The following is a 144,179-nucleotide window of genomic DNA, read 5'->3' as shown; positions in this document are numbered from 1 at the left end:
GGTTCCTTTTTTTTTCATTTCAGTTATATTTTTGAGTTCAATGGTGGTTTTGGAAAAAAGCGGTCAGTGTTGTGTGAAAACCTCTGGTCATTGACATCATCAGTAAAAAATCACATAATTATCTTGAGTGAACAAATTTTTACACACACATTTTTTAATTGTCCTAGGGTTCAAGTAAGTAAGCAGAAAGTATCCATTAATGTATAATTTAATTTAATTTAATAGATTTAAAATATAATGATATTGTAAATTAATTTTATGGAATTAAGATAATTTTTGTAGATCCCATGATAAACTATAAAGTGTTTAAGACTCCGCTGTGACTGTACAAGCGACTGCTGTCACACAAGTCAGCCCTTCTTGGAATGATATTGTGGGTTATCAGTTACTAAAGCTTGTGTCCCTTTACATGCCTCGTACAATATCCACGCGGGAGGATATGGTTTGGTTTTAGGGCGCGACCCCACGCCACAAATATCTACACCTAGAGCCTAATTCCATCTCGAAATTATATATTTAGATAAAATTTCTAAAGTATTCCAACAGCTCCGCCCTGACACTAGTATCGTATAAATTTTAATAATTTAAGGGGCCATAACCTCGAAGGTACTTTCTCGGGTCACCTTCGTCTATGTAATCAGAACTTTTCTCAAAAACTCACTCAAGATACGAATGTCCAACTTTCGCCATAACGAGTTTTGTTAAAAAGTCTTTTATTCTTGTTGCCTCCTTTCATTCGAACCCGATAATTTTATGTTTATATAATTAGTTTTATATATTTTTTATGCGATACATTAGACCTATTAGTTGTAATATAAATATAAGACCTAAATTAGCCAATTGACGTCTTTGTAGAAAAGGCTGCGGTGAAGTTTGCTGCGCCGCTTCTTCACCTGCGCTTTGGAAGTTACTTTTAAGTACATTTTCTACATCAATATATGATGTATATCATCCTAAGTTAAATAAATACATTTTATTTTGAGTACATACTACACCACGTGAAGTGATGATTATCGGAGATGTTTGGACACATAGTCTAAGTAAAGTTTGAGTGACAATCTTTGAATCTTTGATGGCGGCCTTTTTCCTTTTGCACTCCATTGTAATCTTAAAGTCTATGAGAAATATTGGTAATTGTATTGTAATTTGTAAAATTATTTATGAAATGTGACATAATCCTGTGCAAATATATATTTTTTTAATTTCCGTTAAAAATAAAATGAATTAATAAAATTGTGAGAATGTAAAACGGGAGGCCTTTGTCCAGCAGTGGGACACATCAACAGGCTAGCATTAAAAAATGTGAGGTGGCACTAGTATGCTAGGAGTAATCAGTTTTAAATAAACTAGTTGTTCGCCGCGAACTTAGATCTCGCGAACACAAGAAATGATGAGGTTTTACAAAATTGAAAATATTTCAAAAACGACTTTAAACGATCTTGATGCGACGCCACGGACTGAAAAATTCTATTGACAGTTACTATATACCTTTTAAATTATATCAAAATCAGACCAACGGTTCGAAAGTTATCGCGTTACAAACATACATACATGCAAAAAAAAATGTATTTTTGCCCCAAGTCGAATTGTAGACCTCACTCGGTTTGCACGCTCGATCAATAAATTTTAAAGACCACAAATATAGAAGCGTAAGGCCAAAAAGGAACGCTTACCATCATGAATGTGGTAAATGTGACCTAGGTCAAGCAGATAAAACAATATGAGTTTTATCTCAACTTTTTTCGCCGTGGGAATAAAGTTTGGGTTTAGTGGTATCAACAATATTACAAGAACAATATTATGTTAGCTTAAGTTCTCATAAAAATGTAGGAATATAAAAATATGTTGTTGCGTTTAACTTCTTGACAACTTTTTAAAGTTTTATCAGTATTGAAGTGAATTATAATGGATTTTTTATATTTAGCTACTATTGTTGCATGTAAGTTTACTTACTATAAGTGACCTCATTCTTGCCTCATGGGAGATTCTCATGTAATCCAAAGTGTCATCAAACTCCAAATTCGTTAACAACATTAAATAAAAAAGGTTCGTGCGAAGTCACGTTAATATGTGTGTGAAAAAACTACTGGAGCGATTTTGATGAAATTTGCCACAAATTCAAATTCAAATCATTTATTCAGAAATTAGACCTTCACAGGCACTTTTTCTCGTCAATATTTATAGTTATTTCTTACAAGCTACAAACTACTGGCATTTCGGAACGACCACTGCTGAGAAGAAATGCCGAAAGAAACTCATTTGAACAGTGTTGGTCCCTATCATGCCAGATCGGCTTACCATTATTGTTTCTTACAATGATTTTTTTTCTTTCTAATAATATATAAAAGTACATAATGTACATAGTCAAAAGGTATATCAAAACAGGTTATGATTGTGATCCGAGTGCTGATTATAATATATATATCGCACCTTTAGAATTACAGGGACCTAACTCAAAATTTTGGGCTTTCGACTTTTACTCATAGAATGACATAAAACAACCATGTCTATCGACCTATAATAAAACATAGGCTTATTTTTGCGTGCGAAGAGCTACGCATATATTTCGGTCTCTTTCACACCACCGTTTCGCCCAATGTTCGTTCGGTTTGAGAGTGACGTAAGCAGTGGTGCGCCGCGAGAGCTCCGAGCAGGTCGCTGCTAGTTTATTCCTGTAAAGACCTAATCTGGATTGCGTCGGCGCAGTGCTAAACATTAGGTAAGTTGGAAAAACTTTTTTTATTAAAATAACCTAGACCTATTGCTTGTTGAGTCTATTTTATAGCAAAAATTTTCATATTAACTTTGACGTATTTGTCTTTAAGTCACTCTAATACTGAACATATTATACAAAAAGAAGACCCAATAGCGATTTGGTCTGTATTGTGTTATAAAGAATTATTTATATTATAATGTATTTAGAGATACGTCTCTCTTGTAATAAATATATCGCAATTCCCGTGACTGTTTTAGCAATGGGTCTGTTATAACATAAATATGGTATGTTGTTTGGCGAATTCAAGTCGCCGGCTCGTATCATTGAACATGCAATATATTGATTGTTTTTTTATGATTTAGGTTTCAAAATACAAAATGAAGAAGAGGGCAGATTTAATATTAGAAAAAATTGGTGTACATCGGGTAAGATTAAATGAAATGACTTTTAATACATAACTATTACGTAAAGATAATAAGTAATTTTAGTTCAATATTATGTATTATTCGCTATGATAATATTTTGAGTGTAGGTATACCTTTTATATGAAAATATTGCGATGTTATTAAATTATATGTAAGCATTTTTATGAATCTTAAAATATTTTCAGGATAATGTCAATAAAGAAAATGTTGTACCATCTAATCGTTATGAAATGGCTGAGACGGATACTATAAACTTAATGGACCAAAATATTTCTGAGGTAAGTAGATCAGGTGAAGGTAACCAAAATATTCCTGAAGTAAGAAGATAAATAATAGTGATTAAGTAATCATCACTATTATTCATCTTCTTAGAATTGGTTACATCAGTCAACTTTGATGTTGTGTACCTTAAACCTGCACAGAAAAACACAAAGCCAACGACGGCAGTGCGCAGGTTAAGGTCATCGTCAAATTTGTCTGGTGCAACTCACCCTTAATTTAAGACGTATTTGTTATAACATTTAAAAGTCGTGAATGCCTGGACCAGTCGTGGATTTTGGTTTGTTTCCTTAGAATAGCATTTTGATTTAATTTTTGTGTTTCAGAGTACGCCTGAAAATGAAAAAATCATGTCATCTAGTCCTTCGGTAATAGAAAATTCTCCTGATAGATCTATTCTATATAATGATCCAAAGTCGTTCCTTCAGCATAGCGGAAAAAAAGTCCTGAATAAATGTGGAATAGAACTAGAGCCTGAACTAACTTCCAAGAAGATTATTACGACAGGTGAATTAGAAAAAGAACAATCCAAGAGAACACGCGTTTCATCGTCAAGCTCCAGTAGTTCATCTTGTTCGAGTACCTCATCATCAAGTTCTTCAGACAAAAGTAATAAGTCAAATCCCGTCATTAATGGACCTTCCACTTCGTCTGCCGGGAAAGTCACATGGAGAGCTAAAAAGAATTATCGTGTATCTCCTATAAACTCGAATGAAAGCGACGTGGATCTAAGTGACTCAGACCCAACATTTACTGTGCATAGATCTCGGTCATCAAGCACTAATTCTTCACCTTCATCCTTTGAAGAAAGTAATGATATTAATTGTGATCCAGAAACAAATAGAAAATCAAGAAAACGTCAGCGAAATCCATCAAAATGGAAGCAAAATGTAGCTAAAACATTGAGGAATTCTGGTAAAGCTTATGTTTCATGTACTACTAAAAAGGAAATACCTGCCCGATCTGTTAAAGGTCCTTGTAAATGTAGACTAAAGTGTCCTGAAAACATAAACGATACCGATAGGACTACATTGTTTCAATCATATTGGTCAATAGGAAACATTGAGCTTCAGAGATCCTATATAAGATCTTGTATGATGGAAATTAAACCTAGATACAAGTATACCAATGCAGATAAACCAAGATTGCCTAATAACGCATTCTATTTCACAGTAAATAATTTAAAGATTCGTGTCTGCAAAACGTTCTTTATAAATACATTAGATATTTGTGATCGTCAAATCAGAACTATAAAAAAGAAAACAGATCCACAAGGTTTCATTAGTAAAGACATTAGAGGAAAGCACGCGTCAAGAAAACCCACAGATCCTACACTCATCGAAAGCATAAGACAACATATTGATTCAATCCCAAGAATAGAATCGCATTATTTAAGAGCAAATACTAGCAGGGAGTACATCAGCGGTGATAAAACAATAATGGACATTTGGAGGGATTTTGATAATATGCGAAAAATTCAAGGAAAATCTTCTTGTGAGTATTGGCTATATTATGATATTTTTAACAAAGAATTTAATATTAGTTTCTTTCAACCAAAAAAAGACAGATGTGACTTGTGCTTAGATTTTGAACTGGCTACACCGAACCGTAATATAGAAATTAAAAAGAAATACGAAGATCACCTTGCAGAAAAGAACTTATGCCGACAAGAAAAACGTGTGGACCGTCAGAATATAAATGAGGTAAATATTTGCGCGGTGTACGATTTACAAGCAGTTATGCAGTGTCCTACTGGAGAAATTTCGTCCTTCTATTATAAATCCAAACTTAATTGTCTTAATTTCACCATTGTAGAACTGCTTAAAAAAACAGAGACAGTTAAAAAGCGAAACAAAAATGGAGAAGAAACAGACAATGAGATAGGGGCGTATGGAAATGTGTACAGTTATTTCTGGGATGAGGTTCAAGGAAAAAGAGGCGCTAATGAGATTGGGTCATGTGTTTTAGATTACCTACGAAGATTAAATGAGCAAAACCCATACAAAAAACTGAACATTACATTTTACTCGGACAATACCTATTCTCAAAATAAAAATAAGTATATCACAAGTTTATACTGTTACGCTGTAACTAATCTAGCTAGTATCCATACTATCACTCACAAATTTTTAATAAAAGGGCACACTCAAAATGAAGGAGATAACGTCCACAGCCTTATAGAAAAGGAAATAAAAAGAAATAAAAAATCTGGACCTATATACGCACCGTATCAATATGTTACGTTAATTAAAAATGCCCGTAAAAATGGTAAACCATTCACTGTAATTGAGCTGACACACGATTTTTTTTTCGACTTGAAAGCTTTACAAGAAAGTTGGGGATACAATTATAATGAAGATGAACATAAAAACAATGTTCCACTGAACGACGTGAAGGTTCTGAAATTTTGTGAGATGGAACCATTTGCATTCTATTATAAAACTTCATACAGTCAAAAGGAATTTACAATGGTCAATGTGAGAAATAAACGAAAAAAAATGCCAAACGCAGGAGAAATAACGCTTACCAAAGCATTCCCACAAAGACTACAGTTAGGTGAACATAAAAGAAAAGACTTACGCGATCTCATTAATAAAAATTTAATTCCTAGTTATTATGCAAATTTTTACAGTACTATTCTTTAAGTACAAAAGTTTCAGTTACTTATTAACCAAAGTTTAACATTGTTATTTCTTATATTATTACGTAATTTTTATATAGTTTTAAGTCATAATGTGATTTTATGAAGGTTCCTACAAACCAAAGGACTGAATAGAAGTAAACATACTTTTTTTAATACCTACTTTAAGTAAACACACTGTTTAGATTTTATGTTGTAGAAAGTTTTTTTCTAATAAATATTTATATTTCAAGATAGTTTCGAACATTATTTTATAGTAAATATAATTTCTTATTATTTAAATATGGTAGGGTATACAACCTATTACATAATAATACCATTTAAATAATGATAATCTCATAAATATACAGACTTAGTTATAAATAAAGCGAGGTTACGCTTTGATATTTAGAATAAGAAAGACCTAAACAAGAAAAGGTCTTTTAAAAAATATATGAATTTAATCAAACAAAGACCTAAATTGCTACCGTATTTTTAAAAAAAAAATATAAATTTAACAATAAATATTATTTATATATTTTACTAAAAAATATGTAGATAAATAAGCGTACTATGAAATCCAATCGTCAAAGAGCAATTATTTTAGGCCGTATCCAATTGTCATCAGTTTACTTAAAAATATTAGGACCTGTGAAATCTTTATTCGCTATTTTCCTAAAAGTTTTGTTTTTCCATTAGGTCTCTTTAATTCTAAATGTGCGATATATACATATATCGATGTGAAACACAATTAACTTACATGAAAATATATGAGAAACGAGATGACCAGTTCCCTCTGGCAGCACCCGTTCACGAGTTGACGCATGGGACAGCCATCGCGTAGCTCAACCATAATAGAGGGAACCTCACGACCCGGCCCACGAGGCCACCACCAGATTGACCATTTGAGTGAGCATGACACACTCGATTCCCATGACACAGATCACAGCTATAGATGAAACGTTTAGGAGTAACATAAGCTAAATTATCTGTATGGTCCTAGTCGAGCGAATCCGGGACGGGCCTCTAGTATAATATATGTATGATATACACAAATTTATCAAAGGATATACCTAAGCAAATTCACATTCGAAAAACCTTTTTCCATTGTGGTGTTCTCGTGAATACAGGAACTGTGTAAAACCTTTTAAAAAATAAGAAAATTGATGAAACGAGAGCAAATATGGCGCCTAGTTTCTTAGCCAATTTTTGTAAGTAACTACCACTACAATTAAAAAATTATATATAAATTAATATTTAAAAAATGGTAAGCCCTTCAGGTATAATAGGGACCAATACTGTTTGAATGAGTTTCTTTCGGCATTTCTTCTCAGCAGTGGTCGTTCCGAAATGCTATTAGTTTGTAGCTTTGGGTAAAACATCATTTAATTTAGAATATGACGTGAAAAAGTGCCTGTGAAGGCCTAATTTGTGAATAAATGATTTGATTTTGATTTATTAAGTGAAGTTTGTGTTGCGTAAATATTATGGCTTCTTAATTAATTAAATTAAAATGTAAATATCCTAAGAGTAGGTTGCACCAGTCAATTTTAACTGCACTGTTTAAAGTAGCAACACAAATACGCCATTTCGCCTGGCGCAGATTAAAGTCAACGTCAAACTTGTGTGGTGCACTTTTATAACTTGAATTGATATTACAATATTAAACTGAAATTAAAACACCCTTCCGCATACACTTAACAAAATCCTCCCGAGCTTATAACAAAAGTTTCTTCCACACGAGCTTTCGTTTTTAATCCACACTTAAAAACTCTGCAACTTCGCTTTGCATACAAGGTCCGTAAATTCTCATATACTGTTTGTATATCCGGCCCGCTCCGGCTTAATCTGGCAAAAACTGGTATTTACCGGACGCAGCCGGTTCTTTTTGCAAAATATCATGCTCGTGTTTTGTTATGCTAAAGTTAGTTGAATGCGGTTGCTTTGTTTATTGTGAGTTTACGTGACTTTTCCTGTCGGTTCCATGCTTTGTATTCATTAGTCCGCGCTCAATTAGGTTAGGTGGATTTTGAAAGAGCTATTTTGTTTTTAAGAGACAACACAAAAATGATGGTTCTAGCAGATTCCATTTAGTTTCTCTTTTTCTTTCCAATTCTTGATTTTTGATTTGAATGTGATCAGATATTATTATAATTAAAATAGTAATTCATTGGGAAATTGCAACCAATTCTAATATTTCCTTAAATATAGATCTAGGTGACCTGACCATGGGTTCGATACCCAGTGCTGGCAAAAAACTGTAGTTGTGATCACAGATATGTTGGTGGCTCTGGGTGTGTTGTAATGTGTTTGTGTCCTAATGTTCTTGTACTAAGCATGTATCGAACCCATATCTGCTTAGTGTGCGCTGTTGAGTTTTCTCCATTTAACAATCACGCTTCTTAGTTTCCATCGAGTTAGTTTTTTTAAAATAAATAATAAATAAAATAAAAATTATTTATTTTCAGACGTTTGTACAAATCAAATTATTATTTTACAAATAATTTGTAATCAATCAATCTATGGGCAAACGTCTGAAGATTTCTTCGACTAATTTAAATAAGGTCATTGATATTATTTTTACAGTTTATTATGTAACAATGTACAGTTATTCGTATAATATTATTATATTTGCTGCAATATCGGGCATTTCGGAAAGCTAAATAGATTATATCACGTGACTGGGTTTATCGATTCATAAGTCCAATCATTGCGATGCAAATCGAATCGTCGAAAATCGTAATCAAGTTTTGCCCACGTTCTATTTTAGCCAATATTAGCCTTTTTGATTTATCATTCTTTTTTTTTATTGTCGCAATCTTGTTAATACATTTCACACCTTACTGTCACATTAGTTAAAAAAAAGCCCTATTTCTTACTAAGAGCGGGTTGCACTAGTCAACTTCGACGTTAACTTTAACCTGCGCGCCGCCGTCGTTTGGATATCAGGTAATATTTATAACATTATTGTTTTAAAAATGGAACATCAAACAACTGGCCATTTGCATGTTGACATATACAGATATATTTTTTTAAGTCGTCGATCACCCAATACGCACATATTTGTTTTTCTCAATGCCGTTATATGATTCTCTATCAGTTTTCATACTAGTAACTTTCCATCATTACTTTTCGGCCAAGAATGCTACTTTATATTATATAATTTTCAGTATAGAGGCTGATATATCAGACTATCATTAGTGTTCAATAACAAACCATACCTACGCATGGTATACACGCTTGGACACATTTCCACGAATCCCAGATAGAACATGGTATCATTAAATTTGAATGTTCAAAATAAAAAGGAACAAATAAGGGTTATCGTAAAACAGGAGCGAGGCATGAATCGTGGAGACGCCGCTGAGCGCCGTTCGTTTGTTGAATGCGAATTAGAAACCGTTTGAATTTTAAAACACGCTTAAAGACGAGTTTACGCGGGTATAGTAGTATTTTATATTTTATTTCTTTTATACAATGATTGGGTTAGAATTTTGAAATTATTTTTGAACACAAAAAGTAACGGAAACCAGCAGGCCTACCATCAACTTTTACAGAACGATTCCAATGCAACTCAGTTCAATTTGGGAACCTAAAATGAATCGCACTCATACAAAAAATTAAGTCGATGGTACGAATTTGCGTTGCAGTTCAGTTTAGGTCGTAAAGTGGATCGCGTTAAGAGATGATGGTAAGCCCCCAGATCTATATCTGTAAAATATTTACATAGAATGTGCCAGTGTCTTTTCCTGCGCAGACTCACACCGCACCGCAAAAACTAGTAAGTTTGTATACCAACCTGACTCATGTATAGTTATATTTTCATTGAGTACTTGCCTTCCCGGTAAAGGAAAAATATATGTGTTATTGAGATTGAATAGTGTTAGGTCGTTGGTCTCCAGTTTATGGCCTTGATTGATTATCACAATCTGCGCGGATAAACGCACGTTCTATGTAAATACTTTACAGGGTCCGAGTTTCGTCACACGATAAGTTACTGATAGCTGCTGGCATCGTGTGAACTGAGCATAATGTCTGCGTTGTTTTCTTTGGAATGTAAATTTTGAATACAATTTTCCGATTTTACGGTACCGTATCTTAAGAAATTTCTTCTTCACGACGAAATCTTCAGTTCAATCCTCGTCAGAAACGGAAATAAATGAGTATAACCTTTAACATAGTACCTAGATGATAAATCAACAATTAGGTTTCCTCGCGATGTTTGCCTTCACAGGAATTAAGTGGTAGTAGATGGAAACTACTATAAATGAGTCAGATTGGTAAACAAACTCGCGTGGCACGAGTACTATTCGAACCTGGGTTGAACCTCTTGGTTCACGGGCGGTCTTAACCATTGGACTAATACACTTTAAATCTTTAAAATACCACATTCCTGAGCGACATAGCTTCTTTATATTAACGAAAATTAATTTTGAAATGATAGCCAATCATACGGAGGATAATTATTTTTCACCGTGATTCTCTCGTTAATTGTCGACGCCATTTTAATTGCAATATTATTCGAACGAATCCAATATGACAATAACGAGCGAAAAGTCAATTTATAATGGCATATTACCGACACGGGATTAACTAGAACCGTTCATTTTGATTTCTTTGTCGATTTTAAACTGGCTTTCACTCCGCCCGCCCGCTTTTTTTTTTCTAGGATGAAAGGTTCCTTATTACTTCCCCGTACTTCAAACTATATGTATGCAAAATTTCAAGAAGATTGGTTGAGTTTATAAAGCGTGAAGAGATAACAAACAAAATCGTTTTCGCATTTATAACATTAATTGGCATAACTATGATATTCTCTCTCAACATTGCGTAGTTGCATTCGGGGTTGTGATGCTGCGAAGTTCGAGGTCAGGGTAATAAATATATCTTAAAATTCTTCTGTGTATTGGATTATACTCGTAGATTCGTTTTGAATCTATTGTTGAATGAAATTATTATAATAATAAATAAATAAATATATTAGGACAAATCACACAGATTGAGCTAGCCCCAAAGTAAGTTCGAGACTTGTGTTATGGGATACTAAATCAACGATAGTATATTTCTATAACATATACATATATAGATAAACATCCAAGACCCGGGCCAATCAGAAAAAGATCATTTTCCATCATGACCCGACCGGGGATCGAACCCGGGACCTCTCGGTTCAGTGGCAAGAACTTTACCACTGCGCCACCGAGGTCGTCCATAAATATAATTATATATAATAAATATCATTAGGCATAAAAACAGATTACAGATAGTATAATTTCATTCAATTTGACCCATGAAAAAAAAAAAACCAACGGGCTGAGCTAAATAAAACCGTTTCATAAAACAATATTTTTTTTGTAGATTTGGCCACAGCCATCTGCTGACTTCATTCCATATCTCAGATTTTTGAAAAATATTTAAATTGATGATAATACTCAATATGTCTAGAGTTTTTACTAAATCTTATTCTATAATCTTAAATCTATTGAAATCTATTTCAAAAGCACCTCAAGTCTTTATTAACTGAGAAATGTTATTATACTATAAATCATTTCTTTAATGATAGACTCAGATAGAAATTAGAGGTAGTATAAATTATTGTTTTTCATTATTAGTAGTGGATAGCACGCTCCTATTTATTCATTTATAAATAGGAGCATACCTAAATGCGGTTAAACAATGAGGGTTAATTCATTTTAACACCAATTTGTATATTTATACTCATGTTTTTGGCAAATAAATTATTTCTTTCTTTCCACTCCAAAGGGCTCAAAAATGTGTTTACAATATTGTGTTTGTATAATTTCACCTTTAAACTATGCATTAGATTTAAAAAAATAAGTACCAGCTTACCTTTTCCCGCCTTTGTAGTCAGGCAGAAACCACAACCCGTACTGTAGTTTGCAGAGACATTCTATTAAAATATCAGAATATTTTTAGTTTATCGTTTTTTTATTATGTTGCCTTACTTCCTTACATATTATAATAAGTTACCTGTCACGGCTGTCTGTACGAGATTAATTCAAAAATTACCAGACAGGTTTTTGTACGATTTTCAATAGACGTAGTGTGATTTCTAAGGAAAGTTTAGGTGTATAATTTATAATGATTTTACTCGAGCGTGAAATCGGGAATGGACACTTGTAATATTAAAATGCTTTAGAATCACCATTTTTTTTGGCACTTTATGGCCGAAACTAAAAAAAAAAATTGCCTCTTTCTCTGATTAGTAAATGAAAGGAAGCCTATTATGAAAGTTTTGGAGTAAACTTGGATTAGATTTGTGATTTTCGCTTGTGATAAATTGGTGTCCCCGACCAACGACCAATGCGGCAAGGCAGCGTGATGCTTCAAAAGTAAAATGTAAGTGTGTCAAATAAGTATATCTTGAGCCCAACCTATATTATCGACGTACGTATGGAGTAGCATTGTTTCGTGTCGCATTCCGTTGTTTAGTTATGACGCTGGTTAAGTATTTCCAGAATATCTCAAAATATACATATATTGACGGCCAATAAAGTAAAAATAACGAAAAAATCTATGAAACTACTATTAATACATCAATCATTGTAACTTTAACTGGTTATTGCTGCTTATATCCGGTTGTATCTGGTGTGATTGACGAGGGAGCAGGTGTCCCGTGATGCGATGCAAAAAATAATGATTCGAATGATGGATCGGCCGCTGTGACAAATCGATTTGCCCAACTGTCCGGGAACGAATGATTAGGTTTTTGCACGGACAAATAAACATGTCACGTTTCACGGGTTCATATTTATAGGATACTTATACTTTTATAATTTGAATAGCAGATTATTCATATAAAAAAATGTTATCTTTACCGGTATAACATCATATAATATTATGTTAGGTACATCGGAATTTCGAAATTGTAAAAGCGGATCATACCAGATAAGTTTAACGTTGACATTAACCTGCGTATAAAATTGCAAAGTACGTAATTTGGTCTAAACGTCGTCGGCGGCGCACATTTTTTTTTGGTTTATTCCCTCGTTTTATTGAGGAGGCAAAGCGTACTAGCCCATACAGCCAAGTCTTTTGTATTGAATATTTATATATAAATAAGAGTGGCTAATATCCACTGAAGAAGAAGGCATAAGCCAAGTCTGTAGTGTACATCAAAAATTGAGGCCTAATAGGCCTAGTCTTTAGTAATAAATCCAAATAAAACATAAACAAAAATATAAATATTGACGTGACAACGTCTTAATTTAGGTTGCGGCTGGGAGTCACTTATGAAAAAGTGTAACGCCCGGTAACGTTACGATGAGTCACCGAGGGAGAGAGACGCAAGGCATTCGGCGGGCCTCTCTCTCGTTTCGTTTCGTTTAGTAAACAAAATATATTTCTATAGTTAAAATTTGTGCAATTCTTATTTTCATTCAATTCCTTGTTCCTATTGTGCAATTTAATTATATTCATATCAATAAATATTCTACCGAGAAAAAGACGTTGTCACGTAAAATCTTCGCCCGTAAAACCGACTTTACAGGCAACCATTTTTTTTTTTAAGTCCAATCAAATTTCCATAAAAGTATTTGTTACAAATTCATATAAAGGTTTAAAACATACAGGATTGGATAAGAGTTCCTGAAGCGAGCGCGGGATTGCTTCAGAAGAATTATAAATTTGTGTTAGGCGGTCGACTAACACAATTCTTTGCAAACAGAAATTGGAACATTCGTAAATCGGCGGCGCACAGGTTGACGTTGACTCTACGTCAAATTTGACAGGTGCAATTAACTCTAAGCGAGTAAGTACAGAAAAAATGTAAATATATAGAATAAAATATATGAAAAAATATATATGAATACGTATTAAAACTAAAAGATTTTTACATTTTAAACGTATTGAAATACTGATAGTCGGCCCAGTTTTCAAAATGTGATGGTGAAACTGTATACCAAGTGCAGTATTATACTTTAAAATTGATAGAGGTAATATTAAAGGAAAGCTCAACTTTGGAAAAGTTGGCCGTTGCTGGAAAACCAATAATACCTCTGTGACGTTTATGAGGTTAGGGACTGGCCAACCACGGTAACTCGAAAGTGATTCACCGTACATTTTTCTCACAAGGATTTTGTGTAAGAAGTCACATAATTATTATTAATGTATCACACATTTATAATAATTATGTGATATTAATTATATTTTGATATTATTTTTCTAATTTCAATTTTAATGTTAATGTTACTGTATTTTTATCAATCGAATAATATGTCATATATATATGGTTTTTAACTACCTAAAAACCATCTAAATATTTTTGAATAGGTATAATATTTTCTTTTGCTTTCATTTGAAAATTTGTGTAAACACACATTCAATTTAAAAACATGTTTTAGAACTCGTAAATCAAGCCAGCATTTAGTAAAAAAAAATTATAGTTTAAAAAGTTATGGTGTGATTCCATGATATCACTTTCAAAATTCTTTCTTGAAAATTAGTAAACAGTGAAAACTTTTTGTGGATTGGACGTTTTTTTAAGACGCTCTGAAGGCCTACCACGAAACATACAAACAATAAGCACGTACTAACGTGTACATATTGTCTCTTTTTCCAATATTGTCTCATAACTTTTATTGGAAATAAAAACAGGGGGCTACCATGAAACATAAAACACACGTGTACACGACGCATCGTTTAAAAATAGAGAACGATTGGACGCAATGACGTACTGTGTGTTTTATGTTTCATGGCAGCCTGGTATACCTGTGTTTTTATCTCCAATTAAACTTTGACTTACTGTAATTCTATATACTATATATAAAATAGATTCATTGATTTTCTAGGCATTTTTTTAATATAGTATAGTTGGCAAACAAGCATGCAGGTCGCCTGATGGTAAGCAAACACCGCAGCACATGCACACTGGCGGGACATTATGAAATGTGTCAAATTCCAAGCCATAATTAAAGAACGTAAGTTCGAAAAATTAATCGAACAAAAAATATATCCACTACTGTGTAAATAAAGTTTTTACCTACCACATTTCTATAAAGCATTGTGCATTTCTTTCTGCCAATTATATTATGATTGTAATATATAACTTAATAACAGCTGATGGGTTTTTGACGAGGGTATGGCATGGCTTTAATAGCGAAACTTGATACGTCCCCCGTTTTGGAAAATTGAGTTTGTTTTTAATAGGGCGAGTACGTCGGTAACCAAACCAAGCTGTTTTTTATTGATTTTTTGCGATGTTTTCAGTTTAGTAAGTTTTGTATGATTAATAGCTGTGAATTAAAACTGTGAGTTAAAACTTTGTTCAAAATAAAAATGATTGCACATAATAAAATAAAAAAAAGCCGACTGAAATTGAAGAGTGACATACTAAACTGTCCACCAGTGTGCAGGTTTCCTCACGACGTTTTCCTTCACCGAATACAAGTGGTGGTCTATGAAAACTACTAGGTATATATAAATCAGATTGCTATATAAACTCATATGGCACGAGTAGGATACGAACCTGGAATCTTTCGATCCACAGACGGGCGTCTTAACCATTACACCACCACCGCTTCCAAAAAGTGAAATAAATTGGGACTTCCCACTCGTCCCATAACGCTCATACGAGAGAGTTTTCTTACACTCTCCCTTAAGAACATTTTCCAGGTTGCCACCACAGCTGCATAGGAGTTTGCATATAGTAAGGTGCATTAGGTATAAAATGATAAAACAACTATTACAATATTATAATTACAATAACTAGATGAAATGCAAAAAAACCGAGATAAGTAATTATTTTAGTCAAATAACAAGTTACCTTCACACAAAAACGGGAATATCTTTTCATTTTCCCAACACTTTGTTCCCAAACCTGGGAATAACTTTCCGATTTAAGACAATCGTTTTAATCAAAGAAGAGATAATCTTACTCAATTTTCCGAGTCGCCGGCTCCGGCTAGAAAGGATTCTGACAATTAATTGCGTTACAAATATAAATTAATGAGTTAACACGCGAACCCCTTTCAGTACTTGGTGCAATTCAAATAAGTTTTTTTACAAAAATGTCATTTCTGCCACAAACTTTTAATGTCGTCAGAGAGATCTTTTGGAATTTAACGCGTGACAAAAACCCGTGTCCGTGCTGTAAACGGTTGAGGAGTTACCTCGTTTGGAGCCGTTCCGGGCTTCACCACCAGGTCATGCTTATCATAATAATGCATTATCATGGAAACTGAAGCGACGTGGGGAATTTCAACTCTGTAGGTTAAGGCTCTGGAAGCAGGAGAAATCTAACTTGCAAGATTGGATTACAGAAATGGGGACAAGTGAAACTAAATAAGCTTGTAAAAATATCTAAATTGAAGCGGACGTGGCCGTGCATTAGGACTTTTGCCTTTTATAATTGGGGGACAAGACTCAATCCACACTTACTACACTGAGCTTCTATCGAGGTTCCGATGGACACAAATACAGAAACGACAATTTGTAATAACAGGTAACACAAAAATTTACCCCCGCTGGGAATCGAAACCACCTCCAGGTATGGTCGGCCGTAGTGACCCTTGCGCCTCGGATGATCCTTTTATTTAATCTAAAGGTCGCCTCGTGAGTTTTCTTTGTGAGGAAATCTATCTGGCTCAATACTTGTTTTCATATACAGTTGCTAGAAGTTTCGAGCTTACGTTGACGGAAAACATAATGAGAAAACCTGAAGGCTTACCGTCGTCTCTTAACGCGATCAACTTTGCGACCTAAACTGATTTGCATCGCAAATTCGTATCATCAAGTTAATTTTTAGTATGAATGCGAGCAAATTGAACTGAGTTGCATTGGAATCGTTCTGTAAAAGTTGATGGTAGGTCATATTACTTGCCGGCAGAAACTGCTAAACGCTTCAGTCTATGATATGTTCCACATTCAGAACATTACAACGCGTGAGCTTGTTCTTAATAATCTTTCAAATTGCCGCGTTCGTACGTTTTGAGTGTCGTTTAATCTAAGCTCTTATATAAAACGTTCTAAGCACATAAAATTTGATTTGTACACCTATTTTAGAAGCAACAAGATATTATTTTGACTCAAAAATGTTCAAAAAAGTTCTTCTTGTTAAGTTTAAGATAAGCACTCGCACCTACAATGTTGGCAATAACTGAAAATCAGTGTTTCTGTACTAAGCTGCAGAAAGTTTCGCTGAGTTATTGCCTTTTTGCCTTGCACACCGAATTGTTTAATTTTATGTTTTTTTATTTTATTATAAGACTAGTCTGTTATTTCTTTGGCGTCTGTGGCAAATCAAATAAACAAATTATCTATTTATTTATCTATCAAAATAGCAGTGAGGTTTAATTAGTACCTCCTGCCCACTTCCCGTCTCCAGCTTCATTCTAATAGCCTTAATCTAATAGACTTAACTCTAGTTAAGTCTATTAAACTTTACAATAAACTCCCAAACACAATTTTTTTGTAAACACTATTTTATTTAAAACATTCCATATATAATAAAGACAATATGAACAGCATACTTGTACAATTATTTGCATACTGCTATAGTACCTATAGATCTGTGAACATACAGTCAACTGCAATGTTGTCGAATACATATTTCTATATCATATTTTGTTACTGACTGTACTGCAGTCGTAGATGCCAACATACAGAATGGATTTATTGCATAATATAGGTATTAATAATACTTTGAATGTTTTATATTTTAATTGGCAGTGTTATTACAGTTACCTACTTCGTACATAGATATCTTAGTGAGATTCTTTACAGTAGTGGTTTTTAGAATTAAATATACATTTCTTGGGAGTCGTATTTAAATTGTTTGTGCGCTGTATTAAGTTACTGAACGATCAAAAATATAGAAAATATTAGAACGTTCTTAAGTTACAGAACTATTGACTAAAAATATTAATACACAGCCAGTGAATATCTGGACGACAAAATTTATTACATTCTAAATATATTATTAAATTATTAAATGAATATACTTTAATTAGACATATATCGAAATTCATATTAATACAGAAAAATATGAACATGAATCACGTTACAATAAATATATATAATTATTTCATATAAGAAAATACGTAAATATACTAACATTTCAGCACCCGTAATTGTTTCTGTGTTTGTAAATTAAAACCAATTTGTACATTAAGGAAATAAATGCTTTGATTCAGTATCTCTCACATGGAGCTTGCAATATACCTATCTGCACACTCCAATTAGTAAAGCTTAGCGCTAATCCCACAGGAACATGGGAAGTAACAGGCTGTCGAGCAAATACTGCATAAGGATTACTTTTGAGCTTTTCTTTATTTAAAAAAAATAGTTGCCTGTAAAGTCGGTTTTACGGGCGAAGATTTTACGTGACAACGTCTTTTTACGCGCGCGGCAGACCGATCATAGTTGAGTGGGAGAGAGACGCAAGGCATTCGGCGGGCCTCTCTCTCGTTCGGTGACTCATCGTAACGTTACCGGGCGTTACACTTTTTCATAAGTGACTCCCAGCCGCAACCTAATTTAAGACGTTGTCACGTCAAAAAATGTTCCAAAGTGGACTCTGGTGTGTAAGTTGCCTGTGAAGCCAACCAGGAAGCTCAAATGAAAGAGATATTTTCGTTTTGAGCTGTGGTGAGCTGTTGTCTTGTTTTTTGTGTATCATTTATTTAAACAGAAAATGTTGGTATTTAGCCACTTTATTTGGCCGTAAGTTTTTGAGTATGTGTGTTTGTTACTCTTTCACGCAAAATCTACTAGACGGATTGTTATGAAATTTAGTGCACGGGTAGAATATAAGCTGGAATAACACATAGATTACTTTTTATCCCGAACTTCCTACGCAAGCGAAACCTTTGGGCACAGCTAATATATTCATGAAGCTTTAATTATTCACACAAAATTTCACCGCGTATTGATCACCTCGTAAATAACATTAAACGATATTAAACGCCGGTGGTTGTTAATTATGTCGGGAACCAGTAAAATCCAATATCTTTCGTAACGATACTGGAATTATATTGAAAATTGACGTGGGTCGGCCATAGAGATTACATATAATTGTATTAAAGAGCAAGTTTTCTTTTTGCGACCAGTTAGGCAAAGAATTTCTGTCTACAAATCTTTCGATCCAATGCGGCTTTTCGCTATTCTGTTAAGAAGCGCTGTTAAAAAAACTATCAGTGTAGCTGTAAAAGATTTTTGACTGACTGGCAACTTAATTTTTTTTCAATATTCTAATAAAGTATGAGCACCGAAATTATCTACATCATAGCGAAATTTTTATGCTACGTATTCTGTTTACCCGATTCGACTTATAATTTAAAAATAAAAAATAAGCTATCAGGAGGAGAAAACCTAAAACTACAGAAGTACATTTCAAAGTATTATTTTTATATCTGGGCCTAATACGAGTTTTTTTTTCACGATTCCATTGATTTGTTTTCAATAAGGTAATCTGTATAATGTTTACCTGTGGACTGGCGACCGAAGTGCGCAAGGTTGATTGATCTAAATAAAGCGCGCGTAATCGATTGACAATCTAACCAAGTTACCATAACATTTTTGTGATATTTCTTGTTTTTTTTTTTTCAGCTTTTTTTGGAAAAAATACATACTCATCTTCCAAGTTATTTTTCATGAAGTTATGTTTCATCTTTTGTATGTAACAAAACTTCATGATTTGCCGAATTTTGCCGAATTTTCGGCGCAAGTCTTCAGACCCTACGATTCAGGTTTAATATAATGCGCATGTATTGAAGTATTTTTCTCGTTAAATGGCTATAAATATTCAGTTTCAGTGAGTTAGGTTTCGTCCAACATTACTAAACACGTTTATTTGCACGTTTACGACCGAGGCTGATGTTCAAGCGTTTTTTACGAGCGAGCGGAATTACGATGTTGTATGGTACAAGTAGAAGAGGAATATAGAAAAAGCTAATTGATTAAAAAGATTTTGGTTTCACGGGAAGTTTCTTGGTTTTTCACTTTGTTCTATTCTAGTTTAAATTAAGTAGTTTTGTTTTGTTTACAATAATTAAACAAATAGGTATAGGCCTTTTTAATTATGACAAAGTAAAAAAAAAATGTTTCTTCGTTTTCATCAGTCTTCTATATTTCGTTCTTCCGACATATAGCTAGTTTTTTTTGGGTTTGCTTGGATTTGGTTGCCTTTTGCAGTCTTTTTCATCTATATCGACTATATATATATCTCCTAGCACTGGTGCAAAATTGTATTCAAATCGCTTAAAAGCATATGTGGCTGTGAAACTAGTGAACTAAATAATCAAATTATTGTGGCAGGTTTCCTTACGATGTTTTTCCTTCACTAGAAGCTAGTGGCATATGAAAACTACAATAAGTCATATATATATATATATGGATGGCGGGATGTCACATTTAACGTCCACCTCTCTTCATGGTGGCGCAGCAGCTAGTGCGGCTGAAGCAGGCAAAAGGCGAAAATATATGGGTCTGGTGGATAATTATTATTTTTTACCTTTTGCTGTTGAAACGATGGATCCTTGGGGTCCTGAAGCAAGGCTATTTTTAACAGACGTCACGACGCGCCTCGTGGAGGCAACAGGAGACTCGAGGGCTGGCAGCTTTTTTGCTCAGCGTGTAAGTCTCGCGATACAACGGGGCAACGCTGCCAGTATACTGGTCACGTTGCCTCCCTGTGGCGCGTTGGAAGATTATTTTTATTTATAAAACGGCATTTTTGTATTTGTGTTTTTTAAAGTTTGAATAAAATTATTGTCTTTAAGTTAAGGGAATAGTCTATAAACATGAATAAACTGTTCTAAAAAGAAAATGGCTATTCTCCATCCCGTCATATCAGATTCTTTTCACTAATGTCAAAAACAAAATTTTATATGGAGCTTGTATGACAGTGATGTATTGCGACGTCACCGGTTTTGGATTTTGGATATATATATATATATGTGGGAATAGTAATTTTGTAATTTTTGTAATTTTGGTAACACTAGCTGTTAGCAGTCCATCCTGTCAGTTGTCACTGTCAGTGCGTGTAAAAAAAGTTGGACGATGTAAGTTGTTTGTTTGGTCGATGGCTGAAATAAAAATAAAGTTTCGTGTAAAATAGATAGTGTTTGCATCAATTATACATCTACATCCCACACATATATATATATATTTCGACATCAAGCAGCCGCTTCAAGTCATCACAGCTACTGCCCTATGAATATTTTGCCGCCAAAGTCTTATGACTCAAACGCCACAAGGATACAGTGAGTCATTATAGCGACGGCGGGATGTTAATTTTGAACGACAATAAATTCTTGCTGATTATTTCTTATCACCTGAGCAGTTTGAGACAAATCAGCTATAAACTCCCTTGTTTTGGGGTAATGAGGCTTAAATTATGAGGAACAACTAAGTTGTTACGTGTACTCGTAAACCATAACGTTGAGAAAGTAAGAAGGCAAGAATATATTTAGCACCCAATAGAGCGTTGTACTTTTGCCATCGACACGCAAATATTAAAAAATAAATAAATATATTAGGACAAATCACACAGATTGAGCTAGGCCCAAAGTAAGTTTGAGACTTGTGTTATCGGATACTAACTCAACGGTACTATATTTTATAATAATACATATATAGATAAACATCCAAGACCCGAGCCAATCAGAAAAAGATCATTTTCCATCATGACCCGACCGGGAATCGAACCCGGGACCTCTCGGTTGTGTTGCCTCTGAAGCACTTTACCACTGCGCCATCGACGTCGTCAACATAGACAAAAGAAATATACATTTATCCTTATTAATTTTATAATCTACGTTACTTATTAATTTTATCTAACTTAAGTCTCGAACTTACTTTGGGGCTAGCTCAATCTGTGTGATTTTTTCGAATATATTTATTTATTTATTAAAATTTCCATTTGAATAGAACAATTTTCCGGTGTGAAAAGTCCCTGAAAGGACTACGTAAGTCCATCTTAAAGCCCATATTTTTATATGGTATCTTAGTGTAGGCTTTAGTGCTTTATAAACTCAAAAAATAGTTGCGCAAAAAATTAATTAACAAATAAACTCAACATTTATCCTGAAGTTATATAAAAATTCTCACCTCCCATTTTCTCAGAATTGTATTTCTTTTTTAGTGCTCATAATATTCTTTCCTTTTATTACCAGCCTGAAATACAGAGTAATCATTTCCATAGAGCACGCTTCGCATCGCAAATAATACAATTTGTTGCCGGAATATTGGGAATACCTGTGATTCTGATAATCAAAAGCATTTCATTTTGATTATACAATACGACACGAACAAAAAAAAATTCTGTTTAAATTGCTATTTTACTGTAAACTTTGGAAATATTCGAATTCGTTTTTATATATCTTTAGACAGGATTTTTAAATCCTTAATCGATAATACTGAGCAAAAATGCATAGAGCATGCTTTCCTTTAATATTTTATGGATAATAAAAAAAAACACATGTAGTTCTGGTATGGGAAGCTGTAAGGAGATTTTTCCGTCAAATTCGACAAGTTATTTTGTTAATCTGCTTTAGCGTTCCGACCCAGCATGGCTCGAGAAAAAACTATAATCTTTCTCAGGAATCTATTGGTGAAAACCGTACAAAATTCTGCCCGTAATTTTTTTTTGTTTATCGCGTTCATACATACAGATATACATATTCGACGACTTCTTATAATATGCAAGAATATATTATAATATAGATTTTGCTACGCGCACTCTATGAAGTAATAAAATGGTGTACTAACTCTAAAGCCTGCAACAATATTAAAGTTCGGTATGACCTGCGCCGCATTTGGTCCGTGAGGTATGCAACTACTTGGCGTAACACTTTCGTAGCATTATTGTAGCATGGCTACGGCGTAGCCATGCTACGAAAACTATACTCGTAATAATTTTGTTACATTTGGAAATGAAATGGGAAAATAATGTTTTTTTTGTAAGTTTGTTTGTGAGATTATAATTATAAATATTTACATTATCTATGTCAAATGTATGGATTCTAAATATGTAACTAAAGTGATTTTATTACATTTAATAAATGTGAAAAATATTAATTCGCCAGATAAAAACATGTTTTTAGTTTCTCATCTTACTATTTAAACAATGCAAGTAAAATGAAGAGAAAAAAAACTAATGTAGTAATATCCTTTGTCATAACAACCACATTTCCATAGATATGTATAGTAAATTTAATATTATTCATAACCAGCTCGAAATAAAATTTGTAACAAAGAGAATCAATTGTTACGAAAATAGGAAAATTAATTTTAGATTTAAATCTTAGCCAGTCAGTATTTCGACTGTTCGCATATCGCACGATACAAAGTTTATAAATTGTATCTAATGTGCTTTTATTGAAATATCCTATTTCAAATTATAAATATAGATTCAAAAATAGAAATTCGAACTGGCCATTTGTATAACAGTTGACTTGTATTAAAATTATTTTCAAGATTAATAGAGATTTAAAAATAGAATTTCGAACTGGCTATTCGCGTAACATAACAGCGGACTTGTATTGCAATATGTTTTTTAAATATTAATAGATATTTAAAAACAGAATTTCGAACTGGCCGCATTTCCATAACAGAACACAACGGTTTTGTATTCAAATAACGATGTTCGGATATCGTTAATTCTAAAATTGACAGGTTTGAATAACGATGTTTACACGTAAGGCTGTATATCGAGATCGGAGCTTGCAACAAATATTGTTACACCTGCAGCTTAATTTACGATGTTTTCTTTTCAATCGCGCTTCGAAATTCAAAATTTATGTTTAGAAATCTATTTGAATTGGTATTACATCTCCATATTGCATAGCGAATTTTATATTATATAGATAAAGAATTACGTCATATTCCCTTGCGGGGCAGACAGAGCCGAGTGTTGCTAAATCCGAAGGCTACGTTTTAGTAGTTTGGCGGGCATATTGATGTAAATAAGCTTATATGTACCTATCATAATGAGTAAGAATCTCAAGTTTATAGCTATATCTCTTGTTTTATAATATCAGCGTGTGGAGAAGCAACTAGCTCATTTTATGTTTTATGTTTTAGTAATTTTGAATATGGAATTTTAAATTGACGTCTTTGTGTTTTTGCAAATAAATTATTGTTTTCGTCTAAAACAAAGCCATATAGAAAATGTTCTTTCTTGATACCATAGAAATAAAGCAGTAAAAACAAATTAAAAATGGAATCCCTTCCCGATCCATAGAGTGCTGCTACCACGTGCTTCAACTCTCACGTTGTAAACACACGTGACATTTACAGGTGACCCAGCGCCATTAGTGGGCGATGTAATGCTGCACGACGCGGTGCGACGCTGTGCGTACATGAGTAATTACGGCGACAATACAAGTCATAAGTGAATACAACATACACATTTAGCATGATATGTTTCTTACTAAAAAAAAAAATTATATAATGTACAGTCGACCATAAGTCCAGTTACTTCGCATAGATCTTTATTCGCCTCGGTAAAAGGAGCGAGATAAAGTAAATTTGGATAGTTTGTTATACTGTTGACTGTACATAAGTTATTTACGAAAGTTCCGGTTCAACGCGCAGCGACACAATCGGCCGATAATTTTCTTACTAATGCCACAAATTATACAGGGTTACTGGTATCAAACGCAAAACCTCCTAAAGACTACTCGGGCACATGAAAATAAGCAAATATATAATAAAAGTATTACGACTTTCGTGATTTGTAGTTTTTTTGTTCATAGAAAAAAAAACCAATCTAATTTGCGATTCTACACATCTTAACTCTATGTAAATAGCCAAGGAAGACGAGGCAGGAACAGTAGCGTTATGTAGCGGAAACGAGCATAGAGTTAAAATTGAAAAAAGGAAAACGTAAGGTCGTAGAACAAAAGATGTTAGTCCCTATGTAACTTATGGGCCTTTGGAAGGTTATGCGTTAGACACCAGTAACCCTGTATAATGCGTCCATTTTCGACGACCTCCGTGGCTAATGGTCATCATGCCGGACTGCTACAGTGGAGGTCCCGGGTTCGAATCCCGGTCAGGTCAACATGAAAAATGATATTTTTCAGATTGACCTGGGTCTTGGATGTTTATCTATATATGTATATGTTATAGAATATAGTATCGTTGAGTTAGTATCCCATAACACAAGTTTCGAACTTACTTTGGGGCTAACTCAATCTGTGTCATTTGTCCCTATTTATTTATTATTATTACTTATGCCAACAAAATCGGATTTACGACTCAAACACCCATTCGCCGAAAAATAATTGATATCATCGCAAAATAGATTTTTACAGCTCTTATAGTAGATATAGAAGAATATTTTTCAAATTTCTTCTCATCATTTTTTATTCACATACACTGCCTTTGTTGTAAAACTTTTTATTACTAATACTCAACATTTCATCGTAAAATCCAGTTGAAAGCTCCTATATTTTACGATCTCCCCCTAATTGACTGAAGTTGGTGCGATCGATCGGACTGCAGCTGAAGCCAATTTGTTTAACTCCAAATCCTTTTATTTCAGCTTCTATTCTGATACGTGACCTGTGTGTGTATCCTTGTACCAACTTTTAGATAAAGCGAGCGAGAGCATTCATATTTTTGGTGTACAGAATCTTCAAAACAATCATCGTCACAATCATCATATCGAGTGTGTTATTGCTGACACTGGTGTCAGATTATAATCAATTAGCCTAAAGGCATCTGACATGACTTTTACGACTACCTACCGCCATCTAGTGGCAGGTAGTCGCATACACACTACTGAACTAAACTGCCAACCAGAGTGCAGGTTTCCTCACGATGTTTTCCTTCACCGGAAACAAGTGGTGGTCGATGAAAACTACTATACATGAGTCAGATTGGTATACAAACTCATGTGGCACGAGTCTGATACGAACCTTTCAATAGAGTTCGAACCTGGGACCTTTCGATCACAGGCTGACGGACAGGACCAGCTAACCACCACCGCTTCATTTGTATTGAAAAACATATTCATTTACAACCTCACAATATTATAAATAAAGGTTGTAAATGTAAATATGTTATGTTGTAAATAGTAATTTATTTAAAGCACTGTCATCAGCTGAGTGAAATTAATAAAAATTATGAAAAATAAATAAATAAAACAAGTTTGTATGTATTTTATGTAATAAACTATTTATGTAATGTATTGTAATTGCGTGAATCTGTTACTTCTTCTTATATATATATATATATACAACTAAATAGTACCTATGTTGTCAACACGTTATACTTATTATGTTTTTCTGTTAAATTTTCGCCATTGTTTTGTCTATATCTACATATTATTTTTATTGTAAAATGTTTCTTATAATGACTGTTTGTGCCAAAAAAAAAATTAAATTAAAAAAAAGGCCCCCTACAAACAAAATGACGCGACCATTTTATTTGTTTATATATTATTAGAAAGAAAAAAAAACATTGTAAGAAACAATAATGGTAAGCCGATCTGGCATGATAGGGACCAACACTGTTCAAATGAGTTTCTTTCGGCATTTCTTCTCAGCAGTGGTCGTTCCGAAATGCCAGTAGTTTGTAGCTTGTGAGAAATAACTATAAATATAAAGACTGACGAGAAAAAGTGCCTGTGAAGGTCTAATTTCTGAATAAATGATTTGAATTTGAATCTGTAACTCAAAAGCTACTGGACGGAATTTTGGACAGTTTTCACATATAGTTAGAGCGATTACTGAGGAAACTTTAGATGTATAATTTATTATGGTTTTATTCGAACAAAGCCAGGCGGGCTACTAGTAAGGCACATATTACGCCTTTTATTAAATGTCACTGACTAATAAATGAGTACAAATTATATTTGAACGAGTTTTTACAACAAAGTAGTTGTTTAATTACAATTTTAATTAAGCTGTTCATTTTAATAAAACCGAATTATTGTTTTCGTAACATGAAACAGTGTATATGACAGGAACTAACTTGTGTATTTCATTTTGAAAAAATAAATAAATATATTTCCATTCACTAGAAACCCATTAAAAGTACACAAGAGTTGTTTTAGAGTGAGTTGCACCAGTTACTTTGACGTTGACTTTAACCTGCGCGCCGCCAATGTTTAGACAAAATTGCGTAATTTGCGTTCGGCTGTGCAGGTTAAAGTTAACGTTAAAGTTTACAGGCCACCCAGTAAACTTCAATTAAAACTTTAACTTTAAACATTCTTAATCATCACCTCGATCAAGTACATCGATTAGGCGAATTATAAATATTGGTTACGTTCTCATAATTTTGTTTGTTCTCGGTTTTATTCGGAGCTGTGAACCCGGAATCGGTTGTCGATCAGTATCGTGAAGTATCGGGTGTGATTTTATGATTGGCCGTCTCCCCTCCTTGGAAATGCTATTGTTATCTAGCTCGTATGTCGCTTAGCTCCCTCTCTCTCATTTGAGCGTTTTCCCGGTTAGGTAGGCTAGTATTAATTGTGTTTGAGAAATAAAACTCATGTTTTGTACAAAATATATTATTATTTTTAACATTTCTGATGGTCAACTAAAGGGGCTAAAATAATTCACTAACAGAATTTTCGAATTCATACAATATCTTCAACAACTTCAATCATTTTTCCGCCGAAAAAAATGACTGCTCTAACAGTAGTTACTTATTCTAAAACTGCCAAATAATTGTTTACTATACAAAAAAAAAAACATTTTGTCTTTACAAATTGTAAATTAAAAAGTTAATATTTTAATATATTGCTAATAATACTGACAATTATAATACGTATGAGGTACGAATAGATCGTTTCAATAATAATAGAAAAATGTATATACATTAGTAACAATATATGTATGTATGTCGTTTCTGGACAGGCGGGGCGTCGAGCGGCGCGTTACGCAGTAAGTATTATTGTTTTTTCTTTTTTGTCGATCTACGTTTGTCTTACGCTCTACATGACGCACTGCGTGTCGATAAATGAGACCCATTGTAATGTATTCATCAAGCTACTGAACGTTTTAATAATTTGACTCTTATCTTCATGACACAAGCTTCATTATTGCGTGACTTGATAGACACTGTTATCGCTCTATGGCAGTTTTAATGGCAGTGTTGGGAACCTAATAGTGCAAATAACCATCAGATAAAAGAAATACGCTAAAACGCTGAGTGAATATAATAGAACCTCCACAGAATGTGCATCTCTAGTACTTTGTATCGATCGAGGCGCTGACGAATATGGACCTAACACTTCTTGATCTTCTTTACTTTCTTAGCTGCATTATAGTATCAAGATTTTAATGAATTTAGGGCACGGTTCCAATGGTATATGTTCGTCGTTGTGTTGACGTCTGTCGCCGGATCAACGCAGACCAACGCAAAAGTTGTATGCGGAGCGTAGACGCACGTTAAATTTTAACTTACGTAAAACTACTGAGAGGCAACGGTCTGTACTGACCCAACGTACGATGTTTTCCTTCACCGGAACCCAAGTTACGTGCAGTATTTTCAAATATTTCCGAAAAAAAAAAATATCCAAACTCCGAAAATTCTTCCATAATTAGTCTATTTTGCGCCGGTTTTTTTTTATAACAACTTAGGAAAATGCAGTTCAAAAATCCATTTGTGATTAGTTTACAAGAGGTGATATTCTAATTGAGCATATAGACAATTGAATTTTGTTTTCAGACTGTACTGATTTCAGTAGTTTTACACTAAAAGGAAATCACTATTTTATCCACATCAGCACAAATTATTGCATTTTACTAACACACTAAATGTCGTGCGAATATCACCTTAAATTACCGCCAAAAAGATTTCCCCATCAAACGCATTTAACGGATTTATTTTCGGGAAATCATTTCGGCCTTACGTTAATAACATTCTTAATATTAACAAGTATTTACAGCAAAGGGTAGTTTTGGTATGGCAAAGGTATGGCGTGAAATTTTACTTGTGAAAGTTGAATATTTAATAAATAGTTATAACTTATTATAAAAATTGAAATTTACTAGAAATTTTACTGCTAAAATTATCAAGTGAGCTAAACATTGCTAATTACACATATGAAATGAATAATATTTTCACATTTTGAACTCCTCATAATCTAACTTAAACAAAAATGCTACGTCATAATAATAGTGTACAGTCAACAGCACATCAACCTACCCAAATTCATATTTCAAACTTGTCGTTATTACCGCACCATAGAGTTTCATGCAGGGTAACTTGTTGTGCTGTTGATTGTATCATCGTATCGGACTTAAATAATATTTCAATATTTCAGTCAAAAGTTTTCAAAGATGATTTTGATAACTGGAAAAATAAATATATATATATATATATATATATCATTTTCCATCTTGACCCGACCCCGACCGGGGTCCTCTCGAACCCGGGACCTCTCGGTTCAGAGGCAAGCACTTTACCACTGCGCCACAGAGATCGTCTCAATGATTTACATGAGTTAAACCGGGCATCCGTATAAACAATAGGAATGGTCACCTCGCATCAGATCTTATATATTTGGTGCAAAGTATGGTCACAGCAATACAGCATATGTTACAATTTTTTATATGACTTTTTTAAGTCTAAAGGTAACCTTTGACTTTGTATATGTGTTTTGTATGCGTTTTGAAATGTGTGATCCTCATTATTATTCTTCCGTATTAAAAAACACATTCGCACAATCAAAACTAGTAAAGTTTATTATGGAATGTTAATACATTTATCTATATTTCATATTGGTAAAAAAAGATTGGAACGTTGAAGATGAACTATGCATAATTGAAACATATTTCATTAAAAACTGCATATAAGAAATAGCACACCTAATTAACTGCAATCTTTCATTTATTTCAATTAACGTGCACTTTTCAAGCGCCTGTTGCAGTTAACATAGCAATTTCTCGTGAATACAACACCAAAATGGCGAGAGTGCAGGATATAAAACTTAAATAAAAAAAAAAAACATTTTTTTTATCCACAGTTGAATATTTAGAAATGTTTTAAACAAGAATATTAGAAATTCCAGATTACAGTTAAAGCAGACCAAATCAGAATGAATGCTTTTGTTTAAAAATATCGATAAAACATCAGGTTTAGTAGATGGCAATCAATATATGTAATTATTACAAAGTATGAACTGAATTGTACAGCATAACAGCTTTAGCAGTAACCATTAAAATGTGTAACAGTTTCAATTCATGGATTGTTGTACGTCATAATTAAGTAAAATATATAAAATTATTTTAATCAATATTCAATTTTGAGAGTTTCCATTCTGCACTCTCAATATTTTGTAATACAACAATCAACAATGGTTTCTCCGTTTTCTTTTCCTCAATTACGTCCATTGAGAAAAGTATATTCATATAAAATTACGTTATAATTACCTAACTGATAAATTGCTTAATATTTGGCTACTATCACCTTGTCCTAACCCATATGATTCGTTTGAAGCATATAGTAATTAATGTTGCTCAGATACAGAGCAAGTTGTAATATATACAGTAATTACAATTATTCATTGAGCGCCAACATTACAATAATTGAACCCTCGTGAACGGCTTCAAGCTTGTGCATCAAGACAGTAACACTGAATGGGTGACGTAGTAACGTTTTCACTTCGATAAATGACAACAAAATGGTTCATTGAGCAAAAGTGGAGATCCACTTTTTAATAATCAACAAGTGAGGATTCTGGCGCTCGGTACAGCGGCTGTCAATGTAGACTCCAATCCAGGGGCAGGTCCCTGGACGTCGACCGCGAGTGGAGAGAGGGCGGTGCGTGGGCACCGCGGGCCGCATGTCAGTAATCCAAAGATTCTTCGTCTGGCGACCTTTTGCGGCAGCACAGACGCCAAGCAGCAGCCAAAGCGCAAATACCCAGAGCAACCGCTAATGCAGCTCCTAAAGCTGGCGCAGTCCAATCCCCCCCAACAACACTTCTCACTCCAGCACATAACTCTGGTGCCTCATCATGCAACTGCCCTAAAGGTATCCCATTTAGCACATCCAAATAACCAAGCCGCCTTAAGCTGTCCTCTGAATACGATTCTCTAGCTCGCTTTTCCTCTGCAGTCCAGAACTTCCTTTCCCCTGATGTGCGAGTAATATTTGGACAGTTCATAACCCCGTTGCAAATTAGCCTGGCTGGAATACAGAGCGCTTCTTCTCCAGGGCATATGAAATCACAGCCGTGACCGTCTGCTTTGACTTCACCATCAGTTAATCGAGAAGTCATCAGAGTTCCATCTGAGTTTTTAGGCAAATGGAATAATCCCGTCCAGGCAATTTTGAACGCAGCTCGTGCTGGTGACGCACTACCAATGAAAACAATACGGATAGATCGTGTCTTTTCCTTCTCCATTACTAATGGATCATCTAAAGATTCAAATCCGAGTTCACCAGCAGATAAGATGGGCAATTTATCAGTTTCAGATACATTACCACCACAAATAGATAAGTAAGGCTCAATTCTCCCAGGCAAAAATATCTGAATATTTCCATCCTCACAATGACGGGAAGCAAACTTGATGCTATCAAAATGCAGCCATATGTCTCTCTTTTCTTCAATTTCTAGATCCCATATACATTGAATTCGTTTAGGTGGCTCGGTGTAACCTAAAGCTTCTAGATGTGGATAAACTATTTCACCATCTGAAGCTGCTGCAAGAACGGCAGGCCCACACAGCGGGCCATGAACGAATTCATATCGAGCTTCAAAAAGTGGTGACGGATTTTTGAAATATGATGCTGCGGCATGAGCATTGTCTACAATTAATTGAAGATTTAGAGTTTCACCTGAGGAAACAACTCTATATGGTCTTGCTCGAGACACGGTGTTAGCATGTTTAGCACAAAGACATGAGCCAAGAGAACGTTGGACTGCTAAATGTAAGGGTAGAGGGGTTGTTGTAACTCCTATAGATGAGTTGACAGACTTTCTTCCTGGTATTGGTTCCCAAATTATCAACTTATCGGCACGGTCTTCGTAACAGTTTTGGCATGACACTGGTGTGTATGGATGTTCCTGAAAAAAAAAAAAGAGCATTAATTAAAAACATATAATTCATAAAATTATTCCTGTGGTAAGCATTACCATTACATAAAAACAATTGAAATAACAAATTCTTGTTTCAACAAATAACAAAAGTTCCAGGCCACACACTTACTTTAAAATTGACGCTGAGGATTGTCAGGATGACTCTGGCATAGATTCGTTTGTCAGTGACGAATCTGTACAAGCAATGGACATCCTCTCCCACAGGGGCTTGCTTATAGACCAAGGTATTAAGGGGAGACCTCAATCGACCAGCTCTCTGCTTCCAGGAGGCAATGACCTCGTCACAAGCGGTGTTGGGAACCGGTTCTCCGAATCGGGTATTGTTGAAAAAGTCATAGTGAGCCCAGTAGTAAAGAGATGATCTGGAAGAAAGGTTACGATTTCAAAGGTGATTATGGTAATATTTCTTCAGTGGATATGGTATTACATGTTTCATTCATAATTAACATGATTTCTTCGAAGTATTGAATATAAATGAAATCAAATATGTAGCACACAATAATCTTTCAGCCGATATCGAGACAAAAGCGTAAATAAATATGATGTTTTATACGACGAATATAACAATTAATCACTAAGTTGAAAAGTTCATAAGGAAAAAGAAAAAATGTGGAATTTGAACCTAGAGTCGTATCAATAAATATCAATGTATATGAAATTTATGAGAAATAAATTGGCACACCAACATAATTGGTTATCTACAGAAATGTGGAAATTAAGTATGCTTACCCACTATAACTGCCGGTTTTGCTCTCGAATCTGACGAACATAGCGTTTCCAGTAGACACAAAGTCGTGCTTCTCCATCGGTCTACTGAACGTGTCACAGAAGGTCTTAATGATCCTCGCATCATCAGGTCTTGGAGCGTCGTAAAGAGTCAAGGATTCCCCACAGTCCCCGGTCCACGGAACTATTGGAGATTCTATTCGGTTGATCCGGAAGCTGATAAAATTGAAAAGAGTAACTATTCACTATATTTAGAATGTTTAAATACTAGCTGAATTAGCAGACTGTTATTTAATAAAGATTGACACATTTTTGACACTAATAAATAACACTAAATGGAAATGCATCATATATCATCATATATCGTTGCTCAAAAATGGTCTCTATGTCAATGGTAATAGAATCTTACCTTGGAAAATACAGCCTCACAACTTGCCCAGGGAATCCTTGCATCAGATAGGTGCACGACGTATGGGGCGGGTACCAGTGTGCCACAGACAAGAATATTCCTTCTGTATCTCCTGACTTCTTTAATGACTCTGCTGTGAGTAGCCAATCGCATGTGCCTACTCTGGACCCCGGAGCTTCCACGTGACCAGGCCAGTTGCCCACGTTGAAATGGAAACCAGTGTTCAGCAGTGGGCCTGGTGGCAGAAATATTACGTCATAAGCATGTGAAGCGTGAAGTTGATAAAGTAAACTATGGAAACAACGAAACGAAGTACCTACTTTTTGAACTATGTTGCTAATGACAATATTGTAAAACAAAAAGAGATGATAATCATTCTGACGAGTGATTATCGGCCTCGATGTGAGTATAAGAGTACTGTCCCAAGGGGGGGATTTCAGTTCGAGACCAAAATATTTTCATCTCGTTAGGTAAAAAATAAAATCTAGTTATACCGTGCGCTGTATTGTGCAGACGAAAACCATTGAAAAAGCCCTCGGAAAACAAATCTACTTCTAAGTATTTGTACGGTTGGAAAAGAAATCCATGTTTTCTTTAGTATCTACTTTGTGTGCTTGTATATACTATTATATACATTACACAAATCACATGGTGGTTATTAGAGGTAATATTGATAACTATTTCAAATCTATATAGGCCCTTCAACAGTAAGGTATTTTACTAGGAATATCTAACCTGCAGGTGAGCTGACGAACTCCACGAAGAGATCCTGGGAAGTCCCTATGATGGAGTAGGGGAATTTGCCCATTCCACAGAAGGTGCCTATCACTGACGCCGACTCATCCTTCCCATCATATATCCTTATATAGTCGTATGGGCAGTTTTCAGAACCTGCGGGATAAATATTTTATTATTCTTCTATATATATATATATACGAATGTAGCAAACAGTCGCTTAAATTGGAATAAAATATAGCGCATTTAAAATACACACAGCGCTATCTAGTTTTTTTTTATTGCAAAGTTATAATACGTGTATTTGGCGCCACCTATATTAAACTACAAGTTTTTCGCAAATACCACGGGGACGACAGGTTTTTGCGGAATAAAGTGTACCCTATGTCTAGTAGGATTGTGATGTGCGTCACACACAATCAATTGTGCGTACGAGTACCATGTTGGACAAAAAGGTAAACGTGATACAAATTGCCAACAGATGTGTAGAGTAGAATGATGAGGAAGGAAGATGACGTAATCATAATGATTATTCGAAAATGTTTATGATACTTTAATATTTTAATAATAAAATTTACGGCAAACAGATGGTAGTTAATACATAAAACAACAATAATACTTATATTGCAGAGTTATATAACAAAACGGACATTGTACGCATCAGTTGCGGTATATTTTTTCAATAGTACAAGGGCTACGGAGGGTCTAACTGAGACAGTTGATTCGAATTTAATATCTCTCTCTTTCATCTGAGCGCTTTTTCCCGGTTCCTATCTGTCATTTAGCCTCGGAGCCCAGGGTTCGCTTTCCTACTTTTTCGTCTCCACTTCGCACGGTCATTGTCACGCATATCATCCTTGACGACATCAAGCCAGCATTTAATGTGTTATTTCTCTCTTTCATCATTGCATGTTTGTCGTTTTATGTCGGCTGTGACGCCCCAAAACCAATGGCACGCGTAAATAAATGATTAGAATTTGATATTATATAATATAGAATTATATATAAGATATTATATTATATATTACATAGAATATGATATTATATAGAATTTGATATATAATCTAAGCGCATTCACAAAATCTTCTTCAGCCTCTTCAGCCTTAAGGCGTTGGAGCCTGGGCTTCGACATTATTGTCATAAAGGCATGATTATGCATATACAAATATGTATTTGATGATAGAAACACGTATTAAATTACAAAATGGAAATCAGTGCTTTCATGAAGTGGAGCGAAATTGTTATTGCTTCTATCTTCGTGGAATTTAATTATATATTAGGTACTAAGGTTACTCAATCCCTCGCATTCTAGGAAAACTGTTATATGATAATTCATATTATAATTATACGGGGTACTGAATTAATGTTAAATATTATAAATTTTAATGCATTATATATTTATGGCACTTTCATTTCGAACAACCAATCACACCAATTCTTACTCATATAACGACTGTGATCAATAACATGAGTAATAAGCAAACACTTTAGTTTGTTCATTACTCATTCACGTCAAAACGAAATACAGAATTGATGTAATTTTTAGCTTGGAGATAGTTGAAATGGCTGAGGCTGCAGGCAAATTTTTTTGAGGTCTTTCTACTCAAGCGATTCTCAAAATTATTCTACAAGTAGAAAGCTGCATTATTCCTGAGTATGTACTTTTTACAAGTTACTATTTAACTTATAAAGTATGGAAGTATGTTCAACCGATTGCGCTGAAATTTTGTTTGTAGACAGGTTTTATTTGGATGTCGCTGCATTATTATGGTAAGCGTGATCTGATGGTGTACCTAGGAATGGCTTCCGACGAGGAAACTCCTCAACGGTTTATTCCATGGAAATAATTGTTTTGTCACGCATTTAATTCAATAATATCTCTCTGACAATAATAAAAACTTGTGTCAAAAATTACATTTTTGCAAAAATCTTACGAAGTGTACAGTACAGTACAGTATTGATATTATACTCGTAACATTTAGGTAAATTTTTACTATAGTGATAGCTATTCTCAACCTTGACGTTGGCAAAGTCATCGTTTGATAATCGATGGAACTATAACATAAGAAAATAATAATATGAAGAACACATAGTCATTAAAGGTAGAAATGTGTGTAAATAACATTACAATAAATATTCCTCATCATTAAGTATATTCAACCAAGGGCTACCCTAAATATTTTGTAAACACAAACACATAATTCACAATCATAAAACCAAAACATTACAGATGCTTCGTGAAGACATAAAAATTACGACGTCGCAGAAAAGCTGCATAATAAAATAAAATATATTTATATCACGTTTATTTTGAGGCCTGATACATGCCCAATTAAATTACTTTAGGCAAAAAATAGGCTTTTTGTTTTGGGTGAGTGAAATACGAGCTTAAAGTTCCCGGTGGTAAAGTGCCAAGTTTCTTCGGGCAAAAGTTTTCGCGTTCTGTAAATTTGTGTTGGACACAGAAATAAGAATAAAATATAAGTTAGAAATGGCGTGTGTTTTCCATCCTTGAATAGGACGTCTTCAAATACTCCCCTGGACATCTAACGAAGCGATTAAGGGGTCAGTGGGCGAAGTGCGGATTAGAATTTCACTTCTCACCATTGAATAGATTAGAAATAAAACAGCGCCATTGTGACGCGCCGACAACCACACTGCAATGTTATTGGTTCGCTACGTCTCACTTCGAATCTATTCGATGGTGTGAAGTGAAATGCTAACCCGCACTAACCCCTCAGAGGGCGAAGGGTTCGCGATTCACTTCTCACTTAATTAGATAATCGACTAAAGTCGATTAAATAAAATTAATTGGAAAGTAGTATTATAGTTTTCCATTACACAAGTATTTACAGTTGACTAAATCAAAAACGATGACCACCAAAATCAATTCAGTCGACTGTAAACATACTGTATTTTTTTAAATAATGCAAAACTATATTACTTTCTACTAATATTTTTTATGTACGTGTGACATAATCTGTAAATTTTCTTTTTCTTTTTCGGTAATAAATAAAATAAATTGTTATATATGTTTAATATGTATATGTTTAATATATATATAAGACCTGTACTTGTTAATTGACGTCTTTGGAGAAAAGGCTGCGGTGAAGTTTGTTGCACCGCTTCTTCTTCACTTGCGCTTTGGAAGCTGGCAGTAGACTTAGTTTAAGTAATTTTTTTGACGTCAATAAGTGATGTATATCAGCCTAAATTGAGTACAGAATTGTTGTATGAATTGAATGAATTGAATTTGAATATAATTGGGGCGGGTAAATAACGCCTTAAGACATCTGTTTTATTGATATATAACAGGCTATATATATATATATATATATATATATATTTATTGACATAAGTCAGGCTACAACCAAATTATGCCTCATCTATTAAATATTTAGATTTCTGTGGCGTTATGTGTACATGTCTGTTGTTGCTGTTGTTGCGTATAAACGCCTTATGCAATTTTCTTCTTGTACTTTTGAAAATAAACATTAATCTAATCTAACTTGGCAGACATAATTGAGTTGTTTGCTATGAATTTAGTTTTACTTTACAATCTATATCGTGTGACTTACAAATGTCCATACATAAATTAAAAACCGCAAAATATTCGCTTGCACACTTACACTCACACAAATGCGACGGTAAGTATGAACAGTCTGCCACAGTGAAATCTGACCCCCCCGCGACTTGAACACCATCTCTTAGGGGGTCAGATTTCTCTGTGGCAGACTATACCTATAAATTTACTTAGACAAACACATAATAAAAACGTGGAACATCTTTAGACTACATAGCAAACTATGAATATGAACTTAACACTACACTTCTTAGTTACACATTCACGCTTGACAATTAAAATGCGAACTATTTTATACATAGTTACTTCCTTATCTCATTATAAAGCGTATCTCTCTTTCAGGTCCTTGCGTGTTCTCCGTTACATTCGGAACTGTGACGCATAAAATAAATAGCCGTGAAATTTTGAAGATTTGGCTACGCTTTATAACCGGCTGATGTCGACTCTCTTTGGACAAATATTATATTATATATTAGGACAAATCACACAGATTGAGCTAGCCCCAAAGTAAGTTCGAGACTTGTGTTATGGGATACTAACTCAACGATACTATATTTTATAACAAATACATATATAGATAAACATCCAAGACCCGGGCCAATCAGAAAAAGATCATTTTCCATCATGACCCGACCGGGGATCGAACCCGGGACCTCTCGGTTCAGTGGCAAGAATCTTACCACTGCGCCACCGAGGTCGTCAAAACGGACGACCTACCTACCTTTGGGGACTCTATTACTGCCTATCAGCTGTTAAGGCATGCGTGTGAGGGCCTATTTTAGGGCGGGGCGACATTCCTTACCTGATGTGATAGGTCTCATAGGGCAAGTCATGATGTTCTCGCACCGTTGGCCGTCAATGTTAAATTCTTCATTTTCGATGTACAATTTGATGTAAGGGAGACGGGTGTTCAGATGGTATCTATGAACAAAGATGGTAAGTTAATCTGAATGGAGATATTGTTGCAGATATACCTATGTCATACACAGGGGCATACACATTACATTACATTGCTATATAGGCACCTTCGCTCGGTTTTTGCCATCAATATTTGTCAGACGTTGCTTGATCATATCATCAACATCATCATATCGAGTGTGTTATTGCTAACACTGATGTCAGATTTTATTCAAGTCGCCTAAAGACATTTGACGTGACTTTTACGACTACTTAAGGTCATTTATTGGCAGGTAGTCGCATGAACACTAGTGAACTAAACTGTCAGGTGCCAGTGTGCAGGTTTCCTCACGATGTTTTCCTTCACCGGAAGCAAGTGGTGGTCTATGAAAACTACTATGTGAGTCAGATTGGTATACAAACTTCTATGGCACGAGTAGGATACGAACCTAAGACCTTTAGATCCACAGGCAGTCTTAACCATTACACGACCACCGCTGTGAGGATAATGAAGCTGATGCTGGCGCATTGGAAGTGGCAAAGCCAGATATTTGTTCTCAATATAAATTGTTGGTCTATACAAAACGTGGCCGAACTAATAAAGACGACATTCTTGTAGTTTGTTTGTCTGTTTGTTTGACATGAAAACTGCCGCGAATGCGCGAGATGCTAAAGCGTTCGCACCATGTGTTTCTCAAGAGCGTTTCGACCACTGCAGCCGCGCTACCAAAACAATGTTTCAAATTTTAATAAAGATAAGAATAGTTTTACACTTATCTGACTTTAAAATAATTACGAGTAATCTGTAGGTACTGTGGTAATGTCAATTTTATAAATGATTAATTTTGGAAATGATTTCATCCTCAAGAAAATTGACGTATCGTAATGACAGCGCGGCCGCAGCGGTCGAAACAATCTAACCAACTCCGACTTGGAGTAAAGTACTTATTTGAGTAATTGAAGACATTCAAAAATCAAACCAAGCACGCGACTTTTATTTTATTCACCGAAGTTCAAAATACTTCTGTGAATAAAATAAAAGTCGCGTGTTTTTATTTTATTCAAATAATGTTTACAGTATCCGAAAATTCCCAAGTTTTAAACAACAAAAAAAAGATAAACAATACCAAACAGGGGTAAACCTTCAGGTAAACAAGCTAACATATTTATTACAGCTATTTTAACAAGTCGAGCAATAAACATTTTAATGATTGCCTTGGGCTGGCATCGTTCTTTTTGTAAGTAAACGAATATGTTTCAACTTTGTACACTGATCCTGTGCCCTTTGGCGGTATTTATTGGTTATTTTCGTTTCGAAGTTTTTACGACTGTCGCATTAATTACAATGAAAAGATACAACTTTATGCAATTGCGATTTAAATTATAAATATACATTTATTTCACAAGCATCGAATTAGTCTAAAAAGCCGACTCAATTTACAATTTTTTTACCTATGTAAAAAGAACTTTTACAGTTGACATTGGTGCTATTAATGCCCTGAATGAATCATAAAACAATAATGAATTCGGTTCCAAAATTATAAATTTATATATATATATTATAAAATTATATATATTTTCAGTTTGTTGTATGATCCTTAATAGTAGTCTTCTTGCATTTTTGGTCAAAAGTATGCAACCCGTGTGCAGTTAGCCCATGGGGGAACTTAAAGAGACAATTCCATTTGGCATATTGTTATGCTTTTAACCAGACAAATTTACAGAAAAACAAACAAATTTATTTCAATGAAACTACGTCTTGATCGAGTATGTATTAGATTCAATCAATCAATATACTTATTTGTATACAATGAGGCTACATAAGGTAATACATTTAAAAGCATAGATGTTAGATAAGAAGAGTAATGCTACCAGCTACAGTCGACCGTCAAGTTACACTAAAAGCTTCCCTAAGTGGCAGTGATAACGATGATTTTGTTATGAATTTGAGTAGCTCGATGAGTCAACCTAGCTATTAAAACTGTGATACTTGGCAAACTCATGTAGTTTTTAAGACAAGCATTACCTGCAATGTAAATTTCTCGGATAGACACCAGGGTACGCTGCGGACTGTACATAGCACGTTTGCAGTCTGCAGTCTCTGAACACTCGCTCGCAGTAGGATCTGCAACAACATTATCAGAAAAATTATTAATAGAAAAGACGAAAAAGAAATTTACATTAAACGAGAAATTAATTGAAGAAAACAGTGCTTGAAAGTTAACTGAAATAATATTATTGGATTTTGTTAGAGTCTAAGAACATTTAAGCAGTTAAGGCGATTCTAACGATATATTAAATATCCATTCAGCTCTTTGGACAATAATAGGTAATAAAAAATATTATTCCAGTTACGAACTGTCGCTGACCTCAGACAAACGCAAATGCGTGAACATTGCATAGTTAGCATGAGTGCTTTTATTTACCGCAATGAAAAACCAGCAATGTATATCGAGTCTGTCTAAGTTTGAGAAAATAATTGATGACAGTATGGAGCCAGCATTACATATATAGGCATATGCCCGAAACCCTTTCCTTGGATTAGGGTAATAAATAAATAAAAAAATATTTATTGACAGTTTCTTACAAACAAATAACAAAGAACAATTGGTTGGTCCATCTTCCAGCCATCTCGCCATCGAACTAGACGTGAGCTGTATCACGATTTTTAAAAAAAATTATTTATTTATCTCAAATAAAAAATCAAATCAAATAATTTATTCAGAAATTAGGCGTTCACAGACACTTTTTCACGTCATATTCTAAATTAGATGATATTTACCAAAGGTACAAACTACTAGCAAAAACAAACAACGGCAGTATAAATATGAATTTATAAAAGAAACTTGGAAATTAAGTCGTATAAAATTATGATACATAATCTCCCGGGCTAGAAAAATTATTTGCTTTGGGAAAATGATTATGAATCTGTTACCCTACTTCGGCAGGTGGTATGTATCCCATGGGTGTCGTACGAGGCGATTAAGCTACACATAACCTTGGCTGTTGATAGGCAACAATAGGACCTCAAAGAGGCTAGATATAAGGGGGGCCGGTTGCAAAATCACAAGCATATTTTTGAGTTAATTTTGTCAAATATTTCATGTGTAAACGTCTAATCAATGTATGGAAAATTTTGATGTTTCCATTACAATAATGAACTTTTACGAAATAACCACATAAACTATTTTCATTCTCTTACTGATTAGTCTTATCATCTGAGCGTTTTACGGTTACTTACCTGAGTAAGTAACCGAAAAACTCGGACTTCGCACACTGTTTCACAACAGTTGCAACAAAGTGCGAGTTTGCATATCACTTCTCTCCATCGAATCGATTCGAAGTGAGACGCAGCGAACCAATCATAATGCGGTGTGGTTGTCGTTGCGTCACAATGGCGCACTGTGATTGGTTAGCGGCGTTACACTGCGAGTCTACTTGATCGTGAGATGTAAATAGTAAAGTCGCGCTGCACACTCAGAATGAGCGTATTGTAGTCTAAGTTACACTTTTGTACCAATTTGCCTTTTCACCAAAGCATAAACACTATTTCACGGAAACAGACCTAACCCTGTTCTACGCAGGTTTTATTTAAAACAAAATGTCATAATTTATCGATAAACGTCATGAGACTCAAGGTGGCGCAGCCATCAACGCGAAAATGTTTTGTGTCCGTCATTCGGATCTTAATGACGTTGTCTGCTTTGTATTAGCATAATAAAAGATAAGATTAATGATACATCCAAATTGGAAGCAAAACAGACGATGATAGATGGTGCTTCGATGTTTTTGTATTTTATTAACGTATTCATGCATTCATTATTCGTCGTTATTACATATATTTTGATCTCCACTCTGTTTTCCTTGTGTGTTTCAAAATTAAAGAAAAATATGCGCGTTGATCATAATTTAACAAAAAAAGTCAGTAAACAGATAAAGTGAGCTGTTATTGGTTTCGCTATGATTCTATAAAGCAGTATGTCTATGAATATTCTTATATTTATGATATCCATACTAATATTCCATACTTTCCATAATAATAATATAAATGCAAAATTCTGTCTGTATGTCTGTATATCTGTCTGTCTGTTCCGATTTCACGGCTAAATCGCTGAACCGATTTGGATGAAATTTGCACCAATCAACTTTGACGTTGACTTTAACCTGCGCAGACAAACGCAAAATGTCAAAGATAATGTCGAAAATTCTTAATATATTCTATTAAAATATGCAGTTCATTCAAGAATATAAAGAATATAAACTGAAGCAAGAATTTACCTTAGAATCTTGATAACTACCAACACTGGAAACGAACCAAGTCTATAGAAAAACAACAAAAGTGAGCAAAGTGAGAAAAACAACTAGGTACATACATAAGTGATTATTAAAAAGGAAGAAATAACCATAGTGTAGAAACTTGCACTAAGTATACAGATTACCGACTATCTCACGAGTGAAAATAATCGCGATTCGACGCGCGATTGATCCGCCATTTTTATCACGTGATGCCCGAGCCCGGATTACTAGAAGACAGCGGCCATTTCTGAAGGAAAATGATTCGACGACAAACTCATGTTCAGAATTTACCCTGTGACCTTTTCATCATAGGAGGCGTCAGAGCAACTGGACAACCATAGCTTCAAACTCCATAAGAGTGAAAAGTGAAGCAAAACTAACTAACAGACAATTCACAATACAATATGCCAAAGACGTAGACGTATAGAAGTAGTACTTAATCATAAAGAAACGAATAGTATCACCAGTCGTCAGTCACTCACTTTAATTCGCAGTAGATTACCGGCTATAACTCAGGGTGGTAATAATGGCGGCCAGGCGGTCGTACGATTTATCCGCCATTTTGGTCACGTAGTGCCCGAGTGCCCGCCATTTGGGGCGCAAAATGATTCGGCGACATTCAAGGATAAGCCGCTAAGTAATTGGCGAGTTCCGACTGATTTATTTTGTGATCGGTTATGTCTTAGTGAGAGTGGATAGTTTGTTGATGTCTTGTTTACCTATGTTTCCTTTTACTGCCCACAGATGACGAATAGGAAAAATAAATGTAATTTTCATATAATAAATTATTATTCATTTGTGGTATCATATCTGAACAAGCGGACGAATTTGTAGAATAAGATGATTTTGTAATAAACATCAAACTCCCGAAGGGGGTGGATGGGGTGAAAAACTTTTATATGAAAGTTCTACACCGTTAAAGTTAATAACTTGAAAATTTGGATTCTAATGAATATTGAAATTGAAATTAATGAATATGTGTTTCAGATTTTTGTGAAAATTAACCCTCAACCCCTTCAAAAAGGGGGTGAGAGATTGTGTGGGACGCACGTAATAAACGCGGGTGAAGCCGTGGGCAAAAGCTAGTTTAATATAAATAACGATTCAAATGACAACAATACAATAATATATTATGTCCTATTTTTGCAAGTTTCCTTATGATGTCGATGACACATCCCTCTTTCAAGCAGCCTTTTCATATTTTTGTACACCTCTCGTGGGACCCAACCTGTCCCAGTTCTTTAAGCACAGCATGGATATTCTATGAAAAGTCGATGTTTGCGTGAAAATACAAAAGGTAAGTCATGCGTTTTTTTGCCTTGTAAAATGGAGAAATTTGACTATTTATATGGTGGTTTAAAATATGCTTTTTAAATTCTGTCAGTCTCGGCTTCGCTCTCGTAAAAAACATAATAAATTACACACCTAAACCTTCCTCAGGAATCACACTACCTATTGGTGAAAACCGCATGAAAATTGGCACAGTAGTTTTAGAGTTTATCGCGAACAGACAGACAGACAGACGCAGCAGCAGAGGACTTTGTTTTATAATATGTAAGGATTAACGGCTTAGCACGAATCCTTTTTTAATTAATAATGCTGACGTTTTAAAGACTTTACAGTAGTCGTGCTCGCAGCTCGCAGACATAGTGCTATATAATATATATGTTTTAATGATATTTAAGTAATAAATCTATTTTTCATCAAAATGGTTTTAACTTGTCGATTTTGGTTAGTATTTTAAAAAATGTGTCCACTTTATTGATATGATGGAAATCTAGGTCAATACTTTCAATATTGATTCAATAGCTTTTGATGTCAATAAAACTAGTTGGCAAAAACATCCTTGTATCAGTTACAATTTATAAAAAAAATAGAAACAATCGAAACGATCTGAAAAAAAAATAAAACCAATTGAACCAGCGTCTCTTATTTCACGTACTTTTCTTTTATTATATTTAAATTATTTGTTTCTGTCCAGTTCAAAGGGTAACATAATACTCGCTCCTCTCGTTTCAATAAACAAACTGAAAATGCCAACAGATTCCCCGTAAATTTTGTCTCAAATTATATTTCACTAGCTTCTGTCCACAATTTCGTATGTGACTAAAAATCCGTTTCCCGTGGGAATTACAGGAAACCCTTATGCAAGGCATTATGAATGTCAGAAATTCAAAGACCTTATGAAAAAAAATTTTAAGAATATTTTTATATACTACGATATAAAAATAATGGAAGAAATAAAAGATTGTGAGAATATTTGGATGAATTTCAGAAGGTTATGTAAAAATAAATAAAAATCAAAACCCCTTCTTAATGCTCCTCTACACTGTCCTAGGAAACTACACACCAAATTTCAGCTTTCTACGCCCAGTAGTTTCGGCTGTGCGTTGTCTGTCAGTCAGTCACCCAGTAACGCAAGAGTTGTATACGTATATATAGATTTATTGTTTTAAACAGGAAAATATCACTACTCACTTCGTTTATTCGAAATTATTCCACATTTTGTATCTCAGTAACAAAAAACGAAATTAACACAAGTGTTTCGAGCATGTCACCGGATTTTTAAATATACTCTATCTGCTCTCCGAGATTTCGCGCCGACAAACATTCGGATAAAACATACATGTTATTTTGAGTTGTTATTTCAAGTTTGTACTCAAGCAAAAGTTAAATATTTCCATAAGAGTTTATTTAAAATTTAATTAATAACTGACTGGCTACCCTAGCCAGAAGGAAAAAGGCGCAGAGGGAGACCGCGGAAGAAATGGCGGGATGATATTGATGGGTTCCTGAGGGGCAATTGCTGCCTACGACAGAGATTTGTGGAAGAAGTGAGAGGAGGCCTTTACCCAACATTGACAAGCTAAAAAAAAGAAAAAAAAAGATCACTTAATATTTTCACAAACTTGGCCATTACACTCAAATATTTAAAAATATAAAGCACAAAAATTCGAACTCGCGTAATTTGAAGATTATCATTTGACGTTAACCCGTATATCGTAAATTTTCTTTGAAGATGCGTGATTGAATCAAACTGTAAATTATATGATCATTCGGATATAATAAAATAAATATCAAAATTTGAATGAATAAATAAAATTAAAAAAAAGTTGTATTTCCAATAAAATTATTGAAAATTGTCACACACACACACAAAAAAAGCAAAATGTACAAAACGTACGTAAATATACATCAAGATACGTAATACTACATACATCAAGATAGTATGAATAATAAAGTAATTTAATGAAGCTGATTTCAAAATGTACCTATCTAGTTTTAAATTTATAATAGAAAGGGTGAAAAATCTGAACAATCAAGAGATCTAGCTATAAATTTATCGATTACACTTTCATATCACCGTTAAAGGCAAACATAAAAAAGAGACTAAAAATGTAATAACTGACAGATAGAAAATTATAAATGATAGAAATTTATGTAATTTTAAATCAGGTACATACCCTGCGACTACTTCTCCTCTCCTATTGGGATAGAGTTCAGGATGTTGCCCGTACCGGAGATACACCTCAAACTGCTGCTCAGCCCTTCAAAAAAAAAAAAAAACAATATGCCATAGTATTCTTATTATAGTTCATTCATTAATTATAGTTCTCTGTACCAAAACGATCAGGTTAGATTCTCGCTTGTTCTATTTTGGTTTGTTTCCCTAAACTGTTAATTTTTTCCCCGCTTTGGGAATCGAAACCAAGACCTCCAGATAGCGGACAGACGTGGCTATTACGCCACGGAGATCACTGCTTCATTAACTCATAATATTGAAAGAATCCTCACCTAGAATCAAAGCTGAAGTAGGTCTGATCAGTGAAGTTATCCGCGTGGAAGACGATCTTCACGAAGTTCGTCTCCGAAATGAAGGTCTGTGGTTGTTCTATTTCGCCGCAGAAGAGGCCCGGCTCTTTCCTGTTAGACACGTCCGTTTTTGCGTTCCCGTCGACTATCTGTAGAGAAAATTACTAATCAGTTTCTAATATTATTTTTTGGTAAACAATTCCTGGAAGAAATCCCTTTCTGGGACAAGTCCGCCTTTGTACGCTCTTTCTTAATTTTACTGGTTTCTCCGTATGTGTTTTCTTCATGCAATAATGAGTTTACAAACAAACAAACTTTATTATAATTGCCATTGAAACAGCAGATCCAGAAGTAAAAGGTTTTATTAGTGAGGTATTTTATGTGACACGATTTTTTGTCACACATTGAATGCAATAAGATCTCCCTGATAATAAAAGCTTGTGTCAAAAATTACATTTTTGTAAAAAAAAACTTATTTTAGGAATCGGTATGTTTATACATTTCGGCCACAATATATCAGAAACTTTAGTATAACACGATACTACGATAGATGATGAAAAAAAAAAACTTTATCGTTGTCACGAAATCTTCACACGCAACGTTGGCACGCAGTATTGTTTCGTATACAGCGCGAAAGCGGAAATTAAAAAAAAGAAAAACAATTTGCTAATAGTTGTGATATTTGATCTTGATCAAATGATTGATTCTTGATCAAAATTGCGTAGCGTGCTCATTGATTAAAATTAGTTCGTTCAATTCACACTCGTTTACAGATTTTTCTCATCTCAATATTATTTTCAAAATTTAAGGAATGAATTAGACTCCTGATGATATACTGCAAAATTGCAATTTGTCTCGTCGAGTTTTTAAAAAGAAAGATAGAAAGAAAGAAAAATTGTTAATTTGATATCACAAACTGAAATCTAAATTATTATACAGAAATTAACAACCTGAGCGTATTTATGTATACCAAAAAGGCCTCTCATCGTAATGTTGCGGTGAGAGCCACAGCACTGGTCTTCCGAGGACACCATTACATAATTAAAATTATACACCATTACATAAGAATAAAAGATAAGCCGACTGGGTGGCGCCACACTGTATCTATCTAACATATAAAAATTAAAATATAAACAATTAAACAAAGTATATAAATAAGTAATTTTTAATTGGTTCTTGAATCATTATCCCGAAAAAATAACCCAAACGTTCGCAAAGGATTACCTAATTTGCATTGGGATCGAATCAAAACTCTAATTTATCATCAAAGGCATCGAACCGTTTTAAAATCCACCTCTAAAGGCGTGGCTTTAGATGAATGATCCAGTAATTAGTTGTCAAAAGTGTGCTGCTGTAAAATCAAGCTCACAGTAGTCGAGTTCACTCTACTCGGGAGCGACTTTGTTTTACATTATGTAATCATAATAGAAGTGACGGGTTGTTGACGTTATTCGAGCCAACAAAACTCAACTGTTTTTTTTTTCAAATAGCAACTGGTTACTAAACCAGTTGGTGTTGCCAACTGGTTTAATATGGCTATGTTATTGTTTTTTGTGTTTGTCTTTGTTTTTCTTTGTTTTAACAACGTGGCTTTGTTTTTTCATTGGACTCGTACAGTTGAGAACAATAATCAGTAAAAAAAATTACAGTTTTTTTATTTCACACTACAGTTCGCTCGCGCCGCGCGCGGCTTCGTTGGAAGCAAACCAGTTGGGCATTCCAACTACTTTTGCAGTTATGACTAAACCAGTTGAATCGTTGAGCATAGAAAACAGTTGAATAAAACGGTTAGTTGAAATAACGCCCACGACTATGGAATTAGTAATATTAACTTAATCAGCGGCTGCGAATTTCCAATACAGATCATATCTTTGTTCTTGACGGGGTAAATGTACAACATATTTTTCCCCGTAGAAATAATATAGACGTTTATGAATTAGGAGTGTTTTGGGCTCAATAATAATTCTGTTTTTCAGACTCTAGCATAACCTAGGCAAGTTTGTATCATAATTTAATAATATATTTATTCGACAAAAAGTTTACAGAAGAGTATCCACAACATGCTTCGTCATAAAGATAAAAAAATATATATCCACAAGAAGCTTCCGAAAATCATATACACACTTACCTAAAAAAAAAAAAAAGGATTTTTATTATTCTAAAAGGCCACCCCAATTCGTATATACGATTAAGATTTTCGGAAGCTTCTTGTGGATATATTTTTTTGCTTTTTTTGGCTCATAGGTCCCCATGACACTGGCAGCATTGCCGCGCTATAATTATGTTTTGGCATACTCAAAATGTTTCCAACATTTAATATTCCAGTTTTGTAACCTAAATATCTCGCTCAATTTACACTAAGAAAGTGTTCGCCCGTCAGCGAAGTTCAAAAATTAATTATATCAATTGCTGAACCGAACAACTCAATTAGTCCGGGAGGCTAGTCGGGGAGCCGAGCGATTTCGACGCGGAAACTTTTTGTATTTGTTTCTTTAGATTAAAGCTGGTGTTAGCAACAACTTACAATTTCGGAAGTTGCCGCTTCGGCATTCTGTTGGAGTGTTCTATGTGGTGCTTGGTGATTGATCCCTAGTCAAGTTATAACTAGGCTCTAATTTACTGTGTTATTGCCATCTCGATTTCTAGAATTTTTCGAGAGTACATTCCAATAGATTTTTAAAATTCTGCTTTCATATATATATGAAAGCAGATCAATACCCTTGGAAAGCAAGAGTATACTGAATAGACCTGTCATATGTATCTGTGCTCTTCTTATTCGTGTTAACTTAACTAATTGAGATATCTATAATAATCCTGACCAATCAGCCAATGCGTTATATGGTCTCTGTATCAGGTCTGGTAGTGTCCTAAGCATGGCCTTTCCAGTGTTAAAAATCAATACGTATAAGTTTATTAGTATAAGTACAAACTTATACTAACTGCATGGCGGAACCACACGCCACATCATATGTCTTCTCGTAGTCAGATTATTATGCTATCTTTCGCTAAACTCTCTAACTAAATTCCCACCCTGGAACAGAAGATATACAGCCTTATTTTCTAGTAGGTACACTGACGGAGCGATGAAAACACGAGTGGTCGCAAAGAGAATAAACTTCTTTCATTTAATTATTGACTCGAAAGTAAATTATCTTGCAATGTTCTAGAACAATGTCTGTTTATTCAAATACGATTAGAACAATGTTATTTCAAATGGACATCGTTATAAAGGAACCAGAGGGCGAAAAGTGGGTTTGCATTTCACCTCTCACTATCGAATCGATTCGAATTGAGACGCAGCGAACCAATCACATTGCGGTACGGTTGTCGTTGCGTCAGAAAGGCGTGCTGTGATTGGATAGCTACGTCTCACTGCGAATTGATTCGATTGTGAGATGTAAATATCAAGCAAATACGCACACAATACTGTCACAGAAATTTACGCTATACGACTATAATCAAAAGTCATATGAAAATTAAAAAACAAAACAGAATAACATTTTAAATGACGTTCTTTTACTTTGAATTCCAGCCAGTATGATTTTAACAATTTTAAAAAACAAAGAAATGAAAAGATTTCGAATATGGAATTCAAAACTTCGATGCCAGTTAGCGAAACGTCTATATTAGAACGTTTGTTAGTCGGCAGCATTCCAGGAATCTGTTATTGAAATGTGCAGCAAGTACAGTTTCATTTTCAGCAACCACACAAATTCATTACATATGCGACGCTATTGCCATCGCGTAAAGACCAACGTTGGGTAACTTAACATGTGCTTGACTGTACGAATACCTCAGACATTCTGACACACACTAGTTTATTTTGAAACGATACTGAAGTATGAACTATAGGTACATAACAAAATAATTAGTGCAGTTCAGTTGAAGTTAAGACATACATACCTGCAAATAACCTTTATGACATGTGGTCCCGTTGATCAAAGTGCCGACTTTGAACTTTTTGAATCTGATTCTCAAAATCCAGTCCTTCGGGGATCCTCGGAATGCTCGAAATCTGAAAAAAATATTGTTCCATTAAATAAGACATTCTCAATATACATTTCCGAGTAGGTCTCAGATTGTCAGTTTTTATTCAAGGCATCTGACATGACTTTTAAGTATACCGCCATCTAGTGGCTAAAATGCTAAACGAATAGTATACCACAGCTAAAATAATAAACAGTCTTCAAGTACATAGGTTTCCTCACGATGTTTTCCTTCATCGTAAGCAAGTTGTGCAGTGCACGTATATGAAGCCAGATTAGTATATAAACTCATTAGACCAAGTAGGATTCGAACCTGGGGCGTGAAGATCCTCGATTTTAGCCATTACACTACACAAGCCCGCAAGAGCTAAAAATAAATTGATAATTTCTATATCTATTATTGTGAAAGTTTATATTATGTGAGCATTACTCAAAAACCACCAAACAGATTTCGATGAAATTTGGTACAAGGTTAGATTGTAACCTGGAAAATAGCGAAAGAAACTTTTGAACGAAATCTTCGATGAAATTTGGTACAAGGGTAGATTGTAACCTGGGAAATAGCGAAAGAAACTTTTGATCGCGAAATACCTAAACAAATTACCTGTAGGTGCAAGTGAGAGGTCTCCCAAAATTCTCAGGCGTGACAGGGGGCGAGGAGACGTCATCGTAAATGTCCACCGTCTTGTTGCATTGATCTCGTTTTGAATCTGTTGAGAAAAGAAAATATATTTATTTAATACTAGATTAGATGTTGCCCGGGGCTACGCTCCCGTGGGAATTTTGTGATAAAATATGAAATTTTTTCATCATTAGAAAGGCACATTTTCCGAAATTTCTATAGGCAATCTCGGACAATGTACCTTTCTAATGATGGAAAAAAATTTGAAATCGGTTTGGTAGTTTCGGAGATTACCCACCTCAAACATACAAACTCACAAACGCTTACCTCTTTATAATAACAGTAGATTTTCCGTAAATCCGCGTAATATTATCCGCGTAATAGAATTTCCGTATTTCCGCGTAAATTTTCCAGTCATTTTTCCTTATTGAAAAGTATTCCTATGTCCTTTTCCATAATATATAAACTACGTCTATGCAAAATTTCAAGAGAATTGGTTGAGTAGATAGAGCGTGAAGAGGCAACAAACTAAGTTTCGCATTAATATTATATACTTAGGGTTTATGTAATAAAAATAAAAGTATAATAGACGCCCTAAAAGACAAATAACCGGTCAAAAGCGAGTTGAACTCGCGTGAGGAGGGTTCCGTATACAATTTATTTTTGGCGCTGTGTAAATTGGGTCGCTGGTTGCTACTGAAGTTGTAAAACTACAAACCTCATTCGGTTACAGTCAAGGGTGATCCGTTTGCGTCGAATTTTCCACGAACGAACTATGTCATTGTCAAACTTTATCGTAGATGAGTAATATTTTTCCAAATTTACTTGTAAGGATTCTGTCGCGAAATAAAATAATGTTGTTTTATTGATTTAAAATTGAAAGCAGAAGGTGCTTGTGTGCGTCTTTTGTCGCTTAAGTATGGGATGCATGGCCAACTTTGATATTAACTTTAACGTGCGTCTTTTAGGAAAATAAAATAAATAATAGAAATGTTATTAAAATAAGTTTATTTGTTAGACAAATTAAAAAAAACCCGACTTTCAATATTAATTTCGCTACAACTTTTGAAAGGCTGAACAGATTTTCATGAAACATGGGTAAGAACACTCGGAAAAAAAGAAAATGATCTATGACACGAAAAAACGAAAATCGGTTCATCCGTTTGGGAGCTACGATGTCACAGACAGATACACAGATACACAGACAGACACGTTAAACTTATAACACCCCTCTTTTTGCTTTGGGGGTTAAAAAAGTAGGAGCTCAAAATAATTCTCTGTTGACTGGTAGATAATGCCTTAAAATAAATAAAAAGTTTGAATAAATAAATAGAAAAGTTTTATTTTTGAAAAAGCAACAAACTACTTGAATAAACTATATTTCGATACGACCGCAGTTGAGTGAAGTGTTTTTTATGTATGTGGAAGAAATTGCGTCGAATTTTAAATGAATTTGAGCATCCTGATGTGCTGTTGAGTGTACAGTCGAACACGCTTCGTTAACTCAATATTGCACCGCATACTGCAATGTGGTTACTTTGTCCGGTGTGCTTGGTCCATTTTATTGTTAAACTTCAGAAACAAATGATAAGGAGTTCATCCTGACTTTGTTGCTTAATTGCAAGTAATTTTACAAGAGGTAGACGAACAAAGGTCGTCTGCGTGGGTACCTCACTCTCATCTATAAGAAACAATAATGGTAAAACCTTCTCGCATCATAGGGACCAACAACACTGTTCAAATGCAATTCCTTCGGCATTTTTTCTCAGCAGTGGTCCTTCCGAAATGCCAGTAGTTTGTAGCTTGTGAGAAACAACTAGACTAACTAACTTTAATATAAAAAAAAAATACGTGAAAAAGTGCCTGTAAAGGTCTAATTTCTGCATAAATTATTTGAATTTAGAATTTGAATTTCATACCTAAGTCCTACTTTATCGAACAATTGTGTTAGATTGCAACTTACTACTAGGTACTTGTTTTGTTTAAAATGGTCTACGTACGTGGTTCCTATATTACTGTTAAGTGATTAATACAAAATATTTTATACTACTGCTGACGTTGATGCTCACTGTGGACAAACCTCTGTGGTTTTTGTCAGTGTTCTTATATTATGTACTATATATATTTGTTCTTTATATGTGAAATAAAATAAAAAATAAAAAAACTGGCTGGTGTTAGCAGGCTACTCACACACCTGCCGCTAGGGCAATCTAGGCTCTATAGAAGGAAATGCACATATTTAATAGAAAAGGAAGATAGTCCTACATCCATTCTTTAAATACCTGCATCCCTTTCTGTAGTCCCTTAAACAGGAGTGTGTGTAGCCGGTTTTATCTGCTTGTTAGCGTAAAAAAAGTGACTTCAACTCTTTTTGTATCGGAAAATATATATATTGAAATGTGCAGACATGTTGTAATCATGATGACATGCTATGTGTGATAATACGAAGCGGTGGTGGTGTAATGGTTAAGACGCGAGTGGATCGAAAGGTCACAGGTTCGTATCCTACTCGTGCCATATGAGTTTGTATACCAACATGACTCATATTAGGTAGTAACTGCACACTGATGGTAGTAAACTGTCCACCAGTGTGCAGGTTTAGAAACCTGCACTAGATTATGTTGTATTTATGCGACTACCTTCCACTAGATGGAGGTAAGTAGTCATAAAAAATTCACATCAGATGCCTTTAGGCGACTTGAATAAAATCTGAGACCAGTGTTAGCAATAACACACTCGATTTGGATGTGTGATAATAAAGCATATGTATGATAATATCATACTCTTGCCACTGAAGACAAATTGACAATATTAAATAGGTAATGTTTACTAAACTGCATAAAATCTTTTTCTTGTATTAATTTTAATTTACATACTCATTTTTGTACAATAAAGTTATTATAAGTACAGAAAAAAAAAACAAATAGAATTATTCCCAAAATCAATGTAATATTTGAATCATTCTATTATTTCCACTACTTAGATTAAATATAAATATATTAGGACAAATCACACAGATTCAGCTAGGTCCAAAGTAAGTTCGAGACTTGTGTTACGGGATACAAACTCAACGATACTACTATATTTTATAACAAATACATATATAGATAAACATCCAAGAGCCGGGCCAATCAGAAAAAGATTTCCATCATTACCCGACCAGGGATCGAACACGGGACCACTCGGTTCAGAGGCAAGCACTTTACCACTGCGGCACCGAGGTCGCCCAAGACTTATACAGAAAAAGATTGCGCAGATCATTACTGGATCTAGTTAGATTTCTTTTTCCCCAGTAAATCCAATTTTAGCAAGAGTGGATCTATTGAGTAACATTTTTAGTATATCCTCTTGTCTAGATACATATAGTGAAATAGCCGCCCGTCCCGGCTTTGCTCGGGTAAAAACATAATAAATTATACTCTCAAACCATCCTCAGGATTCACACTATCTATTGGTGAAAACTACATAAAAGTACGTGCAGTATAGTTTTGAGTTTATTGCATTTTCATAATATGTGGTAATATTAAAATAGGTGAACGTAATAAATTGATTTGAAGTGAATAAAAATATTCGACCAATTCCAAGTAAGGCAATAATAATTCATAATATTTATTTTTGTCAGAACATAAGAAAAGCAGTACACAAATATTATATTCTCTAAAGTAAAAAGGCAATAATGAACAATTCCGTAAAAAGTTAGCATTATATTTGTGTGTCTCCGAGGAAGAAGGAGAAAAACTCCACTTTTTTGTTTACAGCGCGCTATCGCTGGGGATTTCCGACGCTCGAACTTCGCCTGGAGGTAGCAAACTATCGAGGGTGCAGATACAAAGCCTTGTCTGATAAAATATTAAAATCAAAATTCAAATCATTTATTCAGAAATGATTTGAATTTTGTCGTCGATTTTTATATTTATAGTTATTTCTCACAAGCTACACACTACTGGGATTTCGGAACGACCACTGCTGAGTAGAAATGCCGAAAGAAACTCATTTGAACAGTGTTGGTCCCTATAATGCCAGAAGGGCTTACCATTATTGTTTCTTACAATGTTTGTTTACTTTAAAAAAAAACTAAGTGCATTTTTTATCTACACATTTTTTATTTTGTGCTAAAACTTCGCCTCAAGGGTGTTAAGACTATACATCAAATCGCGAACCCACGCGGCCAGATTATCTTTATATTACTCCGGACCTCCAAGTATTTTTTATCCCCTTGTTTTTATATCGCACTAGCTCTTAAAGCAGCTTTGCCTGTATACTTAACACCATGTTTACTGATTCGTCTGGTACTAAATATACACGAACTGTCAAATTTCGTGTGAAAGAGTAAGAAACAACACACACATCCTCACAAATCGCATTTATAATATTAGTGGGTTAATACAAATTCATCCCTGTCAACTATGAGGATAAGACTCACTACTTAAAATATTGCCGTAGGAATTACAAAGTAAATATCAGCAGAATCACAATCCCAACTAATATTATAAACGCGAAAGTAAGTTTGTTTTGTTAACTCTTCACGCATTATCTACTGGACCGATTGTTATCAAATTTGGTACACGGGTAGAAAATAACTTGGAATAACACATAAGGTACTTTTTATCCCGAAATTGCTGACGTGCAAAACCCCGGGGCGCAGATAGTAAGAAACAAAAACTTCACGTAAAGTGAAAATGTCAAATGTATAACTATATTCTTCGGTTTAACCAAACGCTGTCCCCAGACGCAGATGAGAGCGCAGACCGCCTTATTACGATCAGAACACCACTGAATTTGAAATGAAATGTTCATTTTAATTTTCTCAAAAATTCTTCTGGGTCTAGCCTGGATGCTGATGTCTACGAAGTTTATTTTATCGTGTACTGTACCCTCGGGTAGCTACAATATACAGTTAGCTGTACACTATCCATATAAAATCATCGCAAAGTCGCTACAATCGCGGAATAGATGCATGCAAGGAAACTTACATGACTTAAATTGAATCCTTGCATATTATAAAACATAGTTATATGACGGGTCTATCTGTTCGGGACGGGATGATCTCAAAAACAACGATTTCCATGCGATTTTAATGAGTGTGATTTCTGAGGAAATTTTAGGTGAATAATTTGTTTTGTACCCGAGCGAAGCCGGGGTGAGCCACTATTTTATAATAAATAAACTGGCGTTGCATGCGTCCATAGGCTGCCGACTTCGCTCGGGTAAAATCAAAACAAAAAGTAAGCCTAAGTTACTCCTGAAGGTTTCGCCTATCTCTGTGCCAAATTTCATCAAAATCGGCCCAGTAGTTTTTGAGTTTATTCATTACAAACAAAAATACAAATCTTATCTCTTTATAATTTTAGTATGGATATGAATATGGCGCCATGCCATGCACAAGAGCGAGAGAGAAACGGGCGAATCCTTCGTTCGGTGTTGCTATGTGTCAATTAGTGTTTACATACACAAATATTACTTTTACATCACAATTTCTAACCCAAACCCCCTGGTTGCCAATAAAAAATCCGAGTATTACCCCATAGTATGACTAAGAACTTCGTCGAAGTGTTAAGAGTGTCTCGCAGAAGTTGTACAAAAATGTTAGTGTTTCCTGCATACAGTCTTGGTCGTGCTAGTCTCGAGAGTATAAAGTATTTTGTTAGTTTTGTATGTGTCCTGTTCCGGTATGTTTTATGTTTAAAAGTTACATGTTTCTGCGTCTCCCCGCCGCAACTCCAATTAGGTTGCTTAATTCAATCATGCGTTGATTATATTTTTGAACGCTCCAGTAAAATTTTTACAAATATTTATGTGCATATAAATACACATAATATATATTTTTTTTATTTGTATAAGAAGTAAATGATTATAATTAAATATATACGATCCTTTCCTGAGGAAGGAATCATTTCCAAAATCAATCTATACTATTATTATAAAGAGGTAAGCGTTTGCGAGTTTGAGGCGGGTAATCTCCGAAACTACCGAACCCATTTCAAAAATTCCTTCACCATTAGAAAGGTACATTATCCTAGATTGCATTATATAGGCTATATTTTATCTCAAAATTCCTGCGGGAGCGAAGCCCCGGGCAACATCTAGACATTCATAAAATTGACATTGACCACAGTACAGATTAATGACTTTAATGTCCGATAGCAAAACTGATTCTTGTCTTTGTTGAAATTTGAAAATTTGCAATGATAGTGCAGCTGCAGCGTTCGAAACGCACTGAGAACCACCAAATATTATATAAACAGTAATATGACAAAGTTTCCACTGGATGATTCTTAGTTATGAAGCGGACATTTTTTATGAGTTCGGAAAGTGGGTAATTCTGTCTGGTGACTTTCTGATTTTTATGGAGATGTTCTATTCAATGTAACGCTTTTGTTCTGACCATATTGTGGTTAAGAATCTATACTATTATTATAAAGAGGCGTTTATGAGTTTGTATGTTTGAGGCGGGTAATCTCCGAAACTACCGAACCGATATCAAAAATTCACCATTAGAAAGGTACATTATCCAAGATCGGTATAAGCTATATTTTATCTCAAAATTCCCACGGGAGCGAAGTCACAGGCAACATCTAGCTTGAAAATATGTACAGTTTATCCTGTAGTAGGCAGACAAAAACAAGTCAAGACGACAATAATTTTTATTTGAAGCGGTGGTGGTCTAATGGTTGAGACCGTCCGCCTGTGACCCAAAGGTCCAAGGTTCGCATCCTACTGCAACAATACAGCAATCTGACTCATTGACCACCATTTGCTTACGGTAAAGGAAAACATCGTGAGGAAACCTGCACACTGGTTGACAGTTTAGTTCATTAGTGTGTATGCGACTACTTGACACTAGATCTCGGTAAATAGTCGAAAACGCCATGCCAGATGCCTTTAGGCAATTTTAATAAAATCCAACGTCATTATTAGCAATGACACAATCGAAAACAAAAATTCTAATTATTACAAAAAGTAATTTATTTATTAATCATTCCGACTTATTTTTTAAATAAATTGACGTAAATAAATATAAACGGATGGACGGAAACAATTATTTTACCATCATAACTGAGATATCACAATTTCGGATCACTACGTGCCCGTCTGAACCACAGGCTGGTGGTGTCACATTGGGCGAGTGTATTAGACTAGTTATATTGCAAGAAACTCGAACTTGCTAGCAGAAAAAACTGACGCTTACTAATGTTTTTAAGGAAGAAATGAAATAGGGACAAAAGACGATACTTCTTCTTGACCTTATCCCACTTATGTGGGGTCGGTACAGTATGTAAGTTCCTTCCATTTCGTTCTGTCATTTGCCATATCCATTGATACTCCTTCCCTGTTCACACTATCCTTGACACACTCCATCCATTTCTTCTTAAGTCTTCCTTTATTCCTCGAACCTTTTACTTCCATCTTTAATGCCCTTTGAGTGTCGACATTTTCATCTCTTCTTAAAATATTCCCTTACCAGCCTATCCTATAACTATTAAATTTCTCATTAACTCGTGCTACTTCCGCATTTCCTGTGACAAAAGACAGTACAATACAATGATTTCATAGACCTGGGACGGTATATAAATTAGAAGGATAGCCTTAAAATGACACACACCGTTTCGCGATGATATAGGCTTTATAATTTTCAAATGTAAATTCGTTGCTACCAGAAAATCAGTTATAAGTACCTATTTGTGTCCAATGAATGGCAAACAAGATATTTGAGCTATATTAATATATTATAGCTAAATCTATACGATTATTATAAAGAGGTTAGCGTTTGTGACTTTGTGAGTTGGTATGTTTGAGGCGGGTAATCTCCGAAACTACCGAACCGATTTCAAAAGTTCTTTCACCATTTGCAAGGTACATTATCCAAGATTGGTATAGATTATATTTTATGGTTAAGAAAGAATAAAAATATAAATAAAATATATAGGGAAAAATCAGATAGAGCTAGCCCCAAAGTAAGTTCAGAAAGTTGTGTTATGGGGATCGAACCCGGGACCTCCAGTGTATCAGTCCGGCATGGTGACCATTAGGCCACGGAGGTCGTCCAAAAGAGTCCGAAATACCACTTATACGTGAAAAGAAAAGATTTGAGGTTATAAAATATACATACTAGCACAGTGTGAACTTGACCTAACCGCAGTCTACCTCGACTTTAGGACGCTGACAGAAATTTAATTTACGGTTTTGATTCAAGCTCCAGTTTAACTTTGAAATTTTGAGTAGAAACGAAATGAAGGAACTTTTTCGATTTCACCTACGCGATATGGATTTTTTGAATTTATTATTTAAGTTTTATAGTAATATTTATAGTTTACTAGCTCCGCCCCGGGTCTTCGATCCCGTGGGAATTTCGGGATAAATGGTACCCCATGTTAACACATGGGGTATATGTTAACACATGGGACACCATTTATCTGGAATGCTTCCATTTAGCTGGAATAACTTCCAGGTTATATTCTACCCGTGTACTAAATTTCATAACAATACGAGTACGTCCAGTAGGTTTTTCGTGAAAGCGTAACAAACATACACACATCCTCACAAACTTTCGCATTTGTAATATTAGTAGGATAGTTTTAATCTCTTTTAACTACGTTAAATATGTGAAAGTTTTAAATGTAGTACTTTTTATGGTTTAACATAAAAAACACAGAAGATTAAACCAGTCTACTTTGACGTTAACATTAATCTGCGCCGCTGTCGTTCGTACAAAATGGCGTACTTTTAGTTTTTCTGCGCAAGTTAAAATTCACGTCAAATTTGACTGATGCAGTAAATTCTTTGTAAATAAAAATAAAACAACAAACTAGGTCTATTATGTATGAGTATATTGTAGACCAATTAAAAATATTGTAAGATTGATATAATATCAATTATATAGTATATATACATATTTAAATAGAAAAAGAAAAAATATCCGATTTCTTTAAACCTAATTGAATGTAAGAAATGTGTAAAGCGTTTCGATCCTAAAGTAGAATAAAATTAACCTGTGTATAAATTCAAAAATATTTTCTTTTTCCAAAACAAGAGAGAATTCGAAGAATTTAAAACTGCCAGTTTTAAAATAGTAGCTCCCTTTGACCCAGACCTCACTAACGAATGCTGCATAAATTGAATTCGTCAAGAATGCCCCATTGCGTTGTGGTACAAGTCACAAGTAATTAATTTTAAATGATAAACTCAAATTCAATATTATATTCTCTTCAAATAATCAATCTCCAAAAAATAATTTATTTTGGTTAAATCAATAAATATTGAAAACATTAATAGTTTTTTCGATATTTTAGTGTTTTTTATTTATCGGTATTTTTACAGTGATACAAATCATTATAAAAAGAAATTATCGAGTTTAGCTACGTCAGACAAATAGCGAACATTGGATATCTTTTTGATTATTACTTTACTTTACTCTTAAGACTGTAAGTATGTGATATATTAGGTTTAGCAAACAAAACAGATTACAATCATAAGCGAATACAAGCTAAATAAGTAATTAATTAATAAAACAGAAATCTAATCCCCCAGCTTCAAATTCTGAGCAGTAAAGACGTGAAATATCTCTTGATAAACATGAAACTATGGAATCCTATATCTTTCTAATATTTGCTGCTGACTCTTGGGACTTGGACCATAGGAAATCATGAAGAGGAGATTTATGTAATTATGTCAGATTTCACTGGAAATATGAAAGAGATTGCAGTGAAAAGGGGCCGGCCGCAACGCCGGTCGCTCGCTTGATAACTCAATTCAAACTCAAATAACTATGACAGATATTTTGTTTCGAATTTTTTTTTTTATTTATTTCCTTAAGCTCTGTTGTATAAAAATGCAGTTTTAAAAAGTGCAATAATAGGCGGACTTGATGCTATAATTAATACTGAAAATGATGATGATAATTATTCTAAGAATTATGGAGATAATAGTGAAATATTTTATCGTTTTGTGTAAGACGAAGTAAATATTAAAAACACGCTGCAAAGAGCATACTTGATTATTTTCTCGCTTTTTAAGTAGGTACACTGCCGAGCAAAAGCCTGTCATCCTAATTTTTCCTGGCATCCCTGCTGCATCCACTGCGACATTCATATTATACATATTTAGTACCACAAACAAGATATTCATATATAAATACTTTAAAATAATACCAATGTCAACCAGCTATGTTCTATGAATATATTTCATAGGCTATATAGTTAGTAGTGATCATTAATTCATTTGTATTCGTTCTTAAAATAATAGAAACTATAAATGAAGTAATTCCAAGTAAGATCACGTATAATGCATTTCAACTCGGCACTAACGAACTGGTGTCTCCTAACACTGATTGATTTCACAGTCCGGTCCTGGCAAACAGCTCGTGCACACATGTACACGCTAATACCACATGAGTAAGCAGAACAGAGTCAAGGCTTACTAACGAGCGTTCGAAATTGATACCTATTTTAATAGGGCAAAGGGCTATATAAATAAAATAAACAAAACATTTCTCCGAATATAACTGTTTACACTCTTTTGACTACCTATTTACACTTTATTCACACTGAGAATGCGAAACATTAAAACAGCTGTTTTGCGACATTAAAACAGCTGAACTTTTTTTTGAAAAATCTGATTTTCAGTTTTTTCAATAAAAAAAACACACTCATAATCGTGGATCTGGTGTTCAACAAACGCACGACAGTGCATTCTGTTGTGAATAATAGGATTTTACATAACAATCTTATAAAAATCTCAATCTTATACATAAAAATCTTATTTCACATATTTGTTCATGATCTAATGAGATAACTATGTGAAATCTCACAAAATATTAAAAAAATAACATCAAAGTGTGTAGTATATAAGTAGTGTTTACATGATTTAGTTTCAAAATTATTTTTTATTCAATATCAATTTTTATTATTGGCAGGACTAACTGTGTGACTAAATGTGCTCCATTCCTGTGATATGCAGGTGACTGTACAGTGTTGAGTGGAGGATAGCATTAATATGGGACGTGATTGAAATTAATGCAAGTTTACACACCTACATACGATGTTGTTTATCTCCAAACTTAGGACATATTACTTCATATTATAGGTATCTTCTTCATATACGAATCAAAACTATCTATGTATTAAAATTATCTATCTATATATCTATATTTGTGTCTCAGTGCTGGGAAAAGGTCGCCTGTTCCTTCTTCCAAAAATCACTGTTAAATGCAGCAAATCTAATATATTTATGTGACAAATTGAATGAATAGACAATTTAATATTTCAATTATACACAAGTATTTCATGACCTATTTTGTTTTTTTTTTTTTATATATGTCAGTCTTTTTTTTTTAGCTACAGCATGTCCCATTGCTGGGCAAAATCTTCCCCTCTGTCTTTCCACGTGTCCCTTTCTTTGGTCTTCCCCATCCAATGTCTATCGAATGCGCTAAGCTCATCCGACCATTTAGTCTTAGGCCTACCTCGCTTTCTGTACAACAATTTTAAATTAAACGTAATATATATATATATTTTTCAATTTTCCTATAACTTGGACCACAGCAATGAAGACCTGAAGATTTATCTAATTATATCGAGTTTGCTGAATATGAAAGAGATGGCAGTAGCGCAACGAGCTATATAAAGGACGATTGTGGTATTACTCCAACTGAGAAGACTTGAGTATCTTTTGAGATGCTGTAAAAGCATCTTTGTGAAATATTAAAATAGTTTCACATTCAGTCAGTTTTAGATTGTATATTTTATATGTTTTACTACCGTTATCCTTACATATTATAAAACAAAGTCCTGTACCGTGTCTGTGTGTGTCTGTCTGTTAGCGATAAAATCAAAAACGACTGCACGGATTTTCGTGCGGTTTTCAATAATAGAGTGATTTCTGAGGAGGTTTTACGGGTATAATTTATTATGTTTTTATCCGAGCGAAGCCTGGGCGAGCCGCTAGTGTTTTATAGATCTATGCTAATTAATCTCATTTATATACCATCATTATCATGTCATTCATTATGACGGCCTCGGTGGCGCAGTGGTAAAGTTCTTGCCGCTGAACCGAGAGGTCCCGGGTTCGATCCCCGGTGGGGTCATGATGGAAAATTATCTTTTTCTGATTAGCCCGGGTCTTGGATGTTTATCTATATATGTATTAGTTATAAAATATAGTATCGTTGAGTTAGTATCCCATAACACAAGTCTCGAACTTACTTTGGGGCTAGCTCGATCTGTGTGATTTGTCCTAATATATTTATTTATTTATAACTAATTTCTTAACTTCTTGATACGACACGACTCATTTATATGGATAAATTAATTTGATGATATTATATTTTTAGGTATGACAAAAAATTTCTTAATGTTAATAGTCTCTTGACTTCCTCGGCTAGAATGCTGGATGAGGAAGTCTAGAGACTAAGACTTGAGTCATGAAGAAGATGAAGGAAGCCTATGTCCTAAGACGGATGAAGAAAGGGCTGCAATTATGATAAATAATATATGTCATGCTGGTCTGAAGATGAAAGCAGGCTGCGTCTCCCCCGGCGCAGATTGTAAACTAGAGATTAACCTAAATGCATCCTTTCGTAATGAAAATAAATGTTACGTTTTACGAATGATTATTGAATTCCGTGGGCCAGGTCGTGAGGTTCCCTCTATTATGGTTGAGCTACGCGATGGCTGTCCCATGCGTCAACTCGTGAACGGGTGCTGCCAGAGGGAACTGGTCATCTTGTTTCTCATATATTTTCATGTAAGTTAATTGTGTTTCACATCGATATATATATATATTATAATCAGCACTCGGATCACAATCATAACCTGTTTTGATATACCTTTTGACTATGTACATTATGTACTTTTATATATTATTAGAAAGAAAAAAAAAACATTGTAAGAAACAATAATGGTAAGCCGATCTGGCATGATAGGGACCAACACTGTTCAAATGAGTTTCTTTCGGCATTTCATCTCAGCAGTGGTCGTTCCGAAATGCCAGTAGTTTGTAGCTTGTGAGAAATAACTATAAATATAAAGATTGACGAGAAAAAGTGCCTGTGAAGGTCTAATTTCTGAATAAATGATTTGAATTTGAATTTTGAATTTGAATTAATACCAAAACGGATCCAAATCGAAAGAGTGTTAAAAGCATGCATGTACGTACAACAAATAATACTTACATACGGCTAGATTTTGAATACATATGGTTTGAAATTTAAAATTGTATCCTCTAATAAAAAGTCCTGTTTAAGTTTTTGCAATCTGCTACAGCAACGCGTCTGAGTTTCGCCGAGTCAGTATAGAGGTACAAGTTGCGGACGTGCGAGACAAATTTAGTTAAAGTTTGTAGTGTTCAGACTGAATGCATTTAGGTGAGTGCTTCTATGTATGTGTATTCCAAATTTTCCATGAGTTGCATTGCGGTTTGTTTTGATGTTTAATCTGTTCCTGTGTGTTTTCCGTCCTAGAATCTTCCTCATAGTCGTATTCCTCATGGCTGAGGGTCATGGTCATTACGTAGAATGAAACACACACAACAACTTTCTTGGCATTATTAATGGAATGGTTTGCTATTGCCTTCTCCATTTCACACACAAGTTAATCAACCAGTATGCAGGTTTCCTCACGATGTTTTCCTTCACCGGAAGCAAGTTGTGGTCGATGAAAACTACTCTATATGAGTCAGATTGGTATACAAACTCATGTGGCACGAGTAGGATTCGAACCTGGGACCTTTCGATCCACAGACGGGCGTCTCAACCATCACCGCTTCGTACATCGTCCTAGAATAGGAGCTCCGTTGATGTCATATGAAGTGACTTATGACTAATGTAGTGCGTTGGAAACTGGTAGGCAATAATATTTAGCATTCCCAAGGATGATCATGTTAGATGACGAATCTTCATTTGTTTATTAAGTACTTTAAGATTATTTTTTTACCCTGACTCCAGATCGACTCACGGTGTCACACACCTGAATATAACCTGAATACACAAAAATAGATTACTTTCCTAAAACGTAAAGAAATCACAACATATTTTGTAATTTATAAGTTAATGATAATTTAATTTAAATTAAATTTTATAACTATGACATTGTCTGCTCTGTATGCACGTCAGAAATGACTAAATGTGTGATACATTCCTGTTTTTTTTTCCCACCATTTGTATGTACCACATTTTATGCAATAACAATTATTTATTAATTCATTCATATGGGAATGAACAATTTTATTCCATTTTAATTAAAAGTTTTTCCGTCGTCAAAAATTGTGACATCACATTTACTTGTTATCACACTAGCGCCGTGCCTCAGCTGTTCAGTGTGTAAATTCAGAACAGCTTTTCTAATTATCCGCCTTGACGATATTAAGCCGGCACTTTTTAGACGGAAAACATGACAGACATTTAAGTGGGGTTAGGATCTTATGAACTGTTGTGTACAAAACATGGGTTTGCTTTGATGCTGACTAATGTATTTTGAGAAACTACACTTCTTATGAGCAAGTGAGAATTGATGACAAAGTTAATATAACTGCGGCCTGCAGTACGAAGATTTTTTTTCAAAGAAAGATTTTTTGTTCCAAGCGCTATTGAGCTAATATCACTAAACAATCACGTATAAACAAAATCTTCAGCATATTGACGGTAAAGCATTTAAATTTATATTCAACGGATTTCCTTCTACCATAAGAACGAACTTGTATGAAGCCGGAGCGAATATTTTGAAAAGACTCAATACATTTTATCCGCGATCCTGCGCGTGAAAAGTTTTGAAATATAATATACAGAAACCATTCGCCGCTGAAAGAAGGTGAACTAGAAGTCGGTAGAAATCGGAACTGAGATAAGGATTCAGTGGCATTATCCGTTAATCTTAAATGATTTTAGAAATGCGAAAATAAGCTTGTTGGTTTAATAAATAAATATATCTCGTGGGAAATTTATATTCAAAATGATATCTAATATCTTATGTAGAGATATAAGATACTAATTTTGAAGCTCCAACAAAAGACGCGCTTTGTATTGAACTGCTGCCAATACAATAGTATGATGATGATGAGGCTCTTCGAAAATGCCTTCACGTTGCCTTTTTTGGTCGAGTTTGTTGTTTGTTTGATCCATTTTAGTTTTTAAAGCTGCAATTTTGAGGCTAGAAATCCAAGTTCATAACATTTTTTCCGCAATTAAAAACAGGCATATCTTTTGGTCGACCTTTACCTATTATCTTTTTTAGGTTTGTCCAGGTTTTTGTCTAATCATAACTTTTTTATTTACAAGGCTTGTTCATAATTCCTTCTAAAACTCAAATGGTCTAACAAAAACTGCCGTAAAATAATACACTAATTCAACTCCACTATATTCAAATAAATTCAACCTTCTAATTTCCTCAAAAGAGAATTGCCCACACGCGACCACATGTGACTTGTTATTTTCAAAGGAAAACACACTTTACCCCCTCAGTAATAAGGTCGTTAGTGGATTGAGATGGCGGTTTAATCAGCTGATTGCGTTAGCAACTTTTACTGCAAAGAAAATTCTGCAGTTTGTATTTTTAAGATGTTTTAAGATGGATGTGGCATTGGAGTTAGTGCAGAGTATGATTTTGTTAAAGTGAATTATGTGTTAACGTCAAATTAGTAAATAAGTGTTATTATTGTATAATTAGGTTTAACTAATTGGCTTATATATAAGATTTGACATTATTTTCTAATGTAATGAATACTAATTTATATATTGACAGTGACATCCTGTGACGTCATAATTGTGGAGCCTAAAACATTCCAAATATTCTTTAATAAGGAAAAAAATATTAAGTCACATAAATACTAAAATTGATAAGTTAAATAGAGATTCTCGTGTTTTGATCATTGAATGTCTGGAACATTCTATTAACATGTTTCGATTTTTAGCAAGCAAAATTATAGAATATAGTTATGTCATTCAATGAAGATTCAATATCTCCAAGTACCAAAACTGAGCTAATCCATAAGAGCATCTGGATTTACGCCTAATATATACAATACATATTTAATATACACGTTGTAGGTAACTTAGTTTCTGGAGTGTTGCCAGCCCTGTAAACGAGTCTTATGATAACTGTGGGAGTTTATTTTCTTCTGCTCGCGATGTTGGCAATACTTTACACGCTAGGCTCGAATATAGCACTTTTCGAAAAATATCTTGTAAGTATTTCATTTATTTTTGAAAAATTGTCTTTTGCTTTGAACATTTATGGTCATTTTTGAGTAAAACTGAATAGAATATTCCTCTATATTGTAGACTCATTTTCTCGACTGCGATGCTTTGAAGCCCGAAGTCCCCCTAATTCTTCTTCACAGTCGTATTCCTCATGGCTGGCTCTCTATTCCTCGTGGTCATTATATGGAATGAAACACTCGTAACAACTTTCTTGGAATTATCAATGGGAGTGGTTTGCCATTGCCTTCTCCATTTCTAACGATGTTTTCCTTCACCTAAACCTTCTTATAAATAGTTTAGACTATATCGAATAGATAGGGTTACAATTTTTCATTTTATTGTGACATTTTTGTGTGACATTCAGACCGACGACGCACAGACAAACACGTCAAAATATCACACTCCAGTTGGAGATAAGAGTGAAAATTACATTAATACAGACTCCGTAATGATTATATTTATATAATTACTATTTATTTCTCTAATAAATTCGCTCATGGTTCTATAAGAACATCCAAATACTATTTTCGTGACTCCTGCTGCTCTAAAATCGAATGCTTGTTATTTCACAGAGTACATTCGGATTACATTGTTAACAAGTTCTACTTGTGCCGCATTAAAATGGTTTATAGTTTCATGTGTATGATGTTGTTCTGAAATAGTTTTTATTATTTCTAAGCATAAGACAACCCCGTGATTACTCAATAACTCTATTACTAATATCCCACTAGTATTATAAATGTGAAAGTTTGTGAGGATGTATGTGTGTATCTGTGTGTGTTTATTTGTTACTCTATCACGCAAAATCTAGTAGACAGATTCTTATGAAATTTGGGTAAACACGGGTCGAAAACCTGGAAGAATACATAAGATACTTTTTATCACGAAATTCCCACGGGAGCGAAGCCCCGGAGCGCAGCTAGTATACTTATAAAACAACTTATTAGACGGTGTAATTTGGCCCGGGTCGCTAAGTATATTATTTATGAGCTGTTCAAAAAATGAGTGAGTATTAAGTATGATAGGTACGTGTAAAACTTTTCCCCTTCGAACTATTGTAACTCGACCCCGGCCCTTAGGGGCTGTTATCGGGGCCCTTTGTGGGTCCATCGTTATGTCCTCAATTCGCACACCGTGGTCGATTTCTCGGTAATAGCAGTTTTAGTTTCAAGAGTTTTAGTTCCATAATAAATGAGACAGTGTATCACTTGTTGACATCATTATCGATATTTGAGGTCACAGAAATTAGAAATAAGATGGGTACTTAGTACTTATTTGTTATATGTTATCGACATCTTTGAATGACAATCTATTTAAAAAAACGCAGCCAAGGAGGGCTAGAGTAAGCTTCAAGAGGCGTATAATGTTATAACATTATACACCTGACCAGAACGAAGCTGAATCGAGCCACAACTATTATTATAACATTTTAGAGTGAGTTGCACTGTCAATTTTGACGTTGATTTTAGCCGACGCGTGGCTGACGTTTAGACAAAATGGCGTGCTTTCCGTTTTTCTGTTAATATTTGTGGGAAACTGGAAAGTTTTATCTATGTTCTTCGCAGATTAAAAACAACTTCCTCAGAAGAAACTGCCCTTCTGGCTTACCACGGATATGTAGCATCAATACTACGATACGGTTTAATTATTTGGGGTAACTCAGTTGAAGTAAATAAAGTATTTATTCTTCAGAAAAAGTGCATGAGAATTATACACGGAGTGGACTACCTAGAACATTGCAAACCTCTATTTCAAAAGGCAAAAATTTTACCCCTGCCTTGTCTTTATATATTTGAAATGTGCCTATTTGTAAGACAACATTCACATTTCTTCCCTTTACATGACAAGGTATGTAATAAAGATCATAGCAGAAACCCAACTAAACTGTATACCCCAACCCATAGACTAAAAATCTATAGTGACAATGTTTATTGTATGGCAATTAAAATGTATAATACCCTACCAAAAGAAATTAGAGAAATCACTAGTTTCCAAAATTTTAAATTTAGATTATTTGGCTGGCTTTTAGATAAATGCTACTATGATTCGAAGGAAATGTTTAAATAGAAATTGTTGGTAATAAATGTTATGATGTTACTAATCTTGACCAAATGCATGACAATAAAAAATGTAACAAATTATTGTGTAACAGATGACGCATTGTAATGTAATTCCTATTTGATTTATTTAATGTTTTTTTTTTTTTTTATGTTTAACTTTAAAATGTACGTAATTTCCTATTTCATGTTAATTTAATATTTCTACGCCAAATAGGCAGAATATGCTGTACCTTATGCCTTTAACATCTTTGTATCACCATGTTCTAAGGAATAAATGATCTATCTATCTATCTATCTATCTATCTATCTGCGCACGTTAAAGTAGACGGTGCAATCCACCCAGTCTGATACGTCTAGAGCAATAACTGAACAATTTATCTACGCTCCACGTTCAATCAAGAGACAAAGCAACATCGTATTTTGCAGTCTACATGCAATGTGCCCCTTCCTCCCCCTACTGCCCCCTCCTATATCAGGCGTTCGATCAAAGAGTTGCCAGCTTCGAACCGTGAAATATAATTATCGAATTTCTCTAGCCTGGCAACTTTTTTGCTCCGCTCTTTGAAAAAGTGTCATACAAAGTGAAATTTATTTGACGTTGTTGTTTTCGTTTGACAGGCTTTGTTCATCGGGGACATTGACAAAGTCAACTAGGTAAATTGGGAATAAATATAATGTGAGCCATTTTTTTAGCCGCATATCGCAATTTATTTTAAAGTCTTTTGAAAACCTAATTTCATTTTGGGTAACTTCAAATTCGGTGTCTTATGGATGTGTGTTGTGTAATATATAGAAAATTATAATCGTGTGATCTTAGGGTCCATTCCATGAAAATGATGTGTGTGGTCCAAATAAATAAATATATTAGGACAAATCACACAGATTGAGCTAGCCCCAAAGTAAGTTCGAGACTTGTGTTATGGGATACTAACTCAACGATACTACATTTTATAACATATATATATATATAGATAAACATCAAAGACCCGGGCCAATCAGAAAAAGATCATTTTCCATCATGACCCGACCGGGGATCGAACCCGGGACCTCTCGGTTCAGAGGCAAGCACTTTACCACGGCGCCACCGAGGTCGACAAATGTCGATTTAGATTATCTTCTAGAGTGCCACGCAGCCATATTACCTACAATACCCGCCAAAAATTCTCTCTAATTGGCTAAAATTTAAAAACAATAAAATCGTCGTAATTCTGAATTCGAATCCAAACATCCGAAATCAGAATATCAACATATTCATTTTCTTTATTAAATTCAACGTGACGACGTTCATATCCCGAAGTCGGGGAGATCGAGCTCCGGAAATGAAACCCATTTGCACTGAGCTGGATACCTAACGAGTTTCGGGGGTAGATCGTAATTATTACTGACTAAAATGAGTCATTACTATCATAACATGTTTTTTTTTTATGATAACACTACGGACCCGTCGCGGCTTCGCTCGGCTAAAAATATAATAAATTACATACCTAAATCTTCTTCAGTAATCACAATATTTATTAGTGAAAACCGCATAAAAATCCGTGCAGTAGTTTTTGAGTATGTGGCGAACAGACAGACGGACAGAGGCGGCAGGACATTGTTTGGGTAACTTTGTTTAATAATATGTAAGGAATTAGCGTTCTGCGGAACTTTTCTTACATGAAATCGATAAAAGTTTTTCACCTGGTTGCATTGTAGCAGTATTTCTTTTAAGAAAGAAAGAAATCATTTATTTGCCAAACATGAGTACAAATAGTCAAAATGAATTAGACCTACACGTTTTACCGAATATAGGTATGCAAATATAAATAAATAAAGAGGAGCATGCTATCCACTACAAATCCAAAACAAAAAAAGAATTATAATGTACTTATACTAGCCCTAAATTCTATCCGTGTCTATCATTAAAGAAATCATTTAAAGTATAATAACATTTATCAGTTAATAAAGACTTGATGTGCTTTTGAAATAGATTTAAATTTAAGCTTTTATATTGATTTGGAATTTTGTTGTAAATTTATATTAAAACATTCCATACATACAAGAGAAAAGACATCGTGATTCTCTGAATGTCATGTCATGTCTTCAAATTGTGGAATTTATCCACTTAAATAAGTAAGGGACTAGAGAAATTTACAAATTCGAATTTTACGATACAACCGACTCAGTCAGTTGTGTCGTAAAATTCATTGCTTCCACTAATGATTACGGGCTAAATAGAAGGTAAAATATATGCTGATAAATTTAATTCTGTGATATATAATGGAGTGGATAGGATTCAACAGAGTCAATCTCTTGTCAATGGACAGATAAGAGTTGGCAAAGCTGATGGCTAAACTCCGGTCATAGAGAGACACTGCAAGTAGAAGACAAGAGAAGTAGCAAAGACAATCTGGCTAGGTGGGTATGCTTGACCAGTCACATAACATATGCAATTGTGGCTTCTCTTCACAATCGATGGCTCATCTTCTCGTCTGTCCCGAGTTTTCAAACCCCTGTACTCGGGCTGATTTGATGGCAGCTTCCGATGAAGCCATCGAAGTGGCTCGGTTCTGGCAAGAATATATTTAGCACCCAATAGAGCGTTGTACTTTTGCCATCGACACGCAAATATTAAAAAAATAAATAAATATATTAGGACAAATCACACAGATTGAGCTAGCCCCAAAGTAAGTTCGAGACTTGTGTTATGGGATACTAACTCAACGATACTATATTTTATATCAAATACACATATAGATAAACATCCAAGACCCGGATCAGTCAGAAAAAGATCATTTTCCATCATGACCCGACCGGGGATCGAACCCAGGACCTCTCGGTTCAGTGGCAAGAACTTTACCACTGCGCCACCAAGGTCGTCAATGAAGAAGAAGAAGACAAGTAGAAGAATTGCGGCAATTCTACCGAGTATTCTCACTTATCGATACCAACTTCTGGAATACAATTTTTCCCACTAAAAAAAAACCAAACAGAATAAAAACAACATGTCTTACTTACACTCGAACCTCCTAACGATCACATGTGAAGCTAATATACCAATTATAGATCCAAGCTTTTTGCCGATTTCCGTCTTACTTTTGCTGCAAATTGGTTTAAGACCCGTACATGTGTTTCGCGTTATGTATACTCTACTAACGAGTTTCTCGAAAAAAATCCCCTGAGGTGACATACATCTTGTTTGCTTAGGATCTTAGCAAACATGCCATTTGAATTTGTGTTTGTTTTTTTTTTTATAAATAGACGGAAAATATTATTATTAATTCATTATAATAATCATTCTGAGCGACTAGGCGCCTATTCTGTTTATAACCTGTCTAAAGTCTATCCTCTTTGGGAATCAAACGTCAAAGACCACCTCCACCGCGTAGTCATCACCATTATCTGGAACTCTTGGCTTCGATTCCCAGCGCGGGTAAATATTTGTACCTGTAATTATAAATATTTGTCTATGGTTCTGTATGTGTCGTGTTTGTGTCCATCGGATCCGCGATACAAGCTTAATGATTAGTGTGGGTCGTTGAGTGTTGTCTATTTATTTATTATTATTTATGCTTACTTTCTACTACTTAAGACATCCATGGGAGTCTTATACAAACATTTTTGCTATATTAAATTTATTTTTCGAAGCTTCATTACATAAATCGCCTAAAATATAGGGTCATATCGAACGCGTTTTCACCACTCGTAATAAAAGATTTAGTTCGCATAATATTCATATCCCGACTGGGTCCATTAACCTCGCTGAGTAGGGTTGGCACATTTGCTTTATATGTGAGAATGTTATGCCATTCGTTTGTGAATGATATATGTAGTACAATAATTAATGTTTTTTCTTATAGACAGTAAATTTTTACGCATATAATGGGACTAAATGATTCGGATTAATACACAAATTACACATCAGTGTTGCTTGTAGAACTCCAGCAATTTTGTAAGCTGACATAACATAAATAAACAAAAAAATGTGTTCTACGAATTGGTAAGTTTTGGGCTAATAAAATTGGTAAGAATATTGGATCGGATACTATCTGTCTGCACTAAAGTTTTTATGTTTTACAAGGTTTTTATTATTTAGTTTTACCCTGTCTCGCCTGATGTTTGTTTGTTGGTCTGTAATCAAATATTGCAAGCTAGATATCACCTGCTTGCGCTTGTCATACAGAGTTGATATTTTCCACGTCGCTTCGGTTTCGGTGACAAAGTATTATTATGATAAATGTGATCTGATGGTTAACCTTGGATCATCTCCCAATGATGATACTCCTCAATGGTAATTTCATGGTGATTTTTTGTCAACAACACGCGTTGACATGAAACGAAATATCTCTGATTACAATAAAAGCGGCAAAAATGTTACTTTAGTAAAAAAAACTTGCTTACATTTAAAAGACAGAAAGAAAATATGTTCTCAAGTACTAGAAAAGAAGGGACAAGTATAGCGAGAATTAGAAGTTGACAACCCTGTGTAGCCGGCTAAAATTGCTTTAATAAAACAAGGAAATAAATTTCCTTTTTCAAGCTGCGTTCAGAGAGCTGATGGGACGGCATTAATGCTAGACATAGCCTTTATTATCAGTAAGTATGGGTCAGTTTGTTTTTAGTGTTTTTGCTCCAACTGTATATAAAAGTAGAAACGGGTACTTCAGCGCTACTTTGAAATATACGTCATAAAAAAGTATTATATATAACATTTCTCAATGAGTACAGTCAAACGCACCAACCTAACCAAATTTATTGCAAATTCGCCGCTATTACCACGTCATAGTGGTTCATGCAGGGTATCGTGATGTATTGACTGTACATATTAGTAAATAAATAGAATCTGATGATAATAAATTTTACAGACAAAAAGCAAACACAGAATCCGAAATATACATACCTAAAAGCGGTGTAATTACACTCGGTTTATCGTTCGTTGTAATTATTAATTTTATTTTGGCACAGCAGCGCCATCTACTTTATAAAGCTCCATTGACTTTCAAATTGTTTGACCAAAGACTGCGGGAATCGCGTTTTTTGAAATAAAAACTATATTAAATATTTGTTAATCCAAAGTAACAGCTACTTCGAAGCCAAATTTCATAAAGCTCTCCGAGCGTGAAGAAGTAACAAACATACTCACAATCTCTCGCTGTGGAATCGGACGGGATGAGTCGTGTATGTACAATCGTGGTGGTATTTGAAAGAAGAATTACATTTATGTATTTATGTTCAAATTAGATTAAAATTTTGTGTGAAAGAGCTGCTTATTTATACGTACAGTCAAGTTACCCTGTATGAACCTCAGTGGCGCTGTAATAGTGGCGAGTTTGAATTGAATTTGTGTAGGTTGACATGCTGTTAACTGTACCTAAAAACCAAGGTGTCTTCTTATGTCTTATCAAGTCTTTATTCAGTAATGTAAGTATTCACACTGACAATGCATGGACAGCGCCATCTACTCTAGTTAATTAGAGACTGGCAAATTGAAAGGCTGAAAGGAAGACTGCGGAATTTTTTTTTTTTTCACAATCCTTTCTAATTAATTGAGTAGGAGACTGGTTTCCTTGCGCTTTTGTTTCCGACATATTAAACGTCAAATGGGGCTCTAAGTACGTACGGATTACCTACTAGTTCCATGGTAAGTACATATGTATTTTATGTATCTACCGGTGCCTCGTCCCGGCTTCCCTCGGTTAAAAACAAAATCAATTATACACCTAAAACTTCCTCAGGAATCACACTATCTATTGATGAATATCCGTGCAGTTGTTCGACATTGTTTTAGAGTTATAATCCTATGTAAGGATAAGTATATAGTGATTACAAGTTGCGTCCCGTAAGTAAAAAGTACCTAAAATATGTAGGGAATACCAAATTAGTTCAGTTTATATAAGTAGCCTTAAATAATAATAGCCTCCATGTTTTATGTCACTCAGATAAATAAATAAATAATAATAATAATTAAATAAATAAATAAATTAGGACAAATCACACAGATTGAGCTTGCCCCAAAGTAAGTTCTAGACTTGTGTTATGGGATACTAACTCAACGATACTATATTTTATAACATATACATAAAGATAAACATCCAAGACCCGGGCTAATCAGAAAAAGATCATTTTCCATGATGACCCGACCGGGGATCGAACCCGGGACCTCTCGGTTCAGAGGCAAACACTTTACCACTTCGCCACCGAGGTCGTCACGTAATGTACATAGTTAAAATTAACAATGTAGCTTCCTATTGGCGAAAGAATTTTGGAAATCGGTTTAGTAGTCCCGAAGAATACTCCAACAAACATTTATCCTATTAATATTTTAAATGCGAAAGTTTATGAGAATATATGTGTATGCATTTGTGTATGTTTGTTACTCTTTCACGCGAAATCTACTAAACATATTATTATGAAATTTGATTTTTATCCCGAAATTCCCACATGAGCGAAACCCGGGGCGCAGTTAGTAATTTACAAATACTTCCTCTTTGATAAGATGATAGTAGTGACAATTACATATCGTAGATATTGTGACGATAATTGTAGATATTGTAACAAAAAAGAGTAAGTAAAGATAGAACGCGAGAAGAAGAAAGAATTTTGTATAAACACGAAAAATTATCGAACTATATTTTAGAAAATATCACTGTCCGAAAATAGAGTTAAAAAAAATAAAATAAAAAATCTTTATAAACCGCATAAAAAGCAGGTGATTTATGTCCATGAATTCTTTCATGCTTGGATTGGGTGAAAGCGGTCGTTAAGAGTGTTTCTGAATAAATGTGGATATTTATGACCCTCCCTCAGCGCAATTTATAAGGGTGCGTTTGATGCATAGTGACGACATACGCTTTCCACTTTGAGGTATACGTAATATATTTTAAAAGTTAAATATTTCATATAATCAAAGAAAAATATTTAATTAAGTTGGTAAATCTTAGATTTCTAAACTTTTTTATGGACGTATTTCCGCATGGTTGATGTTCGTGCTCATTACATAGAATGAAATACAAACAAGAATTTTCTTAGCACTATTATTGGTGTGGTTTGCCATTGCCTTCTCCATTTCACACACATGTTAATAATCAACCACTTTACAGGTTTCCTCACGATGTCTCACTTTGAATGAAATAAGTTTTTTTACAAAAATGACATTTTTGACACAAGCTCATTGTTGTCTGTGAAATCATATTGTATTCAATGTGACAAAATATTGTTGATCCGTTGATGAGTTCCCACACATGGGGCCTACCCTGGGTGTATCATCAGGTCATGCTTATCATAATAATACTTTGTCATTTCTATTAATCGTGTGTTTTTTTCAGCTCATTCGGTGAAAATATTCGCTTCAAAATTGAGTTGCGATATTCCACCCGAATACACAAAGGGACATTATAAAGATATTTAGTTACATTGCAAGTTACATAACCTGCTCCTTTTTTTTAAGTCGATTACAAACGAGCAAACTGAATTATATTAATTTTATGTTTTCTAAAAAAATATCTTGACAAATCGAGGATCTCTTCTTTTTTGTAAGTGGGTGCGAAAAACCTTATAAAAAGACTTGCGTAATACGCAACGTGCGTATTCTGTGAAAGGTTCGCTCGTTATAGTATGTTTCGAATGAACGTGTAAATTTATAGCACAGTTCTACTGCGGTGGAATTTATGGACACCGTTTGTCACGATATCAAACGATTACTTACGAGGTCAATAAATATGGATAGTAGGTACCTAGCTCTGCTTTTATAGGTCTATTAAAATCACGTGTTGTTTGGATACGCAGAAACATGATTTGAAACTTTTCTATAAAGAAGAAATTTATCATACACTAGCTGATAACCGCGACTTCGTTCGCGTGGTCGAAGAATTTTTGGTAAGCAGTCAAAATTATTAGAGAAATTTAACTCAACGTGTTTATGTGATTGAAAAACTATATTTAATAATATGAGGATTTCTTGGAAAGTCTTTTTGGTTTTAATAAAAGGAGTAAAAACAAAAAAAAAGCACATCACAAAAGATATTGAAAACAAAAATCCATGAAACTTGACTCAAACTCGACTCAGTCAGTTAATTAAATGCGATTGTGAGGGGAAATCCCGCAAGACTTCCATTCAATTTGCCAGTTTCCAATTAACTACCCCTAGAGGAGTTTCTTTCGATCCTTCGTCGGTGTGAATACAATTTAGGGTTCCGCGGTCGCAGATTTTAAAGCAGCTGCAATATTTTACAAGCGGAAACTTTAGCAGCGTTGTGCACTCTTGTGATAGGTAAAAAAATGTTAAACTGGTGTCAGGCCACGTGACCCGTGGGCAAAGTGCGTGTAGCGAACCAGTGACATTGCAGTGTGATTGTCGTTGCGTCACAATGGCGCATGGTTCGCTGTGTCTCACTTCGAATCGATTCGATAGTGAGAAGTGAAATGCTAACCCGCACTAACCCCCCTGACGTTAACGAAACGTTAGTATTTAATTCAAGTTTATCACTTTTGCCGTCACGTTTTTTTTTATACTGCTTTACTTATTTTTCTTTCCTGTGGTGTCCCACTGCTAGGCAAAGTCCTCGCATATACTTCGCCATCCATCCCTGTCCATCATAATTAAGTGGAATAAAACACATACTTTCAGTTTTTTTTTAATTCAAATGTTACTAACGAAACGTTTGTTTTCAATACCAGTATTTTTATGGTTTAAGGCTTTTAAAAAATTCATAGACATCAGCTTTTATATGAACATGAACACTAATTTTTATATCAGAGGTGGAGGCAGATTCATATTGACAAAAACTGTAAGGTCTGACTTTGTAAGGTCAAAGCTAAATATTAAAACTACAGTCATCTCTTTCTTATCATTTGGTGTAGAAGCAGTTCAGCGATATATGTCTAAATCACTATATCCTATCATACTGGCGTCCACTGCTAAAAACTTTTTATCGTCCCTCTCGTAATACTTACATTCCACTTGAGCCCCTTTCGAGCCCCTTGGGGTATCTCGAGTTACTCACTATTTCATAGTCCATTAATTACATAGCAGAATTAACTTAATAGCCAACGACATTTATTTATTAAATTTTGTAATTTCAACAAGTTTTTTACAAAAAATATATTTTCGCCACAAGCTTTGAATGTCGTCAGAGAGATTGTAGCATTTAACGCCTGACAAAAACCCCATATCTGCGCTATAAACCATCGAGGAGTTCTTTCGTTGGGAGCTGATCCTTGGTACACCACTAGGCCATGCTTATCATAATAACGAATTGAATTGAAGCGACGTAGGAAATTCAAATCTGTAGGACAACAGGAAGCAGCAAAAATCTAACTTGAAAGATTGATAACAGACAACGACGAACAAATCATAATATTTCGATTTATGTACGGAACCATATTACGAATCTCAGTTTTCTCCCCCCTGATTTTTCCGTTCCGCTAATAAGTCCTATGTTATCCCGCCTATTGTCTCGCAGCTTATTCAAGCTTTCGAACCTTCATCTCGTGATTCTGAGGCCGACGAACATTTTTATTATCATTTCGGATTTAATGTATACCAACTACCTACCCACGCGTTTCGGTTTCGGATATTTGTAATGAATAATTGGTATAGAAATGCTATTTCCATTACACCGTAGTGTGATATTAAATTTTCAGAGAAATGGCTGTAAACTAAAACTAGTTACGATGCCTTACGTTATTAAATATACATGAAATTTTATCATATTGTTCAAACAAGTGAGTGTAAATTCATTAATTTGAGATTTTCCGTTAACTATATGTAAACGTCGGAGACACAGATTTCGAGCCTAATATATAATCTGTGGTCAGAGCTCAGGGTCTACTTTTTCTTCCGCACTTCATATGGTCTTTAGCATCCTTAGTAGTTACCTATTATTTACCTCAGGTTTGCCTCCTCTGTCAGGCCCGGGGGGAACGGCATGGCCAGATTAAAGTACTACTTAAAAGAAGTATAAAAATCACTCTCACATCAACCGAACGAGATATATATGGAAGTAAATACCCATATGCTTAAACTCATGGTCGGCAAAATCAATTTTCTTGAGTGCATTACTGTATAAAAATAAAATATGGCGCGATCCGAACAAAATCCGTAATTTCTGATTCGAGACGTGAGCCATAATATTTTTTGATATTTTATTGCTTACTGTGGAATTTACACGATTCCAGGACAAACTTGGAAATTAATAGAACTTGTCTAATGTTGAAGATATTTTTGATATGAATTACTTTAAAAAATAGTTGATTAATTCTTCATAATATTAATTATGCTCTATTCAATCGAATTTTAAGGAATAAAGGGTTTGTTTTTAGTAAGTATTTCTTCATATACCTAGTATTTAGGATGTATTTTAAGGGAATTGAAAATATATAGAAACTAGTTGTTTACCCGTGACTTCCTCAGCGTTACTTTTGACACTTTGACTTGACTTTGACACTACTAGTTACTTTTGACAGCATAAGTAATATTTTTATCCATGCCAGATTAAATTTCTAAGATCAATATTTTTGTGTGTTAGCCTATTAAGTCGTCTTTGGTGATATTCATATACATTTTCACCCTCTATTTTAACCATCTTTTGAGAGATTACTATATAATATAAAATTTGACGTGCAAAAGCCCCTGTGCAGGTCTAATTTCTAAATAAATGATTTGATTTATTTGTTTAGCAAAGAAGATTTCAATAAAATAAAAAAAATTTTAGATTTACACCTTCGAATACTCGTATAGCTATTTGTACTTTTTTTACCACCTATTTACACTTTATTCCAATAAAAACAATTTAAAATTCTTCAATTCCTCAGCTTGTCTACTGGCCGAGGGCGCGTAAACCGGTTTCATCCAGTTGTGGCGCGTTCGCGACAAGCGGCTAGTAGACACGCACACATACGCTGTATGCTTGTAGTAGTGTAGGTATCTACGAAAGCGTAGTTGTATAATCTACCCTTGTGATCACCATAGCAACCAGTTAACATCCCGAATAATTCCAATACCAAGATTAATCGATCGAACATCTGCTGAAGGCGGGTGAAGTACTCGAAGATTAGTCATTTGGGATTACCAGGAACACACAAACAATCCAAAACCACCCCAATTTCTTGCTCAATAAAGCTCATTCTGTTTTTCAGGTGAGTCTTCGCTAGTGAGAGGTTGGAAGGAATGAAATGTTTATTCAGTCTTAATTTATGTGGGTAGTGAAGTGTAAGAAAAAGAGTTGTCATATACAGACTATGTCTTTGATGTTGATTGCGGTGGTAGCCACTGAAGGTATATGTACAGAGAGGACATTATTAAATGAGATTTTTGTGCCATCTATTTTCGTGTTCCCGTGGATGTTGTACGAGGCGTCTAAGGGACCCATATCCTTGACAGTAACAATAGTATTTCCAAAGAGAGTGGACGTCAGGCGTGTTCCAGATTTCAGAGATTCACAGGAGCGAATTACACTAGTAATACGCGCAGATAACTGAGCGATTTAGCCCAACGACTAATAGTCACATGGATATTACAACAACAGACAAGCAAAAGCCTTCGTAACTGAGAACTTCCAAACGTAACTAAGAACAGTCTTTATTAAATTCTCTTTCAAATAGAAAAAAATGATTAAAATAAGCATTAGCCGTTTGGCTGCACAGACACGTTAAACAGATACTCCTTATGCCGTCAGTTGTTAAAAATGAACATGCTAAACTCTAATTGCAACTTTCACAATTCGTTTGAAATATTCACTAAATCCCAAGCACAATTTCATTGAATTTCAAGAAGTGGGCTCTCAGACCACACGCACATTAAATATATATGAACCAGATTGATAGAACCGATGTCGACATGAGATGATGTGCGAACTAGATGTGACAATCTCGATTGTTAGTTACTCCGTGTTCGCACGATCCCCTCTTCCTCCGGATGACCTCATTCATACGATTTCCTATCGAGTTCAAGCTAAATGAATTTAACTAACAAATAAACAATCTGACACATATTTAGTTACATATTTATTACATTTTGAAGTCTTTGTTCGTGTGCAAATGGAAAACCTGAAAACACGATCTATATTCTCTGACACATATTTAGTTACATATTTGTTTAGTTACATTTAGTTACATTTTGAAGTCCCATTTCGAAGTCTTTGTTCGTGTGCAAATGGAAAACCTGAAAACACGATCTATATTCTATCTTCATGAGACCATTGAGTATTTCTGGGACCATGCGAAGTTAAAAGATTTTGACTCTGGATTCCAACGACCTACGACTGCGGAAATAACCGCCAATAACCCTCACATTTGGATTTGATGAATCGTTATTAATTAATTAATTTATTTATTTATTTATAAGGCAACACAACAAACACTAAGTAATAATATTACAAGCTTTCTTTTTAACTAATAATAGTATTCCAACTTAGCATCCTAAGCGTGTATGCACTATTGCTTTAGCTAAGCTTTATATATTATTAGAAAAAAAAAACATTGCAAGAAACAATAATGGTAAGCCGATCTGGCATGATAGGGACCAACACTGTTCAAATGAGTTTCTTTCGGCATTTCTTCTCAGCAGTGGTCGTTCCGAAATGCCAGTAGTTTGTAGCTTGTGAGAAATGACTATAAATATAAAAATTGACGAGAAAAAGTGCCTGTGAAGGTCTAATTTCTGATTTAATGATTTGAATTTGAATTTGAATAAGTATGTTCTAAAAATAATAGATACTTACATAATAAAGGAAACTTTTGGTCAAGTAGGTATTTACAATCATTCATGAATATAATTACAACAATTTATAAAAACAATTTTGCCAAACTATGTATAGAAGTGCTGGTGAGAATATTGAGTGTAATAAGAAGATTATTAAGAATAACTTATCAATGATATAAATTTCCCATGGGAACAGAACAGTAGACATTTTGTACATGAGATTTAATAGTCACGAGGTAAAATTAACTTGTCTTTTGGGGATACCGATTATGACTCAAAGCCTGCAAGTGATCGACAAAGCTAAAATGGAACATCACTTTTTTTTTGAAAAAATGTTGCGCCCAGTTTCATGTAAAATTTCATCAGATTTGACGACCTCGGTGGCGCAGTGGTAAAGTGCTTGCCACTGAACCGAGAGGTCCCGGGTTCGATCCCCGGTCGGGTCATGATGGAAAATGATATTTTTCTGATTGGCCCGGGTCTTTGATGTTTATCTATATATGTATTTGTTATAAAATATAGTATCGTTGAGTTAGTATCCCATAACACAAGTCTCGAACTTACTTTGGGGCTAGCTCAATCTGTGTGATTTGTCCTAATATATTTATTATTTGTTTATTTATCAAACTATATCCAGCAGATTTAGCATATTCAATTACAAACACACTCAAATGAATAATTTTATATAATAAGAATAAGCACTGGCATTCAATGTGGCAATGCTGTGCAACGGGCACGCTACTTTAAGGTAACGAACTGCAGAGATTGGCATTTTTGTTAATATATGTATATTAGCGGCCCGTCCCTGCTTCGCTCGGGTAAAACCTTAATAAATTATACACCTAAACCTTCCTCAGGAATCAAACTATATATAAATAAAACCGGCATCAAAATCAGTTGCGTAGTTTTAATGATTTAAGCATACAAATGGATATAGGGACAGAGAAAGCGACTTTGTTTTATACTATGTAGTTATAATTATTATAATTTTTTGAAAAAATGTCATCTTTAATTTAATATAATTTGTAAAGAAAAATCTGAATCGCATTGATTTTTTGCATTAGATAAAATAAATTTTCTTATCTAATGCAATGCAAAATGGAATATTATGCAATATTACGCGGAAAAGCAAAGCTATACTCAACGGATTTATTTTATGTACCGAAGCATTCTATCGAACAATACACTGATTTGTATGGTACAAGTTACAAGCGATGGCGATACCAAACATGTTTTGTTGCTTTTGATGTTTTCAATTGTACTATGCATAAAATAAAGAAAATTGACAAATTAATTAAACTCATAGTAATAATTAAACTCATAGGGATATTTGCACACTTCATAGGTAAAACTGCAGAAGTAAAATTGACAATTTTATGGTAAAGTACCTGAAAATGGCGTGTTTCAACAACGAATCATGCTCCTTGACCAAATAATTTAGCCCCTCAGCACGCTTCTTCGGGCAAATATGTATTGAGAAGAAAACTAAACCTTTTTTTATAATATAGTAGGATAACTAGTATGCAGGTCACCTGATGTTAAGCGAACACCGCAACCCGTGAACACCGGCCATTGGATACGGGTCGCCGATGTGTTGCCAACTTTGTGAGAAAGCGATACACTTTTCTTGAAAGTGCTAATGTCAAAACTATTAGGGAACACCGCTGAGAGAAGTTACTAGATTATATAAAATCCTTGTACCAAAAATTTATAAAAGGTATTCTGGGATTAGACGCTTTATGGCGGCAGATTGAACGGGAAAAATACTCAAGTGAAGAATTTAAAAAAAAAAATTTTTCTTGCAGATTCGAAACACAAGATACAATTGTTTGGCTGGCACTTTTGCTCCGGTTCGTAAGGTAGACGAGACGATATACTTTTAAGAACTATCTCTTTTAACTTGAGCTCATCTTAGCTGCAATTTCGCTCACGTTTACTACGTCGTTGTGACCCACCCCGGGTGCCACTATTACATGTATATTTATATGTTTGTCTATGGCTCATTCCGTTCAAACAATGAGAGCTTTTAGACGCGATTCGTTCGAAGCTTTTATTGCAATGGAATGTTTCGCTGTAGGAAGAAATTACATAATATTAAGCTTATGTGATTTCGAAGAAGAATTAAGTATTTTGAAAATTCGGCTGTGATTTTACAACCGGCCGCCTGTCTGCGTGAACCCTCCTTGGGAATGCTATTGTTGCGTATCAGCTGCATAGACTGTGTGTCCCGTAATCGCCTCGTACGACATCCACGGATGGACTGGTGCTATTCTAGGGCGGAACACACGCCACACTGTAGACTTCATATATTGCCTTTTAAACATAAGCTAAAACAAATAGTTCACTTGGAGTGCTTTAAACATATCGCAAACTAAAGTAGACTAGTATATAAACTTGGTCAACTACGTCTTGTCGGTGCTCCGGGGATCCATACATATTCCGGAATAGCCAACACTTGCTGCGCTACATTGTCCAACCATTGGTGAATATCCATACCAATATTACAAAGAGGAAAGATTTGTATTTTTGTTTGCAATGAATACACTCAAAACCTTGAGTTTTGCCAATTTTGATGACATTTGGCACTGAGATAGGCGAAACCTTATGGAGTGACATAGGCTAGAAGCTAGTTCTGAATGATTTAACTGTAATATCTTTAACACTATAAGGTTTAACGAGAAATTGTTGGTCATTTTTCCGAGCATTGGACATTAATAGCTAGAAAACTCTCTCTATATACTTTTCCGTATATCCTGCTTTACACATAATGTAGTTTTGTAATCCTGTTTATTTTTTACGAGCAATGAAGTGTTATAAAGGTATGACACAAAATGAGAAAAGATTTAGTTGCACCAGTCAACTTTGACGTTAAGTTTAACGTGCGCAGAAAAATGTACTTTTTAATCCCCGATGCAAAAAGAGGGGTGTTATAAGTTTGATCTCTAAGTGTGTCTATCTGTCTGTGTACGTGGCAACGTAGTTCATTAACTAGTGAACCGATTCGGTTTTTTTTTTATTTGATAGCAAATTTTTATGTGGTGGATCTTAGATATGTTTGATCAAAATCGGTTTGTAGCGAAATTAATATTGAAAGTCTGGGTTTTCTAATTTGTATAAAAAAATAAACTTGTATTACAATCACACATATCTGAGTGTGTTTGCGGCTACTTGTCTCCGTGAAATATATTCTGAACTAGGTCAACATCACAAAACATTACATTAACTTTAAAACATACGCTTATTTCCCCAAAAACCTTAGCCAATTTGTAACGTCCGCCACAGTGTTTAATATATTGTGGCATTTGTATTTATTGCAAATGGCTCATTTCCTTTATTACTTACACAGGACTGTGCATTATACTGTGTTTTATTGTGCACTGTGGTTTCCAGCAGCGTTATCGAAACATCTATTGCAATCAACAAATGTTTTATTAATGAAAATACGGGTCTCTCACGTGTGATTATCGTGATTATCGACGGAAAATTCTACTATATTTCACTCTAGTAATAGGTTAATCCATTTTCAACACAAGTGCGTTGCGTGCCACGTCATTACCAACAGTGTCCCGCTTTTAAAAAGACCTACTACTGAAATAAAACTATATTCGACTTTTCCGTAATCACACGTAAGTGACTTTTTGGCTTTTTCATAACTATTTCTCACGTTATTTTTCATCAAATTTTTTCTACATTATTTAAATTCAAATTCATTAGCCAATTCACCTTAGCCAAAGGCACACCAGTAATGACATTAAAATTGATTCTGATGTCGATAAAAGATTTTTATGTGTTCCTCTCTTCTCTTCATAGTAGTATTCCTCATGGCTGAGGGTGTGGTTATTACATGGAATGAAACACATACAACAATTTTCTTGGCATTATTAATGGAGTGGTTTGCCATTGCCCTCTCAATTTCACACACAAGTTAATAAGAATCAACCAGTGTGCAGGTTTCCTCACGATGTTTTCCTTCATCGGAAGCAAGTGGTGGTCGATGAAAACTAACTATAGATGAGAGATCAGATTGGTATAAAAACTCGTGTGGCACGAGTAGGATTCGAACCTGGGACCTTTAGATCCACAGGCGGGTGTCTTAACCATTACACCACCACCGCTTTATGTGCTTTATGTGTTCCACTGCTGGGCAAACCTTACCTGATGAAAATTACCTAATGGTTTCCTGCAGTGTTGGCAACAATCTGCTCTCGATATTGATTTGTTAAAATTAAAAGTTAACCAAGAAAAAAAATATTTCTTTTTCGTTTGTCGCAACATTTACCACAATGTCGCTAAACTCAATGCAATTATAAAGTCTCAAAAATGTTAAATTACTTTCAAACAAAAAAGCATCATTATTATATTTACCTAAGCAAAATCGTAACATAGAGTAAACAAAAACCACATTTGCAATTCAAGAGGATTGAAACTTTCCTAATTGATTATTTCGCCCGTCTCCCAAGTCTATTTTTAGGAGAAAAAGTAAAAAAAAAAAAGAAAGTTTTTATCAAGTATAATGTCTAAGGGCAATTGCAATGTGTATTAAGTTACGTAAGTTTCTTTTGTCAGCCCTGAATTCCAGCCATTTATTATCATCATCATCACAAGTCACCGAAATGTCTCCATGGGCCATGTGCCCCACTGCTGGGGCACAGGCCTTCTGTGTGACCATTCACACAGAAGGCCTCCACCTCATCCATATGAGGAATATGGTCCATGTACTGCCAAGCGGGTCCATTGGCAGGTTTTAACGACTGCGAATACAACCGGGACCAATGGCTTTATTTCCGAAGCACGGTAAAGTAATATCCTTACATTAAAACAAAGTCCACTGCCGTGTCTGTCTGTCTGTTCGCGATAAACTCAAAAATTGATGAATGGATTTTGATACGGCTTACACCAATATATAGTGTGATTCCAGAGGAAGGTTTACGTGTAATAATAATGTAAGTGAGAAGCCAGTACGAGTTGGTTATTAATAAAATATTCTTTAATAATCACGGTCGATTTTTGGATTTTTTTTATACGTTCAAGACATCGATTATTTACTTAAACACGGGTTTAAGTTTATTTATTAAATGAAACTAAAGAGTTTAAGAGGCGCCAATTAACCACGATTCCAAAATAAATATCTTTTTTAACATTACGCCATCGATCAGATTATAAATATATAATAAACGCCTATAAAATAAACAAAGACGAATTATTAAAAAAAAATGTAAATTCATTAAAGCTATTTATAACAGAGTCCAGCTAGCAAACAATAAACTTCATATTTCGAACAAACTTTTCGAATTTCCACCCGGTTCCGTATAATTCCGAAAGTTGCAACTCCTGAACTCACGGGAAAAGTATTCCACTTCTGATAGTGTTGGTGCAAGTACTTACCTCAGTACACAGTTGGCGACTTGATGCTTCGAAGTTGAGGAGCGAGTCACACGAAGTTCGATTTTGTTAGCATTTTTAAGGTTTCGAAACTAAATGGACTTGTGATCATGTGGTGTCGCGGAATAGTCATACAAGGCGACTAAGGGGGAAATATGACAGTCGTCTTTTCAGTGTGGCAAGTTAAGTTTTAAAGTTTTGTTGTGTGCGAGTGTGTACTCAACCTTAAATCACGTAATATCTTGGGCAATATGGATCTGATGGGAAATGTAGATTGTTGAAATTCATTCCACAGATAATAATGTCGTTTTATATAATGAAGTTAATCTTACCTGAAACAAGAAGAAATAAATAAGTTTCAATTGTCATTTTCAGACATTAATTTCACATAACCTTTAAAATTTTAGCGTTTTTTGCACAGTCTACTTGAGGTCGACTTTGACTTGCGCGCCGCTGACGTTTAGACAGAATGACGTACATTGCGCTTTTCTGCGCACATTAAATTTAGTTGACGTTACTTCGCACTGTTAATAGTATAAGAGATCTTGTTCATTATAACGGAGACAGAGTCTGACCCACATTGATATTCAGCTTGCAATTTATCGAGTATACTAGCTGATGCCTGTGACTTCGTTCGCGTAGACTCTACTACAACAGACTAGTCTAGAATTTTTTTTAATAACCTATATCATCCAGAGCGTTATTATGGCGAAATAAGTAAATTCACATACTTGTCTGTAACTCTTAAAAACAAAGCCTTAAAAATAATGACACTTTCGTTTTTGGGCAGCCGTGTTAATGTTGCCAGTTGCAAATAGTCTAAGAATTTATTTTCCAATAAGAGCTAGACATATCGAGTGAAGTCGGGTGCAGTAAATAGTAACTGCGGTCTGGCTGTCAGCTCGTAGCGTGCTGCACGCCACTGCAAATAAACTTTGCACAAGTAACTAATATTTTAAGATTTTAGCTATTAAATCATCTTTACACAACATGGAGTTTCTTCATAAAAATATTATTCAAATTCAAATTCAAATCATTTATTCAGAAATTAGACCTTCACAGGCACTTTTTCTCGTCAATATTTATAGTTATTTCTCACAAGCTACAAACTACTGGCATTTCGAAACGACCACTTCACTTATTATTATTTATGACTAGCTCTTGCCCGCGGCTTCGCCCGCATTTATCTCGTGCGTCCGCTCAGAGTTTGTTATTGTAAAATATCACGAGTTCTAAGCAAAGCATCGCGATGAAACCTATTGATCTTAAGATAGATCATCTGTTAAACAGCTGTGAAAACCAAATAAAATTCTATCCAGTAGTTTTTGCGTGATGCACGAACAAACATACAGGATTTTTATCAATCCTAAAAAAAAAAGTTTTGGCTTATAAAAGTAGTCCCATAAAGAACCCCATAATTATTTTTCATTAATATCACATATGTACAGACATAGCACAATTACAGTTTTATTGTATGTATAGATTATGAATAGATTTATTCAGGGCCGGCAACGCGCGTTTGTCACCCCTGGTTTTCAGGCGTCCATAAGCTGGGGTGACCGGTGACCCTATTTTATTATTTTATATTGCTTTTAAGTTTAAAACTTCCGATTCTGAAAAAAGCGAAAAAATGGTCAATGACCCAAAGACGCTATCTCTTTCACACGAAAATACATCAAAGTTGCAAGCTTGTGAGAGCTTGCTAGTAATAATCCTATCAATAACAGATATTATAAATTACCTGAGGTTATTATCCGTAATTCCACAAGTATTTATATTTTACCCTAACTATTGCAGCGTACGTCACGCGACATCACGCCACGTTACGCCACAAGTTTTAATTTGTATAATAATTATATTAAACGACACGCAACGTCCATCACACGATGTTTACTGCGTGATAACGTTATAACGAACACGCTTAACGTGTCAACTTACCACTAATTTGTGCTTTTACTAGCTGTGTCCTAGGGCTCCGTTTGTGTGGAAGTTTATCATGGGTTCGGATAGGTTGGTATGGATTTATGGCGTAATTTTATTTTCATCAGCTTGCGACAATTATAAAGAAACATAACTATCTTTTTTCGACGACCTCGGTGGCGCCGTGGTAAAGTGCTTGCCTCTGAACCGAGAGGTCCCGGGTTCGATCCCCTGTCGGGTCATGATGGAAAATGATATTTTTCTCATAGGCCCTGGTCTTGGATGTTTATCTATATATGTATTTGTTATAAAATATAGTATCGTTGAGTTAGTATCCCATAACACAAGTCTCGAACTTACTTTGGGGCTAGCTCGATCTGTGTGATTTGTCTTCATATATTTATTTAATATATTTTATTTGTTCTTTAATAATAAAGTAGCTAACATATACATTCTGAAACTGTTTCTTTTAGAAATTTGATACCCTCTGTTAAGTTATATCAAAATAATAGCCTTTTGTCATGAAATTTCAATAAAAATGACGCTTATTTTACCTAAATTCTTTTGGGATTAATGTGTTCGTATGTACTATAACAGGTTTATATTAAATGTAACAAATATTTACTTTATAGCGCAAACGTTATGCAATTTAGCGATTTTCCCAAAATTCCCGCGAGAAAGTTTCTACCTAGTCTTAACTCCTCCACAATACCCAGCAGCTTAAACTCGAAACATAATTAAAATGCAGTCAAATTAAGTTGGCAGCTCTTAACAAAGTTGTGATTATAAAGTTGGGGACACACTCGCCGCAACTTCGGCAGCTAATTTACAATACCTACGCTTCGTTACGCTGTATAATCAGCCGATTTCGTGGATTTATTATAAATGTCTATTCTTATTATAAGTTTAGGTGCAAAAAATATATATAATTTGAGTGTATTTGTGCGAGGAACAGAGGAAAAGTGATTGGGAAAATTGTCCTTATTTTTAGCGTGTTTAAAAACATATAGTAGAGCGAAATTTTACGTAGATACCTATTGCATAAATCATATATGTAATATGTATCTTAAAATTTGTAAAAATGTATGATATATGTTTATATTATTACTTAGGATACAGGCAGTCCTTCAAATATCCATAAAATTCTATGTTCCATTTATAAAACATTATTTTTATTGAACAAAATTACAAAAAAATGTGTACAAGAAGTGCCATATGGCATTCTTTTCCTTATATAGTTTTTGCCTTTGTTCTGAATTTATTATCGAGTGTGTTATTGCAATAATTTTCTGTTTATCTTGTACAAATTCAGCAATAAAGCAACAAGAAACCTCGCAGCAAACTGTTCGTGACACGTTAAATTATGAAATACTGAAACACTGGTACACTTGAGCGCGAAGTGACGTACGCTGCGCACGCTACAGCATTGAACATTGTAAAACATAACTTGAATCCTATGACAGATGTCAAATATTATGAAAATAATCTGTCTCTGTCGCTCTCATTTCGATTGTATAGGTTCATCCTGCTGTCATATGACTCGAATTATATTTTACAAAATATAATTCATTTTGTGATTAGTGTAGTTCTTATCGGCTACTCATAAAGAAGTTAAAGCATACTTTAAGCTAAAATGTTTTGTATAGCAATTCATAAATTGACAGAAAGAGACTTTAACTTAAAGTATGCTTTAACTTTTATATGAATAACAGGGTATATTGTGCACTCAAATATAATTGTAAGTAAAGTATTACTTCGTTATGGATTAAGTATTTATTTATTTTATTTATTTTCTATGTCTTTGAATAAATTAAATAATGTTTTTGTAATATAATGAATTGATAAATGGTTTAGACTGACTTGCTCCAGTGAATTTTGATTTTAACTTTAACCTGCGCGCAGCATCAGTCAGCTGTCATTTCTGGCCTACTTTACTGACAGCTAGTCAAAGATAGGCTACTATTTTTCAAAAATCAACCCTCGAATTACTATAATGGGGGTGAAAGTGTGTATGAAAATAATATTTGTACCGATTTCTATTAGATTATAATTTATTCACATTTTCCAAGCATGATAAAATATGTAGGTATTTTGGATTAAATGTCTATAGAGTTTACATATTACTAAACAGGCAGTGTGAGCCGACCCTTATTAATTATGTATACAGTGATGGATTGACTCATGCCTCGTGTAAACTTACATAAATATATTATACAGGTATTTTTTGAAACAACTTTTAAAGAGTACAGTCAACAACACTTCGAGTTACCCGTCATGAACCTTGGTAGTATGTAGCGGCTAATTTGCAATGAATTTGTGTAGGTTGATGTGCTGTTGACTGTACTTTTTTAGTCCCTCTATGGGATTCTGTATGAGGTGAATTTAACTCGTTCGTATGACCAAAACCAGAAATGGACTTTAATTGAATTAATTCACGAAAGTGTTTTTCCGCTTATTTGAAAAGATATTAAAAGGTATGTTTTTGGAAAATTAGGAAAAAAAAGGTATGAATTTTCAAATTCTCTTCGCAAAATTTTCAAGGACATCAAATTCGTGTCAACTTTTTTCCACCCAAAAAATAAATTCACGCAACACTTTTATAGGAACGCATAAAACATAAATACGGAGAACGTGAAACGAAAGAATTACGACAGCTTAGTTTTGATTCAAGCGATGCATAATCAGCCACATTTTGCTATAAAAGACTTCCACATACAACCGTAAAGCCATGAGAAGCCGACAGATCATCTCGGCTATAAATACCGCTATAAATTCAGATTTGTCGCATCGTAATTCCGAAATGAGGACTATAAAATGTTTGCCAGTGTTATAAAAATAACATTTCTTCAAATTATAACGGAAATTTTTTCAGTTTGGTTGTCTATCGGAACTAATTGAACATACCTTTGCAAGGATTTATGAATTTTTATATAATCTATTTGTCATAAACTGGCTAAAAGGGAAAAACTAATGCTATATGAACTCTTAAAGGTAAAGTTTATTCTTTGTCAAATTTCATGAAAACTGGTCCAGCAGTTATGAGTTTAATAACCGTGATGTACACATCACACGCTAGTTACAACCTTAATGTTATTTACCTGCAAAATAATTTCAGTGAAACTATAAAATGACAATACGAACGATACACAACTCCAAAAATCGATTACGACCACTTCCATCGCAAACAAATCGATCACAAATTATTTACAAGGCAAACTTCGCCGATCCTTTCCAACCCTTCCAATATTAACTCCGTAGAATCATTCACTGTCAGTGAATATTAGCCGTTCATTCTGGGTTATTTGTTCACTCATTCACTCATCCCTTCACTCATTAACCATCGTTACAACACACCTCGGGAAATTTTTTCTTCGCAAAGAAAATGCCGACGATTTTTCACCTCAGGCTTTGGTTAATTTGTTTAAGTGGATGTGTTTAAATAAATGTTAGCTAGGGAGTGTTTTACTTCATTAACAGGGGTTTCTACACGGCTGTATGTTGGTATTTTTGTTGTTTATTTATGGTAACTGTGATGTAAAAAACATATTATATAGCTACCTGAGCTTATCTTCAGTAACAATGAAATTGAGGAAACTGTTTGCAAAAATGAACCATCTCCAATATTATTCAACAAATTCAGGTATACCTAAAGAGTAGAAAAATTTCTTGGAGAAAAGGATGCGGTGATGTTTGTTGCGTCGCTTCTTCTTCACCCGCGCTTTGGATTTCGGCGGTAGAAGTTTCAAGAAAATTTTTGAACTCAATAATATATCTAAGTTGAATAAACAAATTTTAATAAAAAAAGAAGTTAGGTATCTAGCTTTTCATTTGATAATATTTTGTGAAAATTAAATACATTCACGTACTTTTAGTGTTGTTACTTATTAATTAGAATAATTAAACTTCTATGCGTGGATACTTTATTTTAACGTTGTGCAAATTAACATCAGAATTTTCATATTCAAACTAAACGTTGAAATTAGAGTATATCGTATTCAAATCACTTTAACTCAGGTTATACACGGTTTAGTAACGAATTCCATTACGTTATCCTTTTCATCGTGTAATAACGTGTCAATCACTATTCATTCACACAAATGCTTCAATCGAGTCAGTGCCAAATGTTCATTCAGGTCATTGTCTATTCTCGCTGAGCAGTTTAATGTAAAACTATTGAAAAGGGCTGTCTCAGAGGAATATATTGTTGTAATTATAAGGATGGAAAAAATTGAGACGTACACATATTGAGCACCGAAAAAAAATTCAATGGAGTATTCTATAAACGGTCAAATAATATTTTTTCCTATATCATATTTGTGTGAAAATGTTAATTTATTCCTAGTATTTACATATTATAATCGATTGAAATTTATATTACACTCTACTATTAATTTTATTACTTCTCACATGAATTTGTACTTAATATCACATTAGTATGTTTTATATTTACACTGTTCTGGTTGCGTTAAGAAATAAATTACTTGTAATTAAATATATATAATTAAACTAGGTAATAGCATAATTAAAAGTCTATGATCACCTTAAAATCAGATATTGATAATGAAGATAGAACAGATAAAGTCAGTAGATGGCTTAGGAACATTGGCTAGATCAAATCATTCGATTGAACGAATCTAAAACTACTCGTTCACTACGCCGTCGAAAATTATGTGAGTGATCGCACCAAATGACCCCGGTGTCGTGGGTAATTTATCTAGGGGTAAAATATGACTTTTGGGGCCAAACAACCCTCTACTCTTGCTCACTAATAGCCAGTGATATAAAATAAAATTGACACAGAAATCTAAATTGTAGAAATAGAGGTATGTCGATCAGGGTGCTATCGGAAGTGGTGCGCCCATAGTCACATATTCAAATTAGCACTTTGAGCACTAGTGTGGTTTAAGGAATAATTAAAACGAGAACACAATCGAATAATTATTTAAGATTAAATAAATAGGTCCATATTCTGTGCAGGAATTTGCGACCTAGCAATTATCGTTCCCAAGAACTTTATATTACACATAAGGAATTATAATTTACTTTCCATGCAACAATATGATTTCAGAAATATATAATTTAACGACCTTTTGACTTTACTATTGATAGATCACCTCTGGTTTTTGGTAAAGAAAAGCGTCGTGACTAAATCTGCATACAGTTGATTATTTAGTTCAATATTATGTTTGCTGCTAATTGTCATTAGATGGCGAGTAGTCGTAAAAGTTGGATCAGAGAGCCTTTAGGCGACGAAATTAAACTAAAAGTCTAAAACGAACTCAATTCGAAATCTCAAACATTCGGAGCGAAATCATAATGTACAAACGAAATCTGTAGCTATTATTTCTAATAATGATTACAGATTTTATTCAGGAATAAATCCATCTGAGTACATACATATGGACGTGCAACCGTGTATGAAAGAGATAGATATACGGTTGAACGGCAGAAAATCGGAGGGTATAGTTAAATATTCATGAAACACATATAGGGGTTGTATTATGGTGTTTAAGGAATGTACTGAAGAGAAACAAGTTGTTTTTCTCGGGTGATTCGAGATCTATTTTTATAGGTCAGGGGTACCTTCATTGCCTCGTACGAACAAGTAGTTTTACAAAATAATTATAGTAAAAGTACCTAATTTATAATATTTCGTATATTGGTCAATATTTTTGTAGTTCAAGCTGATGATAGCAATCGCAGCAACAGCATACTATTTATAGTTACCATCAAGTCAGATCCTTTTTGCCATGTGTCATAAACAAAAACATATAGGTATGGTATGCTTTATGCGGTGTTGGCAATAAGTAACGACGCGTGAAATCATGCGACGAGTAAAAGAGGGGTTCAATAATTGTACTTTAATGAGAACTAAAAAAAATTACTAATATCTTATTACAAATCAAATTGATTCAGTGTCATTTGATAATCGTGTTTCATTATTTGAATGCATTTATACAATTTTATTTTATACCCATTTGTGGTACCGAAGTTTATTAAGCAATTAATTTCTTTTTCTTCCCGAATTATATTTTTTTATAATTTTCTCTGACAGGTGTTGTTTTATCAAATATAGCCTCGTTGGTGGCCAAAATATTATATAGTCAAAAGTATAGGTGTATATGCATAGAGCGCAAGAGAGATTTCCATAGATCCGACACACAATACAAGACAAAGATCATTGGCACGCATATCATTCTTGACAGCATCAGTTATTTGAAACAACACTATTGAAAATGACCACGTTTTGTATGCTGCGGTGAAGTTTGTTGCGCCGCTTCTTCTTCATCTGCGCTTTGGAAGCCGGCAGTAGACTTAGTTTAAGTATTTTTTTTGACGTCAATAAGTGATGTATGTCATCCTAAATTGAATAAAGAATTTGGAATTTGAATTTGAATTTGAATTGTGTATCCTACTAATGTGAGGATGTGTGTCTGTATGTTTGTTTATTTTGTTAATCTTTCACGCAAAATCTACTGGACAAAGTGTTATGAAATTTGGTGCACTAGTAGAATATAACCTGGAATAACACATAAGGTAACTTTTATCCCGAAATTCCCATAGGAGCGAAGCCCCGGGGCGAAGCTAGTAAGTAATAAAAACTAGAGCTCATGAAATTTTTTTATTATTTTATTAATTAATCATTGTTTTATTGTTAACAAAGCATGTTTGTTTCATCCAGACTAATCGATCGCTATTGTTGTGTATACAATATCAATTGAGGATGTAATACGCTTTGTTTGAATGGAAAATTACGCTGGTGGAAACATATTGAATTATTATCATAGTACATTGGAGTATGTATTTCCTATGTTTCAATTATGCGCTACCGAGAAATTATTGATTCTCGGGAATGTCCTGCAAATTTTGGAAATATGTTTTCCGTCGTCAGATTTTATCGTGAAAATTGTTAAATTAATACGTATTTATTAAAATATTCAATGTACTTTATTGATAGTTTCGCTCAGAGGATTCCGCGACCGTTACCGTTCTCGGATTGCATCATATTGTTTTTTTTTTAATTTATTTATTAAATGCATCGGAGTTTTGCTGTTGTTATAAAATAAATTTAATTTTGGGTAGTGGCAATGTAGTATTGTTTGAATAACATAATATATAACTACTATGTAAACAGTATAGATTGACGACCTCGGTGGCGCAGTGGTAAAGTTCTTGCCATTTAACCGAGAGGTCCCGGGTTCGATCCCCGGTCGGGTCATGATGGAAAATCATCTTTTTCTGATTGATCCGGGACTTTGATATTTATCAATATATGTATTTGTTATAAAATATAGTATCGTTGAGTTAGTATCCCATAACACATGTCTCGAAATTACTTTGGGGCTAGCTCAATCTGTGTGATTTGTCCTAATATATTTATTATTTATTTATAGATAAGAATCCAATATTCTTTCATTGTATATTTATCCTAATCCTAACTAATATTTTAAATGAGACAGTAAGTTTGTTAGTTTTTTACCTCTTCACGCTTTATTTATTCAACTAATCTTCTTGAAGTGTGAAGAAGAACATAAGAGTACTTTCAACCCGGAAAATTAATGCGGGCGAAGCCGCGTACAGAAGCTAGTTGCTGACAACTAGGAATGCCAAAAAAGTGATTGATCTCATCATTATATGATTGATTGATGATTTTAATCATGACAACTTCAAAGATTTTGAACTCGCTGGTGTTCGTATATGGCTTATGTAGCCAATCTGGGAAGCGGTGGTGGTGTAATGGTTAAGACGCCCGCCTTTGGATCGAAAGGTCCCAGGTTCGAATCCTGCTCGCGCCACATGAGTTTGTATACCAATCTGACTCATGTATATAGTAGTTCTCATCGACCACCACTTGATTCCGATGAAGGAAAACATCGCGAGGAAACCTGCAAACGGGTTGATTGCTATTAACTTGTGTGTGAAATGGAGAAGGCAATGGTTTAGGCCATTAATAATGTGTGTGTTTTTAGATCCACGTAATGACCACGACCCTCAGCCATGAGGAATACGACTATGAAGAAGCCAATCTTATTGGTGAACGTTCTCAAATGCATTGCGGGCGTGTGAGGACACCATTATTTTGTAATTAGGTGGAGTGCAAACAGTGAGAAGGCGGACCCTGGGCTTCGACGCTCTACAGTTGATGTCTTCATCAACTGTAGAGCGTCGAAGCCCAGGTGTCAGGTTAGTTTCGATGTGCGAGTGAGAGTGTGTGTCTTACATAACATATCCTAATATTTTGTACCACACACCAAAGTACTTCCACCGACCTTGGCCCATTCACACGCTGTTTACCTGCGAATCTAATGAAGAATTTCACACGCTTGTACTCTGTCCTCAAAGGGCTAGAGCTCAATGGTCTTACCCATTTAAATAGGGCGGAATTCAAATGAGGATTTGGCCAAAATTCAGTAGATAATCGATTTTCACCCTTTATTTTATATGCAAGGTTTGGGTCGTATGGTTTACATACCCGTTTCTCTAATACTTTAATTATTAATGATTTATTTTTTCTAATTGACTGCTTTATTCATATCATAGCTTCATTATAGATGACAGTTTATTGTAAATTAAGCGTGCTTAGTATCACTTTTGAAACGAATGTCGAGAAAAAAATGTGTTTTATCATTTATTGTTACAAGTTATGTACAACATTAAGTAATACATATATATATATATATATATAATACATATATAATACTAAAAGCATTCTTAGTGGAAACCGACAAATGAAGTTGTGCAATCCAAAAATTATTTTATATAAAATTTTATTTCAACTTATTTCTGTGATTAAAATGACAACCATGAATATAATCATTGAAATGACGGAGTTCCATTCAAAATATTTGAAGTATTTCCCTCATAAAGAGTCAGAATTCCTTTTGAGCGGACGTGACCCATAGCCCCAAACAAGTAAGTACCCCTTAGGACCCTATTAAAAAGTACAAAAGAGTCGAGTTAGGTTTTGGTATAGACGAGTGCTGGAAAGATCTTTTGAATGCTGAAGGTTGCTTGTTAGCTATCATTTTTTCTAGATGTGTCATGAAAAAAAAATTACGAGAGTAAACTAGAGTCCCATGGAGTATGAGCCTTATGATTATACTAACTGCGCCCAAGGGCTTCGCTCCCGTGGGAATTTCGGGATAAAAATTACTCTATGTGTTATTCCAGGTTATATTTTACCCGAGTACCAAATTTCATAACTATATGTCTAGTTACGTCTATTGCGTGAAAGAGTAAAAAAACATATGTATGTATGTTTTTTACTCACAAACTTTCGTATTTATGATATTTGTAGGATTCTTAAAAATGATTATTGTGTTACGTTACAAAAACGTTAACATCGTTTATCTAAATCTTGCTGATCTAGAAGAAAGGAAAAACATTAAATATACCGACTGCTTCTATCGACGATCTCGGTGGCGAAGTGGTAAAGTGCTTGCCTCTGAACCGAGAGGTCCCGGGTTCGATCCCCGGTCTTTTTATGATGGAAAATGATCTTTTTCTGATTGGCCCGGGTCTTGGATGTTTATCTATATATTTATATGTTATAAATTATAGTATCGTTGAGCTAGTATCCCATAACACAAGTCTAAAAAACTTACTTTGGGGCTAGCTCAATCTGTGTGATTTGTCCTAATATATTTATATATTGATTTATCCGCTCGCGCAGATTGTATCAAAAGCGAAAAGACTGAGATTATTCTCATAGTCTTTTTTTTAAAGTTATCAATCAATCACTATTGAATCTCAATTATACTAATAAGACCGACATAGGTACAGCTAAATGTGGTCTTGACTATGTCTACCCAGAAAATATATAATATAATATAAAGTCGAGAATAGGTATTGTAGTTGTTCCGTTGGAAATTAAAATAGTTGACCTGTTTTAGTCGGTATATTCAGTTGATAAGAACAAGTCTTGAGAGGTCCTATTGTTTTTTTTTTTATTTACTTAGATTTCAAGATGAACATAATATTAATAAAAAAAATACATTTTACAACTAAAAGAAATTAAAACTAATAAAAACAAATTATAAAAAAATATATATTATACATTTATTTATTCAAGATTTGTGAAATATTTTTATGGCAAATGAATAGAAATGTTTCGCCACATCCAGTGGTGATATTTCCGTGATATCACTCAGACTAAATGAGACCTTAACGCGACCCTTTTTAATGAACACTCAACAGCAGCAAATAAAGACGCGGATGGCAGAAATACTCAATTCAGAAGCCGATTGAGAAGTTTTGGAGTTCTGGAACCTTAAAGCGCTATTAGCCATGGATTCAGTAAGTACTTCGTACAACGGAGTACCTACTAATTCCATGCTATGAGCCGCACACTAGCACCTGGCATTTTAATCAATTTCCTTATTACTTAGCAAAAAGGAAAAAAAAAAACATCTTAACACAAATTACGAAACACGTGTTATGTTTCTAATCCCGTTATTATCTTGTTTATGTTAGAAAGGTCTAGTTTTCAATAGAAATAAAAAAAATACACTAGATATTTTTTACAGTTTTTTAGTTATTATAAAATGTTGACTTAACGAATTTTGGTGGCAACCATTTTTGATTTAGTCAACTGAGACTGTCTGTGGAAAACTGTAATACATTCTATTAAAATTCTATATATAGTGTGGCATTATTAGTCAAGATATATTTTTTTCGCTAAGAAATAAATTAAATTGATTAAAATGTGATGGCGGCGCTAGCGTGCTGCTTGCGCCTTAAAAGTAATGTGAAAACGACCCTATCTGAAGTAGATTGGATTGGTTAGGATTATTGTCCCTGTTTTAACGATCGATGAATCTTTTCAAGTCATTTCGTAAAATGTGATTCAGTTACTTTAATCTCCAAAATTTACAATAATATCTCACCAAAAAAAAAATATTTTAATGTTGGGAATTTCAGGATAAAATACTATGTGTGTTATTCCAGGTTACACCTGTGATTCTACCCGTGTACCAAATATTATAACAGTCCGTTCAATTTTGCGTGAAAGGGTAACAAAAATCACACTGACACTAACTAAATATTAGTAGGATAACGTAACCACTAAAGCAAATTGTACGCATAGGATTAAAAAAAATGTATGAAAAATCACGACTCATCCGGCAAACCAATAAACCGCACAAAATAAATGGCAAAGTAATTTTGAAACGAAATAAAACCGCGATGAAAAATAATAAAATTCGAACATAAAGATGTCAGCAAGAGTTGACCAATTGAATTTTCCGTCGATCAACACAATACATTGATTTTCGCAGTTCACTGAAGGGGGAAATAATTGAAATGTTTTATGGCGCCGAATCTCGACTCGCTTTGACCTCTTTTTCGTCTCTATTTAGAGCCATGCTCAGCTGTCCTCTGATGCGACGTCAAAACACATTGTAGCACCATTGTTTTGTACTGTTTTTGACACAGACATACGTTGACGCATGTCGAATCTTCATTGTATGAAGATTCAACGTGCGTCAACGTTGTCTGTGTTGTCTGTCGACGAACGTCGAAACGACGCACGACTGAACAATGGCGCCTGGCTATTATAGTAGAAAAAGTTAGATTTTAACATGAAATAATAACAAAGTATTTTCAATAGTTACATATGGAAAGTAGAATGTACCTTATAGAAAGATATAATCCTGATTCTGTACAGGATTGATCCTGTACAGGGTACAAACTAAAAGTTAAAAACAAATATGTACTTCAAAGTTTTATCGACGTGTCGTCTATTAAATGCCGGCTACACATTGTCGTCGAACAGTTTGTCAAACTTTGACGGATTCGGTATACATTCCTTGTTTTTTATTGTAGTAAATAAAAGCACTCATACTAACTACGCAATGTTCCCAAAATTCGCGTCAACACGTGTCTGAGTAGTCTCTCCGACTCGACAGTGTGGAGCTGGCATAATGTTTTTATCTATTAAGTTTGTCTATGCCTCACGTTGGAAAAACTGTAAATGCTGCGAATGTTGTACCTTAATCTTAACTAATATTATATGTGCAGGAAAGTTAGTTTGCCTGTTAATTCTTCACGCCTTACAATCTTCTTGAAATTTTGCATATGCAAGATAAAAATACTTAAAAGGACATCAGAACGTATCTTTCATCCCGAAATAATATAATGTTTCTATAGGAAAGAGGTAAATGTGAACAGAAGCAAATTTTAAATAATGCCTGAGTTACAATGAGAACACATCAAAATCTCGTAGTTCAGTTTCCTGTTGGTTCAAAGCCTGGTGCCACGATTTTATTTGACGTTCCTATTAATTGTCGCAACTGTTACACAGTGGTTTGTTTGTTTGTTTGTGTGTTGTGCAATACTGTGTATTTGCGCGCGGATTCGTTTCATGTATTTGACGACCTCGGTGGCGCATTGGTAAAGTTCTTGCCACTGAACTGAAAGGTCTCGGGTTCGATCCCCGGTCGGGTCGTGATGGAAAATGATCTTTTTCTGATTGGCCCGGATCTTGGATGTTTATCTATATATGTATTTGTTATATAATATAGTATCGTTGAGTTAGTATCCCATAACACAAGTCTCGAACTTACTTTGGTGCTAGCTCAATCTGTGTGATTTGTCCTAATATATTTATTTATTTATTAATCTCGACAACTCGATAAATTATTTTTATAACAGTTTTAAATTGAATCAGCTTTTGTTCGCAGCTTCGCCCGCGTTTTTGTTTTGTTTAGAACTATTGTCAACTCAAAATCTGGTGATTTGAAGCTAGATCATCAGCTAGCTACACAACTGGGAGAATCACATCCAATTCTATCCAGTAGCTTTTGCGTGATGCGCAAACAAACTTAAAGACAGATAGACATTATAAAAAAATATTTTGGTCTTATTAAGTCTTCTATTAGTCTCATAAAGACCTCCCATAACGGTGATTGAAGGTTTGGTCAATGCCAAGTTAACTGGTACATAAGTGTATACAAAAATTTAAAGTACTCGTAGAATAGTATGGTAGATAAAGTGTAAATGAGTAACAATATAGTACAGAATAACATATTTTTTCACACTGAAAATTTGACTGACTATAAACAAAATCAGACTTAGAATAATTCTACAGAGACTGCAGTGTTGAGGGTGTTAGTTGGAACTAGGCCAGATATCTGGCTCGCGGCCAGCCCTGCCCGGCGATGCATGGACAAGACAAGGTTGCTTTATATTTACACTAGCTTTTGCCCGCGGGTTCGTCCGCGTAAATTTCCCCCGCGAATGTCGTTGAGCTTTTGAGCACAGGGTTGGCTAAAGAGCCATAGCGAAGTGAGCAAGGTCTACTAATCAACTTTGAGCAAATATACATTTCTTGTAGGTTTTTATGATGTTTGTAACGCGATAACTTTCGAACCCTTGGTCTGATTTTGATGAAATAAAAGGTATATATAGGATCTGTCAATAGAATTTCTAAGTTAATGGGGCAATGGAATCGGTTAAGTCGTTTTTGAAATATTCACAAATTTTGTAAAAAAATATTATGTTCGCGAAGTCTATGTTCGCATGTAATAAATCCAATATTAAAATATTAGATAATATTTCACCATTACAGTTTAAATTAACACAGAACCAGTTATACAATACACTATAATTTTAAGTTAAAATTAACATTTACCTGCGCATGAAGCCGGAGAAGTCCAAAATCTCAAATAACTTTTATAAGGAAAGCTAATCGACTATTTCTACAAGGCTAATTGTACAGCGAGCCTTTTGTGCGGCCCCAAAGTAAATAAATGGTAAGACGGCTTAAGTCCACGTGGAATCAATATGGCGGATAGGGGACGTATTAAGTGGGGTGGGAGTCCTTCATTTTGTGGAGTATATAAAGTGTCGATTAAGCCTCTCCATTATCAATCTCTAGTAAGAATATCCTTAGTGCATCTTCAGTCTGTTATATGAGGAATATGTAATACAAAAAGAGAAATCCTTTATCCATTCTCATATGTTATCAGTTCACAATGATTTTTTGTATGTTATTGATATTATAAATTAGGTTGTTCGCCGCAAACATAGACCTCGCGAACACAATAAATTTTCGCTGAGTTCTTACAAAATTATGAATATTTCAAAAACGACTTAACCGATTTTGTTGTCCCACAAACTTAAAATTTGTTTTGGCAGATCTTAAACACCTTTTAAATTTCATTAAAATCAGACCAACGGTTCGAAAGTTATCGCGTTACAAACAAGCAAACATACATACATACAAAACATATATTTTTGCCCCAAGTTGACTTGTAGACGTCGCTCGCTTCGCTCGCTCGGTCAATGACAAATATATTAAAATATAGAAATATATTATGACAAATCACACAGATTGAGCTAGCCCCAAAGTAAGTTCGAGACTTGTTTTATGGGATACTAATTCAACGATACTATATTTTATAACGCATACACGTATAGACAAACATCCAAGACCCGGGCCAATCAGAAAAAGATCATTTTCCATCATGACCCGACCGGGGACCGAACTCGGGACCTCTCGGTTCAGAGGCAAGCACTTTACCACTGCGCCATCGAGATCGTCAAAGACAAAGACAAGACAAAGCTTATATGACGCCTATTAATGATTTTATGATTAAAACACCATTGAATATAGTCGTTTGTATTGTAAAAACATATCTTTCTATACATATAATAAAACTGTACATAGAAGATACTATAGAAAAACAATTTTGGGGGGTCTTTAAAGGACTAATATAAGCCAAAACATTTTTTTTTGTCCGTCTGTATGTTTGTTCGCGCATCACGCAATAACTACTGGATGGAATTTGATGTGGTTAGGTTTCATATTGAAATAATAAGTTATGAGCAGACAGAAGCTAGTAAAATATATAAATTATTTTTACAAATTTCAATTAAGCAAGTTATTCATTTGATTGCATTACAACATTATTTTTGAAAATTAATTAGATGGAATGTAATTAAGCATAGTTTTGATAACAATTTAATTTAGTAGAATCATTGAACAAAAGCGCACTGTTCCGAACTCGTTCCGATTCATTTTACACGTTGTCATTAAAATTTTACATTTAACAATGTCACATAGAGACATATATATATAATGATTATGTTCTTTGTTATTAAATTAGTATGTTTTATACCATGTCTGTCTGTTTGCGATAAACTCAAATGCAACTGCAAGGATTTTCATGCGGTTTTCATCAAGAGGTAGTGTGTTTCCTGAGGAAGGTTAGGTGTATAATTTATTATGTTTTTACCCGAGCGAAGTTGGGACGGGCCGCTAGTTAATAAATACATAAATGGACACTCAACATGTCATCCACCTTAGGATATAAAGAGATGCTATTCTAGGGCGGAAACCACACGCCTCTCATGCTCATGAAAATAGGTTATTCTGTACGATAACGATTTTTCTTATTAGTTTTGTAGCTACAGAATCATGAAGACAAATCGTTTTTTAATCCATATCCATTCTTCGGTGTGGTGGTTTCGGCGTGGTTGGCAACAAATGTCTTAGGATAGAGACCTTTGGAAGATAGAAGGGGAGGCCTGTGCCCAGCAGTGGGACACACAATACAGGATATAAAAATCCATTCTTTCCATACTAGTATTAAAAATGCGAAAGCCTATCAGTCAGACAGTCATGTTTTTACGGCTAGACTGTAGCCGATTTTGATGAAATTTAGAAAAAATATAGTCAATGGTCCGATGCAAATATAAGCTACTACGAGCGGAGCTGTAGGCAACAGTTATAGAGCAAAAAATTCAACGTAATCCACCTCAAAATCGGTTGCAAAAAATGTTCAACAAACTGTTACAAATAATAGCAAAATGGCCGCCTGTAATTTTTCATTCTACGAAACGACGGGTCTTGGCGGATTAGGAGCTGTGTCTCAATCCACGTTGATACCAGTCGGCCTCCGATAACGCGGGTAACTGAATTAAAACAGGTCAAGAGCGAGTTGGATTTAATGTGAGTCCTTTTTAGAGGGATCCGTTTATTTTAAGACATTTGTTTTTACATCACTTTTTTACAGCTCTTTATTATCGGTGCGAGTTTTTGTTTTATTTTCCGCTTAAAATATAAATCTTTAATAAAGGTTTATGTTCCTTAGTCCACGGGAAGATACAAATGTTTTTTTTATATAGTATAGTGAGTAAACGAGCATGCGAGTTGCGTGATGGTAAGCAAACACCCGTGTGGACAGCGGTTACACCGATACGAGTATAACTCGAATAGACATAAGAGGCGACAAACTTTTAATTTCAATATTTCATGAGTGACACGCGTCAATCAAATGTACTATTTTATTAAGCGGTGGTGGTGTAATGGTTAAGACGCTCGCCTTTGGATCGACAGGTCTCAGTTTCGTATCGTGCCATATGATATTGTATACCAATCTGACTCGTATAGATATACTAGTTTTCATAGACCACCACTGGCTTCCGGTGAAGGAAAACATCGTGAGGAAATCTGCACACTGTCTATGCTAATACCTGTCACTAGATGGCGGTATGTAGTCGTAAAAGTTATGTCTGATGCCTTTAGGCGACTTGAATAAAATCTGACACCAGTGTTAGCAATAACACACTCGATATGATGATGATGACAATTTTATTTTTCATGTATGTCATTTAAATGTGTATTTACTAGCGGTAGTTCGGTCGCTATTGTAATAAATCATACATAAACACAGATTCGCATCTTGTCGTGCAGCGTTTCGTCGCTCACCTAGGACACCGAGTGAGTGTATCAACAAGACAATAGCGTTTTACGACGGAATATAAGACGTTATCGTCAAACTCAGCTTTAACAAACATCAAATGTGCCTGAATATCTCATTCACAGTAAATGTTAGACAGAAACACAGATTTAGGTACAGCTAGATAGCGCAACTTTAAAAATAACTTTAAAAAAAAACAGATTGTGTATTTTTTAAAGTTTGTCAATGATGTGTTGTGATTGTGACCGCTGACTGAAATCATTGACAAACTTTAAAAAAATTACACAGTCTGTTTTTACCTTTATACCTTTTGACCATGTACAATATTGTGTACTTACATTGTTATACTACTGAAAAAAAAATACACATCATTTTATATTTAAAAAATGGTAAGCCCTTCTGTTTCATAATAGGGACTAATACTGTTTGAATGAGTTCATCTTTCGGCATTTCTTCTCATCAGTGGTCGTTCCGAAATGCTACTAGTTTGTAACTTTGATAAATATAATTTAATTTAGAATATAACGTGAAAAAGTGCATGTGAAGGCCTAATTTTTGAATAAATTATTTGATTTTGATTCAAAGTTTTTCCCTGCAAATTGAATGCGACGTATTTGAGTAAATTTTGAGTATAAAATTGGCTGACAAAAATCACACAAAATATATGCATGTTCAGTGTGCTGTTCCGAGCATGAATATAATAATAAATATTAAACATATTAGGACTTAAAATTACACAGATTGAGTTGAAATGTTAAAAATACAGCGAATAAAAATGTTCCTATGATGATGATAATACAATAGAATTCATACTGTTGTGGTTTTTAAAACGTATGTACTTTTAATAAATGCACAAAGCTCGGGTTGAATGTTATGCGGTATCTAGTAAAATGTTAATCTGTAGCCATAAGACTCATAAGCATTTGCGGGTGAATAAATTAAAATGAAGTTCACTCCTGGAGCAACAATAGAAACTAAAATTTATTATACTGAATGCATATGTGGATCGTTTATGGTTCTATTAAATGTTAGTAGAATATTGTTTAAATTAAAAGAGTACATTTTTTATGTAAATTAGGCACGCTGATCAATTTGTTATATGCCTCTCTCTCTCTCATCTCCGCATGTTGTGTTCGGAGTTGTGAAGCCGCGGAGACCAGGACCAGTGTAAAAAAAAAAAAAACTTCTGTTATTTTACAACCGGCCGCCTGGCTGACGTTAACCCTCCTTGGGAATACTAATTGTTGCCTATCAGCTGCTGTGTGTCCATGAGTGGTCCTTTTCTAGGGCGGAAACTAAATATAAAAATATGTGTTTTGAATTAAACGTGAATCTAAATTCAGGTTCGGATAATGTTGACAATAGTGGCCTAGATAAACTTTTATTATTATATAAGATCTATATTTATTAATTGATGTCCTTGGAGAAAAGGCTGCGGTGAAGTTTGTTGCGCCGCTTCTTCTTCACCTGCGCTTTGACAGTCGGCAATAGACTTAGTTTAAGTAATTTTTTGACGTCAATAAGTGATGTATATCATCCTAAATTGAATAAAGAATTTTGAATTTGGATTCTTTCTCTCATCTGAGCGTTTTCCTTGTCCCTTCCTCAGCCCTTGAGTGTCATAGCCCAGGATCCCTCAAGTTAATTTTATCAATATCGTTTTCAGTTTATTTGCATCTTATAGCCACATTGCATCATATAAAATATAGGTAATGCGTGTAAATTATATACACAATCATATACAGGGTATATACACAAGTACATAATGTATACTAAAAAATAGAACTATATATAATACAATAGAATATTGTAAATGTATATTATAATATAATAATAGTTCTTTATTTGCCTTAATCAACAAAGTACGTTAATACACATAGTAAAAGAAGTACAATAATGGCGGCTGGACCATCTTCCTTCCGGGAGGTCATCCCCGAATTAGACAAGGTCTGTGTCTCGGGTGATTAACAACCGTTCGTTTAAATTTTTATATAAATACAGTATATCTACTTCCAATGTCAGGCTGCTTAAATTATTAAAGAAAGGGTAATTACTTAGGCCCAGGTAGTCTCATCTGTGTATAGTAATCGATTTGAAGTCTATTACTGATTCGATTGTTCTAGACACCGAGGCAAACTCCGAAATAAATTCTAACTTGTGCCTTTAACTAAAATATGTTTAGTCAAACCAAGAAGTACCTGATTTTATTTTTATTTAAATATAATAAATATAAATAAATAAATAAATGTATTAGGACAAATCACACAGATTGAGCTAGCCCCAAAGTAAGTTCGAGACTTGTTATGAGATACTAACTCAACGATACTATATTTTATAAATAAATACATATATAAATAAACATCCAAGACCCGGGCCAATCAGAAAAAGATCATTTTCCATCATGACCCGACCGGGGATCGAACCCGGGACCTCTCGGTTCAGTGGCAAGAACTTTACCACTGCGCCACCGAGGTCGTCAATTTTTTGTACTTTGTCAGGCTTGTCTAACCAAACCTGGAATCGCTTAGAGCTAGGATGTTTGACTAAACATTTCCTATTAATATTATAAATCCGGCAGTTTTGTATGCATGTTACTCTTTCAAGCAAAATCTACTGGACGTATTGTTATGTAATTTGGTACACGGGTAGATAACAAACTGGAATAACATATAGGGTACTTTTAATCTCAAAATCGCACGGGAGCGAAGCCCCGGGGCGCAGCTAGTAGTACATAAAATATTCTGACCACCATTAATATGAGAAACATTAATTCCCGAGCAGGCAAAACAATCAATTATTAATATTTTTTCCTCTCCAAAACTTATTGTGACATTGACAAAGATTGCAAATGGCGTCCCGTGATTGTTGTTCAGAAACCGTGATAAATTGATTTATTTGTGTGCGTAAGGAGAAAAAAAAAAACACGGATTTATTTACTTAGGAACCTCGACTCGTTAATGATTCTCCTTTTTTTTGTTGATTTCAATCGCTTGTTGTGGACTTTGTTGAGTTGTTTTGCCAGATCACTTCTGTTTACTGAATTTCTTAAGCTTTCCAACGGTAGCTTATTTTTTTATGACATCGATAACGCAAATAAAAAAAAGAGCGATATTTTTCACTTTTTATCTTTATGTTTCCTGCTTAACTCTTTACTTAAACATGGAAAAGACGTGATTCTGTATATAATAAACTAGCATTTGCCCGTGGCTTCGCCCGCGTTTATATTCCGGGATGAAAAGTACCCTATGTTCTTTTCCATACGTCAAACTACATGTATGCAAAATTTCAAGAAGATTGTTTGAGTAGATAGAGCGTGAATAGGTAACAAACAAACAAACTTACTTTCGCATTTATAATATTATTTTAGATAAGTAAACTTATGGTAGGTACCATGTTATCTTAAGGCGATTACTCTCTGCGCACATTCTTCAGTGTAGTGTGGAATTATTTGTTAAAATATTTATATAATTTTCGCTAAGAAATTGATGAAAATGTTAGGTGGCGTTAGTTTGCTGAGACATCAATTCTACGAAAATTTGTAAATGTGATATTGTTTGATTTCTCTTCTTTCACGCCTAAATAAATTGTTGGATTGAGGTGATTTTCGGTGTGCGACTATTTGGAGCCACCGAAATTGAAATCTAGTTTCATTTATATACACTTTTTTTTTGGTTCGCTAACTAGCTGAACAGTTGACATGATATATCAAAAAGCTAATTTTAAAATAAAAGCATGCACACTTGATCAACTTTCAGATGATGAATAACTGCTATTTAAAAGGTAATCAAGTTCTTCACTTGAATAATAGATACCTTAATGCGTACACTCGAAGGTTTGAATAATTAGACTCTAATATACTACCAAACTGACAAGTAGAGTGGCGCCTTATCATTTGAGTAACGAAGTAGGCGACCTAATTGTGCCGACTTGGCGGAGTTCCAATACTAACTGGGGAGAGATTAACATGCCTTACTGAAAGATGAAAGAGTTAACCCCACGGCGAAATTTTAAAACGCCCGGCGTTAGTTTTTTCTTTTTCATTTGTTTTTCGAAACAATTGACACCCGACATTTAATGCCAGCATCTAATTTAAATAATTAATGTTTTTATCTGTGATTCAGAATTAGTCACCAGTTGCAATAATACAAACGCTACTAATATTCTAAATTCGAAGGTTTGTGAAGATGTATGTTTGTTACTCTTTTATGCAAAATCTACTGGACGGATTATTATGAAATTTGGTACACGGGTAGAATATAACCTGGAATAACACATAGGATACTTTTTATTCCAAAATTCCCACGGGAGCGAAGCCTCGGGGCGAAGCTAGTAGTTGATAAAGCATTTATGATTCTAAAGATCGCATTATGAACAATGAACTCAATTCGATATTAGTTTTTACAAAAGTTAAACAAGAAAAATAAATATTATAAAAAACAATTTCTTGCCTATAATAAAAAAAATGCTAAAGTACAATATTTATGTTTACATTTGTTTCTTTGTTTCTATTTCCGTTAGACACAAATACCTACTACTCTTCATGTAAATGATTTTTTGTCAGTAGTCAAATTTTCGACAATTAAATTTAATTCATAAACATAGTTATATTTCAAGTTAATTAAAAGCTTGTACTTACCTTAACTTGAACACAATAATTAACAGTTAACATTGAATATGTTTCAATACTCAGCTGTAAACTCTTAACATTGGAATCACGAAAATTTCTATCCCCTAACAATGAGTCCCTTATCCTTACATAATATATTATATACTACGTTTTAAGGCTGGGTATACATATTCTTAAAAGTATTACAGCCGGACTCGACAAGAGCTGTGTTATGCTGTGCTAACTGAAGACAAACAAATATAAAGTTCGTATCACCAGTTTTCGCAGTGCCTAGCCCACCTGAGGCGACCAAAAACCAATGAAATTAATTAAGTAATTTTTAACAAACAAAATTCTATTGGTTGATTGAAATTTAGCTTCAGAGTACTAGTCGAGTTCGGCCGTTAGTTGAAGTATATGTAATATCGACAACTTTTCTATTTTTTTCTCTGGTGCAAAATAGATGTTTTTTTTATTTTAGTTTTCGATATATACTGGCACTGCTGACCTTAGAGGAGAAATACTCGAAATTGAGATTTGTTTTATACATCACAGAATCTTATTTTAGTCAATTGAAGGCTCATTTGCGCTTTTTTTTTATAAATAATCCGACAAGAATATTTATACATTCGTAATAAATTGCGGCCCGATTGATCCGCCATCTTTGTATTTATACGTCAATGTCAAAATCTATGGAAAACAACGGAGCACAGCAAAGCCGCAACGCAACGCGATATGTCGACACAACGAAGCAATGAGGCATGATTCTTACGATACAAATTTTCGTGCTTAGCCTATAGTGTAACTATGTAACCTTCATACAGCTAACTGTGTCGCGTTTTCATAGTTCCTCCGGCGACACGCCGAACTTTCCCGAACTTTCCCGAATCGAAGACGGCTAATACTAAAGTTCACAAATCTGATTTTGGTTAGCTCGGGCCGTATTAAGTTTTAACAGGATTGCGTATTAATCTGTTAACTAGGGTTCGGAAATGTTGTACCTGCTTTTGACAGTTGGGACATGGCTCGCGTATTTAAGATTAATTAGCGCGAAATTTTAAAAAGCTTTTGAACATTAATATTATCTATCCCAATCCCTATTTAATACAAAGAAAAAATATGTTCCCGAAGGCATTCAGCGGGCGAAGTCGCGGGTAAACAACTAGGTATTTATACTACAATAAGTCGTACCACAGAAAAACCTATATCAAGTATCAGGTAGCACATTTTGATTGTAGCACATACTGAATAAACAATAATTATGAATACTTTTTATAAATCACTTTAATAACAAATATTTACCCTAATAACAAAAGAAAAAACAAAAAATTCCTCTGCCGCTGTCTGTCTCTCTGTTCTATAAACACCACTGCACGGATTTTCATGGCGTTCTCACCAATAGATAGAGTGTTGCCTGGTGTTTCCCGAAGAATGTATAATTTATTATGTTTTTAATCGAGCGTAGACGGGACCGGCCGCTAGTTATAAAATAATCATACACATATTGTAACACTCTGTCACATTACCTATATAATTGTTATAGACAACAACACAATTTATGCATGGAAGAATAACAAACATCTCGTACAACATAAAACAATTAGATCGTATTCCCATTACTCAGTCGTGCTCAGTTTTAACGTGCTTCATTCGCTTCATTCTTTTCTTTAGTTTTTGACATTGGTGTGCATTGTGTACGTCAAAATTTCACACAATTTCTACGTTGTTCCGCGTTGATCCGTTGACGGAGTGCAAAGTGACGGAGAGAGACTCAGCTATGGGCCACACGTAGCTTATACTTATACTGCACCGCTTGCACCCAACAAGATGACGTTTTAAAACACCTTTTGTAGACATTGACAAGAGGAGACCTGACCGCGAGCAGTACGCTAATTTGTTGTCAATGTAAACTATGTCTAAAGTACACGCTTTAAAGTTCACTTTTAATTAACGTCATTTTGCCGGGTGGGAGCGGTGCGTTGTAAGTGTGCTATTGTAACGTTGTCGTCACGTTAATGTAATTAAACCTTTTCGTTTATGCTGACCTAGTACCTACGAAGAATGTTGACGCTATGGATTTAGTAAGTACAACGGAGTACTTACTAATTCCATGCACACAACATTCCATTACAACTGTCATAATTCAAATTCTTTATACATTTTCCAATTTCTATTGTTTTGACGCAGTCTCCTTATACGATACGATAACTTAATGAAATATCTGATTGAAGGAAAAATCGATGCAAGAAGAGGAAAAGGAAAGCCAAGAAGGGCATTCCTAGATAAAATAAAAGAGAAGGCAGAGCTCGTGTCGTATAGGGAGGTGAAATCAATGGCTGAGGACAGACTTAGATGGAAAATGCTCCACCGACAAGAACAAAGTTCTCAAATTAATTTATGATGATGATGACGTAGTCTCAAGTTTCGGAGTCACAACAAACAATATATTTAAATTATCATATTTTTTTTTTAACTTTTATCAATAATTAACTATGTATTAGGCTAAGTTTTCTTTTGGAAAGTAATTTAAGAATTAATAGTGATAGCGTAACATTTTTGTATTTTCTTCTTAGGTCTTATTCTTATTAGACGACCGCCGTGGCCTGGTCATCATGCCGGATTATTAGACTGGAGGTCCCGGGTTCGAATCCCGATCAGGTCAACATGAAAAATGATATTTTTCAGAATGACCTGTGTCTTGGATGTTTATCTATATATGTATATGTTATAGAAAATTGTATCGTTGAGTTAGTATCCCATAACACAAGTTTCGAACTTACTTTGGGGCTAACTCAATCTGTGTCATTTTGTCCCTGTATATTTATCTATTTATTCTTATATCATAAATATATAACTATACTATCTCCTACCCTCAGATATATTATTTACCCTCCCGAATCTCACTTTATATCTTAATAATCCTTCTTGATATAAGCAGGAAATTACTTCTACGTCATAATGTCTCATGTAATCCTTACAATATACCTCCAAACACAATTTGATTTACAAGAAACACTGGTGTAGACGTTTACTTACATCAATTTGAGCATACTGCTAAAGTTACCCAGGGCATTAACGCCACATGATTATAACCCCAACACCCTTACAATAAGAGCTCTAATCCTACGAGCTCCATTTTGTTGCCATTTTGTTTTGTCTAAATTGACTTTGACTGGTACATTTCTCAAAGTATTCGCTTACGTAGCAATAATGGCGTTTCCTTTGCGAATAGTGCTACGTATTATATTATTGTAAGTATTATAATGTTTGTATGTAATTATATTCTATGTTGCCTTCTAACAATTCTTTCGTTTATAGACATTTTTTAATTAGGATCTTTTAATGTCCTGGTTTACGAGACCCAGGTCGATTCGAATTTTACTATCCACCAAAAAATTCTGCTGTGAGTTTTGTTCAACTCACTGACACTGTAGCGCAAGTGGAGTAAATCGAGTTTTATAGAATACCAATTAAACTCACGCGGATTGAGAAGTGATAGATCGAGTCTTAGACAATGATATCTAGGTCTGGTATCTAGTATTTTTTTTTAATAAATAAATAAATATATTGGCAAAAAAATCACACAGACATTGAGCTAGCCCCAAAGTAAGTTCGAGGCTTGTATTATGGGATACTAATTCAACGATACTATATTTTATAATAAATACATAATATAGATAAACATCCAAGACCCGGGCCAATCAGAAAAAGATGATTTTCCATCATGACCCGACCGGGGATCGAACCCGGGACCTCTCGGTTCAGTGGCAAGAACCTTACCACTGAGCCACCGAGGTTGTCAAGTAAGATAATATTTTATGATAATAAACCAAAATGGCAAATTGCACAGCCACACATTTTTAATCGCAAAGTTTAGGTGAAATCATACGAATCCGGCAAGATACCAAATAGTAACTTCTCCCAGAGGATCTGATATCCAAACAATTATGGCAATTACGTTAAAACTGTAGACGTTCTTAGTAGTGTGCAACCAGTGTAGTTACAATTATCGATAGTTCGCTGTCGATAAAGAATTGACCTTGGAAATTGTCGATAGAAACTTGTTACATCTAGATTGGCTTATAGTAGAACGAGTTGTCTGATGATGAAACTAGTGAGACTTTTTCTTCTCAGTATACATCGTACACACATTCTTCTACATTTTCAAAAATCTTTAATCTTTGAAATATGATACGTCGGCCTTTGTGCTCATTTATATTTGAATATAAAATCCTCTATGGTTACAACTTAGACCACCAAGAAATTAGACGGAAGCTTAGTCTGGAAAAATTCCCGAAATAGAGGAGCTCGTGAAAGAGTCTAACATATAAAACGTTTGGTCATCTAGAGAGAATGAGGGAGGATCGTGACGTTAAATCAGTTTATCTGGGAAAGGTGTCGGGGAGGCGCCCAGTCGGACGTCCCAGATATCGCTGGAGCGACGCTTCGAAAGCTGATCAGCACGAGCTGGGAGCGGTCAATTGGCAGAACTCCGTGCAGAACAAAAGATTATGGCACTCTCGTTTCGGAGGCCAAGATCCACTTTGGGATCACTGAGCCAGCGTAGTAAGTAAGTAAGTAATAACTTATATATCTAATTCTATGTGTCTGATGACTTATGTATGTGGTGCAATAAAAAGTTTTTATTTATCTACTGGGGTTCTTTCCCCCTAGTCCAACTACCCTTCGTTCTTTAGGAATAGGATTTATCAATATTATTGACAGTTTGAAAAGCTTATAGTTTCCAATACTATGATTGAAATGTACATTTTATAGTATCTATAATAATGACTGAAACAAAATATCGAAAAAATAAAGTAACTATCGATATTTATTTAAGTCAATAATATAAATTTGTAAAAAAAATTGGTAGGTAGCACAATAGAATCGATACAATGGTTATAATTATTTCGATATAATTATATGTTTTCGATGTCAACTATCGACAGTAAATATATCGATAATTTAGCAGCACTAGCTAGCGGGAAATATTATTATTCTCGTTTTATCAGTGTTTGGCGTTGAGCCAGGAACAAAAACATCAGTCCAATCACATAGATATTGAAATCCATTGGAAATATCACTATTCACGGTGGTTGACTCAGCTCAAACCATATCGGGCAAGTCTGCAACCGAAAAATAAAATTACGACCAGTCAATAGAAATATATTTTATTTTATATCAGTTATAAATAAATCTACCATCTTGCTATCATAATAAAAGTTTAACCATTCTCAAAGATGGTTGAGATTAAGATAAGATTTTTTAATTCTGATTCTTAGTTTTTGGGGTGCAAAGGGCAAGAACGAAACCTTTGGAAAATCCATGTATTTATTGAGATTCTATATTCAATTTTATGAACTTGAATAACGTCTTTAATTAATCGTCATTCGCAGCGCTCTGTTCTTTTCTAACTCAAAATATCTTTACGGTCAAGGTCTAGAAGATAGAAAAAGGAAAATAGAAGCAAAAACTAAAATGAAATGAAAAGCTTTAATAAAATCGATATAATGACAACACCTACCATTTTATTAACATTACATACAAAAGGTAGAAACATCAGAAAATCTACTAAAGCGGTTCCGATATTGACCTACTGCTGGGTTACATAGTTGGGATTCCGTCTACGCCATAGATAAAATTATATATTTCTTTTATCTATGGTCTACGCCAACCTCCTCTGTTCTGACACAATGGAATTAGTAGGTACTCCGTACAACAGTACTTACTAAATCATGTCTGAGGCCAGAGTTTGTAATTATCACACAGCGATAAGTTACAAAGTTGTCAATTAGCATGGAATACATTTTCATAGCATTTTTGGTATATGACGGAAAATATCCTATTTATTTTAGCGCGAAAATCAAACAGCTGAACTGTCTCCCAAACTGTTCTTGCAAAAGGCATTCGAATTTCAAACTGAACAAATATAGCAATACCTTTATATGAGTGTACACGTGCGCACCTGTATACAGTATGCGATACGTCACAACATAATTCGTAAGGATTATCTCGTCATGGCGTCGCTACACGCTCACGGGGTCGTCGTATTAACCGTTACGCACGTAGATCTGGTACGATTCTTTCGTAGGCGTCACAACAATTGTGTTTTTGCGGTACAAAAATTAAATAATTGGCTTCTTGATCAATGTTTTTACACAATTAAAGATTTTTTGGATTGCAATCACATTAATTAACATACATGTAGATTGTAAGTGACATTTTATCTTAATTTAATCTGATGTCATTTTATAGTTTTTTAAATATGCTATTATTAACATTTGCATGCTGTTGTCAACGGCTAAATAGGCTTGTTCTAAACCATTATGTGGATATTGTATTACCTACCATATTTAAGCAAATAAAAATGATTTGTTTTGATGAAACAACAACCTCGATATTTCTTTGAATCGCTTCGTTGATTAAATAATGGACTTAAAAAAATATAATATTTTGGTTTTGTTTCGGATATCGTCTGCGGAGTTTTATTTTCGGAATAGAATTCTTGTAATTTAAGCATTTTTTTTTTATTTCTTTTTAAACCATCCTATTTTTATGTCAAAGTTTATTTATATGTCAAAGTGTTTCGACAAAATAATCTAGTTACAAATAGAAGTCATTGATAATAATAATATAGCTGGTGCTAAATGTAAAAATTAGCTCTTCAAGTTACAAACTACTGGTCAAAATCAAAATCAAAATCAAATAATTTATTCAGAAATTAGGACTTCACATGCACTTTTTCACGTCATATTCTAAATTAAATGATATTTACCAAAGCTACAAACTACTAGCATTTCGGAACGACCACTGCTAAGAAGAAATGCCGAAAGAAACTCATTCAAACTGTGTTGGTCCCTATTATGCCAGAAGGGCTTACCATTTTTGAAAAATAAATTTATGTATAATTTTTTATCAGTAATACACAATAAAGTACATGGTCAAAAGGTAACTTTTAATAAAAGATCGAGCTGACCAGTTCCCCCCGGCGGCACCCGTTCACGAGTTGACGCGTGAGTCAGCCATCGCGAAGCTCAACCACAATAGAGGGAACCTCCCGACCCGATCCACGACGCCGCCACCGGTTTGACCATTTGAGTGTGCATGACGTACTCGATCTCCATAATCTAACATAATAGATAACAACTGAGCTATATTGCGACTGATAGCACTTTGTACTATCGGTCGAACCATTGCTTATGATTTATGGGATATGTAACACACTCATTGTATTCACGTATCGCCGGCGAATTGTGCGCGCCATTTATCACCACTTGTAACAAGAGGTCTGGCTACTAATAGTTTCAACTGCAACTGATATGAGATAGCTCTTTAAAACATACTCGTTTTTGCTGAAATTATATACTTATCGGTTTTTAATAATGAATTATTTTACTTGAGTGTATGTGCTGATAGAATCCTATGATGATTTATTAACTATTCTAAATAGAATCTAATGATTTATTAGTATTTGTCGCACGTATATATAAGATATTATGAAATGATATAATATATGAAATCGTATATTAATTTATACATATTTATGTATTTTGTATTCTACCTAAATATAGTTAATTAACTTGTTGGTCATAGCTTAGCCTGCGGTAGCCTGTGTTCGACGTAATTTACGATATCTAGTCCAAATTTCATCATAATTAGCCATGACAAAAACGGACAATACGCGGACGAAGCAAATATAAAATTAATGGCATGTGATTCCGCCTAGAATAGGACCACTCCGTTCTGAAATCACAGCCGAGTCTCTAAAATTTTTGAGGTTATATTTTTAAGGTGATCCGACCTTCACGGTATAACAGCCTCAAACACAATCGGGAACGTGCACAGTTGAGAGAGAGAGAGAGAAGGTAATAGAAACGCGTAAATAACTGATCTGCTCGTGTGAATTTTATACAATAATATTACTAGCACATCTAACATGCGATTCCACAGTGCAGTGTGATATTGGAAAACCATTGGCGAGGATGCAGCCACTGTAATCAACCCAATGTACGGAGTTGGTCCTCCGGGGACGAATGCAATTCAGACGGTACTAGTTATAATGTATACATGGGTCGAGCGCGCTGTGCAAGTTTATATAAGTAGTCATTTACGCGCATTTATTTAGCGTTCTGTCTGTAATCAAGTCTTGCAAGTATTTTTTGCATATTTCCACATCTATTTGTCCGCTGCTTAAGTTCACTAGTCTACGACTACTTGTCACTAGACGCGGTAGGTATTCGTAAAAGTCATGTCAGATGCCTTTAGGCGATTTAATTAAAATCTCACACCAGTGTTAGCAATAACACACAAAAATGACTCAAAAACTAAAGTAATTATGCATACATAATGCTAGCGAAATTATAACCCCAGAGAAATCATATAGGAAATCAAATGATCAAAATTGTTTCTATATTGCCTGAATAATCACATTGGCCGCATGGATCAGTGAGTGATTACCACTACAAAATTTAAATTACGATAGTGTACACGGATGGTTCTCAGAACATTTCGACCGCTTATCTATTTACAATTTATCAAAAACAAAGACAAGAATTCAATAAATAATAAAACACAGAAACATTAAGTTTGGCACAAAAAAGCCCGAGAAACCACCCTTCTCACGAAAGTCATCCACAACGGAGACCTATACGAGTACCTGTCTGCTAACGTCCTCAGGATGCAATTGGAAGCATCCCGTATTTTAAAAATAAGCGCAGTCGTTTTTTTACGGAAAATACTTGCAAAACTACTGACTTTAAAATAATTAATCTGTACCTACTATGATAATGACAATTTTAGAAATGATTCCTTCCTCAAGATAATTGACGGATCGTAATGACATCGCGGCCGCAGCGGTCTAAACCATGAAATTAGTAGGTGCTTAGTACTCTCTGCGAACCAGATTAGAGTGTTTCTGTCCCGTACGTCCCGAACTATTTGCCGTCTATTGTTTGACAGGAGCGAGGAAATGCTACGGTGTAAATAATTCGCAGTAATAACATTTGCCGAGACGGTTAACGGTGGATGGTTACCCACAATATGGTAAGTGTCATTTTTTACTGGGCAACCATTTGACCAAACTAATATTGCAGTTTGCTAAAGTCAATTTGCCATTTATTTGTATGTTTCATAGATTAAAATATAGTTAAATAAATAAATATATTAGGACATATCACACAGATTGAGCTAGCCCCAAAGTAAGTTCGAGACTTGTGTTATGGGATACTAACTCAACGATACTATATTTTATAACAAATACATACATAGATAAACATCCAAGACTCGGGCCAATCAGAAAAAGATCATTTTCCATCATGACCCGACCGGGGATCGAGCCCGGGACCTCTCGGTTCAGTGACAAGAACTTTACACTGCGCCATCGAGTTCGCCACATATCGTCTAATTTTTTTTTGTATTATGACTATAACATTATTATTATTGACTACTGGCTTTCGCCTGCGGGTTCATTCGCGTTTATTTCACGAGTTCGTTCCTAACTAATAAGTTAAGAGCGAACGCTTGAAACAATAGTTACGTGACAATAATAGTTGTTAAAATCTCTGGTTTTAAGTAACTTTTCGCAATGAAACCTATATCAGATTTTATTAGACTAAACCCTATACAGCTGTGAAAATTCCATTCAAATTTGCGTGATGCGCAAACAAACATACAGATGGACAAAAATTCTCTGGCTGCTATTAGTCCCATATATCTCGCAACTTGCAACTAGGAATACCAAAAGAATTTGAATTCTTTCAAACTTCTCAAATACGCATCTCATTTCGGCACTGATTTCCGAAATCAATATCCCATTTTAATTAAAGCTGCATTCCTACGATGTCTGATGATTCAGTAAGTTTCAATCGGCACATCAAACTGTTCAGTTTTATTGCAAATTCACCTCTATTGCCAACGCATACAGGTTATTATGCAACTTGACGTGCAGTTGGTTGTAACCCTAATATGCATTCACTCAAAGGAATGCAATATCGATGCATTATACGCGTATTACTCCTATAATCGTGATTTTAGCAGCTATTTGATGTGTGTGCATTTGTTACGATTTATTTGGACAGTCGAGCATATTATAAAGTTACCTTTCCACGTCATTACGACATTTTAATAGTAGAATTAATTTGCAATGATTTGGTATAGGTTGATGCGCTGCTGATTGTACGAAAATAATTTGTGTTACTGTTTTTTCTTAAATTTCTTTTGTTCTCTCCTTGTTCAAAACATTACGATAGCGAAAATAACAATTGTCGAATACCTACATACATACAAACATAAACCTTCCAAATAAACCGACATTTTTTGAGCAGTCAATTAAAAAAAATATATTTTGTCCTAACTTAAACATTCAAAGTATTTGTGGTAAATATAAACAGAACGGGTTACATTTGTGAAAATCGATCTCAGAACTAAATATATGTTGTCTGAGACTTCGCTCCCGTGGGAATTTTGACATAAAATATAGCCTATCTAAATATAACCTATCTTGGATAATGCGCCTTTGTGATGTTGAAAGAATTTTTGAAATCGGTTCGGTAGTTTCGCTGATTACCCGCCTCAAACGTACAAACTCACAAAGTCACAAGCTCACAAATGCATGCACCTCTTTATTATAATAGTATAGAAAAGTGCTTTCTACATAAAATTTTAATACAACCATCAATGGCGTCGCGACAGAGACAGCAATACACAATTTAATAAAGAGGAGTAGAGACAGCTAATACTTTTTAATAAAGGTGAGTTTCACAACGGGGTCTCGACTCAATCCCTTGCTTGTAAATTTATTCGCAGAAAATATTAAAATATTAGCTTTAGTGTCTACCTACGGCGTAATATTCATGGGTTTTAATTAAGGCCGCGAATACCATTTATGGAAACGTTTTAAGGCTATAATCGTTTTAATTAAAATAACAGCTTCATTAAATAATTCTATAGGTATAGAATGCGAAACGTGTTATGGTGTTTCTCAGAGACGCCGTAGCCGCGCTGTCATTACAATTTTTCAAATTTTAATAAATACATTAGTTTTACTATTTGACTTTGAAATAACTAGTTGTTCGCTTAGATCTAGATGGTTCTCAGTTGGATTGATCCGTCAATTATCTTGAGGAAGTAATAATTTCATAGAAATAACATTACCACACACACACACGCACGCACACACGCGCACACACACACACACACGCACACACACACACACACACACACACACACACACACACACACACACACACACACACACACACACACACACACACACACACACACACACACACACACACACACACACACACACACACACACACACACACACACACACACACATATATTTTTGCCATAATTTGTGTACCACATTGTATGGATAATTGATAAATCATAATTCTCAAGTGGAAACTTACAGTCTCTACCTAATCCCTCGGAAAATACACAAACTCACTCACCGGCCCCCCAACTATCTCTATACCAAAAACCACTTACAAACCAATTTGACTTGTGAAGAAGCAGAAAAAAACCAAATAAACAACACTTTCACACTTTAGTGTTGTTATGAATAATAATATTTCTTACGAGTATCGCTAAGGTGGAATCTGTTCTTATTTAAAAGACACACGCATTGAAAAATTGCCGGGTGAAATAAAGAAAAATGGACAACAATTTAGCACCCCGCTTAAAGTGTCAAGGGTTGATGGTAAGATTAATGTAGACGCGTAGAGGGTCACCGCGGCACTGAGCCTAAGTTCCAGCTGAGCGACAAATGCAGTAAGGCAGCGCGACACCTTGCCACCTTGCACGATGCGACAATATCAGATAAACGTAATTACGTTTTAGTTTATTTATTTATTGTTTCATTCGCATCCTTTGTTAAAATGTTCATATATAATAATAATTAATTAATAAAAAAAAAACATTAAATTAACAGTTGTAACACATATTTATTGTGGAGAACTGGTGCCCGTGCTAGGTTCCGAAGATCCTGTGTTACTCTATCCATCCATAGGACTAATCCTATGGATATTTTAACAAAGGAATGCGAAATACTTCTATTACTTACAATTAATTATAACTATTATGATCATATACATTCTTCATCCGTCCACGTTTAGGGTGAATAAAATTTACAGAGCAGCCTGTAAATTTACTGGGGCAGTTATTTGACGGGTGACGTTAATCTATAAACAAATTTGGATGAGTCACCTCAAAAGGATAAGCTACTACTTATATTCCTTAAAATTTGTTTTTTTTTCATGAGAACTACTGCAACTTTAGAGTTTCAAAAGTTCAGTGATTTTTATCCACCGAATTAGTGCCACCCAAAAGTTATCCTAGTGCTCTCAACCGGACTAACAACCGAACTTAATTAATAGTAGAATAGAATCTTAATAGACGAGCTTACGTTCTGATTGTTGCGTGTAGCCGCCTAGCGTCGTATCCCGTCCGGTAGTGTATCGAAACCTAGCTAGGACGCGCTCCAGGGAGCACCAATGTCAAAGTGAAGCCTTATTCAGGATCCTCCATTCTTTTTGGATGACTACGCAAAAAGGGAGTGTTATCAATTTGTACTAATAGTACAAATATAAAGTTAGCAACCCCATCTACATAAATGTGACTAGTACTTGTATATAGAAAAGCGAAAAACACTCACTCACGCACAATGTTCGGCACGCCGAACATTGCGTGGGCGTGGGACACGTAGCGGGAAAAGACATGGGACAATTTGTAGGAAACGGGACAGGACAAGTTTCGGAACGAGACACGTAGCGGAAATTGTAGCGGGAAACGGGGAATTGAACTAAAGATGATAATAAATAAATTTTACCAGTCTTAGAATACGCGATAAAAGAATAACTGAAATTTTACTTCGATTCCTTTTATAAACTGAAATTCACGGGTGCGAAGCCTTGAATTATTATAATTATATGTATATAACAACTAGTTACAAAACCTAGCATTATTATAATTATATAACACTCAAATGATGCAAATAAAATAATAATAGTGTACAAAAAATTATATAATTATACATATATCGCTGCTTTAGAACGAAAGTGACTTAATTCAAAATCTCAACTTTTTGGGAAATCGCAAAATAAGATTTCATGTTTATTAATTTTTTCACAAGTTAAAGTATATTTCTGAAACGAAGTATGTTAATTGTCTTTTTATGTTTGACATGGTTTCATTAACTATTAGGCTTGATAATAATTGTCTTTTTTTCAAATTATTTTGATAAATAATATTTTAAAATAACGATTTTCAAAAACTAGTCACTATAAGGTCACCCTTTGACCGAACTTATTCTATAAGAGTTTGACTTAATATGAATTAGGTCAGTTTCATTTTAATAACTTAAAATTTATGTGTGGCATTTTGAGTAATATGTCATTTTTGTATTAAAATAAGATTAAGTTGTTTACTAATAAGTCATTTTGATAAAAACTATTTAATAATAAAACCCAAGATTGTGTTCAAGTTATTTATTGTATTGAAATAATAATATATTTTATAGTATTGTTCAGAGTTCTGCCTGCCTGCATTTGGCATATACAAGGTATACCACTACCTCCGTCATAGCCGTTAGGTATGCATAGGGTACCCCAATTAAAGTGACTTCAGAATAATCATTTGACAGGGAAAAATAAAAAAAAAAAACAATATAAAAAATAATAATAAATAATCAAAATAAGTGAACATTGCGGCATCGTATCAATCGCTCACGCACGAATCAGCTATGAGCCGTTAGTTTGTGTGTGTGTATCGCTATAGTGAAAGCGCTATGCGGCGATGCGAAGGGCACTGTTCATTGCACGTTTTAAATTTTAGCGTTAGTTTAGATAGGGAATTCTTTAATATTTTTATGAGGTTTCTTTGGATGAAATGACGGTTACATGATAAATTATATAAATTTGCGAAAAAAAAAATTCAATCCAACTTCATTATCTCGGAAACTATTGATTCCAGGTATGGATTCTTGGGGGAAAATGTTCATATTAATAGGGAGATGACATGGGTTTCGGCTATATCGAAGGTAATGTTACACCTGTACAGCAGTAACAATTTGTATCAAAATAAACTCATAGTACCTAATATTCCTAAGATTGTGATAATAATATACATAATAATTAGGTATTCATGTTTTTCTTAACTCCATAAGACCTTTTCTTGTATTTTCCGATAACTTCAGTTTTCTCGAAACACTTTCAACACAAGGCATCTTCTTCCTTTTGTTTCTCATGTTGACGCGCTAGTCTTCAGTATAACTGGTCTTATAATAAAATACAAAAGGTTCATTTTTGACAAACCTTAAAACGCGTATTTTACATCACCCCACAAAATCTGCTCCTTGTCATCATTGTCCTCATTGAAATTGTAGCCCCACTCGTTTTGCAAAGCTTTCAAATCTAACATAGTATCATAGCTCATAGCTAAAGAAAAATGCTGAACCTTGAGAGGTGTCCCAATTTTTAGAGCTCTTAATTAAGCTTATAATATTTATATATCGATAAGGTGGACAAATTGGGCCCGATTTTGAGTTTTTTTTTATTTATTTTTCAATGAGGGAGTGAACATTATCGTCCTCATTTTGCGTGTGCCCAGTAATAAGATATTTATTTATTATTGACCCAATGTGAAATTTCGCTATTATATAATGCATAAAATGACGTTATATATTTATTTTTATTCTGTCCTGAGCAGCCGCTGCCTGAGGGTTGTGGTTCTGTATCAGTTGATATTAAAGACTGGGAAATAAAATCACTTCTTGAATTCTTATGTTCTTGTTGATGATTCTGATGAAATGTTCTTGTTGATGATTCTGATCCAAGAACCTAAACATATATACATATGGCTTATATGTATAGAAGATAAGAAAGAGAAACTTCGAAAAGTGGTACTTTTATTTACCTCACCAGATACCTATCTGGGTCCCTTTTAGGCTCATTGATAAGTGTTACTGCACGTTAAGCAGTCACTATTGTCTTTGCCAGTCTATTACAGGGTACTCCTAACTGTTACTTGTGGTACAGATTAATAATTGTATTCAGTCTCAGATAGATTCTTCAGCTAAAATGTTTACAGAGGTGATTAATGATCTTCGAATTTGAAAAAATAGTTTAAATTAGTATTATACATACTTCTAATAATTTCTGCCAACGCATTCTAAAAATAAATACTTAAATAAATAAATAGTTACAGGCTCTATTAGATTCAAACGGTAAGGTTCTTCATGCATGATTTTCAAGAACTGGCGTGTTTTTATCAAACGACGCATTCGGGAAAATGTTTTTTATATTAAATTGTGTTTCCTGAAAAAGCAAAAAATAGAGTGCATGTCATCAAAAGCAGCAAACCAAATCTCAAAAATATGTGTTAATAATAAATTATGTTATGCTCTCAATATTAACCATTCAATTCGTGTTTTTATGCTTACTCTACTTCCAACCTCCACCAACCTTAAACCCGCGCTAACCTTGACAAGTCACATATTATGAGTAGGTATACCTACTTACCGATGTTTTAATACACCAACATGCTCAATATCAGTAAAAGTGATAGAACACATAAAATACTTTTCACAAAAGACTTTAAGTGAGGAAAAATGACATAATGATAATCTAAACAAAACCGGAACTTAAATATTTTCAGGAAATATAAAACGAAGTATGCTTACCTGCTGCTTTTGTTAATTTACTTCTTCGTCCACATTCTTTATTTTTCTATCATTTTCCAAAATCATGAGCGTTCTCCGTTTTATCTTTCACGAATAACAAAAAAAATCTTATGACCTAAAATAAAAAGCTTATGCCACTATTAGAATAAAATCGACTGAAATCCTATAAGGACGGTATTAACAATAGCAGTTTTAATATAAAAGTGATTTAATCCATAATAGGACAAAGAACATTAGAAAAGTTTTGTAGAAAAGTGTCTTATTTATCGTTAAGTCATGACATACAAAACAATTTTAGTAATAAAGTGACGTAAGTGCGAATAAGTCGTATATATTATGACAATATTCGGAAGAATAACGAGTTAAAACCTATTAGGTCAATTTAATTCTTACCCTTTTTTGGAATGAAAATGTCTCAAGCGTCAATTGGTCACTTTATTTGCGTTCGGTCAACGTGTTGCGCTTGCGGTTGCGGAAATATCACCAAAAGGGGCGTTGACGTTCCGACCCTGGAGCCCTCGGCGCTCAGTTAGAAAACGACCAAAATAGAGCGTTCGTACTCTTCTAACACAGTTGGGGCAGTTTCTGATTCATTATGCGATAGAATACGATGTGTAGAGTCGTTCGATGACCTTAAGTCAATTTAAAGATTTTTTGAGTTAAGTCGGTTTCATTCTAACTAAGCGATATATAACAATATAGATAATATTGTAAATATTGTAGGAATACTTTTCTTAGAAAATATTCTGCCATTATTCTTTTATACGTATCTGTGCTTTCCAACGATTTTAGAATTACACTTTCCCTGTAGTGTAGTGCCAAGGCCCCAGCTTTGTCGGTGGATAATCGGAGTAACTTAGGACACAAGGGACATACACATAGAAGATTGTAGACGCTTGAATTAATTCATAACATAATTAAAATTTTGGTACTCAATAGTTGGAGATAACTCGTCAAAACGTTATTCATAATTTATTTATTTCAGTCAAAACGTAACTTGTATTTGGTTTCGAAAAAAAAATTATACAATACAGCATGCAAAATAAACTCACGTTTTCAGCAATCAGTAGACACGATTAGAAGCGACAAATCCACAAAAGTTCCATCGATCAAAAGTAAAAAAATGCATTTACATATTACATAATCAATTTCGTAAGCATCACGGTGTTCCAGTCACGCGTGCCTCAGAGCCAGACCGCGAAAAACATAACCGCGACAAATAAACACGAACTGATTTGTTTTCGCTCGAAAATCACATTATTTATTGATTCAAGATGAGAGTAGGTATGCTCTTGTCTCTCTCGCACATTTGGACGCGTTCGTAGGCTGAGAAAACTATAGATACCTACCTATATAGCTCCAAATTCGATACAAGAAATGGAAATGGGTACACGAGGATAAGCGGGACGATAATATCATTTGTATCGCGCGACCCGTCTATCGCATTGTACAGCATATTTGTATGAAATAGTTCTATCTCATGTACGCTGAAAACTATTCTAAAGATTCTCCATCTACGAGCGCGTAGTAAGTACTGCTCCATTGCGCTTCGCTCCGTCAACGGATCAACGCATTATTGTATGCCACAACTGCGAAAGTACGTCAATACGGAGCGGCAACGCCACGTCGATGTAAAGATCAAAGAGGCCATGTTCTAACGTGCTTGTACATAGGTCGAGTAACTACTTAACAGACAAGTGATGAGCGTAGCCACATGAGATAGAACTATTCCATATGAGTCGCGAAAGTCCGGGCCCGGGAAAATAATTCTCTTTACCCGGAATATGGATGGCTGGAAAAGTAAGGGGATATTTTTGCCCAGCAGTAGGACAATGTTACATGTCCTTAAAATCTGGTTTGCGGGGTTGATATCTAATTCAATATGAGCTCGCCGGTACGACTCAATCGCAGTAAGACCCAATCTCAATTGGACTAGTCTTGAAAAATGAAAAATGAAAAATGAAAAATGTTTATTTCTTTAACAAAATTGGTACATCAATTACATGTTATTGTGACCTCCTATTAAGTGAAAAACACCTGTATCAGGAGGTCACGCTCTTCCATAGCCAGTAATAGTAAAGTACCTATTAACGAAATAAATGTTTTGACAAAAATAAGTTAAAGAAAGTCGAACATGCAAAGAAGAAGGAGAGGAAGTAAGATTAACAAAAACCTATTACACAACACGTTCAAATAATTTTTCGATCTCCTCGTAGTCCTTTTCCTTCAACCAAGCAGTTATCAGTTTCTTACAAGTAAATTTAGGTAACAAATAAAAGTCTATTTCTTTATTGACTAAATTATATATACGTTTTGATTCATTGTTATACTGTCTACTTGCAAACACTGTCCTGACGCCCGTACCAGTAGTCACTATGGCCACTTTTCTTCGTTTTAATAGATATGATGGATTGGGAGTCAGTGTTTTGTGAAGTTTTAGAATTGAATGAAGGATGTAAAGTTTACGCACAGTCAGTAGGTTACAATCCAAGTATAGTTTTGTGGTAGGATGCATTTTAGGTTTAAAGTAAGCCACCTTTAACAGGGCCCTTTGGGCTATTTCAACGTCTAAGAATTTTGTTTTAGTGGCACCTCCCCAAACGGTAATACAGTATGTAAGTACCGATTGAGCAAGAGCTATGTAAATCGTATTGAGAAGACTTTTGGATGCAACATGGCGAAGCTTAACAAATATCCAAACTAGTCTACGTAGTCTACCTGCGGTTGTTTCTATATGTGAATGCCAAGTCAGATGTTGATCCAACATCACACCGAGATATTTGATAGAAGATGTTTTTTCTATTTTAGGACACGTACAAGAGAAAATGTTGGAATCAGTGCAGTTAGGGTGATGAATGCTTATACTAAAGTCTTGCGGGGGTTGAGTAGATTTGTTAATAGTGTAACACATGTACTTAGTTTTAAGAGAATTTAGAGTTAATAAGTTTTGTTTCAGCCATGTGTCAACATTTGTCAGACCTTTATGAGTATCGACAGATACCGATTGCCATGTTTTGCCAGAAAAGATGATTGCGGTGTCATCGGCGTATGAAATAATGTTGGCATTTGTCAATTGAAGGTTGAGTAAGTCGTTGATATAGATTAGGAAAAGCGTGGGTCCAAGTACACTCCCCTGTGGAACTCCAAAGTCAATACTGGAGGATTCACTAATGTGCAACCCAACTTTAACACATTGGCTTCGTTTAGTTAGATAATCTGTAAATAGTTTTAGAGGGATTCCTCTAATGCCAATTTGTTCCAGTTTTTGTAAAAGTATGGGGACAGAGACAGTATCAAATGCGTTTTTCAAGTCTAAAAATGCCGTAAGGCATTTGTTGCCTTTATCTAATTGTTCTACTAAAGTCGTTGACAAGGTTAAAATGGCATCTTCGGTCGATTTATTTTGTCTAAATCCAAATTGCCGTTCAGATATAATATTGTATTTATTAAGATAGCTAACAAGTCGCTTATTCATAATTTTTTCAATGATTTTAGAAAATACGCTTAAAACTGAAATTGGCCTATAGTTACTAATACTGTCTCTGTCGCCACTCTTGAACACTGGAGTTACGATAGCTTTTTTGAGAGAATCAGGAAAAACTCCAACCGCAAAGCACTGATTAATAATGTGTGTCAAGACTGGTACTATCTCATTTTTTGCTAGTTTCAAAAAGTGAGTAGGTATGGAGTCCCACCCAGGAGCACTCGAGGATTTTAGACTCATGAGAATACTTTCAACCTCCTCTGTATCTGTATCCATCAACACAAACGAGTTAGGTTGACTAAAGTGTGTTAAAACCGATCCTCTGTCTACTGTGCTATTGGACGTTTGAGATATTCTAGAAGCCAATTCTTTTCCAATATTAGCGAAATGTTTATTAATATAGTCGACTGATTCCTTAGGTCCTTGTTTTATGCTGAGTAAATGTGTGTTGTCTGATTTGTTTTGTTTATGATTAGTAATCTCAGCTATATTTTTCCATAGGTTTTTAGGATTTTTAGCGGATGAATGTAATAAGTTTCTCTCGTATGTCCTTTTAAGTTTTTTTATTAGTTGGTTGCAAAAATTTCTGTAGCGTCTGAAGATGATTGCTAGTGTTACGTCATTGGGATTTTTTCGAACTTTTAGTTGCATTTTGTTCCTATTTCTTATGCAGCGAAGCACACCTGGTGTTATCCAGGGCTTAAGAATACGTTTACTTTTAGGGATATGGGATGTTTTTGTATTTTCTAATAATGAGTCAGAGATTGATTTAATAAGTTGATTCAATAGCAAATTAGGATTAGTACAAAGTAAGAGTTTGGAAAGGTCTTTCTTTTTTAGGCTTTGTAGGGCTTCATTATAGTCAATAACCTTTCTAACTGTAGGAGCTACCGTATTCGTTTTTATATGTGACAAAGCCAAAGCGATCATTACATGATCAGTTATAGAGGTGTTTAGGACCGCAATTTGCGCTGTTGTACTACTATTGTTATTTAATTTAATCATGAAGTGATCGAGACAACCTTCAAGTCTAGTAGGCAAATTGTGACCCATAGTTATACCAAAAGAAGCAAGCATATTTAGGTAATTATGTCTATTATTTCGCTTGTAAGCAGGTTCATTTACCTGTTCTATTAGATCTATGTTTATATCACCAGTTACAACAATAGTTTTGTTACATTTTATAGTTTCCAAATGCGAGCTAAGTGAATCAATAAATGGTGTAGCGTTGATAACTGACGGAGATCTATAAACTCCAAGGACAATATGATTTTGATAGTCGATTTGCAAACAAGATGCGTCCTGTAAGTTCACTTCTCTGACTTTCATTTTTAGTGAGTCTTTTGTATATGCAACTACACCGTCGTTTTGATTAATGTAAGCAGTAGTATGTTCTCCAGAATAATTATTTACCTTTGGAATCGGTACTTCACGTTGTAATCTGCACTCTGTGAGAATAATGACGTCTGGTGTAAATTTAAGAGGAGTTAGATTAGTGATAAAGTCATCGAGATTACTATAAACACTACGGATATTTTGAGAGATAATAGTGAAATCATTACGTTTAATTTGAAAGTGATTGTGAAATTCTTCGACGTTACAATTTATAGCAGGTGGAAATTCAAGACTGTCCAAATCTGAAATAGTATTAAGCCGATTATCCATAACAAAAAGTATATGAAATAAGCCCATACTTAACCAAGATCAGTTTTATTTTCAAGCGACTGTTCTCAGAAAAAAATATCAATTTCAAAGCAAATTCAAAAAATTGTAATTGAGACGTATTTTTAGTGGTGGCAAGTGCTACATAGTATTTACCAGAGTTGCAAGTGTGTATGTTGTATGTGTGGGTGTGCATGTTACTTTTAAAAACAGAATCAAAAGTGTATTTAAATATTATAAAAATAGAACAAAATAAGCATAGAATAAAAATAAGTACTAGTCACGTGGCATTCATAAGATCCTGACATTGAGCTTCCGACTTTATGATGATGATAGGAGAGTTTTCAGTTCTTCTGACGTAGACTTTACCATACGCTGTCCAACAAAATTTATAGTTTTTACTCTTCACTAGGTCCCGCGCCAAAAAGTGTAATCGCGATCCTTTACTCGTCAGATTTTCGGAAATAAAGATAGGGACTTCCTCATCTTTTCGGAAACCCAAATGCTTAGCGGTGAGTTTCGTTTTATTTCTTATATTAAAGTTTTTCGCCATCCTCATAATGTCGGTCTTCACAAAAGTTGACGTTGTTTCGATCACAATTGGTAAGTTCTTGGGAGCATCTTTCTTACCACGTACTCTGTAAATATCACTTATGTCTTTTTTTGAAACTTCACATCCAATAGTTTTTGATAAGTTGATAACTATTTCTACCAAGTCCTCCTTCGATTCATTTTCTTTTCGAGGAACATTTTTCAATTCCAAGTTCTGTTTACGATTTGACATTTGAAGGTCCTCAATTTTGTTTTCAAGTATAGCAATATATTCCCTATCCTCTCTACCCTGAAGTTTTAGTGATTCAATTTCTTTTCTTAACTGTTCATTTTGCTCCGCTAATAGGGAAACTGAGTCCAAAATGCCGCGGTTAGTACCCTGAACATCCTTAATACTCACTAACATTTCGTTCATCTTCTTATCGGAAGCAGCAAAAAGTGCTGTCATTGACTTCATGATGTCATCCTTACAGGAGGTAAATTCAGGTACAGTTATATAGTCATCCGTTCTAGCCCTCTTTTTACGACTAACAACAAAATTCGGCGGTGTAACATGTAAGTCGGGTTCAGAAGACGATTTTTCAATCGAGGTATTCATAGCTGACATGCAAGTCAAATAGACACAAAGTAGAATCTGGTAGAATGATATTTTAAAAAGAACTCGTTGTCTGCCAATAGCGCTCACCTTCCCGTCAACAAGTAGCAATACAAAAACAACTCATCTGATACAGTCCGCTGGGGCACTGTCGTAGCACTCGTAGCGCAGCTCACCGTAATTTGTAGACAGCGCGTAGGCAGGTGATGACGTCGCGTCGTCGTAGCCTCGTACGTAGCACAGCTCGTAGCAGGTGTTACGTCGCGCTTGAGTTGCTACGCGGCGCGCGATGCAGCGTAGGAGCGGGACGAAAAATCGCAGCCGTTTCTTCTCGCGGAGGTGAGGGTGCGGTAGCCGCACTCGCTGTAGGTTGCCGTGGCGCTCCCGCAGTGCAGTGCTGATTTTATTATGCGTAAGTACGCCAGGTGTCTTGATAGGAAATTGACACGACCACTAGCAGCTATACGATGTATATTAGCGCGTATGATATTTATTTGCAATAATTAAATACGATAACACGTCTGCTTTCGGCAGAGTCACGGACGGAAGAGGAGAGTCTTGATCTTGGCAGATCGGGAGAATCCGAATAGAAGTGTGTATGCGTAATATGGAAGCGTGAATGATTTATTTCTATCGAGTCAAAGATCGGAATTTATTTGTATGATATACGACGCTGAATTTCTCAGTCAAATGTTTTTGGCGTTTTACATGTAGCTTCGATATTATATATATTTCTTGGCAATGAATCTGGAATTTGACAAATGTTTGACAAAATGTGTTTACTTGGATTATTTTGTTGCTAAAATTCTCGCTTTTAATCATAGTGATACGATGAGGATTAACACACACAATAACAGTCTCTGTTATTGTTATAAAAAATTTTCGTCACAATATTTTTTATAGAATTTATCTTACATATGTATAGTATCACGTCTGTATCTCTTACGGGCTACACAGAGCCACTAGTTGTGAAACACTAAAGCCACGTGCAGCTGTATAATGGGCATTTTGTTAGACTTAAGATTTAATATGTATATTTAAAAGTGATTTTATTTGATCCATAATAGCTACATAAATAAAATAAATTATTATTATATAATATGATTGTCCCTTTAAGGGTTCATGTCGCTTTTATCTTTATTTAAAGTTACCGTGGATAGAATAAAAGCTCGTATCAAAAATTACATTTTTATCAAAATACTTATCTATTTTAATGTTAACGCTCGTAGGACAATTGTTATTTACAATGTCACATTTTTATAACAAACTTGTGTTTTACAAGTGACCCTTTTTATAAACTGTTGTAGGTTTTATTTTGTACTCTAAAAAAAAAAAATAAATATATTAGGACAAATTACACAGATTGAGCTAGCCCCAAAGTAAGCTCGAGACTCGTGTTATAGGATACAAACTCAACGATACTATATATTTTATAACAAATACATATATAGATAAATATCCAAGACCCGGAACAATCAGAAAAAATCATTTTCCATCATGAGCCGACCGGGGATCAAACCCGGGACCTCTCGGTTCAGAGGCAAGCACTTTACTACTGCGCCACCGAGGTCGTAAAATCTTGTTTGTAATCCTGCTCGACTATTGTCAACAAGAAGATGAAATTAAATGTCACTCTCTTTAAAAATATTATACATGTCGTCTTGTTGTTGAATTATACTTTGCATATTTGTTTAAATATGTGGTTTTATTACCAAACTAGCTTATGCCCGCGGCTTCGCCCGCGCGAATTTCATAGCAAAATCTCAGTATTTTTTTTATCGCATACTCTGTAAGACTGGTAAACATATATGATTCAAATTCGCATTTTTTGTCTAAGATGTTAACCCGGTATATAAGGTACCTACATACCAAATTTCAAGCAAATCGGTCCAGTAGATTTCGAGTGATGCGCGTTCAGACAGACAGACAGACAAAAATTTCAAAAACTATGTTTTCGTCATCTATATCAGTAACTAAGTATATTCCATGAAGAATTTAAAAAAAATATCCAATGTACAAATTTGGCCTTTCTTCAATTTTATTATATGTATGAATATATTAAAAACTATTTCGTAATCCTCAGATAAAATTACAATTCGTGATCGCCCCCATCACTATTTATCCATATATTTTAACTGAGTACCCAAAACTAAGTCGGGGGCGGCCACCCTTGAGGGTTTCATCCCCCGATATCGATTTTATGGGGTAAGGAGCTAATGCCCAATCGGAGACAATATTATGGAAATGTTATGTTTCTTTTTATAACTGGTTTGATGGTTATGTTGTATGTTACAGGTAGTAGGCAGTGGTTATAGGCACTGGTCACTTGGGACAAAGTTTCAGACCTGTGATCATACGACGTCGCATTTGAATCCTACACGTGTCACACGAGTTTGTATATCAATATAACTCGTGTATATTTCATAGACCACTTTCATTTGCCAGGCGAAGAAAAATGTCTTGGCGCAAAATGTCCTTTTCTTACAATGCCCTTTCTGATAATGCCTTTTTCTCGAAATGTCCTTTCTCAGAATGTCCATTTCTCATGTCTTTTTCTCATAATGTCCTTATCTCATAATGTCCTTATCTCATAATGTCCTTATCTCATAATGTCCTTATCTCAAAATGTCCTTATCATAAAAACAACTATTTTAATCAGTTGCTTATCTAAATTATCATCAAAAACACACAAGGACATTTTGTTAAAATGAAAATTTGAGAAAAGGATATTTTGAGAAAGGACATTCTGAGAAAGGTAATTTCGAGAAAAGGACATTTTGAAAAAGGACATTCTGAGAAAGGACATTTCGAGAAAAGGACATTATGAGAAAGGACATTATGAGAAAGGACATCGTGAGAAAAGGACCTTTTGCGCCAAGACGAGAAAACGTGTGAGGAACTTCTAGTAGACTGTTAAGTTCAATAGTGTGCACGTGTCACCTGTCACTCGAAAACAATAATCGTTAAAGTCATGGTGTAGGTATGTCCTTTGGCGATATTTTGCTGTCATATTATCGCACTGTATAAACGATAAAACGAGATACTATACGCATTACTTTATAAGTATTATTTAATAAATAAGAGGATTAACGTTTATGAGAATGAAATTAACAATCAAAATATATTTTTCTAGCATTCACATTGAAACAATGTAGGTATATTAAAAATATTCATATTTTCCAAAAAAGTATCGAGAGAGAGAGAGAGAGAGAGCGAGAGAGAGAGAACACAATCCTCCAAGACAAATTACGGCAGCGCAAGTAATACAAGACGTGCGCTCACACTTGTCATACTCAGCTAATAAGACTGTGGGTTGTCCCGTCCAATTTCTGACGCCCCAACACGTGACAGAAATATTTTGGGAAACTCTCACGAGATTCCTGTATAGGAGGGTTTATATTATCCTATCCGATGTCCCATCTGAAGAGGCAAGTAAGGGCATGGGCGTTGCTCCATCATGCTCCGTTGCGTCAAAGTATGTCAACCGTCGATGGATACTACAGTCAAACCATGACATTGTTTTGAAAAACTTGAATTTCATGCATGATAATTAAAACGGATCAAGGCGGAAGTTGTATGCATTTTTGTATCTATGTGGAACTATAGAGCTGTCTATGGTAAGGCATGTTGAGTCTGTTTTAAGATTTTATGTATCAATTTACACGTGTTTTTGCAAATAAAATATCTTTTATCTATGTCGCTCTATACTTGAAATGGGGCCTGAAATTTAAAATCCGCGCCACGATAAGTATATCTAACTTTCATACAATTGGATTATATTATACGTAGACTCTGCGTTTCGGTGTGTCACATCCTAAAATGAAACAAAAATACATAAGGATATAGGAGAGAGAGAGCCCACACGATATCGGGAATCGTATACGATTCGACATCGGATCGTATGACGTGAAACGCTCTTTCGTGATTCTTGAATATTTGTGTATTTCCCACGGCTTTTGTCGGTATTTGACAGACATGTTTGGACGCCAAGTTACGGTAGTATTTATTTTTAGATCTTTTGTGCCCAACGCTTGTGTGCTGTCGTAGTATTCACGTAGATTGCATGTATATTAGAGGTTAATCTGGTGTTTTCTATTACTGTTATCGTGTACGGATTAATTTTTATTTGTGTAAAATCAATCCCTTATTCAAAGTAGCTTTTGGTAACTATGCGATTTTTAAATTTAGCAATTATTTTCTGTACAGTCGATCACATATCTAGATCCCCTGCATGGTTTCTATACTTGTAGTAATAAGGGTCAATTAGGTATTTTACAACTAGTCTGACAGCATTTTTTTACGTTGACCACGGGCTTCGCGGCTTCACAACCCCGAACGAAACCGAGATCATGCAGAGATAAGAAAGAATAAGCACAAGTTTATTTGTGAAACAAATAAAAATACCTCCGACTTTCAATATTCAAATTCACTACAACTTTTGAACGGCTGAACCGATTTTGATCAAGTATATCTAAGAACCACCGCATAAAAATTAGCTACCAAATAAAAATAAACCGCATCCAAATCGGTTCACCCGTTGTTGAGCTACGGTGCCACGTACACAGACAGACAGTCAGACACACTTACCGGACAAACTTATAACAACCATATCAAACTTATAACCAACTTATAACAATCTTCATTTTTCGTCGGGGATTAAAAACTAGTGTTAAAACAATTAAGAGAAAATAATCCAATTATTATTTTTAATTAGACTTTACGTATAAGCAGGTGACTTAGCTCCAGTTGCATCTCAATAAAATGTATGCAACGTGCAGTTGCAGTCGCTGGCAGCTCGCCAGGTGTGGTGATGAGCTGCACCTGAGGGACTCAGTACTGTAGTGCTTTACGATGATACTGCAATATGAACAGGTTTCAGGTTTATGTGGTGTATGTACCTTTGAAGGGACTATCTTTCGTCGGAGCGGTGCGATAGGGATGGGCAAATGGGAAAAAATATCGATATGTATCGAATCGATATTTTTCAAATGGGTCGATAAATGTTGACTAAAAAAAATATTGACTTTTTGATATATCGATATTTTCTTACTCTTTTCCTTTTTTTTTTTGAAATCGGATCGGAAAAATATATCGAGACGTCCGCCTGTGGATCGAAAGGTCCTAGGTTCGAATCCTACCCGTGCGACATGAGTTTCATATATTCTGTGTGTAAGTAGTTTTTATCGATTCGATTTACTTTTGTGTGAAATTAAGAAGGCAACGGCAAACAACTCCAATAATAGTGCCAAGAAAGTTTTGTGTGTGTCTCATTCCACTTAATGACCACGACCCTCAGCCATGGCTATGAAGAATTAAGATCTTTCGTCCCTCTAAAGATACATACAGAGAAACCGGTGAAAGAGATAATTTTGAGATTTTCTTTGATTGTGAAATAATACGTGTTATATTTTACACGTCGCATAAATTTCAGACAGATTTTTCATTCCTAATATGTCTAGACAATGGAACACAATAAAGATGAATTTAAATAAATTCACGATGCCTAATTTAATTGAGATTATTTAAGTAGCAATGCTTTCTCACTTTAACATTACTAGCACAAAGATTTCAACCGATTCACACGTGATATGCTAAATTTGCGGAGTTGTTACAAGTAATGTATTCCATTTGGCTTTCTCAATTATATTACCGTCTCGGCAAATGTTATTACTGCGAATTATTTACACTGTAGCATTTCCTCGCTCCTGTCAAACAATAGACGGCAAATAGTTCGGGACGTACGGGACAGAAATACTCTAATCTCGTTCGCAGAGCGTTTCGACCGCTGCGGCCGCCCTGTTATAACGATCCGTCAATTTTTCCGTCTTTAGGAAGGAATAATTCATTCATAAAATTGATATTACCACAGTAAAGATTATTTTAAAGTCAGATCGTAAAACTAATTCTTATCTACGTTAAAATTTGAAAAATTGTAATGTAATCGAAAGTCGTCATTGTCGTCTCTGAGAACCGCACATTATTAGTCCTACTTGAAGTGTATGGCAATAGTTCATGCCCCTTATCCCTAAATAACTGCCAGGTTCACTAAAGTTCCACCGCATTCACACCGATCGGACTGCGATGCTATTATTGTTCAATTATTTTTATTATCTCCTGGCTCCAGGCACATAAATTATTAAAAATAAACTTTAACATTGGTATACAAAACAACACAGGATACAATGTGACTTTTCACAAGATTCTTGCTTCATTTTGATGAACAAAACGAACTGTTTTTTGATGTAATAGGAGCGCGTATGTTTCTCGAATTAGTTAGCGGGATAGTAGTAGATATATACATATACCTATGTACACATAAGTAAGATTATTGTTCTGTTGTTTAGTTATATTCATGTTGTGATTAAGAAAGTAATTGATTATACTTAGCGAAGTATCATTACATTGTCGCTTGCAAACAAAGTCGCTTCCCGCTGTGTGTCTGTTCCTACATATGCTATATTTAAAACAATGCAATGGTTTTTGATGTGAGTTTTTTTTATAAATAGTGTGATTCCTGAGATTTAGGTTTAATTTAGATTGGTTTTACCAGAGTCCGGGGCGGGCCGCAAGTTCTACTCATATTACAAACGCGAAAGTTTGTGAGGATGTATATAATATGTGTGTATGTTTGTTACTCTTATACGCAAAATCTACTAAATTGTTATGAAATTTGATATATGGGTAGAATATAATCTGGAAACCCTATGTATTCTCATCTTTTATTACGAAATCCCATAGAAGCGAAGCCCCGGGGCGCAGCTAGTATAAAATAAATGCGAAACTATATAAGACATCAACATGTATGTAGTTTTTATTCAAAAAAATCCTGAAAAACTTAAAATATTAGTTAAAGCAAAATTTTGAACCACAAGAAAATCACTTGGAAAAAGTGAACATTTTAACATACAGCCCGATGACAGACAGATAGACGGAAGAACAGCGAAGTCTCAGTAATAGGGTTACGTTTTACCTTTTAAGTGTAAAATCCTAAAAATCCATTTTATAAAAAAAAGCATAAATATTCGATATTTTCGGGAATTCACCAAATTGCGTGAGATACCGTGCTTGAGTGAAAGTTTTATCAAATATTCGTGTTTCTTACACACTACAATGTAATTCTAACACGAGCTTCCAGAAAAACATCTTATAAACTCAGCCTTAGACTTTTTTAAATAAAATGTTTAATAAATAAGAATATAATGTTTAACAATAAAAAAGTTAGATTTTTTATATTATTGTTTGTAACAAATATTCGCAATAGCCACTTGATCAATTTTGATGAAATTTAGCACGTAGGAAAACTAGTTTCTTAGGGGGTAACATAGGTATTTATTTTTTTAAATAATGCGGATAAAATGGCAAGTGGCCGCTGTACCTAATTATATTTTGATTTTGATACCTCAAACTTCTTTTTTTACCGGCGTAGAAAATTTGAGAAACCTGCTTATAATATAGCACTATTCTAAAACTACATGTTCCAAATTTACTGAAGATAGTCTATCGTTATTTAATACAACATATATATATATATATATTTAATAAATCATGATTCATACTATAGGTATTTATTTTGATGTCCAAACGCAAAGGCAAAAAAATATTACAACATTTTATGAAGTTTGATTAAATTTGCTAATAATATACCTATAGCAGCATATAGCAGAAAAATAATTGATAACGCAAGGTGAGCTTTAATATAAAATACCTTATAACAATATAAAGAAATTATATCTCATATTTTCCATATGAATCATTATTACAAAACATTATACAATTCGAGTGAAGGAAATCAATGTATTATCTGCTTTATTAAATTCAAAATTGAAGGAAACATAATTTCTAAAAACCGCCGTCTAAAACACCAAACGCTTTCTTTGTTTAACATAATATCAATCCGTAAATTCGATAGGTAACCATGCGGAAGCTAAATTATTTATTAATAGTACTGACCCATTTTGGCTGGGTTGCCTACAGCTGACGCAGCTACGAAAACCAGCAAGATGCATGCTTTCCACATTTTTCTTCACTCACAATCACTGATGTATGAAGCGAACAGTATTTGAATCACATTTTTTCGACCACGATATTACGAGATACGAATTCGATGGCGACCGAGCGGGGAGCCCAAGTCCGCACGTGTACCCTGGGCGACGATACCCAGACGACTGACGGTTCAGCTATGAACCGAACGTAGACCGTATTATTGATTCTTTTAAATGTTATTATTATTGGTGATTTTATACAGAACATTATGAACTTTATCATTGTCATTTTATTTGTTATTTCTGTATAATCGCTGTGTTTATTGCTAGTCGATGCTTGTTGCTTTATTAAACGCGTTTTCTTGATATTTGTTAGCTGCAATTGTAAAAACACAAGATAAATTGTTGAAAGATCATTTTCTTCGTATATGTAATATTCAGCAATGGGCTGATCCATTGCTTTCGCGCCTTTTTACGGTCTTTCTCGTGACCCAAAAAATGTTATCTGAACAGAGGATGGAACTCATACCTATATATTATTCTAGATTTTAATAGCCCAACATAAATATATTTTTTTCGCCTAGTTCCATAAAAAAAAGGATTTTAAGGGTGTATAATAATATTATTCTGAACAATACCTGGCGATATTTATAGCGGAGATATAGTTCTTTTATGACAAAAACGAAATAAAATGTTCCGTTCCTTAATCTTTTTTTTATGGAAGCAATAAGTTTCAATAATAAGTGAATAGTTCAATAATAGCATATTTATATAAGGAATCTTCGTTCATTTTTAAATAGAAATTACCCACAACTCATACCGCGGTAGTTTATGTTATTCCAAACATCAAAATCGGTCCGATGGTTCAGCGTGACAGACAGAAAAACAGTATTTCAACGATAAATGAGCAATACTCAACGGCACACACTTAGCATTTGTAACTTATTAATAATTTGTCCCGAAAACCAAACTAGAGGAGGGCAGAAAAACAAGTCCTGGGCTCCGATCCTGTGTGGCTGAAAAAGAAACCGGTAATGGGTTTGGACGAGATAAAGAGGGAGTTATTACTGTATACAAAGTAACTTTTCATAGATTTTATGTCACAGAATTTGAACCTACGACCCTTATTCTATATACATCAGAGCCCAATAGCATTCATGGTCGCTTTATGTTCTTCTAAATCTTAAGCACGGTTTCACTCGAAACAAAATTAAAAACGTTATCTCCAAAAAAAGCTCCAATCTACAGTTCACATGTTAATTATTTTTTAAATTCGTTTAAAAAAGGTCGGGGAAAATCTTTATCTTGTTGAGATAGTCTACTTCATGAAATATGTTTTTATTAACACATTGAAGCTAAGATGAAACAACAGTAGAGGCGTTCTAAGTCTATTGGTGACTACATTCCACCAGGTGAATGTTTATGAGTGTTTTTGTAACATCTTCACATTCAAACGGTCTTGCCAATTTTTATGAAATTTGGTATTTAGCTTTTTAGCATTTCCCGTGGGGTTTGGTCAAAAAGTCTATTAGTCAGGCGCTTTATTAAGTACCTACCCTACTATAAAAACGTAAACGTTTTTTTTTTTTTAATATAATAACGCGAGTAAAACCGCGAGGTGCAGCCAGTAATAAAATAAAGGTTGTCCCAACCCACAATAAGCACTAAGCTTGTATCGCGGGCGCAATCGACACAAACACAGAAATGGACACAATAGTCCTAGAACCGCAGATAAATATTTGTACTCACAAGTACAAATATTTGCCTGCACATATAGCAGACGAACCTGGTGTCGTCTACGCCCTTCCGAGGCCGTCATTTTTCTATCGTCCATAGATCGACAACATAAAAGGGTTGCACTCCGAGGAGGAGTGCCGGCAGAAGTGAAAAATTGAATATTAACGTTGTGCAAGTTTGACGTCTTGCCCAGACGCGAGTTTAACATTTTTCACCCATCACAAAAAGTGCACAACGCCGCTAAAGAAGTTTTCACTTCGAAAACGCGAAAAAAAAAACTCAAATTACAATTATTATAATTATTATTAGTATGTAGCCAATCTCATTGTTCCATTAATTGATCATCTACATTTTTAAATGTTTAAATTATCCAAAGTCAAACATACCTATATAGTTCATAATAAGTTAGTATGTGATGTATCTTTGTATAAAATATCAATGGCTTTGAAGAATACATTGTGTTGTAAATTGAGCAATATCTTTTTGTTAGGCAAATTTGGAATGGGGATAAAACATCTTTCTTGGAAACTCGAATCTTTTTTATGGAAAATATTGTCGTGTATTAATGTGAAAATTATATTTTAAAAAAACTTTCATACTAAGCGTTTTCATTAAGTATAATATTACATAATCACAAAAAATTTTCCAGTTCAGTTTTTCAAGCTTATTCCTAGGAAATAAAATTTAAAAGCAATACAGGACTTCTGCAGCCGACCGTACTTGTTAAATATAAATGCATATCGATTCACGCGTGCAGCAATGGACCCGAGAGAAATGCGATGAAACGCCGCTGAAGAAACGCAGTACGGTTTTAAGACGTTTATCTCCCAATAGCGGTTGCCCTCAGCGTTGCCCGTATCCGAATGTTCTGTGTTTTTCACAAAAACATCTGTTTTGAACTGACATAAATTTCTTAACGCCCTTTGTGAGTGTGCACACTAGTGCCAACATCACATTTTTATAAATTTCTTAACTAACAATAATGATAAAAACATATTTTTTTAAACATTAAAGCCACACTTGATATAAAAAAAGTAAGAAGTATTATATTTTTCTATAATACAATGTGTAAGTTGGCTAAACGGATTTCGGTGGCCACATTTTGAGATTTAGTCAGCTGTGACTACATAGTTCAATTGAAAACTGTAATAATGTCTAATGTAACTTAATAAAAATTTCAAAATAAAATTGGTAAACATAATTCTTCATCATTTTTCTTTTAAACAATGACGAGATTTTACTATGAAATAATTTTCTCGGTTCTAACAACTGTAATGTAATTTGTTTTTATCGATACTAAGAAACGAAATTGTTGCTTCCACTCGATGTGTAAGTCAAAAACAAAAGGTATAAAATTTTATCGACTCATAAGAGCGAACACACAGCTATGCAACATAAAACTATGCATCACGTACACACATATGCGATATTACATTATCCGTGAGTATGATGTCTGAAATCGTGAGGGCGTATTCATATCTACAGATATTAATTTGTAATTTTATATTATTTCATATATGAATCGGTGGTGGTGTAATGATTAAGACGCCTGTGGATCGCAAGTTCTCGTGGCATATGAGTTTGTATACCAATCTGACTCATATATGGTAGTTTTCATAGACCACCACTTGCTTCCGGTGAAGGAAAACATCGGGAGGAAACCTGCACACTGGTTTACAGTTTAGTTCCCTAGCATATATGCGACTACCTGATACTAGACAGACATTCATTCATTCATTCATTCATTCATAGATGGAAATGGAATGAAATTGAATGGAATATAGAAAACAAAAGTTTTTTTTTTTCAAATATGTGCCTG

The 144,179-nt window shown here is 34.5% G+C and overlaps 2 protein-coding genes across 2 annotated transcripts; one reads left to right on the top strand and one right to left on the bottom strand.

Annotated features, from left to right (window-relative positions):
* The first annotated feature begins 2,829 nt into the window (after positions 1 to 2,829).
* Positions 2,830 to 5,940, top strand: LOC128673881 (uncharacterized). Its single transcript, XM_053752035.1, has 5 exons — positions 2,830 to 3,141; positions 3,327 to 3,419; positions 3,747 to 4,392; positions 5,071 to 5,123; positions 5,932 to 5,940. Exons 1-5 carry the CDS (start codon positions 3,094 to 3,096, stop codon positions 5,938 to 5,940), a joined length of 849 nt encoding a protein of 282 aa, XP_053608010.1. The 5' UTR covers positions 2,830 to 3,093.
* A 24,708-nt stretch (positions 5,941 to 30,648) lies between these two features.
* Positions 30,649 to 140,822, bottom strand: LOC128673498 (uncharacterized protein). Its single transcript, XM_053751375.1, has 12 exons — positions 140,592 to 140,822; positions 51,113 to 51,218; positions 50,426 to 50,537; positions 46,505 to 46,671; positions 46,174 to 46,257; positions 40,440 to 40,538; positions 38,319 to 38,437; positions 33,934 to 34,089; positions 33,199 to 33,433; positions 32,793 to 33,005; positions 32,173 to 32,425; positions 30,649 to 32,030 (listed from the first exon to the last, which is right to left on the bottom strand). The coding sequence occupies exons 1-12, from the start codon at positions 140,656 to 140,658 to the stop codon at positions 30,807 to 30,809; spliced, it is 2,835 nt and encodes a 944-aa protein (XP_053607350.1). The 5' UTR covers positions 140,659 to 140,822; the 3' UTR covers positions 30,649 to 30,806.
* Between the last annotated feature and the right edge of the window lie 3,357 nt (positions 140,823 to 144,179).

Source organism: Plodia interpunctella, chromosome 11 (assembly GCF_027563975.2).
Source record: "Plodia interpunctella isolate USDA-ARS_2022_Savannah chromosome 11, ilPloInte3.2, whole genome shotgun sequence".
NCBI classification, from domain to species: Eukaryota; Metazoa; Arthropoda; class Insecta; order Lepidoptera; family Pyralidae; genus Plodia; species Plodia interpunctella.
Note: the sequence above shows the minus strand (reverse complement) of the source record. Positions and strands in the feature narration are given on the sequence as shown.

Excerpts from the sequence above, each read along its gene's own strand:
- LOC128673498 (XM_053751375.1), bottom strand. The coding sequence starts at position 140,658 with ATGTGGAAAGCATGCATCTTGCTGGTTTTCGTAGCTGCGTCAGCTGTA. Across the intron at positions 34,090-38,318 it reads TATGAGACCTATCACATCAG|GTTCTGAAAACTGCCCATAC; the intron begins GTAAGGAATGTC and ends TTTATCCCGCAG. Across the intron at positions 32,426-32,792 it reads AAAACCGGCAGTTATAGTGG|ATCATCTCTTTACTACTGGG; the intron begins GTAAGCATACTT and ends CCTTTCTTCCAG.
- LOC128673881 (XM_053752035.1), top strand. The coding sequence starts at position 3,094 with ATGAAGAAGAGGGCAGATTTAATATTAGAAAAAATTGGTGTACATCGG. Across the intron at positions 3,142-3,326 it reads AAAAAATTGGTGTACATCGG|GATAATGTCAATAAAGAAAA; the intron begins GTAAGATTAAAT and ends AAATATTTTCAG. Across the intron at positions 3,420-3,746 it reads TGGACCAAAATATTTCTGAG|AGTACGCCTGAAAATGAAAA; the intron begins GTAAGTAGATCA and ends TTTGTGTTTCAG.